At 50.8% G+C, this 141646-nt stretch overlaps 4 protein-coding genes and 2 pseudogenes across 8 annotated transcripts; 2 read left to right on the top strand and 4 right to left on the bottom strand.

Moving 5' to 3' along the window:
- Window positions 1-479: 479 nt before the first annotated feature.
- On the bottom strand, window positions 480-14313 carry LOC144275205 (butyrophilin subfamily 1 member A1-like). Of its 4 annotated transcripts, none has more exons than XM_077834372.1 (9): window positions 14116-14313; window positions 12852-12934; window positions 12486-12743; window positions 10831-11172; window positions 9631-9912; window positions 9100-9213; window positions 8089-8109; window positions 5434-5457; window positions 480-3834 (listed from the first exon to the last, which is right to left on the bottom strand). In XM_077834372.1, exons 3-9 carry the CDS (start codon window positions 12607-12609, stop codon window positions 3197-3199), a joined length of 1545 nt encoding a protein of 514 aa, XP_077690498.1. In that variant the 5' UTR covers window positions 12610-12743; window positions 12852-12934; window positions 14116-14313; the 3' UTR covers window positions 480-3196. The 4 variants fall into 4 exon arrangements, with proteins under 4 accessions (XP_077690498.1, XP_077690500.1, XP_077690499.1 ...); XM_077834374.1 differs by having other exon boundaries at window positions 12486-12662; XM_077834373.1 differs by lacking the exon at window positions 14116-14313 and adding an exon at window positions 13389-13555.
- Window positions 14314-21209: 6896 nt separating this feature from the next.
- Window positions 21210-41548, bottom strand: LOC144275206 (butyrophilin subfamily 1 member A1-like). Of its 2 annotated transcripts, XM_077834376.1 has the most exons (10): window positions 41457-41507; window positions 36058-36153; window positions 34755-34885; window positions 33575-33916; window positions 32217-32498; window positions 30875-30991; window positions 24675-24695; window positions 23423-23443; window positions 23314-23340; window positions 21210-22502 (listed from the first exon to the last, which is right to left on the bottom strand). In XM_077834376.1, exons 3-10 carry the CDS (start codon window positions 34834-34836, stop codon window positions 21991-21993), a joined length of 1404 nt encoding a protein of 467 aa, XP_077690502.1. In that variant the 5' UTR covers window positions 34837-34885; window positions 36058-36153; window positions 41457-41507; the 3' UTR covers window positions 21210-21990. The 2 variants fall into 2 exon arrangements, with proteins under 2 accessions (XP_077690502.1, XP_077690501.1); XM_077834375.1 differs by lacking the exon at window positions 36058-36153 and having other exon boundaries at window positions 41457-41548.
- A 6982-nt stretch (window positions 41549-48530) lies between these two features.
- On the top strand, window positions 48531-72380 carry LOC144275018 (butyrophilin subfamily 1 member A1-like; annotated as a pseudogene).
- A 3557-nt stretch (window positions 72381-75937) lies between these two features.
- On the top strand, window positions 75938-117851 carry LOC144275216 (uncharacterized). Its single transcript, XM_077834390.1, is given in 11 exon segments — window positions 75938-76174; window positions 76766-76823; window positions 84424-84550; window positions 84890-84989; window positions 88611-88624; window positions 89620-90505; window positions 96524-96611; window positions 98242-98368; window positions 98918-99049; window positions 116896-117009; window positions 117398-117851. Coding segments are annotated over 10 exon segments (2049 nt in total). The 5' UTR covers window positions 75938-76174; window positions 76766-76799; the 3' UTR covers window positions 117835-117851.
- Window positions 102570-104769, bottom strand: LOC144274852 (uncharacterized; annotated as a pseudogene).
- A 17783-nt stretch (window positions 117852-135634) lies between the features above and the next one.
- LOC144275208 (uncharacterized) lies at window positions 135635-140672 on the bottom strand. Its single transcript, XM_077834378.1, has 2 exons — window positions 140295-140672; window positions 135635-136994 (listed from the first exon to the last, which is right to left on the bottom strand). The coding sequence occupies exons 1-2, from the start codon at window positions 140383-140385 to the stop codon at window positions 135850-135852; spliced, it is 1236 nt and encodes a 411-aa protein (XP_077690504.1). The 5' UTR covers window positions 140386-140672; the 3' UTR covers window positions 135635-135849.
- Between the last annotated feature and the right edge of the window lie 974 nt (window positions 140673-141646).

The raw sequence follows: 141646 nt of genomic DNA, 5'->3' as shown, positions 1-141646 counted from the left end.
CTGGAACAGCCTTCCAAGGGAAGCAGTGGGGGCAAAAGATCTATCTGGCTTCAAGATTAAACTCGTTAAGTTTATGGAGGAGATGGTATGATGGGATAACATGATTTTGGCAATTAATTGATCTTGAACTATTCATGGTAAATAGGCCCTGTCAAGGTTCCTTCCCCACTCTGAACTCTAGGGTACAGATGTGGGGACCTGCATGAAAACTCCCTAAGCTTATTTTTACCAGCTTAGGTTAAAACTTCCCCAAGGTATAAACTATTTTCCTTTTCCCCTTGGACTTTATTGCTGCCACCACCAAGCATCTAACAGATATATAACTGGGAAAGAGCCCGCTTGGAAACGTCTTTCTCCCCAAAATCCTCCCCAAACCCTACACCCCCTTTCCTGGGGAAGGCTTGATAAAAATCCTCACCAATTTGCATAGGTGAACACAGACCCAAACCCCTGGATCTTAAGAACAATGAAAAAAGCAATCAGGTTCTTAAAAGAATTTTAATTGAAGAAAAAGTAAAAGAATCACCTCTGTAAAATCAGGATGGTAAATACCTTACAGGGTAATCAGATTCAAACCAGAGAATCCCTCTAGGCAAAACCTTAAGTTACAAAAAGACACAAAAACAGGAATCTACATTCCATTCAGCACAGCTTATTTTATCAGCCATTTAACCAAAACAGAATCTAACGCATATCTAGCTAGATTACTTACTAAGTTCTAAGACTCCATTCCTGCTCTGTTCCCGGCAAAAGCATCACACAGACAGAGAGAACCTTTGTTTCTCCCCCCATCCAGCTTTGAAAGTATCTTGTCTCCTCACTGGTCATTTTGGTCAGGTGCCAGCGAGGTTATCCTAGCTTCTTAACCCTTTACAGGTGAAAGGATTTTTCCTCTGGCCAGGAGGGATTTTAAAGGTGTTTACCCTTCCCTTTTATATTTATGACAGTCCCAATAGCCCGTGATGGAATGTTAGATGGGGTGGGATCTGAGTTACTACAGAGAATCCTTTCCTTGGTATCTGGCTGGTGAATCTTGCCCACATGCTCAGGGTTCAGCTGATCGCCATATCTGGGATCAGGAAGGAATTTTCCTCCAGGGCAGATTGGAAGAGGCCCTGGGGTTTTTTCGCCTTCCTCTGCAGCATGGGGCATGGGTCACTTGCTGGAGGATTCTCTGCACCTTGAAGTCTTTAAACCATGATTTGAGGACTTCAATAGCTCAGACATAGGTGAGAGGTTTATTGCGGGGGGGGGGGGGTGAGATTTGGTGGCCTGCATTGTGCAGGAGGTCAGACTAGATGATCATAATGGTCCCTTCTGACCTTAATATCTATGAATCTATGAAAAGGAAAAAGATATAGATGAGAGCTAGAATTGGTTAAATGGAATCAATTATATACAGTAATGGCAAAGTTCTTGGTTCAGGCTTGTACCAGTTATGGAACAAACTGCAGGTTCAAATCAAGTCTCTGGAGTACATCCACAGCGGGGATGGGTTATTCAGTCCTTTGTTCAGAGCTTCAGTTTGTAGCAAAGTCCTTCCAGAAGTAAGAAGCAGGACGGAAAACAAGATGGAGGAGATGCATCAGCCTTTTTATAGTCTCTTGTCATGTGGTCTCTGCTTTCTTTGTCCCAAAGACAAGCTACCCAGCACATGGCATAGAAAAACCTTAGTGTTCTGTCCATAGGCAGGTCCCTGAATACCTTGCTGAGTCTCAAGGAGTATGTGCCTTCTCTCAATGCGTCTATTGTACAGCTGATGGTCCTTAATGGGCCATCAATCAGGCTAGGCAGTGCTGACACCAAATTGTCTGGGGTCTCCCCCAGAAGCATAGCATAAATTTGAACTACAGAAAGTATAGAGCCAATACTTATAACTTTAAATACAAAAATGATACATACATATAGACAGCATAATCGTAACCAGCAAACCATAACCTTGTCTTAGACACCTTATTTGACCCCCTTTATACAAGATTTTGTACCACTTCAGGACCTTGGTTGCAACAATGATCTATATGGTGCCAGTTCAGATTAATAACGTCACAACCAGGCCCATGGGGTACGTTTGGGGCTGCCTCACTCCCATGTGTGGGTTTCCTGTTGACTCAGAGTAGGCCCCCCTTTGGAGGCCAGGTGAACTGCCAGCTGTGCCCCATGGGGAGAGACAGGAGCAGTGGCTGGGTGCTGCGGGGAGAGGCCACTGCTTTCCAGGAGGGGAGACTGAGGATAACGGGGCAGGGGGCCTCCCCGGCGGGGCCATGACTCAAGCTGTTCAGGCGTAGACAAACCTTCACTTTGTGCTTCCTCCCACCCACCACTATGAACATATACAATTTTGGGGGGACAATTAAAAATCAGCCCCCCCAAAGCCCCAGTCTGTGTTATCACAGCTGCCCAGGAGGTTTCCTCACAAATGTCTCAGGTTCTCTACATAATCAGGGAAATTGCGTGTGCACCCAGCTGTGCATGCTGACTGGGCTTGCGGTTAAGGCATTGGATCGGGACTTAATAAACATGGGGACAGTTCCCAGCTCTGCCCCGATCTGGGTCACCATGTGTCTGTGCAGAGCCCATCACAATGGGGCCCTGATCTCAGATGGGAACTTCCCATGCTAAGAAAGAATGAGCTGTGTATCTCAATGTTAATTTCAAAGTTAAATACCCTTTATGTAGACTTAGGTTGGTTCCGGGGAAAAATGAAACAAGTTTACAAATAAAGTTTGCTGTTTAAACATTTAAGCTTTGGAGTTTTTCCGGCTGGTAATACTGAGTAGTAGTTGCATCTCCACAGGAAAGTCTGATTGTGCCTGGTTCCCTGACTGTAGCCAAAATTGGTTCAAATACTGCAATAAAATATGCCTTTTAAAAAATAGGTAAGTTCTAAGCCCTCAGTAAAATAGGTTCGTTTCAGTAATAACTACTTTGGGCAGATGTTTTAAGGCACAATACAAAAGTCAGAGGATCACCAACCGCCAAAAGCAGGCACGATCTAACTCTGTTCAGCATTGCCATGTATATGAAACCAAGCAGCTATCTGAAAGCAAGGAAATCCCTGGGAAAACATCCGTAACACTGTCCCTTTGCAAGGAAATTCCTGGTTAAAAACCCTTAACTCTGCCCCTTTGAAGACAAAGGAATTTAACACCCTTAATTTTGCCCGTTTGAACACAAGGGAATTCCCAACCAAAAATCCTTAACTCTGCCCTGGCATGATCAGAAGTTCTATAAGACTGCCCTGTCTTTTCCCCATTTTGGGTGTTACTGTACGTGTTGTCCTGTCCATCTCCACAGTCTTTCTGTGCCCTGGAGGCAGTATGGTGAGCTGCACCCCAGAGGTCCAGAGCAAGAAGAAGGGGAAGAGAGGTTCCCGGGAACAGCCAGTGAAGGTGAAGATGTGCACCATGTCCTCAGCGTTGTAGAAGGCCAGGCTTGCCTGCTCGCAGTCCAGGTGCACCCGGACCATCCTGGGTGCTGACTCCAGCTGCAGTGGTGTCTCAGGGCAGGTGAGAGCACTCCACTCCCCCTCCTGGCACTGCAGGGCCCAGACCCCCACATCCGGGGACAGCTGAAACACCCCCATGCTCTCCATGGAGCCCTGGGCTGCCCCGATGGCCCAGTCTCCCCACTGGCCCACCTCCACGTCCCAGTAGTGTTGCCTGGCTGCAAAGCACTGAGAGGCCAGGACGCAGGGGAGGGGGTCGAATCTCCGGTCACTCTTGGGGACGTCTTGCCAGGGGATGCCACACGTCACACTCCTGCCATCTGCTGAGAGCACCAGGAAGGGGTTGGCAGTGCTTTGGTCCAGCGTCACCTCTGCTGCCGACAGGGACACTACAGGCAGATGGATACAGGTGCTAGGGCAAGACACCGCAGTACCTCCTCTCTGCTCAGCTCCTCAAGTCTCTCGCTATGGGGCCTAGTGGGTAGAGCACTAGGATACCTGGGTTCTATTCCCAGCTCAGGCCTGCTGGCTGACCTGGAGCCAGTCACTTCCCTTCCCTCCCCCTCGTTTTCCCCAGCTATAAAATGGAGCTAAGCATGATTATTACCATGAGCCTTTGGATCTTCTCTGACCCAAGTAGTCAACCTCTTCTGGGAAGACCCCTGAACGGGACACAGGATCCACCAGGGCTGGTGGGAAATTTTCCATGGGAACAGTTTTTGGCTGGAAAAATTGGGCAACAGGGGATGGATCACTTGATGATCACCTGTTCTGTTCATTCCCTCTGGGGCACTTGGCATTGGCCACTGTCGGAAGAGGATATTGGACTAGACAGACCTTTGCTCTGACCCAGTATAAACCATTCTTATGTTCTAAAACTCTATGTCTGCTTTCTGGGGACAGAGTGGATGCTTTGTTGAAAAAACAGATGCTCCAAAACTAAAATATTTTGGCCAAAAAAAACAGACAACGTTCACCCCAAATCCAGAACGTTTTGGCCTCAAAACCAGTGTTTGCCCAAAATATTTTGGCCCCAAACCAGATCATTTTAATCTAAAATGCAGAATACTTTGGTCAGAAGCCAAATAATTTTCATCCAAAAACCAAACTAGGGTGATTTTCAGCTAGAATGTTTCAGGTTTTGAAGTTTTGATGGAGAGTCAGAATTATCCACAGAAAGTACAAACAAAAATGAAAAAAAGAGAAAAATCTTTCTTCTTGGATTTTTCCATGGGAACAGACCCCTCTTTTCCACCCAGCCCTGTGCCCAGGAAGGATCTCACCAGGGCCATCTACAGAGGTCACTACATCTCCATGCCCTTGCTGGGGAAAGCTGAAGGATATCGCAGTGGTGTCCTGTGCTTTGTATTACCCAGCGTCTGTGTGCGGCTAGCAGAGCTCCCAGGGCACTTGTCCCCTGGTCTCCAGGCAGCCTGTGAGCACAGCCAATCCACCGCAGGGCCGCCTGATCACCCGTGGATGTCAGCCCGCCAGCAACATCGGATCTCAGGCTGCTCAACCCATGCATCCCCAGCTGCGATCTCTCCTGGGCCAGACCTGCTCCCAGCCTTGTCCACGGTCCTGCCCAGGCTGCTCCATTCCTGACCCTTGGCCCTGCCTCCGGCTCTGACCATCAGCACTGTTTCTAGCCACTGACTCCAGCTCCAGCCACAAGGCCTGGCTGCCCATGCCCTAGTTCGTAACAACCGTCCTCATGGTCCTAGCCTGGGAAAGCCATTGTCTAAGCTCAGCCGGGAATCTCAGATCCAAGCTTTTAGTGTGATGACTGTGGTCAAGTCTTTTAGGCCCAGCTCCTCAAAGGTACTTAGGCACCAAACGGAGTTAAGCACGTTCGAGGATCTGTTCCTTTGAGCCCTACCTCTGGCCTGTGATAGTCAATACATGGAAGACAGGGAGGGGGCTCAGAGACAGCAGGAGTCAAAACCATGTGAGTACCGGAGATAAGTAGAAAACTTTTTTTTTTTTACCTTTATCAAGAAATTGTCTCCATTCTGCAATGATAAAAAAGGAAGTCACAATTAGCTGGGGAAGCAGTGAGAGCAGATGAAACAAATCCCATCCAAACTTTTGGGTTTTTGAAACAAAACTCCACCATTTTGTGGGGAGGGATAGCTCAGTGGTTTGAGCATTAGCCTGCTCAACCCAGGGTTGTAAGTTCAATCCTTGAAGGGGCCATTTAGGGATCTGGGGAAAAAATTGGGGATTGGTCCTGCTTTGAGCAGGGGGTTGGACTAGATGATCTCCTGAGGTCCCTTCCAACACTGATATTCTATGATTCTCCCCAATGAAAGTTTTCATTTTGTTCAAAATTCTCCATATTTTTTAAACACAAAACCACAATTTTTTAAAGTAAAGAAACAGTTTTGGTTTGCAAATATTTTCAGTAGTTCGCTAAAAGAAAACTCTAGGAAAATTTCTATGAAAAGTTTTAAAAAAATCTTTTGAAACTTTACTGAGAGAAATTCATTCCCATTTGCTCAGCAGCCCTATACTGAACCACAGCTCGCACACTCATTGGGCTGGAGTCTGATTCCAGCAATCAGAGAGAATTGGGAGCAAGGAGGCCAGACCCCCAGCTGGTGTCAATCGACTGTAGCTCCATTTGGATGAACATAATCACAGCAATTGGCCGCAGCTGTGAGTTTGAACCTCACCTCAGTCCCTGGAAAAATCATGGAGCATGTCCTCAAGGAATCAATTCTGAAGCACTTAGATGAGAGGAAAGTGATCAGGAACAGTCAGCATGGATTCACCAAGGGAAAGTCATGCCTGACTAATCTAATTGCCTTCTATGATGAGATAACTGGTTCTGTGGATGAAGGGAAAGCAGTGGACGTGTTATTCCTTGGCTTTAGCAAAGCTTTTGACATGGTCTCCCACAGTATTCTTGTCAGCAAGTTAAAGAAGTATGGGCTGGATGAATGGACTATAAAGTGGACAGAAAGCTGGCTAGATTGTCGGGCTCAATGGGTAGTGATCAATGGCTCCATGTCTAGTTGGCAGCCGGTATCAAGTGGAGTGCCCCAAGGGTCGGTCCTGGGGCCGGTTTTGTTCAATATCTTCATTAATGATCTGGAGGATGGTGTGGATTGCACCGTCAGCAAGTTTGCGGATGACACTAAACTGGGAGGAGTGGTAGATACGCTGGAGGGTAGGGATAAGATACAGAGGGACCTAGACAAATTGGAGGATTGGGCCAAAAGAAATCTGATGAGGTTCAATAAGGATAAGTGCAGGGTCCTGCACTTAGGACGGAAGAACCCAATGCACAGCTACAGACTAGGGACCGAATGGCTAGGCAGCAGTTCTGCGGAAAAGGACCTAGGGGTGACAGTGGATGAGAAGCTGGATATGAGTCAGCAGTGTGCCCTTGTTGCCAAGAAGGCCAATGGCATTTTGGGATGTATAAGCAGGGGCATAGCGAGCAGATCGAGGGACGTGATTGTTCCCCTCTATTCGACATTGGTGAGGCGTCATCTGGAGTACTGTGTCCAGTTTTGGGTCCCACGCTACAAGAAGGATGTGGATAAATTGGAGAGAGTCCAGCGAAGGGCAACAAAAATGATTAGGGGTCTGGAACACATGACTTATGGGGAGAGGCTGAGGGAACTGGGATTGTTTAGTCTGCAGAAGAGAAGAATGAGGGGGGATTTGATAGCTGCTTTCAACTACCTGAAAGGGGGCTCCAAAGAGGATGGATCTAGACTATTCTCAGTGATAGCAGATGACAGGACAAGGAGTAATGGTCTCAAGCTGCACTGGGGGAGATTTAGGTTGGATATTAGGAAAAACTTTTTCACTAGGAGGGTGGTGAAAGACTGGAATGCGTTACCTAGGGAGGTGGTGGAATCTCCTTCCTTAGAAGTTTTTAAAGTCAGGCTTGACAAAGCCCTGGCTGGGATGATTTAGTTGGGGATTGGTCCTGCTCTGGGCAGGGGGTTGGACTAGATGACCTCCAGAGGTCCCTTCCAACTCTGATATTCTATGATTCCACGGTGGGTGCCATCCCCTGCAGATTTCTCTCCCATCTCTCCCCACCTCAGCTGAATCTGACCCTAGGCAGCATCTTTTGCTTTCCCCACTCCAGCCTCTGAAGCATCTCTGATCCTTCACCCTCTTCCAGGTCCCTCAGCCTCCTTCCTGGCTATGTGGGTGTCTGTGCAAAACCTGGCACAATGTGGCTCTGATCTCGGTCATCGTGTGTCTGTGCAGAGCCCGTCATGATGGGGCCCTGATCTTGGTCACCATGTGTCTGTGCAGCGCCTGGCACAACAGGGCCCTGATCTCAGACACTGTGTCTGTGCAGCGCCCGGTGTGCAGGGCCCTGATCTCGGTCACTGTGAGTCTGTGCCATGCCCAGCATGACGGGGCCCTGATCTCTGTCATTGTGTGTCTGTCCTGCATCTGGCAAAACAGGGCCCTGATCTCAGTCACTGTGTGTCTGTCCTGCATCTGGCAAAACAGGGCCCTGATCTCAGTCACTGTGTGTCTGTCCTGCACCCAGCACAACGGGGTCCTGATCTCGGGTGGGATCTCTCGGTTCTGCCCTGATACACTATTACGCAATGGGTGCTGAGGCGATGTTATAGAGACACGAGTTACCGTGTGCTGGAAATACTCACCGCGCTCTTTGGACACCTCACCTGGAAGAGAAAGGAAGAGGTGAGGCTGTGAGCAGGAGCGACACTCAAGGGGGATTTCCTGCGCCCTGTGTGGCTCATCTCTATAGTCCCACTACGGCTGTTTCTCCCTCACCTCCCACTGAGCACATATGCCATTCCCATCCCATTCCCACCTCCTGGGACAGATCGAGGGGCGCCTGTGGCTCTGGGGGAATGTATGTGCTTCCTAGAGGGGGCAGCTAGGGAGAATCCATTGGCCCAGCCTCCAGTGGGTGTCCATTTGCACCCTCTAGGAATGAATTCTTAGCCCGGTCTGTGCTCCCGGAAACCCTCCAGAAAGTGCCTCATTGCCAGGAGGTCGTATAGGCCGAGCAAGCCCGAGAGAGACACGTGACTGGCCAGGGAGAGTGCAGGGACTGGCATGCCTGATGGCCAGTTTCCCTGGGATCCGTGGTGCTGGACAGGGCTTAGGCACAATCATTTGGGCTTATCTCTTTCCTTCCTCTCAGCTTTCCCCCAATTAAGCCAAAGAGGCATCATGGGCCGATGGTTAGAGCACTGAACAGGCCATTAGAAGTGCTGATTTCAGTTCCTGGATTTGCTGCTGAACTGCTTGGAGAGCTTGGGAAAGATACTGCCACGCTCTCTGCCTCAGTTTCCCCTCACACCCTTTGTTTATTTTGACTCTTTATTTTATTTTGCTCTGTAGGGGAGGGAGACTGTCACCGTGTGTCTTTGCAGTGCCTGGCTTGACAGGGCCCTGATCGCGGTCACCGTGTGTCTGTGAAGCACCAGGCACGACGGGGCTCTGATCTCGGTCATTGTGTGTCTGTGCTGCGCCCAGCACAATGGGGCCCTGATCTTGTTTGCACAGGGATGACTTCCACCTTCCAGGAAAGAAGTAGTTTGTATGGAATTTTCTGTCTGTAACCCACACGTTCCCTTAGAAAAAAGTATTGGCCACTCAGTGAAACACATTCCCTACTGCACTGCCTGGAGTGAGATTGTTACCTTTGAGTACCTGGAGCTTTCGGAAGAGATAAACAGCCAAGGGCACAAGGAAGAGACATACTGGTAGAAAGATGAGAAAGGCCCACATTTCCGGGGCATGCCTGGGGAAGAGCCCTGAGGGAGAACACACATTGCAACTTCTCAGAGGAGCAGCAAGAGCACTCCTAAGCACTTAGCTGGGAAAGGTGAAGTCAGTGTAGGTACTGAGGGCTGAGAGCCAGATTTTGAGCTCAGCTCCCGTGGGCTAATCTAGAGTCACCCTCCAAATGCACTGGGGGCAGGGCCAGATTCTGATCTCAGCTTGCCTTGAGTCAGTCTGGAGTCACTCCCCAACTGCAATGAGGACAGGGCTGGATTCTGATCTCAGCTCCACTGGGGTTCATCCAGAGTCACCCCTGTCTGCACTGGGGGCAGGGCCGGATTCTGATCTCAGCTTCCCTGGGGTCAATCCAGAGTCACCCCCTGTCTGCAATGAGGCCAAGCCATGTGGATAAGCATCAGGGAGGAACCTGAGGTGTGCGGGCAGCCCACCTGTGATATGAATAGTCGTCTCTCTCTCTGGGCTGGAGAAGCCGGCTTTGATGGTGCAGGTCAGTGCTGGGTCCGAGCTCTCAGTCACCACCAAGGAGCTGGAGACGTTGAATAGGCCGTTGTCGCTGCGCGGTTTCTGTTCAGACCTGGGGCTCAGGGTCTCCCCACGGCCATTCCTCCAGAGCACGTGGGGCTCTGGGTACCACCCCGCAGAGAGACACAAGACCCACACCCCCCAGTCCTTGTGCCCAGCCATGTGCAGGACAGGGTCTGAGCCAGAGCCTGGGGGATGGAGAATCAGAAGCAAAAAGTTAACACGGTAAGAATGATTAACACATCTGTGATAGTGGTGATCTCAAAGCACTTTACAAAGCCAGGGATATGCCCCATTGACGCCAATGGAGCTGCGACCCATTGACCCCAGCTGGGGATCTGTCCCCATTGACTCTCCTGGAGCTACAGCCCATTGACCCCAGCTGAGATCTGGCCCCATTGACTCCAGTGGAGCTACGGATGATTGACACCGGCTGGGAATCTGGCCCATTGACTCTTATGGAGCTATGGTCCATTGACCCGAGCTGCAGATCTGGCCCCACTGATTCCAGTGCAGCTACGGACAATTGACACCAGCTTTGGATCTGGCCCCACTGACTCTAATGGAGCTACAGCCCTCTGACACCGGCTGGGGATCTGGCCCCATTGACTCCAATGGAGCTACGGCCCTCTGACACCGGCTGGGGATCTGGCCCCATTGACTCCAATGGAGCTACGGCCCTCTGACACCGGCTGGGGATCTGGCCCCATTGACTCCAATGGAGCTACGGCCCTCTGACACCGGCTGGGGATCTGGCCCCATTGACTCCAATGGAGCTACGGCCAACTGGCCCCAGATGGGGATCTGGCCCCATTGACTCCAATGGAGCTACGTACTCCGGCTGGGGGTCTGCCCCCCACAGTTTTAAGCCTTTGATTCTGGGAATGGCAATTCTAAAGGCTGCACTCTGGGGAGGCACCCCAGGGAATTTTAATGGGAGCTGGGTACCCAAATCCCCAGGCCAACTGTGGAAATCTCCGCTTCTGAATCTGCAGGTGAAATGCAGCAGGAAGTGCACGGGTCCGAGGATGTGTCACAATCCCCCATTGCACTGCGACGCCTAGTGTTCCCATGGGAGTGAGCCGCACGCAGTCGGAGCTGCTCACCCGTCACGCTGAGCTCCAGCAGGGCCGTGCTGTAGTGACTGGGTGACTGGACCTCGCACAAGTGCTGCCCTTCGTCTGATGGCTGGACGTCCCGGATCCTCAGGGAGACGTTCCCATGGGCCAGGCCCTGGGTGGTGAGCTCCGTCCTGCCCTGGTAACCCGTGCCCTGCTCCTCGCTCCTGTTCGGCCAGTAGACGTGGACGTCCTGGCCCAACTGGGGCCGGCTCCATTTCACCTGCATGGCCTGGGCACTGAGCGCGGGGGAGAGATGGCAGGGCAGCAGCACAGTGCCCCCCAGTGGGGCGGAGATGGGGCTGGTGGGACCCAGCACATGGAATGATTCTGGGGGAGAAACACCGTCTGGTCAGAGAGCATGGGAGGGGGAGGGGGCTGATGGTCAGTGAGTCCCCACCAAGGGGTGACTGGCTTGACGGGCTCAGTTCCCAGCTCTGCCACCAATCTCTGGTGTATCTGCGGGCCAGTCACCCCATTCCTCTCTGCCTCAACGCTCTTGCTGGGAAACGGGGATAACGATCCAGGCGTCTTTAGAGGCACTGTGGCCAAGTTGCTAGAGTGCTGGCCTGGGAGGCAGGAGTCCTGGGTTCATTCCTGGCTTTGCACTGGCCTGCTGAGTGAATGTGGGCAAGGAACTTCCCTGTCCGTGCCTCGGTTTCCCCAGGTGTACTGTGAGGATAATGATACTGGTCTCTTCTGCAAGACACCCTGAGATCTACTGATGTAAAGTGCTAGATAAGAACTAGATGTTATTATTAGAGCATTTGTTCTTTGGGGCAGGGCATTGTGTGTCTGTCCAGCAACGGGATCCTGATCTCAATCACTGTGTGTCTGTGCCTCGCCCAGAGCAATGGGGCCCTGATCTCGGTCACTGTGTATCTGTGCCGTGCCAGACACTATGGCATCTCTAGGTGGTACTGTAACAGAAATTACCTCCAATGACACTACATCAAAAGAACACTAGGTAGCTAATCAAGCATTCAAAAGCCAGGAGCTGTCAGATTTCTGAAGGCTTGAACAACCTCAACTCTGCTCCCCTTTTGGGCATATCCTATGCGCTGAAGAAATGTAAAACCAGTGTGTAAGTGTGTTATTACAGACCAACCCCAGAAAGAGGAGGTCTAGCTACAGCTGTGATGTGAAATAGATTTAACTGGACCTGCGGGTGTGTGTTTGCATGTGTTCATGCTCTTAAACCGATTTAAACTTGGCTCTTAGCCACGTAGCTGACACTCATCAATTTCCAGGCCTGAGGCCAACTGGGAGAACTAGTGGGAAGCCACCAGAGAGTTGCCCATACTGGTGATAGGGCCAGTTAAACTAGAAAGGTTTTAACCCATTTGCGTCGGTGAATCAGGTGTAGACGAGCCCCAGTAGAGGGTGGTGCGTGTATCTCGGGGCGCTGCCCCCTGTTAACCAACAGGTCATCTTCTCTAGCACCCAACACCTTGTGAGGGTTCGAGCCTCCCATGGCTCGGTGGGCACTGGCCACCCGAGTTGTTTTGTGCCCTGTGCTACCGATGCGATGTGGAAATAAGATGCAGCAGTTGTGAAATTGCACCGGATGTGGGGGAGCACTGGTTTGGAACAGACTGGATCACATCCTGACGGTGTCCCCTTTGCACACACGCCAATCTCACCTGGGGCTGCCATCCCAATGCCCAGGAGGAGGCAGAGGGCAACTGGTATGGCCCGATAGCGGCGTTGGGTGCTCTCCATCCTGTGGGCCTCTGGGAGATGTCTCCCGGCACCACCACAGAACATTGGTCACCGTGCAGAGGGGGCATCGGGCTCTGGGCTCCTCATCCGCGTGGGACCTGGGAAGGCAAAACACCCGTGAGCCCCCCAACAGGTCAGTTCTTCAACCAAAAGCTTTCTCCTTGAAACAACAGGGCCTCCTGCAAAATCAGCATTTTCTCCTAAGAAATTATTTTCGCTTTCCACAGGAAATAAAACTGTCAGCACCAAAACCTGCCAGGAAAGAACCACCTCCTCCCCGCGTTTACCTGGCTTTTCCACAATGTGTTTTGCTTGGAAACGGCAGAAAAAAAGCCCAGCTTTTGGCTGCTTTTCAGACTTTTTCCCCTCCCTAGTACAGAAAGAAAGAAAGAAGAAATGTTCAAGTGAAAGTCACCCCGCACTGCGTCCCAGCCATTAATTATCTCCCTCTCTGAGTTGGAGGAAGTGACACACAGTAACATGGTGGTAAAAATAATTCAGCAGGAGAGAAACTAGTTAATTAACTCATTAAAACGTGGGGAAATGCAGAAATCGCCCTTTCCTCTCCCAGGGGCTGGTGAATAATGTATCAACAAAGCACAGGGGCTGGAACTGGAGGGGGGGGGGTCTGCCGCACCCCCTGGCCCGAAGTGGTTTCTCAGGGTTTACAATTTGGTTCCATAGCTCTCAGCGCCCCCACTGGACACAATATTCCAGCGCCACTGCAACAAATCGTTTCCTGTCGTTGTCCCCCGGAGCCCCCCATCTTTCTGGGCAGCGATCCCCCCTTTCTTTGCCTGACAGAAGGGCTCCCGCAGTCCTACCGGCGGAGGGGGGCTGGGAAGCAGGGGTGCCAGCTGTCCGGGTTGTCTCCGAATCTCCCCTTTCTGGAAGCAGCTGGCCCAGGAAGTGTGTCCGGGTGCTCAGGGCCAGGGCGTGGTTTCATGGGGTCAGGAGCAGGCGGGATGTCCTGGGGTTTTGTGAACACGAGACCCGGACGGGACCCAGGCGGAGCATTTTGGAGAGGGCCCCGACACCGCCCACTCCGCTGCAGGGCAAGGAAATTCCCCTCCCCCCCGGGGCGTTCCCCGCCTGGCCACGGAGCCCCGCCCCGGGACAGCCAGATAACGCATGGCTGGGGCTGGGCTGCACCCAGCGGACTCTGCCCCCTCCCTGCCCCCCAGCGGTGCCAACGCTGGGTTTCAAAACCAAGGGCCTGTTTTCTAGCCTCCTCCCCCCGCTAGGATTATGACCATTAATGAGAATAGCGAGCAGCTGGGGCGCTGGGACTATGGGGGTGGGGGCGCTGAGAGCCAGGGAGCAAGCTGTGAACCCTGTGTACGATGCAGCACTTTCCCCTTCCTCAGAGGCGTTTCTTGCTGCTTTCTGCAGCGCTCGGCAACTCCCGGTCTTCTTTTACAGAGATGACCAAGTAAGGGGCGCCCCTTGTAATAAGGGACTGTTGGCAACCCTAGGTCAGACCCACAGTCTGGTACCGCCCCCCTTGCCACCCCACATTAGATCAGTGGGTCCAGCCAGCTGGTATCTCACCCTCCGCTTCCACAGAACAGATCAGTGGGTCCAGCCAGCCTGGTGTCTAGTTTCCACCAGTGCCAGCTGTGCAGTGGCAGGTGTAACAGCCCGGTGACAGGGCTCTAGCAGGATAAACCACCCATGTGGGTTAATTCCTTCCTCGCTCCCCAGCATTAGACAGCGTCTCTGTCTGTGGCTCTCCCCGGCTGTTTGTCAGACAGCGCTGCTTTCCTCCCGCCTGGCTGTTCTCCTTATCCTTATCCATGCAACCATCCACTCCTCTCTCGGACCCGAGCCCTGCTAATCTCACAGTGACACGCGGTAGCAGGGAGTCCCACCGGCTAACCATGCGTGACAGAGGGAAAAGTAAAGGAGGACTTGTGGCACCTTAGAGACTAACCAATTTATTTGAGCATGAGCTTTCATGAGCTACAGCTCACTTCATCGGATACATAAAAATGGAAAATGCAGTGAGGATGTTTTTATACACACAGATCATGAAAAAATGGGTGTTTATCACTTCAAAAGGTTTTCTCTCCCCCCACCCTACTCTCTTGTTGGTAATAGCTTATCTAAAGTGATCACTCTCCTTACAATGACAGGTTTCAGAGTAACAGCCGTGTTAGTCTGTATTCGCAAAAAGAAAAGGAGTACTTGTGGCACCTTAGAGACTAACCAATTTATTTGAGCATGAGCTTTCCTGAGCTACAGCTCCACAGTATGCATTTCCACAGTTTCCACAGTATGCATCCGATGAAGTGAGCTGTAGCTCACGAAAGCTCATGCTCAAATAAATTGGTTAGTCTCTAAGGTGCCACAAGTCCTCCTTTTCTCCTTACAATGTGTATGATAATGAAGGTGGGCCATTTCCAGCACAAATCCAGGGTTTAACAAGAACGTCTGAGGAAGGGTGGGAGGGGGAAGGGGGTAGGAAAAAACAAGGGGAAATAGGTTACCTTGCATAATGACTTAGCCACTCCCAGTCTCTATTCAAGCCTAAGTTAATTGTATCCAATTTGCAAATGAATTCCAATTCAGCAGTCTCTCCCTGGACTCTGGTTTTGAAGTTTTTCTGTTGTAATATCACAACTTTCACGTCTGTAATCGCGTGACCAGAGAGATTCTCCGACTGAATATTATAATTCTTGACATCTGATTTGTGTCCATTTATTCTTTTACGTAGAGACTGTCCAGTTTGACCAATGTACATGGCAGAGGGGCATTGCTGGCACATGATGGCATATATCACATTGGTAGATGTGCAGGTGAACGAGCTTCTGACAGTGTGGCTGATGTTATTAGGCCCTGTGATGGTGTCCCCTGAATAGATATGTGGACAGAGTTGGCAACGGGCTTTGTTGCAAGGATAGGTTCCTGGGTTAGTGGTTCTGTTGTGTGGTATGTAGTTGCTGGTGAGTATTTGCTTCAGGTTGGGGGGCTGTCTGTAGGCAAGGACTGGCCTGTCTCCCAAGATTTGTGAGAGTGATGGGTCGTCCTTCAGGATAGGTTGTAGATCCTTGATAATGCGTTGGAGGGGTTTTAGTTGGGGGCTGAAGGTGACGGCTAGTGGCGTTCTGTTATTTTCTTTGTTGGGCCTGTCCTGCAGTAGGTGACTTCTGGGTACTCTTCTGGCTCTATCAATCTGTTTCTTTACTTCCGCAGGTGGGTACTGTAGTTGTAAGAATGCTTGATAGAGAACTTGTAGGTGTTTGTCTCTGTCTGAGGGGTTGGAGCAAATGCGGTTGTATCGTAGAGCTTGGCTGTAGACAATGGACCATGTGGTGTGGTCTGGGTGAAAGCTGGAGGCATGTAGGTAGGAATAGCGGTCAGTAGGTTTCCGGTATAGGTTGGTGTTTATGTGACCATCGCTTATTAGCACCGTAGTGTCCAGGAAGTGGATCTCTTGTGTGGACTGGTCCAGGCTGAGGTTGATAGTGGGATGGAAATTGTTGAAATCATGGTGGAATTCCTCAAGGGCTTCTTTTCCATGGGTCCAGATGATGAAGATGTCATCAATATAGTGCAAGTAGAGTAGGGGTATTAGGGGACGAGAGCTGAGGAAGCGTTGTTCTAAGTCAGCCATAAAAATGTTGTCATACTGTGGGGCCATGCGGGTACCCATAGCAGTGCCGCTGATTTGAAGGTATACATTGTCTCCAAATGTGAAATAGTTATGGGTGAAGACAAAGTCACAAAGTTCAGCCACCAGGTTTGCCGTGATATTATCGGGGATAGTGTTCCTGACGGCTTGTAGTCCATCTTTGTGTGGAATGTTGGTGTAGAGGGCTTCTACATCCATAGTGGCCAGGATGGTATTTTCAGGAAGATCACCGATGGATCGTAGTTTCCTTAGGAAGTCAGTGGTGTCTCGAAGATAGCTGGGAGTGCTGGTAGCGTAGGGCCTGAGGAGGGAGTCTACATAGCCAGACAATCCTGCTGTCAGGGTGCCAATGCCTGAGATGATGGGGCGCCCAGGATTTCCAGGTTTATGGATCTTGGGTAGTAGATAGAATATCCCACGTCGGGGTTCCAGGGGTGTGTCTGTGCAGATTTGATCTTGTGCTTTTTCAGGGAGTATCTTGAGCAAATTCTGTAGTTTCTTTTGGTAACCCTCAGTGGGATCAGAGGGTAATGGCTTGTAGAAAGTGGTGTTGGAGAGCTGCCGAGTAGCCTCTTGTTCATATTCCGACTTATTCATGATGACAACAGCACCTCCTTTGCCAGCCTTTTTGATTATGATGTCAGAGTTGTTTCTGAGGCTGTGGATGGCATTGTGTTCTGCACAGCTGAGGTTGTGGGGCAAGTGATGCTGCTTTTCCATTATTTCAGCCTGTGCAAGTCGGCGGAAGCACTCTATGTAGAAGTCCAATCTGTTGTTTCAACCTTCAGGAGGAGTCCACCCAGAATCCTTCTTTTTGTAGTGTTGGTAGGAAGGTCTCTGTGGATTAGTATGTTGTTCAGAGGAGTGTTGGAAATATTCCTTGAGTCGGAGATGTCAAAAATAGGAGGGAAAAGTGAGAGCCAGCCACCCCATCTGCTCAGGCTGCATTTTGAATGTCTCCCCCTTCCATTTCCACCGACCCGTCTCCTGGCTGGGAGCAGTCAGTCTTGGGCATCACTCATTATCTTGGGGTCCTCTGGCGGGCCCAGGGAAAGGGGATTTCTGAGTACTCCCAAATTAGATGGGCGGATTGGAGGTATCAGGGCAGTGAATTCTCACACCCCTGGGGTGTGTAAATGGAGACTAGATCTTGTACTAGGTTTTAGCCCTGGGGCAATTTCTCTCCCCTCCGGGACCCCGGTCAATATCCTCAAGGCAGGCGCTATAGTGCTGGATGCACCTACCTCTCCCACTGTCCTGCAAAGCACCACCACACTCTCAGCTCCATTCCCTGTGGGCTGCCTCTGGAGCAGGGGCACAGGCAGCACCACCCCCTTGGGATTGGATCCCGACGGCCCCTGCCCAGTGGAATTTTGAGCCTTTGCTGCAGCAATGGGCATGGTATCTCGCTCTCTTGGTGGCAATCTTGGGGCAGGGCTGGGATGGTGGAGGGTTGTGGGAAGGAGACGGCTGCCAGCTAGCAAGCTCCAGCTCACTTACAGAGCAAACTTGGAAGCTCTGATCAGAGGGATGCTGACTCCAGTGGAGTGACGCTGATTGTCCCCAGCTGGGGATCTGGCCCCATTGATTCCAATGGAGCTACTGCCCATTGATCAGAGTCTAAAATAGAGAAAGAACAAGTCAAAAGTTACTTAGACAAGTTAGATGCCTTCTAATCACCAGGGCCTGATGAAATGCATCCTAGAATACTCAAGGAGCTGACTGAGGCGATATCTGAGCCATTAGCAATTATCTTTGAAAAGTCATGGAAGATGGGAGACATTCCAGAAGACTGGAAAAGGGCAAATATAATGTCCATCTATAAAAAGGGAAATAAGGACAACCTGGGGAATTACAGACCAGTCAGCTTAACTTCTGCAATCGGAAAGATAATGGAGCAAATAATTAAGCAATCAATTTGCAAACACCTAGAAGATAAAAAGGTGATAAATAACAGTCATCATGGATTTGTCAAGAACAAATCATGTCAAACCAACCTGATAGCTTTCTTTGACAGGGTAACAAGCCTTGTGGATAGGGGGGAAGCAGTAGATGTGGTATATCTTGACTTTAGTAAGGCTTTTGGTACTGTCTCTCATAACCTTCTCATAAACAAACTAGGGAAATACAACCTAGATGGAGCTACGACAAGGTGGGTGCATAACTGTTTGGAAAATCGTTCCCAGAAAGTAGTTATCCGTGGTTCACAGTCATGCTGGAAAAGCATAATGAGTGGGGTCCCGCAGGGATCAGTTCTGGGTCCGGTTCTGTTCAATATCTTCATAAATGATTTAGATAATGGCATAGAGAGTACACTTATAAAGTTTGCAGACAATACCAAGCTGGGATGGGTTGCAAGTGCTTTGGAGGATAGGATTAAAATTCAAAATGATCTGGACAAACTGGAGAAATGGTCTGAAGTAAATAGAATGAAATTCATTAAGGACAAATGCGAAGTACTCAATTTAGGAAGGAACAATCATTTGCACACATACAAAATGGGAAATGACTGCCTAGGAAGGAGTACTGCAGAAAGGGATCTGGGGGTCATAGTGGATCACAAGCTAAATATAAGTCAACAGTGTAATGCTGTTGCAAAAAAAGGCAAACATCATTATCAGGAGTATTGTAAGCAAGATATGAGAAGTAATTCTTCCGTTCTACTCCGCGCTGATTAGGCCTCAACTGGAGTATTGTGTCCAGTTCTGGGCACCACATTTCAGGAAAGATGTGAACAAATTGGAGAAAGTCCAGAGAACAAAAATGATGAAAGGTCTAGTAAACATGACCTATGAGGGAAGATTGAAAAAATTGGATTTCTTTAGTCTGGAGAAGAGAAGACTGAGAGGGGACATGATAACAGTTTTGAAGTACATAAAAGGTTGTTACAAGGAGGAAGAAGAAAAATTGTTCTTAACCTCTGAGAATAGGACAAGAACCAATGGGCTTAAATTGCAGCGACTGTCAGGGTGGTTAAGCACTGGAATAAATTGCCTAGGGAGGCTGTGGAGTCTCCATCATTGGGGATTTTTAAGAGCAGGTTGGACAAACACCTGTCAGGGATGGTCTAGATCAGTGGTTCCCAAACTTGTTCTGCCACTTGTGCAGGGAAAGCCCCCGGCGGGCCGGGCCCATTTGTTTACCTGCTGCATCCGCAGGGAGCCGTGATCGCTCGAACCTGCGGATGCAGCAGGTAAACAAACCAGCCGGGCCCGCCGGGGGCTTTCCCTGCACAAGTGGCGGAACAAGTTTGGGAACCACTGGTCTAGATCATATTTAGTCCTGCCATGGGTGCAGGGGACTGGATGACCTCTTGAGGTTCCTTCCAGTTCTCTGATTTTATGACCTCAGCTGGGGATCTGGCCCCATGACTCCAATGGAGCTATAGCCCACTGACACCGGCTGTAGCCCCATTGACTTCAGCTACATTGGAATACAAGCCCCACTGCATGGCTGAAGCTGGCCTGGGTCAGCTGAGTCAGGCTCACAGGGCTTGGCTTTGGAGGTTCAATGTTGCTGTGTAGATGTACAGGCTTGGATTGGCGTCCTGGCTCTGGGATCCTCCCTGCTTGCATGGTCCCAGGGGCCAGGCTCCAGCCCACGCCTGAACGTCTACACAGCAACTTTTAGCTCCGCAGCCTGAGCCCCACAAGTGTGAGTCAGCTGCTCTGGGCCAGCCGTGGGTCTTTTATTCCAGTGTAGATGTCCCTTGGTGGGCCTCACTCCATGGCTGGGCTAGTACAACCCATGACTGGGAATGTTTCAACCCACCCAAAAAGGTGTCGTTGTTGATGTTTTCCATGGGGAATTTTGGAATGAAGCCCTTTTCCTGTTGTGTTGAATGGCGGTTTTCATTTGGGTTTGTAAAATATTTTAGACTTTGGGGGGGTGGTTCTTCCCAGGTTTCCCCACCTCTCTTGCCACTGAATGTAAGAGCCCAAACGACTCACTTAAAACTTTCTTTGATTATCTTTCCCCTGTCTTTTTGCAGACAGCATCTAGCATCACAGGGTCTGGTCTGTGTCAGGGGCTCCCAGGCACTGCCATGCTACAAACACAGCCATAAATAATAATCACGTAATAGCTGGGCGGCAGGGGTGTTCTTTATCTTTGTCCATTCTGTACCAAACTTCTCCAGCTTTGGAAAAGTGACAGACCAGCAAAAAGAAGAGAGAAACTGAGTGCAGACCCGCTGCAGTCTGGGTACTGAATCCCCTGTAACCTGGGCACCTGGCCAGCATTCCCGCTAATTTTTCCCAGCCATGTGTGGAATGAATTTTGTTATGTGCACCAATATGAAGGTGATGTGTGACACATCACCTCCATATTGGTGCAGATAACAAAATTCATGTGGCTGGGGTAGGGCCAAGGGGTTTGGAGTGTGGGAGGGGGCTCAGGGCTGGGACAGAGAGTTGGGTACAAGGGGTGCGGGCTCTGGGGTGGGGTTGGAGATGAGGGGTTTGGAGGGTTCTCTGGGCTGGGATCGAGGGGTATGGAGGGTGGGAGGGGGATCAGGGCTGGGGCAGGGGGTTGTGGCACGGGGAGAGGCTCAGGGGTGCAGGCACTGGGCAGCGCTTACCTCAAGCGGCTCCCGGAAGCAGCAGCATGTTCCTTCTCTGGCTCCTACCCAGAAGCATGGCTAGGCAGCTCTGCACACTGCCCTGTCCGCAGGCACTGCCCCTGAAGCTCCCATTGGTTGTGGTTCCCAGCCAACAGGAGCTGCAGGGGGCAGCACTTGGGGCGGGGGCAGTATTAAGAGTGGAGCCTCCTGGCTGCCTCTACACATAGGAGCTGGAGGGGGGCCATGCTGCTGCTGCTTCCGGAAGCTGTGTGGAGCAGTCCCCGACCCTGCTCCCTGGCTGGAGTGCGACAAGCCCCAGACCCCGCACCACAGTGGGAGATCGAGGCCCGGATTAAAACAGCTGGTGGACTGGATCCAGCCCTGTGGTAGAGACTTGTCCATGCTTCAGGGACTCGTGCACCTCAGCCAGGATTTGCAGTGACACTCACATAGCATTGTCCAAAGAAGTCGGGTTTATTGGTCAGCTGGACACAGCCTAAGAAGTCCTTAGGTTAGCACAGAGAACTGAACATTAAAGCATAGACCTTTCTGGTCAGCCAAGAGCCCAGCCAAGCTGTAGTGAACCCCCATGGTCAAGTTCCATTTGTCTCCCCTCTGACCTCTTTAGTCAGACATCAGGTGAGCAGCCAACTTATACCCACACCTCCCCACTCTTCAGTCCTCTGTTCTCCAGCTGGTGGATGTTGCTCAGCTCCCTGCAGAGACAGAATCCATCTCCCTCTGGGTCCTTGGATGGTAGGTGCCAATGTCCTGGTGATTGGATTTGCCATGGTCTTCCCAGATACTCCACTGGTATGTGGACTGAGGCCCAGACAGCCGGGCGACACCCACACCTATGTCTCTTAGCCTGCCCTGAGAGCAAATAGCCTTTTTCCCCCACTGGGTAACAATGCAACATGGAGGGGAAACTGAAGTACAAAAAGGTGTCATAAAAATATCACAGACGATTTCCACTTTGTCAGAGGGGGATGTTACCTTGTGTGTGTGATGAAATTTGCGTGTGATGAAATTTGCTTTTCTTTTTTGAAGAACAGGTTTATTTCCATTCATATAGTGTGAAAACTGCCTTTCAGCAAGGGATCCTCACTAATAAAACATGGCCAACAGCCCATACTGACACAACATGCGTCTTCCCCCCCCCACCCCAATTGTGGTGGCTGGTGTGATGCATTGGCAGGTTTGCATGTGCAGAGATCTGGCTGGGAGAGGCTCAGGAACATAGTCTAAGGGAGGTCCCTACAGACCAGACCCAGAAGAATGGGTAGATCTTCCCCGTAAAGAGGGCAGTGAAGGCATGGAGGAGGGCCATGGTGTCAGAATCATAGAAGCACACAACCCCTCCTTCATAGTCCAGATACACTCTGATCTTGCCAGGGCTCTGCAGCAGGTCCAGTGGGCTCCATTCTGCAGTGACTACCCGGTATTGGCCCCTGGAGAGCTGGATGGCCCACGTGCCTTGCTTGGGGCTGAAATTGAACCATCCCTTCCTGCTGACAGACTCCCTGGTGACACCTAGAGCCCAGCCCCCTGTGCTGGCCACCTCCACATCCCAGTAATGTGTCCCCAACTCATAGCCATCGGAGCCCAGCACACACGAGTAAACGTCGAATCTCCCCAGGCCATTAGGCAGTGATTGTCTTGTACCTATGTTCTTTAGGCTTTTCCTGTCTGCAGACAGCTCCAGACTGGGGTGAGCTGTTCTTGGGTCCAGGGTCACGTCCGCTAGAGACAGACAGATGCGGGACAGGGGGTGGGGACAGTTTCAGGGAAGGCAGTTTGCTCATTTCAAAGACTTAAATTGGTACAGCTGGAGAATGAGACGTTTTAAAGCAAAACTCCAGCAAAAGCTGGGAGTCAGGGAGAAACATCGCCCAGGAGCACGGTGCATCCTGCTTAAACCACGACTCTCCACGCCCCTCCCAGAGCTGGGACAGAACCCAGGAGTCCTGACTCCCAGCACCCACTTTCCCATATCTATTAGACACCTCCCCCCTCCCATGGCCAATGTTAGAACCCAGGAGTCCTGACTCCCAGCTGCCCACCCATAACCCACTAGACCCCACTCCCCTCCCAGAGTTGGGGATAGAGCCCAGGAGTCCTGACTCCCAGTTGCCCACCCATAACCCACTAGACCCCACTTCCCTCCCAGAGTTGGGGATAGAACCCAGGAGTTCTGACTCCCAGTTGCCCACCCATAACCCACTAGACCCCATTCCCCTCCCAGAGTTGTGGATGGAGCCCAGGAGTCCTGACTCCCAGTTGCCCACCCATAACCCACTAAACCCCACTTCCCTCCCAGAGTTGGGGATAGAACCCAGGAGTTCTGACTCCCAGTTGCCCACCCATAACCTACTAGACCCCACTCCCCTCCCAGAGTTGGGGATGGAGCCCAGGAGTCCTGATTCCCAGCCCCCACTTTTTCTTAACTACTAGACTCCTCTCCCCTCCCACAGCCAATCTTAGAACCCAGGAGTCCTGACTCCCAGTTGCCCACCCATATCCTGCTAGACTTAACTCTCCATTTTGGATTTACCGGCTTTGAGAAATGCTTCTTTCCAACCTGAAATGAGAAGAGAACATTAGGCCAGGGCAGAGCTGCCTAGCTAAGTTACATATAGTCTAGAGATCAAATCCACACTTACTTGGTCTACCGTGGCTTCCCTCTGTGGACACAAAGAGACAGCACGTTATCAGGGGCCTGGGTTCCAAACCTGTTCATTTCTCGCTCTGGGCCCAGCATTAAACCCACCCCGCTGGGAGAACCAATGCTCAGAGATACCCGGGGCAGCCAAGGTCTGCCCACCTCCCTTGTCCCATCAGAAGAACCTCCTCGACCCAAACAAAACCTTCAGTTCCGGATTCGAGCCTTTTTGAACTTATTTTTGTATACCTGAAATTCAAGGCAGTTCTGAGAGGAACAATCCGCGCGGATCACATCAGGAAGTATCAGGGGGTAGCTGCGTTAGTCTGTACCTGTGCTGCGCAGCGTCGCTGCCTGTCCTGGTGCAGCCGTGCCGCCAGCCACCGGTGCTCCTGTGCAGCACAGTAAGGGGGCAGGGAGCTGGGGGGGAGGGGGGTTGGATAGAGGGCAGGGGAATTCGGGGGTTGGTCAGGGGCTGGGGGTGTGGATAGGGGTCAGGGCGGTCAGAAGGCGGGGAACAGGGGTTCCAGGGGGGGCAGTCAGGAAGGAGAGGAGGGGTTGGATGGGGCGGCGGGGGGCAGTCAGGGGCAGGGGTTCCGGGGGTGGTCAGGGGACAGGGAGCATGGGGGGTGGATAGGGTAGGGGTCCCAGGGGTGGCAGTCAGGAAGGAGGGGGGGGGGGTTGCATGGGGCGGCGGGTCCGGGATCGGTCAGGGAAAAGGGGTGGTTGGATGGGGCAGGGCTCCCAGGGGGCAGTCAGGAAGGAGAGGGGGGGTTGAATGGGGCAGGAGGTCCAGGGATGGACAGGGGACAGAGACCGGGGGTGTGTGGATGGGGCAGGGGTCCCCGGGGGCCGTCAGAGAATGGGAGGGTTGGATGGGGCAGAAGTCCTGGGGGGCCGTCAGGGGGCGAGAAGCAGAGGGGGTGGTCAGATAGGGGGTGGGGGCCGGGCCATGCCTGGCTGTTTGGGGAGGCACAGCCTCCCCTAACTGACCCTCCATACAATTTTAGAAACCTGATGCGGCCCTCAGGCCAAAAAGTTTGCCCGCCCCTGCCCTAGGGGACCCACTCACTGCCTCTCTGGGCGTAATACCCCAGCCCCAGATTTTCTAGGGCTTTTGCCTTCCCCGAGCCGCTTGCGCCGGCGCCACCAGAAACCTCGCCGGGTGGAGGCTGATTCAAAGGAGTCATTACCCAGTCTGAGCTAACGTGGCCCAACCCCCAGGAATGGCTGACGGTGAAGAAGAAACTTACTTAGCAGTGTGTACATGGCACCTGTAAAACAAACGGAGAAACACATTCACCGACAGGGCACTGGCCACCTGAGGGTGCTGTTAACTCTCAAGAGAGCAGGGACCATCTCTTCCGGGGTGTCTGTGCAGCGCCCGACACAAGGGGGCACAGATCTCAGGAGGGGTATCTAGAGGCTACTGTGGTACGCACATAGGTGATGACTGGGGGTGCTCCGGGGCTCAAGCGCCCACGGAAAAAAAATATACCCACAGACCGTGGCCCTGCCCTGAGGCCCCACCCGCACTCCACCCCAAGGCCCTGCCCCCCACTTGGTCTCTTCCCCCATGGCCCCGCCTGTGCTGCACCTCTTCCTGCCTCCCCACTCGCTCCCCTCCGCACTCTCCCCCCGTCACTTGCCCTCATGGCAGGAGAGCAGACAGGCGTGGGCGGGAGGCATTTGGGGGCGGAGAGGAGTGAGTGGCGGTAGGCAGGCGGGCTGACACTCGGGGGAGGGGCGGAAAGGAGCGAGTGTGGGTGGGAGGCACTTGGGGGTGAAGAGGAGCGAACAGCGGGTGGGCGGGCAGGGGGACACTTGGGGAGGGGCGGAGAGGAGTGAACGCAGGTGGGAGGCACTCGGGTGTGGAGAGGAGCGAGCGTGGGCAGGAGGTACTCAGGGCGGAGAGGAGCGAGCAGTGGGTGGGCGGGCAGGGGGACACTTGGGGAGGGGTGGAGAGGAGTGAGCGTGGGTAGGAGATACTCAGGGCGGAGAGGAGCGAGCAGTGGGTGGGCGGGCAGGGGGACACTTGGGGAGGGGTGGAGAGGAGTGAGCGTGGGCAGGAGGTACTCAGGGCGGAGAGGAGCGAGCAGTGGGTGGGCGGGCAGGGGGACACTTGGGGAGGGGTGGAGAGGAGTGAGCGTGGGTAGGAGGTACTCAGGGCGGAGAGGAGCGAGCAGTGGGTGGGCGGGCAGGGGGACACTTGGGGAGGGGTGGAGAGGAGTGAGCGTGGGTAGGAGGTACTCAGGGCGGAGAGGAGCGAGCAGTGGGTGGGTGGATGGCGGGGACACTTGGGGAGGGGCGGAGAGGAGTGAACGCAGGTGGGAGGCACTCGGGGGTGGAGAGGAGCGAGCAGTGGGTGGGCGGGCAGGGGGACGCTCGGGGGAGGGGCGGAGAGGAGTGAACGCAGGTGGGAGGCACTCGGGTGTGGAGAGGAGCGAGCGTGGGCAGGAGGTACTCAGGGCGGAGAGGAGCGAGCAGTGGGTGGGCAGGCAGGGGGACGCTCGGGGGAGGGGCGGAGAGGAGTGAACGCAGGTGGGAGGCACTCGGGGGTGGAGAGGAGCGAGCAGTGGGTGGGTGGGCAGGGGGACACTTGGGGAAGGGTGGAGAGGAGTGAGCGTGGGTAGGAGATACTCAGGGCGGAGAGGAGCGAGCAGTGGGTGGGCAGGCAGGGGGACACTTGGGGAAGGGTGGAGAGGAGTGAGCGTGGGCAGGAGATACTCAGGGCGGAGAGGAGCGAGCAGTGGGTGGGCGGGCAGGGGGACACTTGGGGAGGGGTGGAGAGGAGTGAGCGTGGGCAGGAGATACTCAGGGCGGAGAGGAGCGAGCAGTGGGTGGGCGGGCAGGGGGACACTTGGGGAGGGGTGGAGAGGAGTGAGCGTGGGCGGGAGGCACTCGGGGGTGGAGAGGAGCGAGCAGTGGGTGGGCGGGCAGGGGGACACTTGGGGAGGGGCGGAGAGGAGTGAGCGTGGGCAGGAGGTACTCAGGGCGGAGAGGAGCGAGCAGTGGGTGGGCGGGCAGGGGGACACTTGGGGAGGGGTGGAGAGGAGTGAGCGTGGGCAGGAGGTACTCAGGGCGGAGAGGAGCGAGCAGTGGGTGGGCAGGCAGGGGGACACTTGGGGAGGGGTGGAGAGGAGTGAGCATGGGTAGGAGGTACTCAGGGTGGAGAGGAGCGAGCAGTGGGTGGGCGGGCAGGGGGACGCTCGGGGGAGGGGCGGAGAGGAGTGAACGCAGGTGGGAGGCACTCGGGGGTGGAGAGGAGCGAGCAGTGGGTGGGCGGGCAGGGGGACACTTGGGGAGGGGCGGAGAGGAGTGAGCGTGGGCAGGAGATACTCAGGGCGGAGAGGAGCGAGCAGTGGGTGGGCGGGCAGGGGGACACTTGGGGAAGGGTGGAGAGGAGCGAGCAGTGGGTGGGTGGATGGCGGGGACGCTCTGGGGAGGGGGGTGGAGAGGAGTGAACGCAGGTGCGAGGCACTCGGGGGTGGAGAGGAGCGAGCAGTGGGTGGGTGGATGGCGGGGACGCTCTGGGGAGGGGGTGGAGAGGAGCGAGCAGTGGGTGGGTGGATGGCGGGGACGCTCTGTGGAGGGGGGTGGAGAGGAGTGAACGCAGGTGCGAGGCACTCGGGGGTGGAGAGGAGCGAGCAGTGGGTGGGTGGATGGCGGGGACGCTCAGGGGAGGGGGGTGGAGAGGAGTGAACGCAGGTGGGAGGCACTCGGGGGTGGAGAGGAGCGAGCAGTGGGTGGGTGGATGGCGGGGACGCTCTGGGGAGGGGGTGGAGAGGAGCGAGCAGTGGGTGGGTGGATGGCGGGGACGCTCTGGGGAGGGGGTGGAGAGGAGCGAGCAGTGGGTGGGTGGATGGCGGGGACGCTCTGGGGAGGGGGGTGGAGAGGAGTGAACGCAGGTGCGAGGCACTCGGGGGTGGAGAGGAGCGAGCAGTGGGTGGGTGGATGGCGGGGACGCTCTGTGGAGGGGGGTGGAGAGGAGTGAACGCAGGTGCGAGGCACTCGGGGGTGGAGAGGAGCGAGCAGTGGGTGGGTGGATGGCGGGGACGCTCAGGGGAGGGGGGTGGAGAGGAGTGAACGCAGGTGGGAGGCACTCGGGGGTGGAGAGGAGCGAGCAGTGGGTGGGTGGATGGCGGGGACGCTCTGGGGAGGGGGTGGAGAGGAGCGAGCAGTGGGTGGGTGGATGGCGGGGACGCTCTGGGGAGGGGGGTGGAGAGGAGTGAATGCAGGTGGGAGGCACTCGGGGGTGGAGAGGAGCGAGCAGTGGGTGGGTGGATGGCGGGGACGCTCTGGGGAGGGGGGTGGAGAGGAGTGAATGCAGGTGGGAGGCACTCGGGGTGGAGAGGAGTGAGTGGCAGGCAGGAAATACTCGGGGAGGGGATGGAAAGGAGTGAGCAGGAAGTGCTTAGGGGCAGAGAGGAGTGAGCGGTGGTGGGTGGATGCGGGGGAAACAAAAGGTGCTCGGGGTAGGGGGCGGAGAGGAGCGAGCGGCGGGTGGGCGGACACTTGGGAGGGGCAGAGAGGAGCGAGTGCGGGCAGGAGGCACTTGGGGGTGGAGAGGAGCAAGTGGCGGGAAGGCAGGGGGACACTTGGGGGAGGGGTGGAGAGGAGTGAGCGTGGGCAGCAGGCACTAGGGGGTGGAGAGGAGCAAGTGGCAGGAGGGCAGGGGGACACTCGGTGGAGGGGGTGGAGAGGAGTGGGTGGGAGGTGCTCAGGGGTGGAGAGGAGCGAGCGGCGGGTGGGCGGACACTTGGGGGAGGGGTGGAGAGGAGCGAGTGCGGGCAGGAGGCACTTGGGGGTGGAGAGGAGCAAGTGGCAGGAGGGCAGGGGCACACTCGGTGGAGGGGGTGGAGAGGAGCAAGTGGCAGGAGGGCAGGGGGACACTCGGTGGAGGGGGTGGAGAAGAGAGAGTGGCAGGAGGGCAGGGGCACACTCGGTGGAGGGGGTGGAGAGGAGCAAGTGGCAGGAGGGCAGGGGGACACTCGGTGGAGGGGGTGGAGAGGAGCAAGTGGCAGGAGGGCAGGGGGACACTCGGTGGAGGGGGTGGAGAGGAGCAAGTGGCAGGAGGGCAGGGGGACACTCGGTGGAGGGGGTGGAGAGGAGCAAGTGGCAGGAGGGCAGGGGGACACTCGGTGGAGGGGGTGGAGAGGAGCAAGTGGCAGGAGGGCAGGGGGACACTCGGTGGAGGGGGTGGAGAGGAGTGGGTGGGAGGTGCTCAGGGGTGGAGAGGAGCGAGCGGCGGGTGGGCGGACACTTGGGAGGGGCAGAGAGGAGCGAGTGCGGGCAGGAGGCACTTGGGGGTGGAGAGGAGCAAGTGGCAGGAGGGCAGGGGCACACTCGGTGGAGGGGGTGGAGAGGAGCAAGTGGCAGGAGGGCAGGGGCACACTCGGTGGAGGGGGTGGAGAGGAGTGGGTGGGAGGTGCTCAGGGGTGGAGAGGAGCGAGCGGCGGGTGGGCGGACACTTGGGGGAGGGGTGGAGAGGAGCGAGTGCGGGCAGGAGGCACTTGGGGGTGGAGAGGAGCAAGTGGCAGGAGGGCAGGGGCACACTCGGTGGAGGGGGTGGAGAGGAGCAAGTGGCAGGAGGGCAGGGGGACACTCGGTGGAGGGGGTGGAGAGGAGCAAGTGGCAGGAGGGCAGGGGGACACTCGGTGGAGGGGGTGGAGAGGAGCAAGTGGCAGGAGGGCAGGGGGACACTCGGTGGAGGGGGTGGAGAGGAGCAAGTGGCAGGAGGGCAGGGGGACACTCGGTGGAGGGGGTGGAGAGGAGCAAGTGGCAGGAGGGCAGGGGGACACTCGGTGGAGGGGGTGGAGAGGAGTGGGTGGGAGGTGCTCAGGGGTGGAGAGGAGCGAGCGGCGGGTGGGCGGACACTTGGGAGGGGCAGAGAGGAGCGAGTGCGGGCAGGAGGCACTTGGGGGTGGAGAGGAGCAAGTGGCAGGAGGGCAGGGGCACACTCGGTGGAGGGGGTGGAGAGGAGCAAGTGGCAGGAGGGCAGGGGGACACTCGGTGGAGGGGGTGGAGAGGAGCAAGTGGCAGGAGGGCAGGGGGACACTCGGTGGAGGGGGTGGAGAGGAGCAAGTGGCAGGAGGGCAGGGGGACACTCGGTGGAGGGGGTGGAGAGGAGCAAGTGGCAGGAGGGCAGGGGCACACTCGGTGGAGGGGGTGGAGAGGAGTGGGTGGGAGGTGCTCAGGGGTGGAGAGGAGCGAGCGGTGGGTGAGTGGACAGAGGGATACTCGGGGAGGGGGCAGAGAGGAGTGGGCTGGAGGCTCTCGGGGGAGGGGGGCGGAGAGGAGTGAGCGCGGGTGGGAGATACTCAGGGATGGAAAGGAGGAGCACCGTGTGGGCGGCAGGGGGGAAGCACTCCGGGGAGGGGGCAGAGGAGTGGGTGGGAGGCACTTGGAGGCTGAGAGGAGTGAGCGGTGGTGGGTGGATGGGGGGACACGGGGGAGGAGGTGGAGAGGAGCGGGCATAGGCTGGAGGCTCTTGGGGGTGGAGAAGAGAGAGTGGCGGGTGGGCAGGGGGACAGTCGGGGGAGGGGGCGGAGAAGAGTGGGCAGGAGGCACTTGGGGGAGGCAGCGGAGAGGAGCAAGCATGGGCAGGAGGCACTTGCGGGTGGAGAGGAGTGAGCAGCGGGCTGGCGGATACTCGAGGGAGGGGGTGGAGAGGAGTGGGTGGGAGGTGCTCGGGGGAGGGGCTGAGAGGAGCGAGCGGCAGGTGGGCTGACATTAGGGGGCGGGGCGGAGAGTAGCCAGCGCAAGCGGGAGGCGCTCAGGGGCGGAGAGGAGCGAGCGGTGGGTGGGCGGGCAGGGGGTCACTAGGGGGAGGGGGCGGAGAGGAGTGGGTGGGAAGCGCTTGGGGGATGGGGCAGAGAGGAGCGAGTAGCAGATGGGTGGACATTCGGGGAAGGGGAAGAGATGAGCGAGCGTGTGTGGGAAGTGCTCGGGGGCGGAGAGGAGCAAGCAGTGGCTGGGTGGCCAGGGGGACACTTGGGGGAGGGGGTGGAGAGGAACAGGCAGGGGGACTTAGGGGATGGCGGAGACGAGTGGGCAGGAGGTGCTCGGGGGAAGGTATGAAGAAGAACGGGGGGGCGGGGGGTCTTGGAGGTGGGACAGAGTGGGGGCGGGTCCTCAGGGCAGAGAGGGGGTGGAGCATCCACCAACAAAAACAAAAGTCAGTGCCTTTGGGTACACACAAGGAAAATACTGATAACGGAAGGGCTGGGAAACGTTATAACATTTGACACCCAAGTGAAGATTAATTTCTTTTCCTCTCTTAACATGAATTACCGGCAATGGGAAAAATATGCCCAGGTAGAAAGAGGGAGGGTCAAATCATGTGAGCATCCAAGGATCTATGTGGTCTACAGCACCAAGGACCTGCAGATCTATTGAAGGATGTCTCGTTTCTTTCTTTCTGGTGGCAAAGGGGTTAAACAGGAGGCTTTACCTTTCTCTTTGTGAATCCTCCATAGGTAGAGGGAAGCCAAGGGGAGGAAGCAAACGCATATCGTCAGGATGAGATAGAGGGGGACCCGCCAAGAGGAAACTCTGGGGAAGAAAGTGTCTGCAGGGGAAGAGAAGAACACAGGTTAACTCTCATGACCCCTTCTGCCCCATGCAGATGTGACACAAAATAATTAAGAAACCTAGTAACAGATGGTGGGACCCTTTTAGCTCCTTTGTGATAGACAGAAAAGGCCGGAATCAGTTTTTTTTGTTAATATTTATTCCCTGAGATTGTTTGTTAACATTAGAAATATCGGCAAACTGATTGGAAAATGGACTTTCCATTCCACTGGAAATTTCGATATATCAAAATTTGATGGTGTTCCTGGTTGGAATGGACGGTGAAATGTCGGAAAGAAAATTTTAAAAAATCCAGTTCTGAGCCCTCAGAATGTTTCATTTCAATGACGTCAAACCATTTTGGTTTTGGTAATGTCAAAAGGTTACAATACAAACGATTAAATACAAATATATCCTATGGGTTTAATATAAAATATATAAATATACTCTAATCTAGTAGAGTATGAATATGCCAATATAATATCAAAGTCCAAACAAACTGAATCCAAAGGATGACGCTGAAATGAAACATTTTGACATTTTTGGAACAAAATGAGAATGTTGAAATGATTCGATTTGACTAATTCCAGTCAAATATCTGGTTGAAATAGACACATTCCCAGTAAAAGTTTGCTTCCAACAAAAATGCATCTGCCTTGAACATTTTCAAGCCAGCTCTAATCAGGATATTCCACTATTATTATTTCTTATTCATATGACCTCGGGTCCCTAGCCATGGACCAGGAACCTCCTGTGCTAGGGGCTGGACAAACTCGGGAACCAAAAGACGGTCTCTACCCCAACAGCTGACAATCTAAGAATAAGACAGGACAAAACAGATAGATAAGACAGATGTGGAATACAATGGAACAATGAGACAACAGTGGTCAGCATGATAGATGAGGGTCCCAGGGCTCCAGCAGCCTAACTGAGCTCAGGGTCCTGTTGTGCTGGGCGCTGCACAGACACACAGTGACCAAGATCAGGGCCCTGTCACGCCAAGCACTGCCCAGACACACAGTGACCAAGATCAGGGCCCCGTCATGCCAGATGCTGCACAGACACACAGTGACCGAGATCAAGGCCCTGTTGTGCCGGGCGCTGCACTGATACGCAGTAAGAGATTGCCCCTGCCATAAAGTTCTCACTATCTATAAATGCCATTCTCCACCAGTGGAGATCTGGCTCCAGCTCTGTGTTTCCTTGTTCCATCAGCAGCTCACCGGAAATGAAAATGGCCGATACTTTCTCTGGGCCGGGCAAGCCAGGGCTGAGGGCGCAGGTCAGTGCTGGATCCGAGCTCTTGGTCATCACCATGGTGCTGGAGACGTTGAATAAGCCATTGTCACTTCGCAGTTTCTGTTCGGAATCGGGACTCAGGATTTTTTTATGGCTGTTTCTCCAGAGCACATTGGGCTCCGGGTACCACCCTGCAGAGAGACATGTGACCGAGACCCCCTTGTCCTTGTACACACTGACGTGGAGGAGGGGATCCGAGCCAGAGTCTGGGGGAAACAAATCAACAGGAATTCTCCCTTGATTTCATTCTCTCCTCATTCCTTCTGGTCACACCAGGGCCTGGTTCCCCTCTCGCTCACCCCTGTGTAAGTTAGTTTACCCAAGAGAAGACTTAGAGTCACAGAAATGTAGGGCTGGATAGTATCTTGAGAGGTCATCATGTCCAGCCCCCTGCGCTGAGACAGAACCAAGCAAACCTTGACCATCCCTGACAGGTGTTTGTCCAACTGTTCTTACAACTCTCCAGTGACGGGATTTCCGCAGCCTCCCTTGGAGCCTGGTTCAGAGCTTAACTCCCCTTAGAGTTACAAAGTTTTCCCTAATATCTCACCTTAATCTCCCTTGCTACAGATTAAGCCCATTACTTCTTGTCCTACCTTCAGTGGCCATGGCTAACACTTGATCCCTGTCCTCTTTGTAACAGCCCTTCACGTATCTGAAGGCTGTTATCAGGTCCCCCTCGGTCTTCTCTTCTGAAGATCAGACATGCCCCGTTCTTTCAACCTTTCCTCCTAGGGCTGGATTTCTAAATCTTTGATTGTTTTGTTGCTCTCCTCTGGTCTCTCCCCAGCTTGTCCACGGTTTTGTGGCGCCCTGAACTGGACACAGGCCTCCAGCTGATACCTCACCAGCGCCACAGAGAACGGGACTGTTACCTCCCGTGGCTTACAACACTTCTCTTGCTGGGCTCTACCCAAGGAAGAGTTTCTGAGGGTAGAAGGCTCCTCAGACACAGGGAGAGGGCGAGCCGATGACTGGGCACTGGAGCTGAGACATCCACACTGGAAATAGGGGGCACATATCTGCCATTGCAGCGCGTCCTCTATGGAAGGAGGCTCTGCTGGGCTGTGGTGGAGCCCACATACCTCGGGGTCCTTACATGCAGCCTGGACGTCTCTGCCCCACAGGCTCTGCTCTGGGCTGGACGGAGGAGTCACTGGGGGAAGTTTTCTGGCCTGTGACTGCAGCAGGCTGCGTGGGAAGGTCCCCACTGCCAGCCACCCCTCCCTATCACAGAGCTGCGCAGGCTGAATCCGGCTCTCCCCACCCCAGGATCACTCACTCATCAGGCGGAGCTCCAACGCCGCAACGCTGAAGTAGGTGTCAGACTGGAAGTCACAGAGGTAGTGTCCTTCGTCCCGCAGGGTGAGGTTCCAGATCCGCAGGGCCAGGCTACCACTCTGGATCCCGTCCCGCAGGAGCTCTGCCCTGCCCCGGTACCTCTCACCCTGCACCTCGCTCCCATCCGGCAGGTACACGTGGACATCCTGGCCTAGCTGGGGCCGGCTCCATTTCACCTGCATGGCCTGGGCACTGAGTGCGGGGGAGAGGTGGCAGGGCAGCAGCACGGTGCCCCCCAGTGGAGCAGAGAGGGGACCGGCGGGAACCAGAACCTGGAAACTCACTGGGGAAAGGGGCAGAGAGACAAGCCTGGGGTCAGAGGGGACTGGCGGGAAGTGGTTTTGCCTCTCACACAACTCAGACCCCAGACCTGCCACCCCAGCGGATCCTGGAGAGAGGGGCTCAGGGAGAGCTGTGAGCAAGAGGGGGAGGGGTAGAGTGGGGGGAAGGAGGCAGGGAGGGAGGAATGGTGTGTATGTGGAGGCCAAGGTGAAGGGGTGTGTGTATGGGAAATGAAGGAGTGGATGGATGGAGGGGTGTGTATGGGGATGGATGTGGGGGGATTGATGGGGGGATGGATGCGGGTGGATGGATAGAGGGGTGTGTATGGGGATGGATGGAGGCTTGTGTGTATGGGGATGGATGTTGGGAGATGGATGGAGGGGTGTATGGGGATGGATGTGGGGAGATGGATGGGTGGATGGATGGATAGATGGATGGATGTGGGTAGATAGAGGGGTATATATGGGAATGGATGTGGGGTGTGTCTATGGGGATGGATGTGGGGGGATGGATGGAGAGGTATGTATGGAGATGGATGTGGGTGGATGGATGGAGAGATGGATGGATGTGGGTGGATAGAGGGGTGTATATGGGGATGGATGTGGGGGATGGATAGAGGGGTGTGTATGGGGATGGATGTGGGGGGGATGGGAGGAGGGATGGACAGAGACTCCATTTGTCACATGTTACTGTGCATATGAGTGAGCACTAGATCCTGCGCTCTTACCCCCGAGCCTGGTGCATTACCAGGGCAGTCACCCCAGACTGTCCCCGCCATACGTGAGAGCCAGCTGGGGCCCTGTGACCACCCAGCACTGTTAAGGACAAAGCCTCCTTACCGGTCACTGCAGCCTGAACGTGCAGGAGGAGGATGGCTGAGAGCAGGGCAGCATTGCAATGTGGGCGACGGGCTCCCAGCATCTGGCAGGGCGGCTCTTCCTGGCCTCAGGGCTGGACAGAAGCCAATGAACTAAAGGGAAACCAAGGAGACAAAGGATGAGAAGGGGAATAGCTGCTCACCCAAAGACCCCCTTCTTGTGCCAGTGGGAACCAGGAGAGCGGTTCATCCCATGAGGGAAAGCTGCTGCACGGGGATCCCACACAAGCACTGGGCATGTGTCCCTTTGGGCTCCGCTTCATGGAATAGGATAATAGCCTGCTATTGCCACCACCTGGAGGAGCTACTCCTTCAGCTCCAGCAAATGAGGCTCCTGCTACGAGCAATGAAGGCCTGGGGGGTCAAACGCCACAGTCCACTTACATGCTGGGGGATGCCGGACAGCCTTGCTGGGCAGGCAGCATGTCTGGACTACAGGCTGCATGTTTCAAAGAAGCAGAAAGGAATCAGGGGCCTGAGCGGAAAAGTGGGTGGGAAGTTTGTGGGGAGGGGCGCCTTTTCCATAGAAAAAAGCAGTTTAATCATAACTGAAATATTTTGCAGGAACGTTGGCTTAACGGTGAAATCCTAGCGGATCTTAAACATAAAAAAGAAGCTTACAAGAAGTGGAAGGTTGGACATATGACCAGGGAAGAGTATAAAGATATTGCTCGGGCATGTAGGAATGAAATCAGGAGGGCCAAATCGCACCTGGAGCTGCAGCTAGCAAGAGATGTCAAGAGTAACAAGAAGGGTTTCTTCAGGTATGTTGGCAACAAGAAGAAAGCCAAGGTTAAGTGCGGGGCCCTTAATGAATGAGGGAGGCAACCTAGTGACAGAGGATGTGGAAAAAGCTAATGTACTCAATGCTTTTTTTGCCTCTGTCTTCACGAACAAGGTCAGCTCCCAGACTGCTGCGCTGGGCATCACAACATGGGGAATAGATGGCCAGCCCTCTGTGGAGAAAGAGGTGGTTAGGGACTATTTAGAAAAGCTGGACGTGCACAAGTCCATGGGGCCGGACGAGTTGCATCCGAGAGTGCTAAAGGAATTGGCGGCTGTGATTGCAGAGCCATTGACCATTATCTTTGAAAACTTGTGGCGAACGGGGGAAGTCCCGGATGACTGGAAAAAGGCTAATGTAGTGCCAATCTTTAAAAAAGGGAAGAAGGAGGATCCTGGGAACTACAGGCCAGTCAGCCTCACCTCAGTCCCCGGAAAAATCATGGAGCAGGTCCTCAAAGAATCAATCCTGAAGCACTTACATGAGAGGAAAGTGATCAGGAACAGTCAGCATGGATTCACCAAGGGAAGGTCATGCCTGACTAATCTAATCACCTTCTATGATGAGATTACTGGTTCTGTGGATGAAGAGAAAACAGTGGATGTATTGTTTCTTGACTTTAGCAAAGCTTTTGACACGGTCTCCCACAGTATTCTTGTCAGCATGTTAAAGAAGTATGGGCCGGATGAATGCACTATAAGGTGGGTAGAAAGTTGGCTAGATTGTCGGGCTCAACGGGTAGTGATCAATGGCTCCATGTCTAGTTGGCAGCCGGTATCAAGTGGAGTGCCCCAGGGGTCGGTCCTGGGGCCGGTTTTGTTCAATATCTTCATAAATGATCTGGAGGATGGTGTGGATTGCACTCTCAGCAAATTTGCGGATGATACTAAACTGGGAGGAGTGGTAGATACGCTGGAGGGCAGGGATAGGATACAGAGGGACCTAGACAAATTGGAGGATTGGGCCAAAAGAAATCTGATGAGGTTCAATAAGGATAAGTGCAGGGTCCTGCATTTAGGATGGAAGAACCCAATGCACAGCTACAGACTAGGGACCGAATGGCTAGGCAGCAGTTCTGCGGAAAAGGACCTAGGGGTGACAGTGGATGAGAAGCTGGATATGAGTCAGCAGTGTGCCCTTGTTGCCAAGAAGGCCAATGGCATTTTGGGATGTATAAGTAGGGGCATAGCGAGCAGATCGAGGGACGTGATCGTCCCCCTCTATTCGACATTGGTGAGGCCTCATCTGGAGTACTGTGTCCAGTTTTGGGCCCCTCACTAAAGAAGGATGTGGATAAATTGGAGAGAGTCCAGCGAAGGGCAACAAAAATGATTAGGGGTCTGGAACACATGACTTATGAGGAGAGGCTGAGGGAATTGGGATTGTTTAGTCTGCAGAAGAGAAGAATGAGGGGGGATTTGATGGCTGCTTTCAACTACCTGAGAGGTGGTTCCAGAGAGGATGGTTCTAGACTATTCTCAGTGGTAGAAGAGGACAGGACAAGGAGTAATGGTCTCAAGTTGCAGTGGGGGAGGTTTAGGTTGGATATTAGGAAAAACTTTTTCACTAGGAGGGTGGTGAAATACTGGAATGCGTTACCTAGGGAGGTGGTAGAATCTCCTTCCTTAGAAGTTTTTAAGGTCAGGCTTGACAAAGCCCTGGCTGGGATGATTTAATTGGGGATTGGTCCTGCTTTGAGCAGGGGGTTGGACTAGATGACCTCCTGAGGTCCCTTCCAACCCTGATATTCTATGATTCTATGATTCTACGTCAACATGTCAAATACTGCCTTGGAAATGTTTTGTTTCAGTTAATTTCACTATGACTTTTATCACATTAAAGTCTGAAATCAAATATATATCATTTAATATTCCATATAATGCACAGTATTTAATAATGTATATCATATACAGATTAATAAATGTAATATATTATAAAATAATACTTATATAGGCTTGGGACAATTCAATTTTTGCTTTTATAATTTCGATGGATGAAATCAAAGTTCCTTTTAAGCATTTTTTTTCAGTTTTTATCGATTTAACTTTTCACAGTTGTGCCAAATCATGGGTTTAAACATTTTTCCCCATTTTTATTTATTTTAATTTTCACAGCGATGGGAAATTATTGGGGACGGGGTCAGATAATTATTTAACGACAGTAGGCACTGAGATATAGCAAGTGAACACTTTATAACTGGTAAAACACAAACTGTTCACATCACTTGGCAAAACATACAAAGTAAGCATGTTTAAATAACTCTAATAAGTTCTCAAGCAGCAGTATTCTTATTTTGCCTATCTGCAAATTTCCAGTATCATCGAGGGAAATATTTTTTCATCAGTGTGTGTGTGTTTAGTGAATCGACGTTTACTGACATTTACAGTTACAAATCAAATCCTTCTGAGCCTACTTAGCATTTATTATAATAATCAATGTAATATGCACTATATATTAGTCAATATAATATAATCTAGACCATATGATATGTATACATATCATAATAAATCTAACAATATTTATAATAGTCAATTTAATATACAATAGGACACTCTAAATGAAACAAATTGAAACAATAAGGTTGAAATGAACCAGTTTACATCCCAAATGCAGGCATTTGTATAGAAAAGAAATGATGAACGAAACAAAATATTTCAACAGTCCCACATCGAGATTTTGCAGAATTTTCATTTCATTGGGATTTTGGGGGCAGGGGAGAAATGGGGGGTGTCACACCAGTTTAGATCAGAAACATTATTCAGCCTGTCAGAATTCCCCATGGAAAGGAAATTCTGGCTCCCGAACCAGCCCCACCACATGGCCTGTCAGCGTGCCCAGATTTCAGGAAGGGCCAAGCCAGGCCTGATGCTGGACGGCCTTTTGTGCTGGAGTGGCTGCAGAGTTTTGAAGGCACACGGGACCCAGGAGCCATGGATGGAACAAATCTGCTGTGTGGGGCTGTGTTTGGGGCCATGATTCTCAACCCTTGTGTGGGCAGAGCGTGGTATCAGTGCAGGCTGAGTATCTGTGGGATGAACAGACAGACACAGAGGTGAATATAGGGTTGCACAGACAGGCAGAGGGTGCATGGGATGCACAGAGAGGTAGAGGGGTGTATGGGATGCATAGACAGACAGAGAGAGGTTGTATGGGATGAACAGACAGACAGATTGGTGAGTGGGATGCACAGACAGACAGAGAGGTGTATGGGATACGCAGATGGACAGAGGTTGTACGGGATGCAAGATAGACAGAGGGTGTTTGGGATGCGCAGACAGGCAGAGGGGTGTTTGGGATGCGCAGACAGGCAGAGGGTGTATGGGATGCACAGACAGACAGAGGGTGTATGGGATGCGCAGACAGACAGAGGGGTGTTTGGGATGCGCAGACAGACAGAGGGGTGTTTGGAATGCGCAGACAGACAGAGGGGTGTTTGGGATGCGCAGACAGGCAGGGGGTGTTTGGGATGCACGGACAGGCAGAGGGGTGTTTGGGATGCACGGACAGGCAGATGGGTGTTTGGGATGCACGGACAGGCAGAGGGGTGTTTGGGATGCACGGACAGGCAGAGGGGTGTTTGGGATGCACGGACAGGCAGAGGGGTGTTTGGGAAGCACAGAAAGGGTGTTTCAGATGCACAGACAAACACGGGGGTATATGGGATGAACAGAAAGACAGAGGGGTGCATGGGCTGTAAAGACACACACAGGTTGTATGGGATGCACAGGCAGGAAGAGCGTGTATGGGATGCACAGACAAACAGAGGGATGTAAGGGATGTGCAGACAGACAGAAGGGTATATGTGATACACAGACAGCGGGGAGTATGGGATGCACGGACAGACATAGGGGTGTAGATGGTGCACAGACAGAGGGGTGTATGGGATGCACAGACCGGCAGAGGGTGTTTGGTATGCACAGACAGAGGGGTGTATTCAATGCACAGACAGGGACAGGGTGTATTGGATGTAAAGACGGACAAACTGGTGTATGGGATGCACAGACAGAGGAATGTTTGGGATGCACAGACAGGGGTGTGTGTGGGATGAACAGACAGACAGAGGGTGTTTGGGATGTACAGACAGAAAGACGGTGTATGGGATGCACAGACAGGCAGAGGGGTGTATGGGATGCAGAGACAGGAAGAAGGTGTATAGGATGTACAGACGGACAAATGGGTGTAAGGGATACACAGAGAGGCAGAAGGTGTATGGGATATAAAGACAGAGAGAGGATGTCTGGGATGCACAGACAGACAGAGAGTTGTATGGGATGCACAGACAGACATAGAGTGTATGGGATGCACAGACAGATAGAGGGTGTATGGGATGCACAGACGGGGGTGTATTCAGTGCAGAGAAAGGGAAAGAGTGAATGGGATATACATGCAGACAGAGGGGTGTATGGGATGCACAGACAGAGGGGTTTATGGGATGCACAGAGAGAGGTCATATGGGATGCACAGAGAGAGGGCGTATGGGATGCACAGATGGATACAGGGTTGGATAGGATATACATACAGACAGAGGATGTTTGGTATGCACAGACAGAGGGTTGTATGGAATGCACAGAGAGAGGGGTGTATTCGATGCACAGACAGGAACTAGGTGCACGGGATGTACAGACCGACAGAGGGTATCTGGGACGCACAGACAGATAGAGGGTGTATGGGATGCACAGACAGAGGGGTGTATTCAATTAACAGACAGGGACAGGGTGTATGGGGTGTAAAGATGGACGGGGGGTGTTTGGGATGCACAGACAGAGGGGAGTTTCAGATGCACAGACAGAGGGGTGTTTGGGATGCACAGACAGAAAGAGGGTTGTATGGGATGCATAGGCAGAGGGGAGTATGGGATGCACAGATGGAGGGGAATATGGGATGTACAGACAGACAGAGGGGTGTATGGGATGCACAGAGAGGCAGAGGGTGTATGGGATGCACAGACGGGGGATGTATTCGATACAGGGACAGGGTGTATGGGATGTGCAGATGGACAGAGGGGTATCTGGGATGCACAGTCATACAGAGGGTTGTATGGGATATACATGCAGACAGAGGGGTGTATGGAATGCACAGATGGATAGAGGGTTGGATAGGATATACATACAGACAGAGAATGTTTGGTATGCACAGACAGAGGGTTGTATGGAATGCACAGAGAGAGGGGTGTATTCGATGCACAGACAGGGACGCGGTGCATGGGATGCACAGACTGACAGAGGGTGTCTGGGATGCACAGACAGACAGAGGGGTGTATGGGATGAACAGATGGACAGAGGGGTGTATTCAATTAACAAACAGGGACAGGGTGTATGGGATGTAAAGATGGACAGGGGGGTGTTTGGGATGCAGAGAGAGAGGGGTGTTTCAAATGCACAGATAGAGGGGTGTTTGGGATTCACAGACAGAAAGATGGTTGTATGGGATGCATAGGCAGAGGGGAGTATAGTATGCACAGACAGACAGGGTGTATGGGATGCACAGACAGTATCAGGAGTGATCCCGGAGTCCCTCTCGGCACCTGCAGCCCCTGGCAGTGCAGTGGAGCTGATCCCCTAGTGCGTGAGAGGGTGCGCCCAGTCCCCCACTGCCACTCTTGGCCAGGCCTAGCTCTGGGGCGATTCTTGTCTGCAGCCACTCCGAGGGCCCAGGACTCCCAGTTCAGCCAGTTGTCTTCCATCCCTGTGAACCGGGTGGAGGATTTCCCATCATATGCACCTGCTGAGCCTGTCCTGAAAGCGGGCTCCAGCCTCAGCAAATGCCCTCAGGGGTGGAACGCAACTGGGCCGTGGCAGTCCTGCCCTCCTCTCTCGCTCCCCCCAGTTTAAATGAGGAGTAACCCACTGGAGTCCTTGGGGCTGGTTCTCCCGCACTCACCTGGTGTAAATCAGGAGTAACCCCACTGGAGTCCCTGGGGCTGGTTCTCCCGCAGGAGCAACCCCACTGCAGTTCCTGGGGCGGTTCCCCTCTGGTTACAAATGTAACTTTCGCTTTCGCTTTCCTTAGCCTCTGCTGCCCCCCAGTGGCTATTTCCCAGCATTTTGAGTCTCTGCCACAGACTGCCTGGATCACCTTGGGCAAGGTCCCTGAATGCTCTGTGCGGACAGTGCACGCTCCCTGCCCCACAGGGGGTGTGGTGAGTGAACACACCTTTTGGTAAGAGGTGTTCAGATACTACAGTGAAAAAAGCAAAGACACAATGACCTGCGTTAGTGTGGATCCCAGCATTCAAAACATGTGGGAAGAACAACCATCTTGGGCCAGTAACATCATACAATATGTCTTGGCCCTATGGGAGAAGCTTGACACCCTGGGCTCATTTGCCAGGGAGAACCTTCGACACACCCAGAGCACCCAGGACTCAGCCTATAATTAAGGGTATGATTTTGTCACAGAGATCACGGGCTTCTGTAACTTTAATGGAACTCCATGACTTCTTTGGCTTCAGCCCCCTGCCTGGCCCCGCTGCAGAAGTAGTAGTGGGGTTGGAGTAGTGGCCGGTGGTCAGCCACCAGGGCTGGGGCAGAGGCCGGGGCAGAGGCTGGGGCTGAAGCAGTGGCCAGCAGTCTGTCACTGGGGCTGGAGCAGCGGCTAGAGCTAGGACTAGAGCAGTAGCTGGGGATGAGTATAGGGATGGAGGAGCCGAAGGAACTAGGCCGGAGCAGCAGCTGGGGCTAGGTCAGCCCCCCAGGGCTCGGTGGGCCCAGGCTGGAGCAGTCCCCATGTTTGTCCATGATAAAACCTTAACCTTACCTATCATTAAAGGGTTGGCCTCCAGGAGTTCCAACCCAGCAATCATGTTCTCTTGTTATTACCCAGCTCCAAATCAAAACTCCCAGCCCACTGGGAAGGGCCCCATGAGGTGGTGTGCTGAGTGAAGCAGGTGAGTTATGAAATCTGACAACCAGACAAGTGACAGGCACACGTGAGTCTTTTAAAACCATGGAAAGCCCAAGGAAGTCTACTAATTGCCCCCTACGCACCTGAACCCCAATTAGGCCTGCAGGTTGTCGAAGACTTGGAGCCAGGGATGGTCAAGACTGGAAACACCCTCACCCCAAACCAGAGAACCCAGGCTCGACAGGTGATCACCACCTTCTCTTCCATGTTTTCTACCTACTTTGGATGGACCCATTTAATATCCCATAACAGTCAGACGGAACCAGGGCTTAAAGTCAGAGAAAACCCTCGACAATTTTCCCCGAAGTTGAGGGAAACCATGAAGTGAGAACTCCAATCAGTGCTAGAACTGGGAGTAATCAAAGAATCATGCAGCAACTGGAAAGGCCCTGTAATGTTGCTCCTCAAGCCTGGTGGGACCACCTGGTCATGTATCAATTTCCAGAAGCTCAATGCAGTCTCAGAATTTGATGCGTACCTGATGCCTTATGTTGATGAACTTCTTGACCAGCAAGGGGAAGCAGAGTACATCACTACTCTGGATCTGACAAAGGGGTGATGGCAGATCCCCCTCACAGAATCCAGGGAAAAGACAGCTTTTTCCATCCCCTTTCAGTTCCGGACAATGCACTTTGGGTTGCATGGGGCTCTGGAAACATTCCAGCGGCTAGCAGACCAGATCCTCCAATCCCATAGCCAATATGCTGCCACATACCTAGACGATGTTGCAGGTATCTACAGTCGAAACTGGCAGGACCACCTAAAGCATGTGATGGCCATGTTACAATCCCTCCAGGAGGCTGGCCTGACAGCAAATCCTGCTGAATGTCACTTGGGCAAGGATGAAACAACCTGCCTCGGGTACACTTTAGGAAAAGGTACGGTGCGACCCTTGGTCAATAAGGTTCAGGCCCTCCAGACGTGCCATGCCCCTTCCTTGAGGAAACAGGTACACCAGTTTTTAGGACTAGCTTGGTTTCTACTGCTGATTTATTCTGGTTTTCTCAACCGTTGTGGCCCCTCTCACTTATCTGCTCTAGAACAGCAGCCCAAACATGATCCAGTGGACCAAAGCTTGTGAGGAGGCTTTTCAAGCCCTGAAGAACCCGTCTTGCACAGCCCCGATTTCACCGAGTTCCTGCTACAGACTGATGCATTGGATGTGGGTCTAGGAGCCGTTTTGTCCCAGGTGGTGTGAGGTGGCGACCCTCTTGCCAAATTCCAAGTCTCCTGGAATAGTAGGGGGTTAAGGAAGCAGCACAGTCTCTTAAGGACTGTACACTGAATGCCACTATATCCAGCGCTATGGCCTTTCCCAACGGTGTTAAGCCGGCCATTATCTGCATCAGACCCCATCGGGTTAAATAATTCTCGGGGTTTTCATTGGGCTCCTGGGTTGTGGCTACAGCTGGTGCTGTAAAATTGCCCCTGTCTATTTGCTCTCCAAAAAGTCCCATTAGAGTCAATATGCTACTATTCTCATCGACTCTAATCCTATCTAGGACCCGCCGAATCTCTGAAGCCACACAGACGCCCATCAAGCGGCGGACTTCAATGGCTTTCAGCTCCTCCCTTATAGCAAGCAAAAACACATTAGAACACCATCCAGAGAAATTGTCCTTTTTTAGGGGTCCCAAACTAACAGCCATGCTTTTAAGTCAGGCTGATACAGGGACAGTGGTAACAGTTGTACTTCCCCCTCCCCCTGCGGGTGTTGTGACTATAGTTTGTCGTATGGCTGTGACAGGGTTTTGTTCAATAGGTTTCAATCCCTGGGGCTCATCCCGTATATCTCCATTCCAAGCTTCACTACGGCCCATTCTCCCTCCCATTCCGGGACCTCACTATCTTGGGCTTGGCCCCATTCTCCTACTGTCACAGCCGCTACTTGGTGGGTGGCAAACCCCAATTTTGTTTTAAGATGCTTAATAATAGATTCACAGTGGTTGTGATGGGCAGGGGCTCTACCTTGTTCTAATGTTAATTTCTTTTTCATTCCCTACAAAACCTGATTCTCTCTTTGTATTTTATCTTTTCCCTCTATTTGTTAAGATAATCCCCTCTCTTTTATTTTAACTTCTCTTAGGGTATCTTTGGGAATGTCTAACTGGCTTTGAACTCCAGCGGCCAGTATTTTCCATTTATCAGTTTCTCCTTCAGATACATCAATTTTCTCATGCAGTGCAGCGTTCTCCTCCTGGCAGCTAGCCAAGCGAAGGAATGCCTCATTGCATGCTTCTCACAATAGCCAGATTGCAGCCGAGTCTCTTTTTATCGGGGTCGATGGCCTGTAGACCAACAGATATTTTGCCAATCTATCTTCCAAAACAGCTATAGTACGGACATCAGCTAATGCTTGTTCAGTCCATGAGCTCTGCCCAAACTTTTGCAAAATTGTCTTAAAAGAAGTCATTTCCTGTATGAATGGTAGTTTTTTCTGCGCTTCTTGAGCTTTGTCCTTAGGGGACTCCTTTCGCCTAAACATATTTCTTTATAAATCTCTTTTACCTCTATAACACTTCTGTGCCCATGCTCGTGCTGGGACTTACACAATACAAAAGTCTATACCCACTAAAAACTCTGCCTGACAGAGCAGGAGGGGGAAATGCTAAGCCCCCTACCTTTTGGGCTCGATCCTGCTACGGCTGAGAGTATATTCACCTATGCAATTTTTCCCTGACATATGGGTAGGAGCGAGGACTCTAATCCTCCCCCTTATGGTCCAGCGCCTCTACAACCGGGGGTGTATATACCTGGACAGTTTTATATATCTTATCCGTATAGTTATCCCCGACAGATGGGTCAGAGTGAGGATTCTAATCCTCCCCCTATTGCCCAGCACTTCTATGACCAGGGGTGTGCACACCTGAATGACTGATCACTTTATATGTACGGTATACCTTTTAGCAATATTTGGCAGTATTTTCAACAATCACAGTGCATGTCTTCCCCCTTTTGAAATTCTCCACCAAAAATGTTATGCTGATAAGAAGCACATGGGATCTTTTTTCAGGCAAAAGGCAATACGCCGTCTTTATTGAAGATACAATAATTAGCATATGCATTCAGTCACACCACACACACAAACACACACACACTGTCCCACCAGTCAATGTTATAGTTACCAGTCCAGAGTCTGGATCAACCTAGTGGCCAGCTAGGTTGATCAGAAGTGGGGAGGAGCCCGGTTCCGTTGGTCACGACACGGTGCTCAGGGGAAGTCTTGGCAGGACGAACCCAAAGTTTCACGGCAAGGCACCCTGTTTATATAGTGATTTTCCTTCACTGGGGCCAATGAGTTTTGCACCATCATGCTGTAATCAATTGTTGTTTGACGAGTGCTTGTTTTCTTAAATTGTCCTTCACATTCTTTACATCATGTTCCTCAGGGAGTTATCCCATGCTGGTTTTGATCACAGCTATCTTGTCCCCATTGATAGGTGCCTGTCTCATCTTTAGAGTTGTCAATCTGCCCTCCAATGCTTCAATAGGGGCGTGTTGCAGCCTCCTGGCACCCTTGCATCTGTCTCCGGCTCCTCCCTAGACCATCTGGTTCAGCAATGGCCTTCACACTTATCTCTTAACCCACACATTCCTCATTCACACACAAAATTAATTTACACAGAACATTTTGAACAGGAACATCAAATTGCAGTGCAAAAAAAAAAAAAAAAAAAGGAACGATCATGACATTCCTTTTCTTATTTAAAATGCTAAACCTACAACAAATTGGTGACCCTCAAAGGATCTGTCACTGCCTTGAAATCAGTCCAGACACAGATTCTGGCTGATGGCCCATTACACCATTTCTTTCTGCTATTCAGAAAGGGTGGCTGGCAGAATATGATCAAATCATACACTAATACATTTAATACATACTATATTATTATTCTTTATCCTTCATTCTAAATGATATAAAATACAAACATAAAATTCTACTACTACATCAGCAGCTGCTGCTCTCCTGCCCTCTCCTTACACAGCCCAGGGGGTGCATGGGGCAGAGGAGCAGCAGTCCAGTGGGAGAGCGAGCAGCAATGCCAGCTGCTTTGTGCATCCAGGTAGGACAGTTTCCCCATGTGGGTGCAGGAGGTGGATGCAGGGGTTAGGGCCTCAGGAGGGGAGTGCAGGGAGTAAGAGTGAAGGGGGCGCAGCGAAGGAGTTAGGGGCACAAGATAGAGGTGCAGGGTTTGGGGTGAAGGGGGCACAGTGCAGGGGTTAGGGGCACAGGAGGAAGGTGCAGGGGGTAGGAGTGAAGGGGGTGCAGGGATTAGGGGCACAGGAGGGGAGTGCAGGGGTCGGGGTGAGGGGGAATGCACAGTGCAGGAGTTAGGGGCTCAGGAGGGAAGTGCAGGGATTAGTGGTGAAGGTTGCACAGTACAGGGGTTGGGGAAGGGAGGGTGGGGAGCCTGGGGAGCCCATGGGGGACCAGGGCAATGGGGGGACATCATGCCCATGGGGGCCAGGGACATCAAAATGCAAGTTTGCCCAGGGTACCATTTTCCCTGAGGCCGGCCCTGTCTCCAGCTGTTGGTAATGGCATCTGTCGGCTTTAAAGAAAACACCGCTGCTTAGCATGCGTTTGTAAGGGGAAGGCTGTGCTTGTACAAATGGAAATAATGTGGTGTTCGTCCGAGCCCAGACGGTTTAATTTTCACTTGCTAAAAGAGAAGATAATTTCCACTGCATCCTCCTTGCTTAGGGGACTGAGCGACTGTGGAGTCCAGGGTCCTGTTTCGGGTCTTGCCTTGAGAATTCGATGGTTTAGAAACATCATGGAGGCATCCCCTTAGCGCAGCCAGCCGGCAGCCATACACCTGCTGCTGGCAGGCCAAGTGCAGGCTGTTAAATGCTTCTGAGCTGGCATGCCATTTCGCTTCATGCCCTGTCACTTTTCCAACACAAGCAGGGAGGAAAAATGTCTGTTGATTTGGAGGAAATATTCCCAGACTGTCAGTGGACAGCAAACAGGCAGGGCGGGTGAGATAATATATTTTATTGGACCAACTTCTGTTGGTGAAAGAGACGAGCAACCCTTGTATCTGTTCTTTCTCTCCCCAGCAGAGGTTAGTCCAATAAAATATATTAACTCACCCACCCTGCCTCTCTGACACCCTGGGGCCGACACAGCTCCAGCAGCACCGCAAACAGCAGGTAGCAGGGGAGTTAATAGAAGTAACTTAAAAAAACTAAACAAATGACCCAAACGCCTGACCACGAAGGGGAAAATCATCTCAGCGTCGAGACGTGGAGAAACATCCCCAGCAAACTTTTTTCTTGGCTCTCTTCCAGAATTTCAGCATTTCTACACTGCTGGGGGAGGGGGGGAGGGCCTTGGGGAGCTGGCATTCCCAGCTGAAATCACATGTCAACAAAAGGGAACCAAGAGTCCTGCATTTGCTCCAGTAAAAGCTGCTGATCTCTGATCTGCTAAGAGAGTTCTTCCAAGAGGCGTGTGTCTTTGCCAAACATTGATGTGTTGCCTTGTTCTTAATGGGATGGTGTCGAGAGAAGGATTGGACCAGATTTGATTTCAGAAACGCATGTTTTTGCAGGAGGAAAAAATAATATTTTGAAGAAAATGTTTTGGTTAAAAGAGTCTCAGATGGAATTTCCCTGTTGGTAGAAAATTATAAACAGCTGCCCACCTTGGCATGAGCTGTTCACTTTGGGTAGTGGGTTTACTGACAATATTACATGTTGGTGGTTAAAAACAATGCTTTCAATGAGATTATTTTCAATTTTTTATGAAATCTGGGGGGCTTCACCCACCCAAACACCCAAGTATAGGGGCTCTGCCCCGTCCACCCCACTGGGGGCTCTGCCCCTCACCCATGGGCCCCACCAGAAGACTTACAAACCCAGCATCTGCACCTCCTGGGTCTTTCCCCACAAGGGCTCAGTCCACAGGTGCCCCTACTCCACCCATGGTTGAAGGGAGGGAGTCATTGGATGAGCAGCTATTTCCCTTCTTATCCCTTGTCTCCTTGGCTTCTCCATAGTTCATCAGCTCCTGTCCAGCCCTGAGGCCAGGGAGAGCCACCCTGCCAGATGCTGGGAGCCTGTCGCCCACACTGCAGTGCTGCCCTGCTCTCAGCTGTCCTGCTCCTGCACATTCAGGCTGCAGCGACCGGTAAGGAGGCTTTGTCCTTAACAGTGCTGGGTGGTCACAGGGCCCCAGCTGGCTCTCACGTATGGCGGGGACAGTCTGGGGTGACTGCCCTGGTAATGCACCGGGCTCGGGGGTCAGAGCGCAGGATCTAGCAATCACTCATACGCACAGTAACACGTGACACACTCCTTCATCCATCCATCCCGCACGTCCATCTGTCCATTCCCATATACACCCCTCCATCCGTCCCATCCTTTCTTCCATCCAGCCCCCCACATCCTTTCTTCCATCCCAATACACAACCCTCCATCCATTCATTACATCCAGGCATCCCCATACATACTCCCCTCCATGCATCCATCATCTATCCCCACACCCCTCCATCCTTCTCCATATACACTCCTCCTCCATACATCTGTCCTTTCCCCAATCCATCAATGTACACCTCTTCCATCCATCTCCCCCATTCATCCATCCATCCCCATACACACCCTTCCCTCCATTCATTCATCCCTATAAACATGCCTCCACCCTTCCCTCCACCTCCCTCGCTCACAGCTCTCCCTGAGCCCCTATCTCTGGGATCTGCTGGGGTCTCCGAACTGGGTGGTGGGGCTGGGGACTGGGCTGTGTGAGAGGTGAAGCCACTTCCCCGCCGCTCCCCTCTGACCCCAGGCTTGTAAGCTGTCTCTCTGGCCCTTTCCCCAGTGAGGTTCCAGGTGCTTGTTCCTACCAGCCCCCTCTCCGCCCCACTGGGGGGCATGGTGCTGCTTACCTGCCACCTCTCCCCAGCGCTCAGCGCCCAGGCTATGCAGGTGGAATGGAGCCAGCCCCAGCTAGGCCAGGATGTCCACGTGTACCTGCCGGACGGGAGTGAGGTGCAGGGTGAGAGGTACCGGGGCAGGACGGAGCTCCTGCAGGACAGGATCCAGAGTGGCAGCCTGGCCCTTCGGATCCGGAACCTCGCCCTGCGGGACGAAGGGCACTACCTCTGTGACTTCCAGTCCAACAGCACCGTTGGCAATGCCACACTGGAGCTCCGTGTGATGAGTGAGTGATCCCGGGGTGGGGAGAGGCCAGATTCAGCCTACGCGGCTCTGGGGACGGGGGGATGGCCCAGGGGACACCATCCCATGCAGCCTGCTGCAGTCACAGGCCAGAAAACCTCCCCCAATGACTCCTCCGTCCAGCCCAGCTCTCCTGGCTGAGCTAGACCAGAGCCTGTGGGACAAAGACGTCCAGGCTGCATATAAGGACCCCGAGGGATGTGGGCTCCACAGCAGCCCAACAGAGCCTCCTTCCATAGAGGACGCCCTGCAATGGCAGATATGTGCCCCCTATTTCCAGTGTGGATGTCTCAGCTCCAGTGCCCAGCCATCGGCTCGCCCTCTCCCTGTGTCTGCTGGAGTAAAGAGCCCCAGCTCTCAGAACCCCACTCCACGGCGCAGTCCATAAGGGGATTGGGAATGAGGATAGCATAAAATCAAGGGAGAATTCACATCAATTTCATTCCCCCAGGTGCCGGCTTGGATCCCCTCCTCCACGTGGGTGGATATGACGGCAAGCAGATGAATGTGATGTGTCTCTCTGTGGGGTGGTACCCAAAGCCGAAGGTGCTCTGGAGAAATGGCCACAGGGAGAGACTGACCCCATCTAATGAGGAAAAAATCTCGAGAAACCGGGGCCTCTTTGATGTCTCCAGCTACGTGGTAGTGACTGAGCACTCAGACCCAACGCTGATCTGCGCCATCAGACCCGGCTCACCCGGCCCAGAGAAAGTCTCAGCCATTCTTATCTCCAGTGAGCTGCTAATGGAACCAGGACACAGACGTGGGTCCAGATTGGCACTGATAGACTGTTGGGGCAGTGATTGTCTCTTATTGCGTGTTTGTGCAGTACCCGGCATGACGCGGCCCTGATCTTGGTCACTGTGTGTCTGTGCAGTCCGAGGGGGTCCTGATCTCAGTCACTGTGTGTCTGTGCAGTGCTCAGCACGACAGGGCCCTGATCTCAGTCACCAGGTGTCTGTGCAGCGCCTGGCACAAGGGGACCCGATCTCAGTCACTGTGTGTCTGTGCAGTGCTCAGCACGACAGGGCCCTGATCTCAGTCACCAGGTGTCTGTGCAGCGCCTGGCACAAGGGGACCCTGATCTCAGTCACCGTGTGTGTCTGTGCAGCACTCAGAGCTATGGGGCCTTGATCTCGGTCACCGTCTATCTGTGCAGCGCCCAGCGCAAGGGGGCCCCGATCTCAGTCACCGTGTGTGTCTGTGCAGCACTCAGAGCTATGGGGCTCTGATCTTGGTTACTGTGTGTCTGTGCAGCACCCGGCATGACGGAGCCCTGATATTACTTGGGGCCTTTAGGCGCCACTGAAATGAAAAAATGAAATACAATTATATTCACTAGACCATATTGAAAATGTCATCTTTATTTAGTTCTAGGACTCAAATGCCCAAGCAAAACCCCTCTTTGTTAAGCACCCTATTATTCAAGAATTGCCAAAACTCTCAGCCCACATCCCTGGGTTCTCCAAAGAGAGCTCCAGTGGGGAAAACCAGAATTCAATATTTCTGGGGTTTAAAAACAAAATGGGAGAAAATAAACAACATTAAGAAAATAGCCCACTGAGGGCCTTTTCATGCATCATGAAGGAGCCAAAACAGGGCCCATGTCCAATTATTTTGTTTGTTCATTTGCCTTTGCATGTTGCAGAAGCCTAAGATGACATCTCTTCTTTCTTCCTTTTGCAGATGAATTTTCCCCCCAGTCTCCTCTTGGAAGGTTGGCCTCTTCTTGTTCCTGTCAGTTTGTGTTTGCCTCCTCTTCTTGCCTGCCTGCTACTTATGGAGGGTTCAAAGAGCAAAAAGGAAATCCTCCAATTTAACCACAAAGAAGTGATGGATCCTTCAATACAGGGGAAAGGAAATTACAGCCCTACGTGGGTATTAATTGTTATAAAGCAAAACACCTGCTCTGCTCCCCCAGCTAGCATTATTTTCATTATATGTATTACAGATACCCTTACGTGGCCCAACCAAGATCAGGGCCCTGTAATGTCAGATACTGCACAGACACACAGAGACTGATGTAACCCTTCCGCCCGTCAGAGTTGGCAGCAACAAGGGCCGGGTTCAATATCTAGGGAATCCATTCCAATAACACAATGCAAACCGTCTCGAGCCCCCACCCAGTGACCTGGGACAAATATATACCACCCCCACCGGGCACCTCCAGGAGGCAATACTTCCCCTCTCGCAAGCACATAGTCTGAGTGTAGCAAAAAGCCTTTTAATAACAGAGAGAAACAATGTGGCATTATGTTGGGGAAACACCACCAACAGGATTCATAACACAACCCATGAGCAAAAAACCCACCCCAAGCAAATTGGGGCATGCCCTTCCCTTTTGTTCTTGAGTCCAGCAACCCCAAATCACCCAAAGGCCCAAAAGTCCAATGACCCAAAAGTCTCTGTCCCTGGTCAGGGCAGCCAGAGTTCAAAAGTTTATCTACAGAGCTTTACCTCCCAACCTGGGTGGAGATGGCGGAGGTAAGAGGCACCTTACATGATCTGAAGCTGGCTGCCCCACAGCTCCCATCGCTCCGCTCCGCCATGCACCCCACAAACTGCTTCGCTCAGCTCCGCTCTGCGGCCCACATGCAGCTCCCGCCATCCCACGAACTGCTCCACATCCCACCAGCAGCTCCCACCGTCCTATGAACTGCTCCACCAGCCTGTCCACAAGGCACTCCAGCCATCCCACAAACTGCTCCACAATATATCTTTAGGCTACCCCACGACTTAACACAACACTCAGTGATTTCAGCTCTTAGTCAGTTCAGCTCTTTGGTGAATTCAGCTTGTAATAGGGGAGCCTCAGTGCCGGTGCACTATTAGCCCAAAGTGAGCTCAGCAGCCTGTAACTAGACTTCTAATGAAATCAAAATTAGCTCTGATATTCTACAGTGGAGAGAGGAAGAAGTGCAATTAACATGTAAGGCCCTCACCAAGGGAACCATGCCACCAAGTATTAATACTTTTCCCCAGCCTCTCTCAAGTCACACAGTTTTGGAACCCATAACACTTGCCTAGCGAGTGCTACTTAGTTGATAGTGAGTCCCTCCATCATAACAAAAGGCCAAGTACAGTTCCAAGCACAGTTCCCATAATCAGGGTAATAACAATTTATTCTTCCTGCCCCAATAACAGAGACACTGGGGATCCCACAGCAACCAAAGTGACCATTTGGGCAGCTATGGCCTCATTCTAGGCGGGGTGGGTGTGCCTATGCAAATGAGATCGGCCCCTGAAGTTCTTTTCCACAACTTGTCACACCTCACCACCAGATGTCAGGGTGGAGCTCATCCTGACACTGCTTACATCCTCCCCCCAGCCGAGAATTTGTCGTCCCGACAAATCACACTCCCTTTATACCAACTCATTGGTTTCCTCCAAAGGGCCTCAGGAAGCCCACTTCAGCTTCCACAAGCCTGTGTGCTAAATGTATTGGCTCCTCACTAGTCACCCCAGGTGCATCATAAGTTAACCGTTTTAGTGGTCTTATCGCCCTGTCTCGTCTATTGAGAATCTCTGTTGCCGAGGTAGGGGGAACATCCTCTTGAGTGACGGATGGAGAGGCTTCCTTTGAGGGTCCCTCGGCTACTGGCGTAGGCCCCTGCACTCCTAGTTCTAATGCTGGAGGGTCCAAGGTGCCCAGGACATCCTCTACCTGTCTGTCCCCATTGTCCAATAACCTGTGTGTGTCATCACAGGGGGGTCTCATCAGCAGCACCGGGGTATCAGAAAGGGGCCTAAATATTTCCGCCATGGGGTTTAGGGCGGAAGAGGGAAAACTCTCGTTTGATTCAGCTGATCGAGACTGAAATCTTGTCTCCATCTCAGGCTACACTAGGGTTGTGTCTTCCTCCTCAGACTCACTCTCAGAGGTGCAGAATAGGGGTAAGTTAGCTGCACGGGGCCCACTGTCTGTGTTGGATGGCGGCTTTGGTCTAGCACCTCTGTTCTGCCCGGCTGCCCTGTCGTGGCCCATCTCATAAGGGGTGCTTACCAATACCCCCACAGGGAGCAAAAGGTTTCTATGCACCGTCTTTATTTGCCCTGGACCGTCTTCAGGTTTGATCTTGTAGACCGGCAGATCTCCCAACTTTTCCATCACCAGGTAAGGTATTGCCTTCCATCTGTCAGCTATCTTGTGTTTGCCAGCAATACCCAAATTTCGTAGCAGGACTCTGTCCCCCGGCTGGAGCTCCTGCGAACACACTCTAGCATCTTATCGATGTTTGTTGCGGTCTGCGTTCTTCCGAGCCGCAGCGGTAGCTAAGTGATAAGCATCCCGCAGCTTTTCTCTTAGTTGGGATACATATTGCTGATGAGTTTCATAGCTATCTCCATCCTCTGATACACCAAAGCACAAATCTATGGGTAATCTTGGTTCTCGCCTAAACATCAAGAGATATGGGGTGACTCCCATAGCATCGTTCTTTGTGGCATTGTAGGCATGCACCAGAAATGTGACATGCTGGCTCCAGGTTGCCTTCTGCTCTGGTTGCAAAGTTTCCAACATATCTAATAGGGTTCGGTTGAACCTCTCTGGCTGAGGATCACCTTGGGGGTGATAAGGCGTTGTCTTAGACTTTTTAATTCCTGCTATCTTCAGCACCTCCTTCAGAAGGTGACTCTCAAAATCCCGCCCCTGATCAAAGTGTATCCGAGCCGGGAATCCATAGACTGAGAAATATTTGTCCCACAATACTCGACCGACGGTGGTGGCCCTCTGATCACATGTGGGATATGCCTGTGCATACAATGTAAAATGGTCAGTCACTACTAGAATGTTCCCAGCTTTCCTCTTGTCTACCTCTACAGACAAGAAATCAATGCATACCAATTCCAAAGGTTTGTTGCTGGTGATGTTCTTGAGATATGCAGCCCTCGTGGGCAGAGTTTTCCTTTGAACACATCGAGCGCAAGTCTCACATTTCCTGCGAACATCTTCAGCCATTCGGGGCCAATAGAACCTACTACGAATAAGTTCCAGGGTCCTCTCCATCCCTAAATGCCCGAAGTCATCATGCAGGGCCCTCATGGCCAGGGCTCTGTACTTTTTTGGCAGTACTAGTTGTGCTCGTTGTTTTTGTAAAGGGTCGGTGGTCATTCGGTGTAGCACTCCCTGAATCAGTTTTAGTTTGGTCCATTCTCTCAATAGTAGTTTACCCTCCGGGTTAGGTGGGACAACCGCAGCTGAGCTTCGCCCCTCCCTTTTGGCAAGTAGCGTATCACGAATGTCAATATCTTGCCGCTGGGCTTCTTGCCAGTCAGCCGCATTGAGCATGGGCAAAGGAGATTGGTCCAATGCAATATAGTTCACTGAAGCACAAGGCATGCATTCAGGGGGCAGGCCCAAAGTTTCTGCAACACATCCCTGAAGGCTCTCATGGGCCTCTGGCTCTCAGCGACTCACACTGCAAATAGCTCTCACTCCATCTGTGGGTATCACAGCAACTTCTGGAGCCTGTGGATGCCTGGACAATGCATCTGCATCTACATTGCTTCTCCCTGATCAGTACTGAATGCTGAACTCATAGCTAGCCAAGGCGGCCACCCATCTCTGCATCCAGCTTAGCACTTGTTAACACATAAGTCAGTGGATTGTTGTCTGTCCACACCTGGAACTGAGCACCATACAAGTAGTCTTGAAATTTCTCAGTGATGGCCCATTTCAAGGCCAAGAATTCCAGCTTGTGGGTGGGATAGCGAGTTTCACTATCAGACAGTCCTCAGCTGGCAAAGGCTACAGGTTTACGTTTGCCTTCCAGTTCCTGGTACAGGACTGCTCCCAGACCCTCCAAACTGGTATCAGTATGCAGGATAAATGGTTTGCTTGGGTCAGCAAAAACTAGGACTGGAGCATGAATTAGGCAAGTAATGATTTCTTGAAAAGTCCTTTCACATCTCTCACCCCACCGTGGCCCAAATGGTTCAAAGGGGCCATAGTGTCTCTGCACAGGAGACTTTGGGGATCTCCCCTTATTCTTGGTCTTAGATTTGTTCTTGCTGGACTGATGTTATGATGTTATGATGTTGAGTCAGCAGTGTGCCCTTGTTGCCAAGAAGGCCAATGGCATTTTGGGATGTATAAGTAGGGGCATAGCGAGCAGATCGAGGGATGTGATCATTCCCCTCTATTCGACATTGGTGAGGCCTCATCTGGAGTACTGTGTCCAGTTTTGGGTCCCACACTACAAGAAGGATATGGATAAATTGGAGAGAGTCCAGCGAAGGGCAACAAAAATGATTAGGGGTCTAGAACACATGACTTATGAGGAGAGGCTGAGGGAGCTGGGATTGTTTAGCCTGCAGAAGAGAAGAATGAGGGGGGATTTGATAGCTGCTTTCAACTCCCTGAAAGGGGGTTCCAAAGAGGATGGCTCTAGACTGTTCTCAATGGTAGCAGATGACAGAACGAGGAGTAATGGTCTCAAGTTGCAGTGGGGGAGGTTTAGATTGGATATTAGGAAAAACTTTTTCACTAAGAGGGTGGTGAAACACTGGAATGCGTTACCTAGGGAGGTGGTAGAATCTCCTTCCTTAGAGGTTTTTAAGGTCAGGCTTGACAAAGCCCTGGCTGTGATGATTTAACTGGGAATTGGTCCTGCTTCGAGCAGGGGGTTGGACTAGATGACCTTCTGGGGTCCCTTCCAACCCTGATATTCTATGATTCTATGATTCTATGTCCCCTGGTAAGATCATTCAGAGGCTTTACAATCGTAGCATAGTTTTTTAAATCTGTTTGAAAATGAACAAACTGCTTCGCTCTGCTCCACTCTGCGGACCACATACAGCTCCCGCCGTCCCACGAACTGCTCCAAGTCCCACCAGCAGCTCCTGCCGTCCTATGAACTGCTCCACCAGCCTGTCCACAAGGCACTCCAGCCATCCCACAAACTGCTCCACAAGATATCCTTCAGGCTCCCCCACTACTTAACACAACACTCAGTGATTTCAGCTTTAGTCAGTTCAGTTCTTTGGTGAATTCAGCTTGTAGTAGGGGAGCCTCAGTGCTGGTGCACTATTAGCCCAAAGTGAGCTCAGCAGCCTGTAACTAGACTTCTAATGAAATCAAAATTAGCTCTGATATTCTACAGTGGAGAGAGGAAGAAGTGCAATTAGCATGTAAGGCCCTCACCAAGGGGCCCATGCCACCAAGTATTAATACTTGTCCCCAACCTCTCTCAAGTCACACAGTTTTGGAACCCATAACACTTGCCTAGCGAGTGCTACTTAGTTGATAGTGAGTCCCTCCATCATAACAAAAGGCCAAGTACAGTTCCAAGCACAGTTCCCATAATCAGGGTAATAACAATTTATTCTTCCTGCCCCAATAACAGAGACACTGGGGATCCCACAGCAGCCAAAGTGACCATTTGGGCAGCTATGGGCTCATTCTAGGCGGGGTGGGTGTGCCTATGCAAATGAGATCGGCCCCTGAAGTTCTTCCCCACAACTTGCCACACCTCACCACCAGAAGTCAGGGTGGAGCTCATCCTGACACTGCTTACACTGAGATCAGAGTCCCATCACACCAGGCACTGCACGGACACACAGTGACGGAGATCAGAGTCTCATCACCCTGGGTGCTGCACAGACACACAGTGACGGAGATCAGAGTCCCGTTCCCCCTGGGCGCTGTACAGACACACAGTGACGGAGATCAGAGTCCCGTTGCCCTGGGCGCTCCACAGACACACAGGTATGGAGATCAGAGTCCCGTTCCCCCTGGGCGCTGTACAGACACACAGTGACGGAGATCAGAGTCCCGTTCCCCCTGGGCGCTGTACAGACACACAGTGACGGAGATCAGAGTCCCGTTCCCCCTGGGCGCTGTACAGACACACAGTGACGGAGATCAGAGTCCCGTCGCCCTGGGCGCTGTACAGACACACAGTGACGGAGATCAGAGTCCCGTCGCCCTGGGCGCTCCACAGACACACAGTGACGGAGATCAGAGTCCCGTTGCCCTGGGCGCTCCACAGACACACAGTGACGGAGATCAGGGTCCCATTGTGCCAGGCACTGCACATACACAGTGACTGAGATCAGAGCCCCGTCAGGCTGGGCACTGCACACACGGTGTTAAGTTGTCCAAGGTAACAGATGTCCAACGCAGCCAACTACATACAATTATTTATGAAAGGCAGGGAAAATTAAAGGCAGACTGAATTAGTCCAAACACACTGGCCAACCAGTACCACCCAAGGAGTGTGCTGAGAGCATGACTGGTAAACAAGAGGAGAATGGAATCAGAAAGGAATGGAGCAAAACTGGCTTGTTGGAAATTTGGCTTAATTGGTGGACAAAATAATGAGGGGAGGGGCTGTTCCCCCATCATTCTCTTTTGGAGTCCTGAAAAAGAGTCTTTGGTGGGGATTCACAATGGCAGAAGCTGAGTTGACTGGAAAGAGTCAGGCCTACCAACATGTCTGCCACCCCCACCGTCTCCTGGGAGCCCGGGATCTACCATTACACCGTGGGGCCTGCACCGTCCTGATCCTGAGTGTGGTCCCAGCCAGACTGACTCAGACAACACTACCACCTCCACTGGCTTTGACTAAATCCTGAAGAGCAGCTGGGACATGAGACTTGGGTCTTTGCTGTCCCCCAGCCCACCGTGTGTCCTTTTCCTTCCCTCCTTATTATTTCTCTGTCCTCTTCCTCTTCTTTTGCCTTCTGTTTAATGAGAGTCTGGCTTAGCTGCCCAAGGCTGAATATTTTGCAATACTGTTGTGAGCCCATGATCAGAAAAGCATCTAAAAGCAATGCCCTAAACCAGCCCAATGCTGTTACAAGGTCTCGGAGTGGCTGATGGCATCATGTGCTGGGCCTGTGTTTCTCCAACAGTGAGTTTGTGAGTGCGAGTTAACGCTTGAGACAGAAGCTGCATTTTCTCTCTTGGCTGTTCTTTCCTTTCATGTCTTGAATGTGTTTGTCTTGTTTTGTCTTAAAGGAAGCAGGAGCAGATTCTAGCAACAACAGCTTCAGCCCATCTCAGCTCAGCTTTTGTCTATTCCTGCAAATGGACAATTTAATACCCTCTGTAATACCAGCTGAAGGATTGTCAAACGGCCAGAACTCTCTTCAGCGAAAGGGAAAGGGATGTTGTTACAACAAAAATCTCCCTTAATAGTTTACATTTCAAAGGCTGGACCATTTCCCCTTCTTTTTCTGTCTCTTTAACAAAAGGTTACACTGATTTTTAAGAGTGGTTGTTGCCATGGGACTAAGCAGGCCGAGGTCTCAGCCCTCGGAGTCCCAGCCCGTGTTGAACTGTTTCATGTTGGACAGTGACAGGGTCACGCTAACACCTTGGACTCTCTGGCCCCATTTCTTCCATCGAAATTAGCACAGACATGTGGGAACTGAAGCTATGTCTACACTACCGCAGTAAGTCGACCTACGCTACGCAACTCCAACTATGTGAATAACAATCCTGGAGTCGATGTACCTTAAGTCAAGTTACCACGGAGTCTACACCATGGGGGGTCAACAGGAGAGTTTCTCCCCTCGACTTATTGTTGGGGGTAGAATATAGGGTTCGACTGGAGAGTGATCTGCTGTCGATTTGGCAGGTCTTTACTAGACCCATTAAATTGACCGCCGATGGATCGATCTCGAGCGTCAATCCCTGCCGTAGTGTAGACCTGCCCTCAGATATAGGCCCCTTTGGCAAGCGCAGGGTCATGGCATAGTGCCCCCTTATGGACTTTCCCAGCATCCTGACCCTGCTGCGGTTACAGTAGAACCTCGGAATTTGGAACACCTTGGAAATGGAGGTTGTTCATAACTCTGAACAAAACGTTATGGTTCTTTCAAAAGTTTACAACTGAACATTGGCTTAATACAGCTTTGAAACTTTCCACAGAAGAAAAATGCTGCTTTCCCTTCATTTTTGTAGTAGTTTACATTTAACACAGTACTGTTCTGTATTTGCTTTTTTATGTTTTGGTTTCTGCTGCTGCCTGATTGTGTGGTTCTGGTTGCAACTGAGGTGTGTGTGGTTGACCAGTCAGTTCGTAACTCTGGGGTTCATAACTCTGAGATTCTACTGTATCTCCATGGGGTGTGGGGAGGAGGAAGCCTCTGTCCCCTGCATCCATTCCTTTTAGGGCACTGAAGGGGCTTAGTGCCTAACTGTTCCCAAGCAAAAAACTAAAGTTAACTGACTACTGGGTTGTCCCCAGTCTCCTAACAGTTTCTTAGAGGAGCAACGCCGTCTCCTGAGGGCTGAGTGCTTCTCCTCCAGCGGCTGCCCTACTACATCAGGCCTGTTTCTCCACGCTTCCTGCAGAGAGGCAGAGCTCTGTCTCCCTTCCTTGCCAGCCAGCCCTGAACTATGTCACCTTTTGTCTATGGCCGCTACTTCCTTCATTGTCTGCTAGATGTGCTTTTTAATCTATCTCCTTTTGCACAGTCTAGTAGCCTTAAGAAAACTCAGCCAGGCTTTCTTTGCACAATTCCATTTCCTTGGCATTCTCACATAGGGTTACCATAGTTCAAGTTCCCAAAAAAGAGGACACTGCTGGGGTGTGTGTGTCTGTGTGTGAGCTGGAGGGGGTATCTGTAGCAGGGGTACTCACTGGAGGTGGGCTGTGCCACTCCCTGTCACGGTGGCAGGGCAGCTGGTGCAAGCTCAGGATGAAATGCCAGTCGTCAATCAGCGCCTCACAGCGGGACTCCCTCCCCAGGGCTGGGAACCTAAGCCTAGGTGGGTGGGATCTGGCAGCTGTTGCTTGCAGGGGAATGGACCAATCAGGAAGCAGACTAATTTCTGAGCAGCTGGCTTGTCTGTTCTGCAAAACCCCTGGAGGTTGCCTGTTATTTGAAAAATCCACCTGGACAGAGGAAGGAGGCTCAAAAAAGAGGCTTTGTACAGGAAAACCCGCATGTATGTTAACCTGATTCTCACCAGACCCTTTGGGGACAAATCTCTGATCCAAAGCAGACTTCATTTTTCATAAAGAAACTTTATTTCCATAGAATATTGCCCACTCTGCCACAGACCATGATCAATAATGTCTTTGGTTTTGCACACTTTACCCAGCCCGCCTTTATATCTTTTTTAATAACTGTAACTTATCATTTAAGGTACAATGACCTGTTAACGCTTAAAATGAGTACTTCACTTTTCCTTTCCTGACTGCAGAGTGTAGTATTATCTTGGATTTTGGAGCATACGTCATAGAACCTTCGTCCTTTTGGTTCCTTAGTCCGTTGTTCTTGTCACTCCTTTGCAAGCTCCTTCATGACTTTCAAATTCCAGCCTATTTAAGGGTATTTTAATCTCCACCTCCTCATTTTTTAGAGCATGTTTTATTGCTTTGTCAGTCATCTCATTTCTGGGTATTCCAATACATGGCGGAATCCATGTTGTTTGTTATACAGACAGCTGCCTGCATTGTTTCCGGAGTGAGGAAGGTTATTTCATTTATGATGTTATTTCTGCTTTCCGAAGTCCCTGTTCCAATTGTCATTTTGCCTGACAAGGAATCAGATAAAATTACAGCACTGGTCAGCATAGGCGGCAGGTATAATAGTCCAGAGGATGCTAAGCCTTCCCTGGCACAGCTGCTGCAGACCTGCCGCTGGAGACCTGGGCCATGGTGGCCCCACCTGCGTTCTGCCTCTTCCCCTCCCCACTCCGCCCCTTCTCCAAGGCCCCCATCTCCCACCGCTGGCCAAGTCCCTCCTGTCCTCCAGCCCCCTGCACCCGCGAGACACGCCCCCACCCGCTGCTCGTTTGTCCCAGCAGGTGGGGGGGGCCTCGCGGGGGAGGGGGGAGGAGAGGAGGAACGCGGTGAGCGGCGGCGGAGAGGGGCCGAGTGGGGAGAGAGCCGAGGAGGGGCAGGGCCTGGGGTGGAGCAGGAACAGGGTGGAGGTGGATGTGAACTTGGCTGCGAGCAGAAGAGGTGGGACAGAGAGCTAGCCTCCCCCAGGGGAAGCTTCACCAGTCACCCATGCCGGCTAGTTGCACATCTCTTACCCAGCTTAGTGCCAACAATATCCTGATTAGATCAGCCGTCGGAACGGTCACAGGATTCGGTTTAGATTTCTGGATTCCAAGGCTAAGGACGCAGACGGCTGTTCCCACTCGACCCGTGATGTCATCTTTGGATCCATCTCTATAGATTTAGCAAAGCTCAGCCCTGAACTGAGCCACATTCTCACCTTTTATTCTCCCTCCAGGCTTGGCATTGGCTACCGGTGCAGCGGGAAGGGGCTAGCTGGGCCCAGAGACTCCCTTTAACCCCTTCTTTGCTGGTGTGGGGCTTCTCTCTGTGCCATCGCAGGCAGTAAGTGGGTTGTGGTCACTTTCAGATATCACAGGCCTCCAATAAATAAGGACCTGGAACTTTTTACACCTACAGGCTACAAGCAAAGCCTCCTTCTCTGGCCGAGGGAAAGAGGAGGAACAAGGAGCAAGGCTACAGTTCCAGCGTGGCTGCCCCCCACTTCTACCCAGGTTCCAGCATTCCTGTGGAGGCCCTCAAATTGGCCAGGGCCCCTGGGCATGGGCCCCATTAATCCACCATTGGTTTGGAACTTCTGGTCATGTTCTTCTACGGCTCAAAATGTCACCTATGTAAACCTTGGTACCCTCTACACCATCCAAAATGTGTTGCATTTTCCAGTGAAACGTTGTGGGTGCTGAGCACAGCCCAATCTGCGCAGTCTGTCTCCCAGAAAGAGTGCTGGATGTGCACAGACATCAGGTCTGCCACCTGGCAGAACCCTGCTGTCACATCTGGTGTATAAAAATATCTGGCATCATTCACCTCCACAAAGACGTCTCCGCTTTGTAGATAGTAGGAAAAGTTCCCTTTTTAGTATTGATTTAATTGATTTAATCCTGCATAAGCCAAGGGTTCTGTCTTGCCTACAGTCACCAGTATGTGATTAGTCCTGCCATGAGTGCCAGGAACTGGACTAGATGACCTCTCGAGGTTCCTTCCAATCCTATGAGTCTATGATTCTATGTGTACACACTCCTGGTTCTTCTATTTGATCTATGTTTCCCAGAGCAACAAGCTTAGCCTTTGCCTTAGGGTGACGGGAATTTTTCCAGGAATGTGACTTGGAGGGTGGTTGGGCTCTTTCAGCTTTATTGTGTACCATATCCCCTGGAAGATGTCCTCAAACTCTTCCTCAATTGTTTTAGTCCCCTGCCCCTCCAGTGAGAACCCTCAGGGCTTGCCATGCTCCTAACCCAATGGTTCTCAATGCCAGCCCACGGGCCACTTGCGGCCCAATCATCACAGAGCTACGGCCCATGTAATATCCTCAGGGCCATACGAGTAGTACTGGATGCGGCCCACAATGGTAAATAGGGTGAGAATCACTGTTCTAACTTAAGAGTGCACACTCTTTTCCCCAGCACTGTTACTAATTGGATCCTTTACAGTTTGCTTTTTACCCATACAGCCATAGGAGCTGAGTTTTACTTTTTCCCAGGGGTGCTCCATGCCTGCTCTGCCCTGAGGCCCTGCCCCCATTCCATTCTTCCCCCAAGTCCCCGCCCCCATTCCACCCCCTGCCCCGAGGCCCCACCCTCACCCTGCCTCTTCCCAGCCCCGCTCCGCCCCCTCCTAGGAGGCCCCTGCCTGCCTGCCACTCATTGCTTTCCGTCCTTCCACAAGTCTTTCCCCGAGCTGCCAAACAGCTGTTTGGCAACATCTCCAATCAGCTGTGGCTGGTGGGTGCTGCGCACTCACTATTTTTTTCCTGTACGTGCTCCATCCCCAGAGCACCCACGGAGTCGGCACTTATGCATACATCTAGTTTGCATGCTCTCTTAGTGGGGGTAAGCTCAGCTCGGTAAACCCTGAGTTGTACTCGTTTTTCTTCTACTGCCCGGGGCCTTTTCTGTCAGTGCATATCACTGTTCCTGGGACCATAGTGGCTCGTGCACCTGCACTGAACTTACAATGAACAAATGTCCCATTTGTTTTCAGGGTGACAGTCCCGTCGTCTTCTGCTGCAACGCGGTTCACTGCTCCTCTGAAGAATTCCTCTGCACTAGTGGTACCGCGGCCGTCCTCTCTAGCCACGCTGTGCACATGCTACTGCTGCTTGCAACGTTTTGTAAACCGATGTAATCTATTGCCGTTCTTGCCTCATTTCCCATAGGCTGGGCAGTGTCTTGGCTTGTTCTGGTTGTCACAGCACGTGCAGCTCCACGTGCCGGTCTTCTGGACTCTGACTTTGAGCTCCACATGTCTCTCTCTGCTTATGGTCTCTTTTCCTGTAGTGTTTTGGATTCTCTGTCACATCCACAGTGTCAGAGCACACTCCACCCTCCATAAGCTTCATTCTGCTCTGCCTCCTTTCTGTTGTTTGACAAATCGTAATGGCCTTGAGACGGATTTATGCTGGGTGTTCCCGTACTGTCGCTCTGAGTTTTTTGTCTTAGATCCCAGTCATGATCTGGTTCTCTGATCAGGAACTCTGTTAGCCCCCCATGGGCAGTGGGTATTGCAGGTCAGGGGAGGCTGAGCCTCCCCAAATGACCAGGCATGGCCCCACCCACGCTCCACCCCGAAGCCCCCTCCTGCTTCCCTCTCTTCCCAAGCGCCTCTTCCCCAAAGTGGGGAGAGGCAGAGGCTGGGGCTGGGGCTGGGGCTAGGACAGCCTGGCCAGCAGCCTGGGGCTCAGGGCGGCTGGGTCTGGTGCTCTGGACCCCCAGCACTGGGGCAGTCCAGTGCTCCAAGGTTGGGCCCACCCACCCAGCACTCCGGTTCACGCGCTGCTCATGTAGCCCCCTCAAAATTACAAGATTGCCTGGTCAGCCTCAGATCAGCCACAAGCTCTTCTATAGTTTCACCTTCTTTTTGAATGCTTAGATTAAAAGATTCTCTCTCCTCTGGTTCATTTTTTTGGGGAGTGCCACCCACCTCAAACTTCTGTAACCCAGTCTGATAATCAGCCTCCTCTGCATGCGCTAAGAGGAATCTGTCAAACACATCAGGTGCTTCAGGACCTGTTATTGGCATTCACATTCCCCCCCACCCTTTAAATCAAGGGAGATTCACTGCGTAATTCTCCAGACAGAACAATTTCTGCCTTTGAAATTAACAAACTGCCTCCCTCAGGCCTGTGATCTCCTTTCATTTGTCCCTCTGTCCAGCTGTCTCTAGAGGACGTGACCCTGGAGCCAGACACAGCTCACCCCAGCCCAACCGCTCGGGGACATTGGACATTTACTCCTGCGTACTGGGCTTGGACAGCTACCTGTCAGGGAGACGTTAGTGTGAGGTGGAGGTGGCAGGTGCAAGGGGCTGGCTCTGGAAGTTACCAGGGAGTCTGCCAGCAGGAAGGGCTGGTCCAGTTTCAGTTCCAGGCAAGGCACTTGGGCCATCCAGTTCTCCATGGGCCAGTAGAGGGCAATCAACGTGTAGTGGAGCCAGCTAGACACGCCCCAGAGACCTGGCAAGATCAGAGTGTAACTGGACTATGAAGTGGGGACCATGTGCTTCTATGACACTGAACCTCATGGTTCCCATCCATGCATTCACTGCCTCCCTTACAGGGAAGAGCTGTCAGTTCCTCTGGGTCTGGTCTGTAGGGACCTCCCTTAGGCTGTGTCCCTGAGCCTCTCCCAGCCAGATCTCTGCACATGCAAACCTGCTGATGCATCATAGGATCAGACGCAACTATCCGGATTGCAGGACAGCCCTGTTTCAATGCATGTCATGCCATAAATGGGCAGATGGCTGTGTTTACTTACTATGAAACCTCACGGGAAGGCTGTTTTCATACTGCAGGAATGGAAATAAACCTGCTTTTAATGAAATAGAACTTTGGAAACAAGTTCTGTTGAGTGCTGCTGTACCATCCCCCCCAATCCAGATCATCAGCAAGGGTCAGACACCAAGCTATGTGAGGTACAGATGCCTGGTTCCCAGGGGGTGAGATCCCCAGAGACTGGTCAGACTACCAGTTTTTCTTTCTCTTTTTTTTTTCCCTGTCATTTTTCCAAAGCTGGAGAAGTTTTGAAAAGTTACAGAATGGAAAAATGAAAAAAACCAATTTTCTAGATATTATGTTATTATTTATGTCTTTGGGGTAGTGCCTGGGAACCCCAACCATGGGCTAGGACCCCACTGTACAAGGTGCTGGCCAAACACAGAACAAAAAGACAGTTCCTGTCCCACAGAGCTAACAATCTAAATAGAAACAAAGAAAGCTCCATGGATGCCATTTGTTCCTTGCATTCAGTGGCAAGAGAGGGGGGGAGGGATAGCTCAGTGGTTTGAGCATTGGCCTGCTAAACCCAGGGTTGTGAGTTCAATCCTTGAGGGGGCCATTTAGGGATCTGGGGCAAAAATTGGGGATTGGTCCTGCTTCAAGCAGGGGGTTGGACTAGATGACCTCCTGAGGTCCCTTCCAACCCTAACCTTCTATGAATCTATGAATTCTGTGAAACAATAGGGAAGAAAAAAAACCAAACTCTGAAATTTCCAAATAGTCCAGAAACCTAAATGAAAATTTCAGTTCAAGACAAAATGAAAAATGCATTGGATTGAAATTCCCCACTGAGGAACCTAGCTGAAAAAAACATTTCTCTGCCTCCCCAAATGATGGTTTGGATGAACTCCCGTTTTCTGGTGGGAAAAGGGTTTGGTTGGACCATTCCCAGCAGCAAGACTCGTGGTGCTGTTTTCTATTATCTGCATTGTGTCAGCAGCTGAGAGCCCAGCCACGGGGTGAGGCCACACAGGCCTGAGCAACTAGCAGAGAGAAGAGCTTTGTGCAGTGACGGAAGCCCTGATGTGGTTCCACACTAATAGCTCACAGACATGAACATGTGCAGGTATGTTCACAGTGGGAGGGATTTCCCTGATCTTATAGGCATGAGTCCACAGCTAGAAACCAGCCCTTGGGCTAGCCCCATGCCTGCATTACCCTCCCACAGTAAACCCAGCAACTGTCAGGCCCTGCTGGTGTAACTCATGGGCAGAACATCTAGGGCTGAGTTACACACAGACCTGCATCAAACAGCCTGTCTATTCCTACCCCCCTTTCCGCCCATCCTATCTGCGGGACCTCATTCAGCTCAGGCCAGCAGCATCATAGATCACGTTGAATGAGGGTGGAAAGAAAAAGTAGTTACCCCACTTCACAGGTAAATTGGCAGTTGGTTTAAAACAAACACAAGGAAGTATTTCTTCACACAACACACAGTTAACCTGTGGAACTCTTTGCCAGAGGATGTTGTGAAGGCCAAGACTATAACAGGGTTCAGAAAAGAACTAGATAAATTCATGGATGGGCAGGGCTGGTGTCCATAGCCTCTCTTTGCCAGAAGCTGGGAATGAGCGACAGGAGATGGATCACTTGCGGATTACCTGTTGTGTTCATTCCCTCTGGGGCACCTGGCATTGGCCACGGTTGGAAAACAGGATACTGGGGCTAGATGGACCTTTGGTCTGACCCAGTGTGGCTGTTCTTATGTTCTTACAAGGGTGGAGGAGGTAAGAGTGATACAGTGTGTCACCCAGATGTCTCTGGCAGAGCCAGGAACGGACCCACATCTCCAGGGTCCCAGCCAAGTGCCCTTTCCACCAGGCCAGTGATCTCCTCACTCCAGCTGGCCCCTCAGTCTGGGCACTGGGGCTCTGTTAGACCCTGACAGTAGTGGTGACGGGCGTCACTGCCCCAGAGCCCTCTGCTGCTCACGTTCTTTGCGTCTCTGTTCACGGAGTCTTTTCCAATAGGCCCAATTTGACATTTCCTGCCTAGCTCCTCCAGGCAGGGCTAGCGATTACGGACATTGGGCAAGATCCCCAGCTGGCATCAATGGGGCCAGATCCCCTGCTGGTGTCAATGGGCTGTAGCTCCATTGGAGTCAATGGGGCCAGATCCCTAGCCATAGATGCTGGCTTTCTCCAGGCATGGGGGTTGCTCAACCCCCCGCTTCGCCCCGGGTCCCGCCCCGACCCTTCCCCTTCCCCCAAACCCGTACCCTCGTCCTGCCTCTTCCCACCCTGCCTCTTTCCCGCCTCTACTCACCCAGTTCCACCCCCCCCGAGCGCACCCCATCCCCACTCCTCCCACTTCCTCCCAGAGCCTCCTGCATGCCATGAAACAGCTGATCGCAGTGGGCTGGAGGCGCTGGGAGGGAAGGGGAGGAGTTGATCAGCAGGGCTGCTGGCAGGTGGGGGGTGCTGGGGGCGAGGTGGGAGCAGGCTGCCAGTGAGTGCTCAGCACCCACTAATTTTTTTCTGTGGGTGCCCATGGAGTCAGTGTCTATTTCCCCAGCTGGTGTCTATTGGAGTCAATGGGCCAGATCCCGAGTTGGAGTCAATGGGCTGGAGTCATGGTGCCAGACTCCCAAGCTGATGTAAGTTTACCAGAGCTCCGTTTCTGTCGATTAGGCCAGATCCTCAGCAGGTGTAAATCAGTGTTGCTCCACTGGAATTAATGCCAGTTTACATCAATTGATGATCTGGCCCAGTAATTTCTGCTCTGTAAAAATGTATTATTTGTTGCCAAGGACAAAGTAACTGAATGGTTCAAGGTAATACAGTAATAAACATACCGACCTGATTCTTAGCTTGTTCACCCCTGTGTAAATCAGGAGTAACCCCATTGGAGTCACTGGGGCTGGTTCCCTTCCGTTTATACAGCGTAGCTTCCGCTGGCCCCACGTAACTATTTTCCAGCATAGTGACTCTCTGTCCAAAACTGCCCATGTCACCTGAAGCAAAGTCCCTGAAGTCTCTGTGCCCTCTGTACCTTGGGGGTAACTATCGCTCCCTGCCTCAGAGGGGGTGGTGAGGGTGAACTCACCAATGCATGTGAGATGTTCAGATATCACAGTAATGGGAACCAGAGAAGCACTGTGACCAAAACCCATCCATCTGTGACCAAAACCCAGGAGCCCTGATTCCCAGCCCCTGCCCCACCCCCTGCTCTAACCAACTAGATCCCACTCCCTCCTAGAGCCAGGGGTAGAACCCAGGAGTCCTGGCTCCCAGCCCCCCACGCTCTAACCCACTAGACCCCTACTCCCCTCCCAGAGCTCAGCCAGGGATAGAACCCAGGAGTCCCCGGCTTGTGTGCCTTTCTGGGGCTGCATTCTGCTCACCTGGCTCGTTATCTCAACACAGTGGATTAGCTCTCTCCTGGCAGGGTTGCCATGTCCCAAGCGAGCCGATTAGAGGTGACCTGTGACTGGGAAGAAAGTCCACCCTCCTTGTTCTGTTGCCCTTTGAGTTATTTTCCAGGCAACCAGGAGTCCCCTTGGGGGGAAGAGAACTGAACCTAGCAAGGTGGGAAATTGCCTGGTCCGCAGCCCCAAACCATATTCCAACTGCCCAGCACTGCTGAGGGCTCGGCCAGGCATCCAGCCTCATCTTGGCAGACGCTTCAAGGGCTGGGAACATGATGGGGATTTGATAAACAGCCCTCAGAGAATCAGTATGGGCCAGGAGAGGCAGATGGCAGCTGGGCCTGAACAGGTAGGAAGGAAGGAGGCAAGTGCTGGGGCCTTTCAGATGTAACAAGCAGGCACAATGCCAGCCAATATCAATCGGGGTTATCAGCGATTTGTAGGGGGGAACCTTGTGGGTCAGTGGATAGGGTACTAGACTGGGAAGCAGGACTCCTGGAGTCCATCCCTAGTTTGGGGAGGGGAGTGTGGCCGAGTGGTTAGAGCAGGGGAGCTGGGAACCAGGACTCCTGAGTTCATCCCTGGTTTGGGAAAGGGAGTGGGGCCAAGCAGGTTAGAACAGAGGGGCTGGGAGTCAGGTCTCCTGTGTTATCATAGCTAGTCTGTCTATGCCTCAGTTTCTCCTCCATAAAATGGGGTTAGTGGTCCCTCTTCTTGTAGGAGGGTTGTGGGAATTATTTAAAGTTGGCTAAGGGGGCTCAGATAGTCCAGCAATGGGGGTGGAGTGGCTCAGAGACATGCCTATAAGTACAGTAGAAAGGACAATCCCATTTGCGGTGGAGGGACAGAGATTGGAAGTTATCTCTGGCAGACTCTTTTTCCAGAGCAGAGATTCTCCTAGAACAAGGGTGGGCAAACTTTTTGGCCGGAGGGCATCTGGGTGGGGAAATTGTATGCGGGGCCATGAATGTAGGGCTGGGCAGGGGGTTGGAGTGCAGGAGGGAGTGTAGGGTGTGGGAGGGGGTGCGGTGTGCAGAAAGGGGCTCAGAGCAAGGGGTTGGGGCATAGGAGGGGTGCAGAGTGTGGGAGGGGGCTCAGGGCAGGCGGTTGGGGTGCAGGAGGGGTGTGGCAGGGGGTTGGGGTGCAGGGTACAGGAGGGGTTTGGGGTGCGGGCTCCGGCCCAGCGCCGCTTACCTGGAGCAGCTCCGGGGTGGCAGTGGCACGCAGCAGGGCTAAGACAGACTCCCTGTCTGCCCTGTCCCCACGCCGTGCTGCTTCCAGAAGCTGCCAGCACCACATCCCTATGGCCCCTGAGGGAGTAGGGGCACAGGGTTCTGTGCACTGTCCTTGCCTGCGGGTACCTCCCCCAAAGCTCCCATTGGCTGTGGTTCCTGTTCCTGGCCAATGGGAGCTGCGGGGGACGGTGCCTGCAGGTGAGGGCAGTGCACAGACCCCTCTGCCCCTGCTCCTCCAGGAGCCGCAGGCGTGGGGCCCGCAGCACCACGGGGGTGGCAATCCCACGGGCCGCATCCAAAGCCCTGACGGGCTGGATCCGGCCTGCGGGCTGTAGTTTGCCCAGCCCGTCCTAGAAGGATCCACTCTGGACAACAGCTTTCCCCCTGGTTGGTCACAGCAGATCCCATATTCTCCTTTGGCTGCTCACATCCTTGCCATCCTCATGGGCTCCGACTCCTTGCCGGGTTATCCCAAGATGAAGGTCTACAGAGAAAAAGGTAACTGCTCCTGCGTGGTTCCCAGGGCATCAAAGAACCAGACCCCTGTGGGTGCCAGCTTACCTTCATGGGACGTTACACACCAGTTAGCCACACTTTGAGGTACCGCATCCTCCCATCCACGCCTGGGAAATGGAAGGTTCCCACTGGCCTTTGCTATCCTTTAGTGCCCATTATACAGTATAGCTGCCCCTTCCCACCCCTCACCCTCTGCTGCCCTGGTGCTCATTACACAGTCTAGAAGCCCTTTCCCATCCCTCACCCACTGCTGCCCCCAGTGCCCATTATACAGTATATATATAAAGTATAGCCGCCCCTTCCACACCCCCACCTTCTGCTGCGCCCAGTGCCCATTATACAGTATAGCTGCCCCTTCCCCGCCCCTCACCCTCTGCTGCCCTGGTGCCCATTACACAGTATAGACGCCCTTTCCCCGCCCCTCACCCTCTGCTGCCCTGGTGCCCATTATGCAGTATAGACGCCCTTTCCCATCCGTCACCCACTGCTGCCCCCAGTGCCCATTACGCAGTATAGACGCCCTTTCCCATCCCTCACCCACTGCTACCCCCAGTGCCCATTATACAGTATAGCCGCCCCTTCCCCACCCCTCACCCTCTGCTGCCCCCAGTGCCCATTATACAGTATATATATACAGTATAGCCGCCCCTTCCACATCCCCACCTTCTGCTACACCCAGTGCCTATTATACAGTATAGCTGCCCCTTCCCCGCCCCTCACCGTCTGCTGCCCTGGTGCCCATTACGCAGTACAGATGCCCTTTCCCATCCTTCACCCACTGCTGCCCCCAGTGCCCATTATACAGTATAGCAGCCCCGTCCTCACTCCTCCCCCTCTGCTGCCCCTAGTGCCCATTATGCAGTATATCCACTCCTTCCCCACCCCACCCTCTGCTTCCGCTAGTGCCCATTATACAGTATAGTCTCCCCTCCCCTCCCCCTCTGCTGCCCCCAGTGCCCATTATACAGTATAGCTGCCCCTTCCCCACCTCTCCCCCTCTGCTGCCCCTAGTGCCCATTATGCAGTTTAGCTGCCCCTTCCCAAGCCCCACCCTCTGCTGCCCTGTTCCCTTTATACACTGTAGCTGCCCCCTCCTACCTCTCACACTCTGAGATCTGGGGATACCAGTCCTTTCCCAAGTCTCTGACTGTACATTTTAAATTTTTGATTGAGAATCTCTGCCCAGGGCCCTCTGCCCTTTAGTATTTCCCATAGCTTGAGAAAGCAGAACGGAGGAGCTCTTGCCTGAGCAACTACAATAGCATTTTCTCCTCCTAGCTATAAGCTCAGGCTCTCGCCTGCTGGGTTGTCTCTCTCCACAGAGGATGTCACTCTGGACGCAGATACAGCTCATCCCAGTCTGGCCCTTTCCAAGGACCGGAGAAGTGTGACAGCCACAAAGACAAAACTGGCTCTGGCCAACAACCCAGGGAGATTCGACATTTACTTGTGCCTGCTGGGCTCCGATGGCTATGAGTTGGGGACGCATTACTGGGACGTGGAGGTGGCCGGCACAGAGGGCTGGGATCTGGGTGTCACCAGAGAGTCTGTCAGCAGGAAGGGATGGTTCAATTTCAGCCCCAAGCAAGGCACGTGGGCCATCCAGCTCTCCAGGGCCAGTACCGGGAAGTCACTGCAGAATGGAGCCTGCTGGACCTGCCGCAGAGCCCTGGCAAGATCAGAGTGTATCTGGACTATGAAGGAGGGGTTGTGTGCTTCTATGATGCTGACACCATGGCCCCCCTCCACGCCTTCACTGCCCTCTTTACAGGGAAAATCTACCCATTCTTCTGGGTCTGGACTGTAGGGACCTCCCTTAGACTGTGTCCCCCACAACCCTCCAATAACTGAGGGCACAGTCTAGAGGCTGCTGCCATTTCTAAGGACATCAATGGACATTGGACCACATTTTGTCTCACCCAGAGATTGAAGCATGAACACCGTGATGCGTCTGGATTTTAGCCCATGAGGCAGCATCTCCCTTAAATACCTCTGCACTGCCTGCCACGCTGCCCCTTGTGCATGGGAAATGCTCCCTAATAAAACCCAAGCAGCTGCTACCTTCTCCTCCCCCAGGTCCCTCCTTAACTGTCACCTCTGCCATGATGCCTCCAGAGTTCCAGCCTCGTGATCAGGGCTAGACAAGTGATCTGCTGTGAATATGACTCTTCCTCATCTTTCCTATCCTGCTCTACCTTTACCTCCAATTGAAAAGAAATACACCCTGTGTCTGAGGTGGTCCAATTCTTCCCTGTACTGTGAGAGAAATGAGAATTCTGGTTTAGCATATGTGTTAATTGTTTTGTGTTAGAGGGAATTAATATAGATGTCAGTGCAGCTCTCTCCTTCTAGGTGTATAGGGTATAAACTGGTGATGAATACACTGAGGCTGGAAATTAGAAGGAGCTTTCTAATGTAGCCTTTCATTCTATTTAACATGAATTTTGTACAGCACCATGGGTTTGGCTCTGGCGGCTACAGTTTCAAGCTTAACGGTGTGAAAGTCATCTCTGCTACTTGCTTTAGAGTTAGAGTCTTTAGGAACACATAAAAATCAAGGGCAGTGACCACACAGACATTCACAAGGACAAGGTCTCGTCTGTTTTACAAGTTTTATTAAAGTTATGATTACCCAAGCATACAGAAATTCTATACAGACCCATGCACAAGTTACAAATACAGTTATACTCACATCCTCCTAGATAGTGTTAGGGTCTGTTGTCTCTCATGACTTGATCATTAGTAGAGGGATGGTTCCTGCTGGGGTTTACCATAGGGAACTCCATTTTTCTAATCTAGGCACCTGCTCTATAATTTGATTCTGACTATATCTCACTCTGCGCATGTCCATAAAAGTGTCAAGCCTCTTTTCTCTTATTGGTCTGCTGTCCCCTTGAAATTTAAGGGACCCCTATTTTCTATAGGCTGTGTAAGTTCCCTTTGTTCTCATTAGCATTGACACACAACCTGTATCTGTGGTTAAGACACGTCAGAGACAGATGCGCCTTTACAGTATTGTTATGATCTAATATTAATCTTCTGGGTAATTTTTCGCAATATTACCACTTGATACCTCTTTTCCCATAACCTTAGGGCATTGGGTTATTTCTCGGTCATTGGCTTATGTCATCATTTCTTGTCTTCAAGGCCCAAAATAGCTAAGCTGAAATCTTGCAGGCCTCAGCCTACAGGTTCTTGCATTTCAGCTTGTCTTACTTATGTCTAATACATAATTCTTTTAAATACTAATCAATCTTATACTTTTATAATCCTACAAATTAACTCTAATTAATATACAATGAATATATGTAATATAACACATTGATTAATGATAACATCAAACAATAAATGAAAAATAAACTAAAATCATTGGCTACACTAAGCATCAGCAGAGTGAGGTTCTGGATCAGCCTCCCAACAGGAATCATGGGGGCAAACAACCTATTTGAGGATGAATTGTGAAAAGTTCGTGAACAAGATAACATATGGGGTTGCCTGCAAATGCGATAGCATGGACCGGACTCCATCACCCAGGAGGTCCCTTCCAGTCCTGTGTTCCTAGGTGAAAAGAAACGAAGACAAAACATGAGCTTTAACACATTGGGTGCCTCCCTAATTTTCTTGCTTGAGGCAAGGATGTGACAGCCTATCACGGGATAATTTCCAGAGTGTTCAGATGATATGTGTATGGGTGAAAGCAGAGCTGCTGGGTAGGCCACTAGCTGTTTTTAAGAAACTACTTAGGCCTATAATGGATGCTGATGCAAATGGGAGACCAGAAGTCCCTGTCTTCTCCTATTTTTATCTTTTGAGACAACATGGCATGTGGTTGCAAAGGCAGATTTTCCAGGGAACGGTCACCCCTGAGCATAGTGACCTCAGGTGCCCACCTCGATGAGGACTGGACCATGGTGACTGCGTGCAGGGGGTATATGGACTTGATTGGTCCCGAAGGTGGTGCCATAAGGTGGAGTAAGTGAGAGTCACCTCCTAGACCCCTAAGACAAGGCGGGAGGCCTGTGTGCTTTCTTGGTCCACCAGCTATATCAGAAGGATGCAACCCTCTGATTTCCCTCGGCAGGCCTCGTAGGTGGTGAAGTTTCTGGTCTTTGGCTATGCCAGTCTGACCAGTCTGCTATTATCCAAGATCCCACTATGGGAGTCGAGCGTAACCAGGTTCTCCATAAGCTGCTTCCAGACACTGCAGTCACAGCCCTGCAAAGCGTGACACAAAGATCCCAAGACCAATGAAGCAGAAAACAGTCAAACCTTTTTCTAATCTTAGGTACCTGACTTTTCTTTTATTTATGGAAAGATGTTTCCGTTGTCTTAACTTCCGCTGTGAGTGTGCGTGTTTGTATGCACCTATGAGTGTGTACATCTTTAAAGGTCCACACTGGGAAATGAGCCAGTATTGATTCCCTAAACCAGTGATTCTCAAACTTTAGCAACCCGAGGACCCCCATTGTGATTAAAAAAATTTCACAGACCCCCCCAACCCCTCTGCTCAGCCCCAGGCCCCACCCCACTCCTTTCTGTTTTTGCGAAATAACTCAGTAAACCTGCACTTCACAGGGGAGGACAAAAGTTTCTGTGGGTATGTCTACACTGCACTTAAACACACATGGCTAGCCTGTATCAGCTGCCTTGGGCTTGTGCTATGGGACTCTTTAATTACTGTAAAAAGGAGTACTTGTGGCACCTTAGAGACTAACAAAGGTGCCACAAGTACTCCTTTTCTTTTTGCGAATACAGACTAACACGGCTGCTACTCTGAAACCTTTAATTACTGTGTAGATGTTCGGGCTCAGGCTGGCAGGACCCCAGGACGTGGGAGGGTCCCAGCGCCAGGGCTCCAGCCCAAGCCCAAAAGTCTGCTCCACAATTAAACAGCTCTGTAGCCTGACCCCCACGATGTAGACATAAGGTCACTGTGATGGGGGAAAGAAAAAGGGATCATGGTTAAAGTTGCACCCTAGGCTACAACTCTGAAAGGGTGCCCCTGCATTGCCCACTATCCCCCTCCATCTCCTTATGGCTCACCCCTCCCCTTCTGCCCACGCGCAGAGGGAGAACCCCTCGCTGGGGCCCGATCGTGCTCCCCTCCAGGCCCTGTCGCTGCATTTCCTGCACCACAGCCTCTCCCCGCCACAAGCCCCTGGGGCAGGTCCCGGCTGGGCGTGGCGGTGAGAGCAGCGCGAGGCCACGCCCTCCACGGCCTCAGGCGCCACCACCCGGCCCCGCAGCAGGCGCACGCTGAGCCGAGGGGCGGAGCGCTCAGCCTGCAAGCGGCAGCCAGAGAGATCGATTCCGTCCGGCGCGAATCGCCGCCCGTTGCAGTGCGGGCGGGTGAACAGCTCGGCGCTCCCCTTGTCAGGCTTGGCCAGACCTCCCCCGCACGGACCTTCTGCCCCCGCTGGGGAGAGGCTCCCCCCCGCCCCCCCCGGGAGGCTGGGCGGGGCGCCCTCGCGCACAGAGCCGGGAGCTATTTCCGACCCGGCTCCTGCGCCGTGCCCGTCCTGGCTGAGACCCGCCCTGCCATCGCCTCCTGCTTTGTGAGCCGGGAGCCCTGAGCCGCTGCTGCGCCCCAGCGGGGTCTGTGCGGGGAGAGCCCTTCCCTAGCGCCCCTCGGGGCCAGCCTGCAGGTGAGGGGGGAGACCCGGGGAAAGGGCCGGGGATGGGCGCAAAGCGCTGCGAACTCTCCGGGTGACGGAGCTCCGGCTAAGGGCGCAGGGGATCAATCTCGGCTGCCTCTGCCCCAGGGCAGGGCTCTGGGCTGAGCCTGACCCACCGCACAGGGGCCGAGGGGGTGAATGTGGGTGAAGCCCTTTGAAAGTCCCCAGTGAGAAGAGCTAAGGAAAGGCGGGGGAGGGCTGGGTTAGTGGCTACCCGTAGAAAACAGGCACTCCCAAAAATTCGGAGGCAAAATGTGCACCCCCCGCCCCCAAATGTGGGAATCCCCTGCGAGGCTTTCCTGTGCACAGAGATGCCATTTGCACATTCAGCTGGGGGATGGGGGTGCATGGAAATAATAGTGGGAGCAAATTCCAAGGGTGATCCAGGACAACAGGGCAATTGAAATGGCTGAGGGTTTTCCCAGCAGGGCAGAGTCCAGCGTGTCTGTACATGGCCTGGGGGGAATCAGGGTGTGAAATGAACTAAAGCCCCTTCTGAAACCTCTCCCCAGCCCTTTGCCCTCTGACAGGCTGCAGAGTAACAACCACCTTTTGCTCCAGATTGTCACATCACCCCAGGGGCCAGGGAAGGGAAATGGCTGCAGTGGACTCGGCTCAGGTAGTGGATTATCAGTGTAATATATATTGTATGCATCTCACATACACACACAAACACTCCGTCTTGTTGTTGTTACCAACTAGTTGCTCCCCTTAACTTCACTGGCCAGATGAGTTAGATGGGGGAGGGGTTGAGCCAGGCTTCTGTCGATCTGGATCGATGCTCAGATGTTGACAAGACAAAACCCAAGGTCCTCTGCAAGACACCTCACGTTTATAGCAGCTTCCCTCTCATGTAAATCTATACCAGATTCAAAATCTGTATCTGTGTCCGTTAGTCCTTTGTGCTGCTTCCTTCTGGATGTAGTCCCAATGCTGTTCAAAGAGGGTGTTTTCAAAAGAAGTTGCTTGCTTCTAACCCCCAAAGCCACCAATATGTCTGCTCTTCTTTAGTGAGCCCACTTGACAAGTTTTATTGTTCTTGGGTCTGGCTTCCATCCCCTCTCCAACTGTTGCAGTTGTCTGGAGGTACTTGCCTTCCACGCCTTTACTCATTCACACCTCGTTCATACAACAGGGCAATTGATTAAAAGGGGTGTGTGGGGGGGGAATCTTGTTCTACGCCTAGTAAAAAGACATTTTTTTAGCATTATACCAAGGCTCAATACAAAGTTTTCTATATAAGGATCTGTCAGGGTTCCTTCCCCACTCTGAAGTTTAGGGTACAGATGTGGGGACCCGCATGAAATGCCCCCATTCTAATTTCACAGGGGTGCTTCTTTTACCTTTTTTCTTTGTAATAAAGTTCTCTTTTTTTTTTTTTTTTTTTTTTTTTTTAAGAATCTGATCTTTTTAGTGTCCTAAAAAAACCAAAGCTGGTCTGTGCTCATCTTGTTTATTCTCAAGCCTCCCCAGGAAAGGGGGGTGTAAGGCTTGGGAGGATATTTTGGAGGAATAGGACTCCAAGTGGTCCTTTCCCTGATTCTTTGTTAAAACACTTGATGGTGGCAGCATTTACCTAATCCAAGGTACAAGGGAGAATTTGTCCCTTGGGGAAGTTTTAACCAAAGCTGATAGAAATAAGCTTAGGGGGTCTTTCATGCGGGTCCCCACATCTGTACCCTAAACTTCAGAGTGGGGAGGGAACCCTGACAGGCTCTGATACAAAGCTTTATGAAAACAAAGGCATAATACAAAGTCATATGAAAGTTATGTGAAGATGCTCAGTGCAGAGATTTATCTACACAGTTGGGGATGCAAGACTGCGGAGCTGGGGGGAATTGGCTGGAGTCTCTCTATTGATGGTTCATGAGTGGCTGGGAGATTGTTCATGAAACACAGTTGAGTATGTCCCTGCCTGTGGATGTCGGTGTAAGTGCAGTGCCTGTCAGATATTTGTAGCTTGACATCAGTATCACAGAGTGAGAGGCGGTCCAGGTTGGTGGAACAGAGGGCTCATCAGTCGCACAGTCCAGCATGTACTCTAGGGACCCTGTCACAGCCTCTCAAATTACATGTCCCCAGCACTCTCCTCAGTCTGCTACTAGAGAAATTCTCCAGCCTCCATTTTATCTGCCTCACCTCTATTTCAGAACAGATAATCATAGAATATCAGGGTTGCAAGGGACCTCAGGAGGTCATCTAGTCCAACCCCCTGCTCAAAGCAGGACCAATCCCCAATTAAATCATCCCAGCCAGGGCTTTGTCAAGCCTGACCTTAAAAACTTCTAAGAAAGGAGATTCTACCACCTCCCTAGGTAACGCATTCCAGTGTTTCACCACCCTCCTAGTGAAAAAGTTTTTCCTAATATCCAACCTAAACCTTCCCCAGTGCAACTTGAGACCATTACTCCTTGTCCTGTCCTCTTCTACCACTGAGAATAGTCTAGAACCATCCTCTCTGGAACCACCTCTCAGGTAGTTGAAAGCAGCTATCAAATCCCCCCTCATTCTTCTCTTCTGCAGACTAAACAATCCCAGTTCACTCAGCCTCTCCCCATAAGTCATGTGTTCCAGACCCCTAATCATTTTTGTTGCCCTTCGCTGGACTCTCTCCAATTTATCCACATCCTTGTGGTGTGGGGCCCAAAACTGGACACAGTACTCCAGATGAGGCCTCACCAATGTCAAATAGAGGGGAACGATCACGTCCCTCGATCTGCTCGCTATGCCCCTACTTATACATCCCAAAATGCCATTGGCCTTCTTGGCAACAATGGCACACTGCTGTCTCATATCCAGCTTCTCGTCCGCTGTCACCCCTAGGTCCTTTTCCGCAGAACTGCTGCCTAGCCATTTGGTCCCTAGTCTGTAGCGGTGCATTGGGTTCTTCCGTCCTAAGTGCAGGACCCTGCGCTTATCCTTATTGAACCTCATCAGATTTCTTTTGGCCCAATCCTCCAATTTGTCTAGGTCCCTCTGTATCCTATCCCTGCCCTCCAGTGTATCTACCACTCCTCCTAGTTTAGTATCATCCACAAATTTGCTGAGAGTGCAATCCACACCGTCCTCCAGATCATTTATGAAGATATTGAACAAAACCGGCCCCAGGACCAACCCCTGGGGCACTCCACTTGACACCGGCTGCCAACGAGACATGGAGCCATTGATCACTACCCGTTGAGCCCGATAATCTAGCCAACTTTCTACCCACCTTATAGTGCATTCATCCAGCCCATACTGCTTTAACTTGCTGACAAGAATACTGTGGGAGACCGTGTCAAAAGCTTTGCTAAAGTCAAGAAATAATACATCCACTGCTTTCCCTTCATCCACAGAACCAGTAATCTCATCGTAGAAGGCGATTAGATTAGTCAGGCATGACCTTCCTTTGGTGAATCCATGCTGACTGTTCCTGATCACTTTCCTCTCATGTAAGTGCTTCAGGATTGATTCTTTGAGGACCTGCTCCATGATTTTTCCGGGGATTGAGGTGAGGCTGACTGGCCTGTAGTTCCCAGGATCCTCCTTCTTCCCTTTTTTAAAGATTGGCACTACATTGGCCTTTTCCCAGTCATCTGGGACTTCCCCCGTTCGCCACGAGTTTTCAAAGATAATGGCCAATGGCTTTGCAATCACAGCCGCCAATTCTTTTAGCGCTCTCAGATGCAACTCGTCCGGCTCCATGGACTTGTGCACGTCCAGCTTTTCTAAATAGTCCCGAACCACCTCTTTCTCCACAGAGGGCTGGCCATCTACTCCCCATGTTGTGATGCCCAGCGCAGCAGTCTGGGAGCTGACCTTGTTAGTGAAGACAGAGGCAAAAAAAGCATTGAGTACATTAGCTTTTTCCACATCCTCTGTCACTAGGTTGCCTCCCTCATTCAGTAAGGGGCCCACACTTTCCTTGGCTTTCTTCTTGTTGCCAACATACCTGAAGAAACCCTTCTTGTTACTCTTGACATCTCTTGCTAGCTGCAGCTCCAGGTGCGATTTGGCCCTCCTGATTTTATTCCTACATGCCCGAGCAATATCTTTACATCTAGTCCAACCCCCTGCTCAAAGCAGGACCAATCCCCAAATAAATCATCCCAGCCAGGGCTTTGTCAAGCCTGACCTTAAAAACCTCTAAGAAAGGAGATTCTACCACCTCCCTAGGTAACCCATTCCAGTGCTTCACCACCCTCCTAGTGAAAAAGTTTTTCCTACTATCCTACCTAAACCTCCCCCACTGCCACTTGAGACCATTGCTCCTTGTTCTGTCATCTGGTACCACTGAGAATAATCTAGATCCACCCTCTTTGGAACCCCCTTTCAGGTAGTTGAAAGCAGCTATCAAATCCCCCCTCATTCTTCTCTTCTGCAGACTAAACAATCCCCGTTCCCTGGGCCTCTCCTCATAAGTCACGTGCTCCAGCCCTCTAACCATTTTTGTTGCCCTCCCTTGGACTCTTTCCAATATTTCCGCATCCTTCTTGTAGTGTGGGGCCCAAAACTGGACGCAGTACTCCAGATGAGGCCTCACCAATGCTGAATAGAGGGGAATTATCACGTTCCTTGATCTGTTGGCAATGTCCCTACTTATACATCCCAAAATGCCATTGGCCTTCTTGGCAACAAAGGCACACTGTTGACTCGTATCCAGCTTCTTGTCTGCTGTAACCACTAGGTCCTTTTCTGCAGTACTGCTGCTTAGCCACTCAGTCCCTAGTCTGTAGCAATGAATGGGATTCTTCCTTCCTAAGTGCAGGCCTTTGCACTTGTCCTTGTTGAACCTCATCAGATTTCTTTTGGCCCAATCCTCTAATTTGTCTAGGTTCCTTTGTATCCCTCTGTATCCTGTCCCTACCCTCCAGCATATTTACCACTCCTCCCTGTCTCCTGCTGATTATCCCACCCCCGCACACACACATCTCCCTGAGGCCTCTTCCAGCTACCTCCTGCCAGACCCCCACAACACACACATCCCTGTGCACCATCAAGGCTCAGTCTGCCTCTTCACCTCCCACTCATCCCCCATGCATCCTCCTGTCCAATCCTTGGTCTGCCCCCACTCCTTCACAAACACATTCCCCTGTGACCTCCTTTGTCTGCCTCCTGCCCCCGCTCAGTAGCCCAGACCACCAAGGGGTCCCACCCTTTTGTAATGGCCTCAGTGCCTCTAAGAACAAGTGTCTGGGCTCCAGCCATGAGCTCTGCCCACTGAGTCCAAAGGAGCCAGACTCCTGGGCAGAAACCTGCCCACTCTGCAGGGCCAAGGCACCTCAGCCAGGATTTGCAGTGACACCCGGCAGCCTTTTCCAAACAGAGCAGGGTTTATTAGCCTGCTGGGACCCAGCATAGGGAAGCCCACGAGGTTAGCAAAGAGAAGCAAAGGTTAAGCCATAGCCCATCTTGGCCAAGCCAGTGCAGTCAGCCAGCCAGCCAAGCTGTGATGCATTCCATTACTGGCTCTTTTTCTTTGCATGTGTCTATGCAGCAATTAGACACCCGCAGCTGGCCCATGCCAGCTGACTCGGGCTCATGGGCCTTGGGCTGTCGAGCAGTTTCATTGCTGTGTAGACATCTGGGCTTGAGCCTGGGCTCTAGGACTCTGTGAGGTGGGAGAGTCCCAGAGCTGGGGCTCCAGCCCGATCCTAGAAATCTACACAGCAATGAAACAGACCCTTAGCCAAAGCCCCGTGAGCTTAAATCGGCTGGCACAGGCAAGTAGTGGGTTTCTGTTTGCTGTGTAGAGATACTCTCTGTCAGTCCAAGGCGAGAGCTCTGCCTCTCCAGAAGGCAGCACCTAACACGGCCACCTGACACCTTTCCCCTTTGTTCTCTTTCTGGCTCAGCTTCCCATCCCAGCCATGGGGGGAAATCCCCTTCCTCTGGGTCGTTGGTTGCCAGGGGTGAGTGTCCCAGCCCCGCGGGCTCCCACTGTCTTTTTGGATTCTCCATTGATCTGGGGGTTGGTTTCCAGCCAGCCCTTTAGTGATCAGTCATTCCACCCTAGACAGCGAGGTTGAACCCCCTCTCTGGCCCCGCATGTCTTCTCTGCTGCTCCAGGAACAGCGTTAACCCTCCTGCACCCACTGGATAGCAATGTAAAGCAGAGAGGGAAACTGAGGCACGCACAGGGGAGTCATGAAAATATTACAGAAAATTCCCAGTTAATCATACCTCCCCCAATGCGCATCCCTCTGTGTCCTCCTCAGCCTGCCCCCCACCATGACCCTGCACAGTCCTTGGTTAAGCTTGGTTAAGCTCCTCTCCCCACATACACATCCACCAGCACCCTTTTCATTCTATCCCACATATCTCCCTTTTCCCCCCTCAGACTGACTCCCTGTTGTCCCCCGCATCCCTCCTCAGTTTACCAGCCCCAACATGCATTACTGAGGATCCTCCTCTGCATCCTGCCCCTCCACACATGCCCCCTGTGACCTTCCCAGTCTGCCCAGCTCACTCCCACACACACTCCATCCACCTGCTTCTTCCTGTCCCCACCTCTAGCACCACACATTCCCATTGTTTCTCATAGCTATGTACACAGTCTGCCAACCGCAGAGCCCCAATCACGTCTCCCCAAGAAAGCCTGGCTTCAGCCTCCCTGAAAACAATGGGAGCGGGTGGCCACCTTCACTAGGTGCAGCCAGGATTGTGAGTTCAATCCTTGAGGGGGCCATTTACGGATCTGGGGCAAAAATAAGGGACGGTACTTGATCTGGTCCTGCTTTAAGCAGGAGGTTGGACTAGGGGACCTCCTGAGGTCCCTTCCAAACCTGATATTCTATGATAGGGTCCAGAGTGACCTAGACAAATTGGAGGATTGGGCCAAAAGAAATCTGATGAGGTTCAACAAGGACAAGTGCAGAGTTCTGCACTTAGGAAGGAAGAATGCCATGCACCACTACAGGTTGGGGACAGACTGGCTAAGCAGCAGTTCTGCAGAAAAAGACTTGGGGATTACAGTGGATAAGAAGCTGGATATGAGTCAGTACTGTGCCCTTGTTGCCAAGAAGGCCAATGGCATATTGGGCTGTATTAGTAGGAGCATTGCCAGCAGATTGAGGGAAGTGATTATTCCCCTCTATTCGGCACTGGTGAGGCCACACCTGGAGTATTGTGTCCAGTTTTAGTCCCCCCACTACAGAAGGGATGTGAACAAATTGGAGAGAGTCCAGTGGAGGGCAATGAAAATGATTAGGGGGCTGGGGCACATGACTTGTAAGTAGAGGCTGAGGGAACTGGGGTTATTTAGTCTGGAGAAGAGAAGAGTGAGGGGGGATTTGATAGCAGCTTTCAACTACCTGAAGGGGGTTCCAAAGAGGATGGAGCTAGGCTGTTCTCAGTGGTGGCAGATGACAGAACAAGAAGCAATGGTCTCAAGTTGCAGTGGGGGTGGTCTAGGTTGGAGGTTTTTAAGGTCAGTCTTGACAAAGCCCTGGCTGGGATGATTTATTTGGGGATTGGTCCTGCTTTGAGCAGGGGGTTGGACTAGATGACCTTCTGAGGTTCCTTCCAACCCTGATATTCTATGATTCTATGATATTAGGAAACACTGTTTCACTAGTAGAAGCACTGGAATGGGTTACCTGGGGGGGTGGGGGTGGAATCTCCATCCTTAGAGATTTTTAAGGCCTGGTTTTTAAGAGATTTAGTTGGTGTTAGTCCTGCTTTGAGCAGGTGGTTGGACTAGATGACCTCCTGAGGTCTCTTCCAACACTAATATTCTATGATTCTATGGATATTTAATTTGGATGCAGGGGAATGGACTAGATGACCTTGTGAGGTCCCCTCTAGTGCTATGATTCTATGATGCTATGAAAACAATGGGAGCTGGTGGCCACCTTCACTAGGGGCAGCCTGCCTTCCACATGCCAAAGGGTAGGGCAGTGGTGGCCATCTTGAGTAAGGGCATTTTAGCTTCCGGAAGGTGGCCATTTTGAAAAAGGGAAAATGTGTGATTTCACTGCCAGGAATGGTGCGATGGTGAGAAATTTTTCAAATCCTAGTTAAACACTGTGAGATCCATGATAAAATCAGTAGCTCTGGTCATTGCTGTTGCACCACAGTAACAGCATGCTTTTCATCTAATCTTTCCAAAATCCCCCCCCGAGGAATGTTCCTGCTCTCTGTGGCCGAGGGGGATGTTCCCAGCTCTTTCTGCAACTGAACCTGGGGGGCGGTGGCTGGGGCAGCAGGTTCTGAGTGGGGGACTCTTGTTGTTGATACAGATGCCCGTGACCTTCGAGGAGGTGGCTGTGTATTTCTCTGAGGGGGAATGGGCACTGTTGGACCCGGGTCAGAGAGCTCTGTATGGGGACATCATGCAGGAGAATTACAGGAATATGACCTTGCTGGGTAAGGATTCCTGTGCCTTTGGTGTTAGAAACTGGGCATCTTTGAAGTGCCCAGGTTGCCTTCTGCTCAGGTTTCAGAGGGATCAGCTCCTTAGTCCCAGGCTCAGCAGGGTTAGGAAAGTGTAAACAGGTTGCACAGTGATGCTGTGCCAGAGTCATAAAATCCCCCAGTGTGTGGAGATCCTTGAATCCCCTTCTGCCCTCCCCAAAGGGTCTCGAGGAACACTTTCCCATCCCTTTGCTGTATACAAGGGCATCCACCTACACAGCACATCTGGAAACAGCTGTCTCAGAACAACAGTAAAACTCTAATCTCATTTAATTTATTTTCCCGGAGCAGGTTTTCCAATTCCCAAGCCCAGCGTGATCTCCCAGCTGGACCGAGGGGAAGAGCTGTGGGTCCCTGATCTCCAGGGGTCCCAGGCTAGAGAGATCCAGAGGTGAGAGATTGGTTAAACGCATGTGGAAACCATCCCTCATTGACTTAAAGTGCTGAGATTCCCACGCAGGCCCCTTGAGCTCCTCCAGTTCTAACTTATTGCCCCCAGGTCAGGATTGTGCCTAGCAGGTGTCGTGTCCTCCTGGCAGATGTAGTTCATGGCTTTCCACGCATCCTGACTGACACCTGGCAGTAGCTCCCTGCCCCCTGAGTGTTCAGATGGGATGTGGAGGAAGAATTGGGTGTTCTCCTTCCAGGTGTGTGAATGCTTAGTGATCTGTAGCCAGAGAGCTTTCCCTGGTGGTACCTGTCAGTTTGCCATGCATGTCCTCATGTATCCACCCCAGCAGCCTCACAGCTCCTTCTCACCACCAGTGTCTGGTGGTCGGAGCTCTCCATTAGCTGTTGTTCATGGATTCCCTTTTTTTCTTCTGAGTAAACCTTTTCTCCATATAAATAGTTCTAGTAGCTTCTTCTTTAGCCATGTTTTTCCCACCAGATATTTGTTTATTTCTTATTTTATGAAGCTTTTGTTCTTGTTTTTCTCTGGGGCTCTTTTACTTGGTACCAGAGGGCTTGGTTATGCCAAAGTCTCCTGGAGTTCAGCACTGTCTCACTTGCAGGGTGTCTGATCCACTGAACGACCCTCACACTCATTGCTTATTTTGCCTCACTGAGGGGCAAATGAGAGACACGTGCTCTATTTGTAGATCTTTCAAGAGGAGAACACAAAAATCTAGGGACATAAGAGTAAAATATTACCATATGGAGCGTGCTGTGCATCCCTTCTCAGACCTCAGTTGTCTGGAGTCCAGTGCTTTGTCCTAGGACAGGAGTTCTCCTGTGGATCTTTCTCACTCACCTCATGGCTTGAAGTCAGACAGACACAAGAGAAGAGGAATTGTTCCCCTTCTCCCACCATGTCTTGTAAGAGCTGTAAGATAGTCTCAGGGTAAGACTTATAAATCAACGAGCTTTTCTTCCCCAGAATCAGACTCTGGGAACTGAAAGCCTCAGCAGAGTCCTCATGGGAACTGTCAGGTTACAGCACAAGTAGAGACTAGATGCTCCCCAGTACCAACAGTGAAATCAGGGCAGGAAATACAGCCATTGACTCCAGGACCAGTGCAGGTATCCTTGAGAATGGCTCTGACAATTTATTAGAATCATGAACTTCTGCCAAAATATTATTGAGATGTCATGAGATTTGCTCTGTTGGTCCCGGATTCCCCTTGGCTGCTACAAGACCCAACTCTGACTACTCATAGGCTACAGCCTTTATTACAGCCAGAGCTGCCCTCAGCACTGGCTAGAATGTCTGTAGGACCGATACCATCAGCCATGGGGTCCTCTGTACCTTTGAAGCCTCCAGTATTGGTTTCTTGTACACAGATGGTTCTGATAGGACTCAAGTCATCAGTATTGACATTTAAACCTTCTGCCGACAGGCACAGCTCCAGAGGCTGTACTCCGGTGATTCCTCCTAGTATCACACCACTGGTGGCAACTGACTGCCCATATTAATCATTGGATTCAGAAGAAGAACCTTATACTTCTTACTTTAGAGGGAGATCTAGATTCTCTCCATTACATTCTTCAGTGACAAAATAGAGCATTCGTTGGAGATGATACCACAATGGTAGATCTAGACATAGATCTCCGTGATCTTGCAGATGAACCCCGTATCATATGGGTACATGCAATAGCTGGACTGGAACCCATGCAGCATCCCTCCAGTCTCTAGGCTGGCTTCTCCAGACTGTTTTCAAAGAAGTTCTGTGTGGGTGGGAGTTGAGTTCAGGGTAAGACTCACATTATACCTCAAACTAGCTGTGCTGTGAAGACATGCTCTGTAGATAAGATTAGTTATTTCTTTCACAAGTCTTTTCTCAAGTTGTGAAGCCAACACACCCTAAGAGTAGAATTTAGTATGGTCTCTTCCAGGGATTCTCCCTTTGAGCCGATGGCTTTTTGTCCTCTTCAGTACTTATCTTAGGGTGGCCACTCGCGTGCTTCCAGAATATGGGACGTTCCGGTACGTCCCAAAACATCATGAGCCTGTCCCTGCTGACATGACCCCATGCCTACCAGAGTGTCTTTTCATGCATGGTGTGTGTGAGCTCACGCCACATGGGGAGTGGAATTTTTAAGAGCCCGCCGCCCCGCCCCCACCAGCATGACCTTATGTCTAAGGTCATGCTGTCAGGGGCAGAACAACACCCTCTTCAGAATGGCATCCCCCATCTGGTACTGGACAAAACCAGTTTTGGCTGAGTACTGGATGAGAATACACCCGAGAAAAACAGGACTGTTTGGTTTAATACCAGACGAGTGGCCTGCCTAATTTATCAGTTACGGTCGCCTTTCCAGTGGCAGTTGCTTCCACTAGAAGGGTTTGGAAACCACAAGCATGAATTTCATACCCCTTCCCCCACCTCTCTCTCCACTATTTTTATGAGGATAAAGTTGCTTTAAGGCCTCATCCAACATTCTTTATCGAAGGTGGTTACCGATTTCTATCTCAACCAAACCATCTTTTTACCTCCCTTTCCCCCCAAGTCACATTCATGTAAGCTTGAGGAAAAACAGCATTTGCTGGATGTCTGCTATGCCCTTGCCTTTTATCTGGACAGGACAAAACAGTTTCAGTCTTTGCCTCAATTCTTTGTTTCCTGCGTGAAGAGAATGAAAGGGCAGGAGGTTCTCTTATGGTGCATTTCTTGATGGATCACCTCTCATATCACTACAAGTTATGATGTTGCAAAGTTAAAACTACCTTCCAACTGACTGAATGTTCGGCAGCTTTTTTAAAGCATATTTCGATCCCAGATATCTGCAGGGTAGTGACCTGGTCTTCAATTCACACTGTTCCCAAGCACTGTGCCACTTCAGCCACTTCCAGAGACTGTGCTAGCTTTGGAAAGGCTGGTCTGCAGTGGCTTTGCAGATAGACTCTGAACCCTCCTCCACAGAACACTGCTTGGAGGTCACCTGAAGTGGAATAGACACATGGAATCACTGAAAGATAAAAAAAAATTAGATACCCATGTGACCCGGGGTGCCTAGGGCAGCCCACACTGAAAATGCCAAAGTCAGGGCAGGCTGCAAAGAAGAGAGCAGATTCTCCCCAAACTAGTGGTTAACATACTGTAGGTAGATTCACCAACCAGTCACAAACTGTGCTCCTGATCCCCCACACTAGTTATCAAGAAGATTAAAAAAAAAAAGCAGCCATCACACAGCCCCTTTTCAGCCACTCCAGTCTCTGGCTCCCAGTCAGCAAAGTCCTGTAAAGTGAGAAGTTACTTAAAACTCTATTCACTATAAAAAATGTTCTTCTGATTCCCTAAGGGCCAGCCATGTTACCAGATCAATACTACTTTGGATCTTACCCAAAATACCACGCTGCCAGCCAATCCTTTAGTATCTAAAACTAAAGATTTATTAGAAAAGAAAAGAACAATGAGAGTTGTTAAGTGGTCAATACAAAGAGATACTATATGACTTCTGATGCCACATGTTAGGGTCCTAGCAACACTGGTGCGTTTACTGGCTCAAAAGTTCCTCTGGAACACATCTAAAACCTGAATGAGTCTATCAGTCAAAACTTTATTTTGTAGAGAAGTTACTCCAGAGGTGAGGAGCAGGACTGAAGACAAAATGGAGGTGATGCAGCTGCCTTTTTCTATTCTCTGCCATGTGGCTTGTACATCTTTTGTCCCAAACACAAACTCAAAGCACATGGGCATGGAAAGGTACTTGGAGTCCCCTGTCCATAGGCATGTCCCTGCATGTCCTGCTGACTCATAGGTGTAGCCCCTGCCTTCTCTCAATGGGTCCATAGTACAGCTGATTGCCCTTGATAGGCCAGTAAGCAGGCTGGATAGTGCTGATACCAGTCTGTCTGGGGGTGTCACCCAGATACACAGCACAAGTTGAGCTATCATTATACCACATGTATTTATAACTCACGATGCAAAGATGAGACATACATGGAAACAAGCTTATCATATTTAGCAAATCATAACTTTTCCACTGATAACTTACATGGACCTTATATGGCGTATCTGATAAATGATTCGTTGCAATTTTGTAATACTGGTATCGATAATATTATAAGTGGTCACCCATAATACATATAGCGTCACAACCGGTACTGGTTGTTTTCCAGGACGTGTTGCACATGTCTTTTCCACCACCCGCCCTCCTCCCTTCTGCTTCAGAGTCCATTATGTTAGGATGCTGGTGCAAATGAACTGAGATGATGCCCTGGGTATATCTGCCCTTCATTCCCTCAGCTGGATGTATGAAGACATGCATGGCGCATATACCACTACTGTAAACTCTCTGAATACAGTGTCATGCACACCCCTAAAGCGGAATAGACGTGAAGTGAAATAGACATGCGCAACATCTTGAAAAACAGCAAATACAGTAAAGGTTGGTAGCTGATTTTTCCCTTCTCCCTTTCTTCCAGGGAAGGGTTTGTGTGGGATTCAACACCTGATTTGTCTGTCTTCCCAGTAGTTATTTTGGATTGTTTCCCCACTTTCCCGTTCCCCTTTTCTCACCTTCCCTTTCTCCTGGCACAGGGACTGACTCCTGTGCGGATTCTCTCTCTGTCTCAACAGGTGATGAGATGGTGAGTGAGAGCAGTGAGGAGAATCCTTGTCCGGAAGGTCCTGAGCAAATGGAACCAAAGGGGATGTTATTGGGAAGGTGTGAAGGGGATGATTCTCAGATTCCTGGGCAAGGACAAGCCCAAGAAACACAGTGCAGACCAGAGAAGCAGCAGGGAAGCCCCCTAGGGAAGACACTGGGTGAATCCACTTGCCAAGGGGGAGTTTTGGAAGAACCTAATGAGGCCATGATCCAGCCGAGAACCTGCACTAAGGAGAAGCGATTTGAATGTGCTGAGTGCAGGAAACGCTTTAGTTGTAAAGAACACCTTGTTAGACATTTGAGAGTCCACACGGGAGAGACCCCCTATCACTGCCCTGAGTGTGGGAAACAATTCAATGACCAATCAATCCTTATTAGACATCAGAGAACCCATACAGGAGAGAGACCCTATAAGTGCCCCAACTGCAAAAAATGCTTCAGTCAGAGGTCAGGCCTTATTACACATCAGACAGTCCACACAGGAGAGAAATGCCATAAATGTCCTGACTGTGGACAAACCTTCACTCAGAGAGGGCATGTCACTAGACATCGGAGGACTCACACGGGCGAGAGACCCTATGGATGCCCAGAGTGTGGAAAAAAGTTCGCTTCCACCTCTGACCTTATTATACATCAGAGAATCCACACAGGAGAGAAACCCTACAACTGCCCCGACTGCGGGAAAAGCTTCAGTCACAGCCATCACCTTACTGACCATCGGGGAATCCACACAGGAGAGAGACCCTATACCTGCCCTGGCTGTGGGGAAAGCTTCAAAAGTAAATCTGGTTTCAAAGTCCATTGGAGAAGGCACACGGGAGAGTGCCCCTATCAATGTTCCGTCTGTGGGGAAAGGTACAAAACCAGGAACTCTCTAACATGTCACATGAAACACCACACAGAATAGTGCCAGCCACTTCCCCTCCTCTCTCTGCATCTGTAGAGATAGGAAGAACCATGAGGATAATAAACTCTCAGTGCCCTAGGGAGTCAAGTGGCACCACTATTTACATGTGTGCTGTGTGTCTCAGGAGGATGAAGGCACAAGGAGAGTGACATTATTATTATTATTATTACTGTATTGCATTATTCTGACACTCTCCCATCCCATCCCAGCTCCCTCTGTCATGAGGAGGCTTTTACTGAGCCAAAGAGTTTACCTGGATTTCCCAATCCCTATTTCAGGCAGGGGCTCAGTTCACATTGTTGCACACTGGGATTATTCTGTAAATTGCTGCCCCGGGAGGCATTTTCTCCCTGTTTCTGCATGGTGGGGAAGAGCAGAGATCTGATATTTCTGGAAAGTTGGATGTCAGTGGATTGTTTATTGTTCATTGAATTATTTTCTCAGTATTGCTCAATTATGTGTTTTTTCCCTAAATAAGATGTAAATAAAACTTTTCTGGCAAATTTCATTTTCCTGAGCAGCCTGGGAATTTCATTGGTTCTTGGGCTCTGGGAGGGAGAGAGGCCAAGTGTCCCAGACTGGGTGAGTTGTCTCCCTCTGCAGGAATCACTCATTACCCCATATTCCGTCCTTTCACTAATTTCTCTGCCCATCCAGTTTTGGAAGCTGGAGTGTAGGCACATCTGTGTCTTTGCTCTTGCAGCTTTGACGGCCTCTGGGCTCTAGCCTTCCCCTCTACAAGTGGTTTAATGGGGGCAGGAGAGAAACATCCTCAGAGGCAGAATCCAGGAGCCCTGGCTGGGTGTGATCCCCAGAGGACACCCACAGCTAGAGATGATGGATAGAGGGACATTTCCAGAGGGGGAGCAGCCCGTCTCCTTCTCCCCAGCAGCATCTCCAGCATCTGTCCTACCTGCTCTGTGCCCAGCTCAGTGAGGAATCCAGTAACTCCAGGGCAGAATTATGACCAGAAGTTGCAGTGGGGGAGGTTTAGGTTGGATATTAGGAAAAACTTTTTCACTAGGAGGGTGGTGAAACACTGGAATGCGTTGCCTAGGGAGGTGGTGGAATCTCCTTCCTTAGAAGTTTTTAAGGTCAGGCTTGACAAAGCCCTGGCTGGGATGATTTAATTGGGGATGGGTCCTGCTTTTGAGCAGGGGGTTGGACTAGATGACCTCCTGAGGTCCCTTCCAACCCTGATATTCTATGACATTTCCCATGGGCATAGAGCAGCTGCAGGGCTCTTAGAGCCCCTGGCCAGACTCCATCCCAGGTGTTTGCTTTCCAGCGGGTGCCTGGATCCTACCCCCACTTCCCTGGGAATGTCTGTGATGCTGTAGCTCCCTGTTGTGGTGCCTGAATGTCTGTCTCGGGGAGAACCCCTGGTTCCCCAACACTTTGCTGTCCTGTTCTCTCTCGTCCCCCTCAGTTCTATTGCACCCTGGAGCCATCCAACTCCTGCCCTAGGGCTCTGATCACAACCCAAGCCCTGGACCTGTCCTAGAGGGTAGTGAACAAATGCAGCCAGCAGCCAGAACATCCCATGTGTTTGTTACTGACTGAAACAACCAGCCCAGGTGTCTCAGTTCAAGTGTTCATGAAAGCCCTGGGGCATTGTCTGAGCTGGAGGGAAACAGACCAGCCCTGCCGGTGATGGGGAATGGCTCTGGGAGCCCTTGGGGAGAAAGGCCCCAGAGTTGGAAAAGCCAGCGGGGGTTGGGGAAGGCCATAAGGGCAGATAATCCCTATAGTAGTTGGGGATTGGTCCTGCTTTGAGCAGGGGGTTGGACTAGATGACCTTCTGAGGTGCCTTCCAACCCTGATTTCTATGATTCAATGGTTCAGGAAAGGCTGGACTAACTGTTTGAAAGGGGGAGGGTGTTGGGGTTGGAGTTATGGCAAAGCTGGGTAGGTGGGGGTGAGAATAATTTGCCATGCAGAGACCATATGGGAGGGCAAACACGGACCGCACAAGTGAGTGAGGGAGACTGACAAGAAGCCATGAGTGGGAGCGATCGACCCAGGAGTTTGCCATGTGACAAAGCAGCAGCAAAGGCCAGTGTGATTCTCAGGGTTGTGCATCGTGGAGCAGGGAGGGGAGAGTCACTCTCTGCAGAGCTCTGGGGACACCCCCCTGGGAGCCTGGACCCAGCCTGGCTGTCCAGGGCCCTGAACTGCAGGGGTCCTGATATTCCTCTTTCATGGCTCTCATTCTGGGGGGATTTCTTAAGGAAAAAGGACTGTGCCCAAAGATCTCCTTGGAGGGGAAAGTTGCATGTCTTGGCTTGACCTTTAGGGGCTCTCGTGTGGGTCTGTAGAGAACTGGGAATCTCCCAGGGGTTTGCCAGTTCAAATTGTAATTTATCTGTAATTTACCATAATGCTCAAGAAATAAGCACACATTTTAGATCGACACCACTACAAGAGATAAAATGCACAGTTTCGACCCTATTCCCAAATACAAATTACACTTAGAAAGACCCAATAAAACAATAAAATACAACTACAAAAATGAATATGTGGATCCATTTAGTCCATAAAGAAAATTAATTTCACCCAGTTCTTTTCCTATTTTGTCTCTGTTTTGACCTGGCAAATAGAGCAACTACCCGTATCATTGGCACGGTGTCGCTGCATCCCCAATGTTCTTTTTGAGACACTGAGGCAGAAGGCAGCTGTGCCAAGGCTGGAGAGAGAGTTGTTTGTTTCCCTCCAGTGACAATGAAAATTAGAATTTAATAAGTAACATGGCAGATATTTACCATGGCCAGACCCGCTTGGGCATCAATGGTTAGGCCTCTTCAGTGCTAGGGTATCCTGGTCTGAGTGAGCCGACAGCATTGTCTGGAGACTTAGCTCTGAAATTACCCTTCTTAGCTTATTGTTCTTCAACAATTCTAAATATTTCACTGATGGGACTGTTTCCAAGAGCTGCTGTGGGTTGGTTTATGTTCGGCACAGGAGAAGCAGCAGCAATAAATCACATTCAGCCCCTGCTGCGCTGAATAGTCAGAGCAGCCCCCAGCCCCCTCCAGAGTTGCTGGGCAGCTGTCACCAAGCTGGGTCCGGTCCCGCTGACTCCTGGGGCACAGGGGAAGGAGGCTGCTTTGCTCTCTCTGCTCAGGATATCAGGGGTTGAGCTTCCTCGGTCAGACGCTGCTGCTGCTGCCTCCCTCCATTGTGAACTGGGAGCCGGGGCTGAGCCGCTGTTGCTCCGCAGCTGGGTCCGTTCAAGCCCCCTCCGTGCCCAGCCCTGGGAGGGAGGGACTTTCTTCGGGGGCCGGCTCTGCCGACACCAGCCCCTGAGACTGAGCCTGCAGGTGAGGGGAGAGACCCGGGGGAAAGGGCAGGAAAGTGACTCTGCACAGGGAGGCTCAGATCTCGCAGCCCCCCTGGGAATCTCAGTCTACCTCAGTGGGGATTCCCCTTCATCGGTGTGGGGGGAGCTGTCAGGACGGTTAAGGGCAAAAAGTAAAATGAAAGGGAGAGAAGTAGGAGACATCATGAAAAGTGGCAGATTTACCCAGCTTCGCCCAGTTCGGGGAGTAAAGGAGCAGAGCTGGGGGCACATGAGAGTGTGTGTATGGGGGGGGGGAATTTAGAGTTTTAAAAGTCTCCCCACTTTACCCATCCTCTCAGGGATGAGCCCAGGGGGGTTAGACTGGGTGGATCGTTTCCACCCACACCTCCTTCTTTGCCAAACATGGCACAGCCTCTGAAATGATACCTTGGAAGGATGGGGGCCCTGTGTGATTTTCCTGATCTTTGTGAAAATGACTGCTCACTAGAAAGAGCTCTAGCTGCAATCAGGGACTGGCTTCTTATTAGTCAGCACTGGGGGACTATTTTGTGTTTCAAGAAACCCTGTTTATTTTTAAAAACCATGAGTTTCTATTTAGCACTTTTGGGGGGGCTCCAGGAAAGCTTTAAAATAATTCTGGTTTGCTGGGGAGAAAAGTCCTGCCAAATTTAATCTGAAATGGGGCGGATTGTATTCTTCTTCACTGGAAGTGTTTAAACCAGGAGTGGAGGCTTTTGAACAGATTTGCTCAACCTGCAGCCCACAGGCCACTTGCAGCCCAGTCAGCACATGGCTGCGGCCCATGTGACATCCTCAGGGCCATACAGGTAGTATTGGATGCAGCCCACACAACACATTGTGGGCCATATATGCAGCCTACAATGATAGATAGGTTGAGAACCACAGCTGAGCTCAATGAGAAGCTATGTGTTTAAGCCAGGAACTATGGGGGCAAACTCTCTGGCCTATGTTACGCAGGGGGTCAGTCTAGATGATTGTGGTACTTCTGATCTTAAAGTCTGTGACTCTGGAATTCCACATGCCTGTGTGAGCATGCCTCCCATCAAAGTTTTATTTATTAATATAGTTCCCTACTGGCAGAAAGGTGTGATTAGGACTTTATCAAACACATCTTGCTGCCTTTAGCCCGAACAGGAACTGAGCTGTAGTTTGAATTAGGACGTGAGATTATGAGGATGGTGCTGTCAGAATTTTTAAAGGTGACCTGAAGAAGATGAAATAATTAGTTTTGCGTCAATTTTGCTCCTTTATGATCAATTAAAAAGGCCTAGGAGGTTTTTTTGTTTTTGTTTTTAATTCTGAGGAAGAAGAAGGGATGTGAATTTTTAATCATTTTATTCAGTCAGTTTAAGCATTTTTTTTTAAAATGGTTTGCTTTTGTAACATGTTAAACCTCTCATGCTTGAAGGTTCAAGATTCAGCACTTCCATCTTCACCGAGAATGGAACAAAGCTCCCGAAACACCTGGGAGCCAACCAACCACCCCACAGCAATAACGGAGAGGAGAAGACATTTTTGGAAGTCAAAAATGAAACAAATTCATTTTTTTAGGATAGGAAAAAAAGCTGTTAAAAAAAAAAACAAAGGACACAGAGCCCATTCATTCTTTCCTCTTCAAGTCACCTTTGAGGAACTCCAACTGCAGATTTTGCTTTTTTCTCCTTAATTCTTGCATTTTGAAATAAAATCGCCTCTGATTTTGCTCCTTTCCCCTCTAGTTATTAAATATTCATACAGAATCCTGTACAGAGGGAAGAGCCATGTCCCCCATTGAGACTCCCCAGTTTGCCCTATCCCAGCTAGTGACCCCCAGCCAAACCCAGTCCCCCAACCACCAGCTGCCAATCACCTGTCCTTCCCCCACTGCTTCCCTCTCCCAACTGCCATGGGACCTTCCGGCGCCATCTCCCCTCCCTGCCCCTGTTAACGTGGCATTGCCCAGGGTTCTCTTCTGCCCATGTCAAGGCCAGGACAACCAGCAGTTTTTATTGAATATTGATATAAAATCCCCTCAGATTTTCCCCTTCTTCCTTCTGTTTATCAAATATCTCTATAAAATCCTATCAGAACTTGCCCATTTTTTCCTCTAATTGTTCAAAATATTCTGAATTTCCTTTCATCTCTCCGATTATTGAATATTTATAGAAAAAGACCCTTACATTTTCTTCCCACTCTCACCCTCCCTCCTTTAAGTGGCTGGAACTGCTGGGTTTGAAGGGAAAGCAACTGCCCTGGTTCCTTTGCCCAATTTGGGGAGCCAGACAGGAGGGAGGGGTTAAAACTTCCAAATGATCCACTTTCCCCACATGTATGAGAATCCAGATGTTTCCCTTTCACATCAATGCAAACAGATGTTTGCTGGTGAGGGGGGGTAGGGTTATTAACTATGCCGTGTAAGGTCTAGGAGGCCTCAACTTCCCCTGTCCTTGTTTTCAGGGCTGGGAATGAGTACGTGGTGGGAGAGGTCAGGAAACTGTTGGCTTTAGTGACTGTGACCAGCTAGTGTCATTGTGCTTGTCTCATTGCAGAGGGTTTCAGAGTATTTGATGTGACAGCAATGAGACGGGGATGGACATAGGAGTTGGGAATTGTGGTGTGAGATGGACTAACACCCCTTCTGAATCTTCCCCAATTGCCCTGACAGGCTGCAGAATAATGTCACTGTTTTGATCCAGATTGTCCCATCCTCCAGGGGACAGGGTAAAGAAACATCTGCAATGGAACCAGCTCAGGTAGGAGATTCTCCGAAAGCTCCTGGTGGGTTCAGGTTGCCTGGTGGTATCTCGGGTCCAGAATGTTGAGTTCAGCAACACAAACTTCTGAAAACCAGGAAATACAGTTAAGTTACATGCCCATGTAACCTTAACTCTGCCCCCTGGCGCTGGTAATAGCCACTGGGAATTATCTACTTGCACTCCAGCTACATTTCACTGTGCTAGGTATATATGTACTAAATGGTGGAAGATTAAATGGAGCAGCTTGATAAAGCTGTGATTGTGATATGAGGTGATCTGGGAAGACTGTGCCTCTCTGGGGCAGGAATATGTGTGAGCCTCTCTCCCTGAACCCGGTGTGCGTGGTCAAAGGAAGAGATCCAGCATGCCTCATTTCAGTACTGTGATAGTAATGGGGCACAGGGTCTGCTTGCCAGTGGATCGTAGGCAGGTAGGTGGGAGCTGAGTATGGGCTGTGAGTTTATGAGCAGGGGTGTTATGGGCACAATGGGGCATTGCTCAAAGAGGGCAGAGTGAAGGATGTGTGGATATAGATCTTCATTCTGTATCTCCTGGTTTTCACGTTTGAGTTTTGCTAAGCTGGCCAGTCAGGAAGAGCAGGATGTACCACCAAGCAGCCTTAGCGCTGCATTAATGAAGGGGTTTTGCCCGTGAGTAAAGACTAGGCTAGTAGAAAGGAATGTACAGTGTCCTTTGGTGAGTGGGGAATGTCACCATTGTAGGAACACACAGGGCACACACTTATGGGGATGGGTAAAGTGGAAGGAATGGAGGGAGAGGGGTTTGGCAGTTCTGTCCCTCCCACCCTCCTCCTTTATCCTACCCTGGCTCCCCTCTCCCCAGCTACCCCCCTCCACCATGTTCCCCACAGTCTCTTCTGCCCACCTGCCCCTATATTTTTCTGTATTTTTGTTTATAGTCTCCGACCTCTCAGATCTGCAACCCAATATGCCCCAACACTCCCTATTCCCCTGCACCCTCTCAGCTCTCTCTGGGACCCACAGATCCCCCTGAACCCTGCTCAGCCTTTCTCTGGCCCCCTTCCTCTGGCCCCCCACATATCTCTTTGCACCTAGTCATCCGCACAATAGCTCTCCACATATCCTTTTCCAGTTAAACTGTCTGATCCAGTCTCCTCAGCACAGAGCCTTAGCCGTATAACCGGAAGAGAGCATGCCTGTGGCCTCAGTGAAAAGAACAGGAGTTGGTAGCCATCTTCAATAAGGGCAGCCTCACTTCCACAGCCCATAAGGAAACGGTGGCCATCTTGAATATGGGCAGTTTGAGTCCGACCCCCTGAAAGTAATGGGAGAGGGCAGCCATGTTGAGCAAGGGGAAATGGGAAAGTTCAGTCCCAGGAATTGTGAGGTCATGGGGAAATTTTAAATATTCCAGGTAAATATCATGAGACTCAAGATAAAATCAGGGGAGTCAGCTGCTCCGGTCTTCGCGGTTTCACCACAGAAACAGCGTGTTTTTCATGAAAGCTTTTAGAAATGTTTTCCCCTCCCCAGGAAAGTTCCCTGTTCTCTGTGGAGAGGGGGATTTTCCAGCCCTGCCTGTGGCTGAGCTGTTGGGACTGTGACGGGGGCAGCAGGTTCTGAGAGGGAGACTTTGGCTGTTTCAGGGGCTGGTGACCTTTGAGGAGGTGGCTGTGTACTTCACCGAGGAGGAGTGGGCTCTGCTGGACCCCTGTCAGAGAGCCCTCCACAGGGACGTCATGCAGAAGAATTATGAATCTGTGACCTCGCAGGGTAAGGATTCCTGTCTCCTCAGGTGTTAGAAGTTGGGGGGCTCTCTGACACTCCTGGGTCGCCTTTTGCTCTCCTCAGGCCCAGGGCCTCCATAACTCACGTGAGAGAGACTGTGACCTCCACACCCCCTCCCATGGGAAAGGAGATTGGGAAACACCACAGAGACGCTAATCCATCCTCCTCCCCAGAGCTTCCATAGGAGAGGATGGGTTGTATGTACCTCCCTGTACTATTAAACATGGGCATACAGCGACACACAAAGAGATTTCACGTGTCCCTCCCTTCCCAGGACTTGCTCCGTGCCTGCAAAGGGCTCTGGGCTCAGTAGGCTTAGAAGGGGTCAGAGGTTGCACAGAGTCATACCTCAGTGGGGAGATCCCTGAGTCTCCTCCAGGGGGAATTTTACATCTTCCAGGAGCAATCTAGTCTCCCCTAAAGGGTCTCCAGGGACACTTCCCCATCCGTTTAGTTTCCACAAGGGTACCCACCTGCCCAAGGCTGCTGGAAACAGCTCTGTCTCTGAATAACTGAAATCATGGTCTTGCCTAGTTCCTTTCCATGGAACTGACTTCGCAACACCCAAACCTGACGTCATCTCCTGGCTGGAACAGGGCGAAGAGCTGCGGATCCCCAATCGTGAGGTTGTCGAGGGAAAGGAGCTCCTGAGAAGTAGCCATGCAGGTGAGGAATTGGTTAAATAGGTGCAGAAACCATTTGTCGTTGGCGTAACCTGCTGGGATTGAGCTCCCTCAGTTCCGCCTCATCTCACCCAGGCCAGGAGCATCCTCCTGGCCGACATCACTCCTGGCTCCCACCCATCTTGGCTTGAACCTGGCCGTGCATCTGTGACAAAGTGGGGTTTTATTAATCTTGTTTTGTTGCATGTGAGTCTTACTGTCCTATACCAATATTGTGTGTACCTCAGTTTCCCAGTGTACTGCACCAATACTTCGGTGGTGGGAATTGGGTGTGTGATTTTTGCTGAGGCCCTCGGGGCAGGTGAGGCTGCCCAAGCTGTCTGCACATATGTAACCTGAGACCCAGGACGGGGGTGCGACCAGGTGACACCTTTCGCCTGGGAAGTGAGACAAAGGGAAAGAGGAGGAGCAACAGGGGGTTTTTGGAGGTCATGTAGCTGGAAGCGGACAGTCTGGGTGGGGGGACTGGAAGAGGGGGAATCCATGGCGTCTAGCCTAGGACCCCCAAGATGGAATTGGCTGAAAGTCACTGATTTCTGTGATAGCAAGCTCTGTTCTACACTGTGTTCCTGTCGACTAATAAACCTTGTTTTATCGGCTGGCTGAGAGTCACATCTGACTGCAGAGTTGGGGTACAGGGCCCTCTGGCTTCCCCAGGAGCCCCACCTGGGCAGACTCACTGCGGGAAGCACAGTATGCCTTGTGAGGTATCATTTTGAAAGTCTTGATCTGGCAAACACTAATATGTTGTTGGCTTATCTGTGCTCTCATGGTATGCGAAGTTATGAGATATTCTATATTGTTGTTACTGAAATATGTTGTAAGTTTGAGAAGCTCTACTGCTATCTCTTCCTTATGCCACTAATTCTCTCTCTTCCTTATGTCAACTAGACCTCTCCCACTTCTATCTCCCAGCTCCTCCTCCTGGCCCTGATCTTCACTGTTCAGAGATTAGTGAACTGACTCGTTCTCTCTCTCTTGTGTGATGAGAGCTCACAAGTTCTGAGGTTCCTACTGCTTGGGTGACCCCAGCATTCATCATCTCCCCCAGACTTGAGCAAGGCATTTTGAAAATCTTGATCTGGCAAACACTAATATCCTGTTGGCTTGTCTGTGCTCTCGTGGTATGTGAAGTAATGAGATTTTGCTGTATGGTTGGTACTGAAATATGGTGTAAGTTTGAGAATCTCTACTGCCAGGTGGGTGTTAACCAACCAGTAATCAACTCTACGGCTCAGTTGCATGAGTTCGCACAATGGGAGTTTACTCGATCATTGTGACTCAGCAAAGCCCACCAGGCATGGGATCACTGTGACTCAGCAAAACTCATTGGGACAGGTCTGGGCAGATGTCTTCTAGTCACATGGACTGAGGGTATAAAATGAGGGACAGCGGCGTCATGTCTTGGCCTTTCTGTTCCCCCACTTATGCTGGTAGCAACAGGAACGCTGAGAAGATGACAACTTCACCTGAGGAGACTGATCTAGGTTTAAGAGGGAAGCCTGTGTATTGTGAACTGTAACATCCAGTGGGCTGAGAAAATTGCTTGATCTAAATGCTGCCTGCCTAGTGTAATAAGGATTGTGTATTTTCTTTGGTAAGTATCTCTGACCTTTTATGCCTGCCATTTATAATCACTTTAAATCTATCCATCTGTAGCTAATAAATCTGTTTTATACTTTACCTAAAACAGTGTGTTTTGCTTGAAGTGCTTGGGAAACCTTCGCTCAGTTTACAAAAGCTGGTTCATGTCCTCTCCACATTGAGGGAGGGGCGGACTGGGTAATAAACTTATACTGCTGTAAGCTGGGTCCAGGTTCCCACGGGGGTGTCTCCAGAACTCTGCAGAAAGTGACTCTCCCCTCCCTGCTCCATGATATGGACACACCTCTGCCTACACAGCCCTGAGAATCGCTTGGCAAACTCCTGGGTCGATTGCTCCCACTCACACATCCTCCCACTTTCACACAGTTAGTCCCAGCCTCTCCAGGACCATAGGGATGATTTGCCTCTATGGCCTTCCCCAACTCCCGTTGGCTTTTCCAACTCCAGGGCCTTATGCCCCATGGCCTTCCAGAGCTGTTCCCCATCCCTGGTGGGGCTGGTCTGGTTCTCTTCAGCACAGATAATGCCCCAGGGCTTTTATGAACACCTGCACTGAGACATCAGGGCTGGTTGTTTCAGATAGTAGCAAACACATGGGATGTTCTTGCTGGTGGCTGCATTTGTTCACTGCCCTCTAGGACAGGTCCAGGGCTGGAGTTGTGATCAGAACCCTAGCGTTGAGGGTCGATGGCTCCATGGTGTAACAGAGCCAAGGGGGAGGAGAGAGAACAGGACAGCAGAGTGTTGGGGAACCAGGGATTCTCCCCGAGACAGAGATTCAGGCACCACAACGGGGAGCTACAGCATCACAGACATTCCCAGGGAAGTGGGGGTAGGATCCAGGCACCCGCTGGAAAGCAAACACCTGGGATGGAGTCTGGCCAGGGGCTCTGAGAGCCCTGCAGCTGCTCTATGCCCACGGGAAATGTTACAATTATGCCCTGGAGTCACCGGATTCCTCACTGAGCTGGGCACAGAGCAGATGGGACAGATGCTGGAGATGCTGCTGGGGAGAAGGAGACAGGCTGCTCCCCCTCTGGAAATGTCCCTCTATCCATCATCTCTAGCTGTGGGTGTCCTCTGGGGATCACACCCAGCCAGGGCTCCTGGATTCTGCCTCTGAGGATGTTTCTCTCCTGCTCCCATTAAACCCCTTGTAGAGGGGAAGGGAAGACCCACGGATAGAGCCCAGAGGCCGTCAAAGCTGCAAAAGCAAAGACATAGATGTGCCTATGCTCCAGCTTCCAAAGCTGGATGGGCAGAGAAATTAGTGAAAGGACGGAATATGGGGTAATGAGTGATTTCTTCAGAGGGAGACAACTCACCCAGTCTGGGACACTTGGCCTCTCTCCCTCCCAGAGCTCAAGAACCAATGACATTCCCAGGCTGCCCAGGAAAATGGGATTTTCCAGAAATGTAAATAACTTATTTGTGGGGGGAAAACCCCAACAACTGAGCAATATTGAGAAAATAATTCAATGAATAATAAAGACTCCATTGACACCTGATTTTCCAGAAACTTACACACACACACACTCCTGAAGAAACAAAAAGAAAACGTTTCCTGGGGTAGCAATTTAAGGAATAATCCCAGTGTGCAACAATGTGAACCGAGCCCCTGCCTGAAAACAGGGACCAGGAAATCCAGTTAAACCCTTCAGCTCAGTAAAAGCCTCTTCATGACAGAGAGCCAGGAAGGGATGGGAGAGGGTCAGAGATTAATATAATACAGTAGTAATAATAAAGTCACTCTCCTGGTGCCTCCGTCATCCTGAGCCACTGAGAACAAACGTAAATAGTGGTGCCACTTGACTCCCTTGGGAGTTGGGCAACTGTTGTTATCCCCATTGTAGTGATGGGAGGAACGGACACAGGAAGAGGTGGGAAAGTGGCTGGCACTAGTCTATGTGGTGTTTCAGGTGAAATATCAGAGAGATCTTGGCCTTGTACCTTTTCCCACACACGGAACATTCATAGGGGCACTCGCCCGTGTGCATTCTGTTATGTCTAATGAGGTTAGATTTACGACTGAAGCTTTTCCTGCAGTCAGGGCAGTTATAGGGTCTCTCGCCTGTGTGGATTCTCCAGTGGACAATAAGGTTAGGGCTCTGGCTGAAGCTTTTCCCACAGTCAGGGCAGCTATAGGGTTTCTCTCCCATATGGACTCTCTGATGTACAATAAGGTCGGAGGTGCAAGAGAAGCTTTCTCCACAATCGGGGCATCCTTAGGGTCTCTCACTCGTGTGAATCCTCTGATGTCTAGTCACATGCGAGCGGTGAGTGAAGGTTTCTCCACAGTCCGGGCATTTATGGCATTTCTTTCCTGTGTGGATCCTGTGATATGCAACAAAGCCTGAGCTGTCCCCGCAATCAGCGCACTTATAGGGTTTCTCTCCTGTGTGGGTTTGTTGATGTCTAATAAGGTTGGAGTGGTCATTGAATTGTTTCCCACACTCAGGGCAGTTATGGGGGGGGGTCTCTCCTTTGTGAGATCTCTGATGTCTAATAAGGTGTGATCCAGAATTGGAACATTCCGGGGGGAGAAGAACTTGGTTGGCTTGGCCAGGATGGGCTCTGGCTTAACCTTAATGCTTCCTTCTCTTTGCTAATCTCAGGGCTTCCCCGTGCTGGGTCTGAGCTGACTAATAAACCCTGCTCTGTTTGGAAAAGGCTGCTGGGTGTCACTGCGAATCCTGGGCCCTGCAGAGTGGGCAGGTCTCTGACCAGGAGTCTGGCTCAGTTGGACTCACTGGGCAGAGCTCACGGTGTGAAGCACCAGGGCTGGAGCCCAGAGGCTTGGTCTTGGAGGCAGTGAGGCCATGTGGCCTCCCCTTGCAGAAGAATTGGACCTGTGGGGGGGTCTCGCCCACTGAAGGGGAACCTCCAAGGGACTGTTAAAAAGCTGGGTGTGTAGCACCAATCCTGTGGATCTGCAACAGCAGCTAGGAGGCATACCGAGGAGGGTGCAGGAAGATTTGGGGGTGGAAGTGGGAGGTATGCCAAAGACTGGACAGGAGTTGCATGGGGTGGGGGAGACAGACAAAGGAGGGCACAGAGGGATGTGCTTGTGGGGGGATGGGAGCAGATGAGGGTTGGATGGGGGGATGCATGGGGGATGGAGAGGCAGATGGAGGAAGGCGCACAGGGATTTGGGTGTTGAGGAGACTGTCAGGAGGTAGCTAGAAGGGTTCCCGGGGGACATGAGATGGGATCAGCAGGAGACAGGGGATACGGGAGGCATAATGAAAAGGGTGCAGGGGGATGTTTTTGGGGGAAGCAGACTGAGGAAGGTGCTGGGGATGTGGGGAGGGTGGTTCACAGACCCACCGGGGTTCTCAAACAGGAGGTTGGGACCCCTCAGGGGGTCATGAGGGTATTACATAGGGGGTCACGAGCTGTCAGCCTCCACCCCAAACCCCACTTTGCCTCCAGCATTTATAATTGTGTTAAATATATAAAAAATTTATAAGGGGGGGGTCGCACTCAGAGGCTTCCTATGTGAAAGGGGTCCCCAGTACAAAAGTTTGAGAACTACTGCTCTAGACTCTCTCCAGCTGGAAAAATTCATTTCAATTGCCCTGTTGTCCCAAATCATCCTTTGAATTTGAATTTACTCTGACAATTATTTTCCATGCATTCCTCTCCTCTCCCCCACCCTCCCACCACCTGAATGTGCAGATGGCAGCTGTGTGCACACAAAAGCTTCGCAGGGGATTCCCACATTTGGGGGGCCAGAGGTGCACAATTTGCCTCTGTTGTCCCTGAATTTTTGGGGGTGTCTGTTTTCAATGGGAAGCCACTAAACCAACCCTCCTGCCCCTCCCCTGCCTCTCTTTAGCTCTTCCAGTTTGAGACTTTCAAGAGCTTCACCCACATTCACCCCTCAGTCCTTGTGCAGTGGGTCAGGCTCAGCCCAGAGCCCTGCCCTAGGGGCAGAGGCAGCCGAGACTGATTTCCCTGCGCCCTTAGCCGGAGCTTTGTCACCCAGAGAGCTCCCAGCGCTTTATGCCCATCCCCGGCCCTTTCCCGCAGGTCTCTCCCCTCACCTGCATGCTCCTGCTCGGGAGCTGGTGTCGGCAGAGCCTGGGGCTGCCCCATGGGCTGGGTTCAGCTACCAGAGAAAGTCCACTCCCAGCTGCGCACAGAGGGAGGTTAATGCAGGTCTGTCCCCGCACAGACCCCGCTAGGGAGCAGCAGCGGCTCAGCCCAGGCTCCCAGATCACAATGGAGGCAGCACTGGTTGGTAGGGTCTGCAAGTTTGTCTGACCCAGGACGCCGAACCCCTGATATGCTGAGCAGAGCCAGCGTTAGCAGCCGCCTCTCCCTCAGCAACAAACAGAGCCCTGCCCCCGGCCCCGCCTGGAATGAATGATCTGCATTAAAATCGACATTCTGATGAAAGAACTAGAAGGCCAGGAAATTAACATGGCACAGGTTCAATGGATTAATAAATGGATTAGTTGATAGGTTTCAAAGTGTAACTGTAACTAGGGATTCAGCATTAAGTGGTTGAGTTTCCAGGGGGCCCCACAGGGATTTGTTCTTGGCCCTTTGCTATTTAACATTTTTATCAATGAGCTGGGAGAAAACATAAAATCATCACTGATAAAGTTTGCAGAGGATACAAGATTCAGGGAAAGAAAAGGAGTACTTGTGGCACCTTAGAGACTAACCAATTTATTTGAGCATAAGCTTTCGTGAGCTACAGCTCACTTCATCGGATGCATACTGTGGAAACTGCATGCATCTGATGAAGTGAGCTGTAGCTCACGAAAGCTTACGCTCAAATAAATTGGTTAGTCTCTAAGGTGCCACAAGTCCTCCTTTTCTTTTTGCGAATACAGACTAACACGGCTGTTACTCTGAAACCAAAGATTCGGGGAGTGGCAAATAATGGAAAGGGCAGGTCACTGATTCAGAGCAATCTGGATCACTTGGTGAACTGGGCACAAGGAATATGTGTTATAATACGGTGAAATGTCAATGTAGACATCTCGGAACACAGAACCTCGGCTGTACTTAGTATGTGGAGAATCAATGACTCTGAGAAAGATTTGGGTGTTGTGGTGGCTAATCAGCTGAACATAAGGTGATGCAATCCTGGGCTGCATAAAAAGGGGAGTCTCGAGTAGGAGCAGAGAGGTTATTATACCTCTGTATCTGGCACTGGTGTGACCATTGCAGGAATATTGTGTCCCGTTCTGGTGCCCACAATTCAAGAAGGATGTAGATCTATTGGAGAGTCTTGAGAATGATTAAAGGATTAGAAACCATGCCTTAGAATGGTACACTCAAAGAGCTCAGTCGATTTAGCTTACGAAAATGTTAAGGGGTGACTTGATAAGGGTCTATAAGTATCTGCATGAGGAATGAATATTTAATAAGAGGCTCTCCAGCCCCTTATTAAATAAATAATAAATGTAAATAATGTGTAAATTTTTAACAGTGAGAGTAACTCATCATTGGAACAATTTACCAAGTGTCGGAGTGGCTTCTCCTTCACTGACCATTTTTTAACTAAATTGGATTTTTTTCCCCTAAAAGATCTGCTCTAGGAGATCAGCTCTGCCCTGTGTTATACAGGCAGTCAGACTAGATGATCACAGTGGTTCCTTGGAGCCTTAGAATCTATGAATTGACTTTAGAATTAAACAGAAAGCCGAGACAGAGAAAGAGAGAGAGTGGCAGGACAGGAGGAAGAACAATGGGGAGGCAGAAAGAAACGCGCAAGGAAGGGGAGACAGAGACAGAGGTGGAGTCTTCACTGGTGTGGTGGTGATGGCTGAGATTTAGGCTTTATAATGATGCACTGATTTTTTGAGATCGATGAGCAAAGCATGACATCCCTGGAGCAGAGTGGAAACCTGACAGTCATTCCCCTCCTCCAGGAATCCCTCATTCGGGCCCCTGTCCTCCCAAAGTCTTTTCTGAAGGGCCTAGAAAGAGGGGTGATGGTTGGAATAGCCCAGCCTCTTATTACTGTGTCCATCAATCATAGGTGCTGGAACTAGGGGTGCTGAGAGTGCTGCCGCACCCTCTGGCTTGAAGTGGTTTCCATTATATACAGGGTTCACAGTTTGGTTCAATGGCTCTCAGCACCCCCACTGTACAAATTGTTCCAGCACCCCTGCCACCAATTAGGCCTAGCTCTCAACATGCCAAGTTTGGTCAACTAACTTCTGGTCCCATGCTCTTTTTGTTTCCCTGGCATGGTCTCAACACCATCTTTGAGCTACATCAGTAAACCTTTCTGTTTAGACTAACTTAGGGTTTTTTGTTATTGTTACTATTTTTTACTTTTGCTGATTTTATAAACAATTTTATCTACCAGGCTATGTTACCTTCTGCCATTAACATTTGTTGTGATGGGTGATTGGGCCACTTTACAACCTTTCATCCACTTTCCCATAGTTAGGCTCACAGTGGGGGTAGGCCTACCATGCCCCAACTATCTCTACTAACACCAGAGTGCTGATGGTCCCCATGGCCAGGAGACATCCTTGTGTACCTCTACTAACACAGCCTATGGGACGCAGGTCTGAAATCAAGCATAACTGATCCTTGGAAGTACACTCATCTCGCCTCATATCACAGTAAGAGCTCTGCCAACCTGCTCCAACTAATCCCTTCCCCTTTTATTGTGGCTACACCATAGTAAGGTGGTGGGAGGGCATGTGGATAAAAGCTGGGATTCAAGTCTGTGGAGCACAACACAGACAATGGCACGTTCTCTAAGAAATTTCTCATGTCTGCTTATCGCACCTCCTCACTGAACTGTTCCCAGTGGCTATTGCCAGCTCCAAGGGCCAGATTTAATGCTGCTGTGACACTGACTACCCTGGTGCCAGCTCTGGCCAGTGCTGCAGGCTAATTCACTCATATGTGAATAGAATAGAATAGAATAGAATAACTTTACACAGTTACAGGGAGGGAGGGGAGCTAAGGTCGCTGGGACTCTGAGGCTGCAATGTATGATGCCTCTGGCCATGAGGGGTGTGTGTGTGAGTGCCATAGAAATGTACCGTACACACACACTGTGCTCCTTTCTGCAGCACCTGTCTAGACACAGCCTCAAGCCAATCAGATCCTGTTGGCATGATGGCCTAGGCAAGTGTTTCAGAGAGACTTGAGTCTGTGTCAGAATCAAGTGTGATCCACCCAGGATGAGGGGCTACCTGATGCATTTGAGGATGTCTCCTGTTGCATCCCCTCTGCCAGCAGCTTGTGTTCCTGTTTGGTAGCAGGTCGCTAGGTGTGAGCATGTGAAGGTGACGCAGAAGTGCAAGGTGCTGTATATGTATGCAAGGATGTTGAGGGTACATAGCTTTCTGTACTGAAAGCTGTATGTCTCCACTTTCCTTCAATTAAAAAGAAGTAAGTTTCTAGCTCTCTTAGTTGAATAGAAAAGGTGGAAAACATGACTGGAGCGATCCCTAAAGGCTCAGAAACCAGCAGAGAAACAGCAAGAACCCAAGTGGACCCTTTTTATTAACCAGAAAACTCATGATTTTGAAGACCATCTCATTTTTGGGGACCTGACTCATGACCAGTGCTTAATTTGTGCCAGGGCTGAACCCCAGCACATCTAGGCCTGGTGGTTCAGAGCCCTGGCACCTCTGGGCCTGGTGGTTCAGAGCCCGGGCACCTCTGGGCCTGACGGTTCAGAGCCCCGGCACCTCTGGGCTTGCCGCATCAGTTATGAAAGTAAAAAATATTGCTTGAGCCTCAGCACCTCTTTCATTACAGCTAAGCCCTGTTCCTGACTGATAACTGTTGAGGTGCACAACACTGAGTGTGGATGGGAGAATTAGCCCAGGGCCATGGTTTTCCTTTGGTTGGTTTTAGTTTTGCTCTTTGGCCTCTGTTCCTTATTTCTGTACCTGAGCAAAGGACTCCAGCCCCCTGACTCCCACCTACGCTGCTCTGCCTCTCTGGGTTGATGGGGGTGAGCATCAGAGCAGTTTCATCGCGTTTTGTCACTGGGGGGCATTAGATTCCTCTGCTCAGGAAGGGTAGCCGGGGTTGAGCTTCTTGGGGTTAGATCAGATGCCGTCTCTAGTGTGATCTGGGAGCCTGGGCTGAATCGCTGCTGCTCTACAGCGGGGTCTGTGCGGGGAGAGATCTGCACTAACCCTTCTGTGCCCAGCAGGGGGGGGACTTTCTGCGGTAGGTGGAACCAGCTCCTGGGGCAGCCCCGGGCTCTGCCGCCACCAGCCCCTGAGCCGAGCCTGCAGGTGAGGGGAGAGACCCGGGGAAAGGGCTGGGGCCGGGCAGGAGTCGACAGTGCTGTTTGTAAAGCGCGGGGACAGACGCTGGGTGAAAAGCTCCGGCTAAGGGCTCAGGGTGCCTGGTCTCTGCTGTCCCTCCCCCTAGGGCCGGGCTCTGGTCTGGGACTGCACACAGGGCTGGGGGAGAATGGGGTAGAGCCCCAGTTGTGTGTTTGTTTCATTGGATTTTCATAGACTTGCTCAGTTGATTGCCGCTGCAAAACAAGTTTCTTGCCCATACCAGGGGCTCCTTGCATCCCTCCATTCCCCACCCCCAACTCCTGGTGGGCCCCCTCCCATCACCCTCTATGACAGAGATTCCCTGCTACTCCCCCACCCCCTACGTCATGCCAGAGACTTTGTGTGTCCCCATTCCCCCTCCCCCCATTGGCATGTGAACGCTCCCCCTTCCCACATACCCTATGTCAAGCGCTCTGTGTGTCCCCATTTCCCCGCCCCATGGGTCTGCTTACTCCCAATGCAAGGGTTCTGTGTAGCTCCCTATTCCTCCATGCCAGGGTGTCCCATTCCCCCCTCCACCATGCCAGGGGCTGTGTGCACCCCCATTTCTCACTTTCCCTCCCTCCCATGCCAGGGTTCCCCCCGTTCCCTACTGCAGCCTTGGCTCTGCATGTCCCTGGGGATGAACTGGGAATCTGTCTGTTCCCTTTATGAACGGCTGTGTCTGTGTCAGGCTGCAAACTCGGGCCTCATTCTGCCTTCTCTGTGTAAGCAGGGGAATAGTCCCTTAGTGCTCTTGTGGGGAACTTTCCTGGCTTCTGCACTACCCCAGTGAAGTGGGCTAGCGAAAGGATCTGAGTCCTTGCTCCCACTTCCTCTACCCAGTGGCCTCCCTGCCCTTGAGGACTCCCCTTCCACTCTCCTGTCTGGCAGAGTCCTCGTAACCCCAACAAGGCTGGGCCCAGGATTCCTGGGGGGCTCGACCCCCAACCCTGCTGTGGTCACCTAGGACAGGAGCTAGGGTGTCCCCACTCCGGAATACTCTGTCTGCACTGGGCACTTCTCTGACCCAGTGACCATTACATACAAGTTAAAGCAAATGCAAGTTATTTAATCAACAATTAATTTTAAAAAGACAAGAATAAGGAAAAATGGGAAAGGTTAAAGGAAACACATCACCCCGCTCGGTGGCAGGGAACATCACAAACAGTGTCTCTGGAATGTTAGGGCAGTTCACAGTCTGTTCCTTGTAAGTCCCAGGCCTTCCTCTCAGGCCCTGGCTGTGCTGCAGGGATGCTGTGGGTTGTACACTTGCTCTGGTGGTGGCCACATGCTCTCAGGCTCTAAGTGGTAGGACCCTTCTGTCCAGTGTCGCCCCCGCCCTGTCGGGGTTATGATCCAAGCCTGGCCTGCAGAGCCCCTTGGCTGAGGCATCTCCCTGTGCTGGGCCCGCTGCCCAGGGTCCCCCTCAGTCTCCCCAGCTGCTCACCGCACCCAGCTCCAGCCCCAGCTGCACCACTCTGTCTCTGCACTGCTGCTGCTGCTCTGCCTCCAGCTCCCTGGGCTGCTTCTTTGGCCCCTCTGCCTCTGGTTGCTGCAGCTCTGCTCCCGGGACAGGTCTGCTCTGCAGGCTGCTTCTGTGACTCTGCTCCCAGCACTGACCTGCTTCCTGGGCTGCTTTTCTGGCCCCTCTGGCTTTGGGGCTGCAGCTCTGCTCCCAGGACAGGGTCTGCTCTCACTGCTTCAGCTCGGGCCCCTGCTTTCTCCTTAGCTCGGACCCACTCTGTCTGACCCAGGCAATTCCAGCTCACACAGAGGACGGGACCTCCCTGGCCTCCTGACTCTCTGATTAGCCTGCACACCCTGTTATTCAGGCTGACCTGGAGCATTGGCCTCTCCCCATTGTTCCTGGGGACTGTCAGTCTCAGGGTCCTGATTCCCCATCAACCCTTCCCCCTTTTTAGTACTGGGAGCTAGCAACTAAAACACCCCCACTGAATGTTAGTAAGGGGGCAACAGTCACCTTACATCTGCAGCCTGTTTGCCCCCATCCACACTGGGCAAAAGAACACCAAGGGGGGAGGTAGGCTCTTAAATACCCAGAACTGGTCCAGTAGACGATATTACTCCACCCACCTTGTCTCTCTAATATCCTGAGACCAACACCACTACAACAACATTGCATGTATCTTAAGTACCCAATTGGAAATCTATTCACCTTCGACGAAAGACTGGTCCCCATAGGCGATGCATAGGGGGGGCATGTAGGGTCAAGTGCCTCCCCCCGCCAGATTTCTCCTTGGCTTGCCAAGGAGTAGTGAGAGGGTCTCCCTTCTCCCGATGCACCTGCCCCCCTTCCAGCACGTTCGACCCCTGTCCCTGGCCTGAGCGGGACCAGCCATTTCTTACACTGGCTGCTGCTCTGTGCAGTGCATTGGGTGCCTGAGAGAGAGCCCGGCTGGGGAGGTGGCCCACCCCACCCCCTCTGCTCCCTGCCCGGCTGCCAGAGACAGGGGCCGACTGAGCCAGAAACATGCCGAGGGAGGGGGGGCTCTGGCTCGCTTGGCCTCTGTCCCCAGCAGCCAGGTGGGGAGCAGAGGGGGCAGCTTGCTGCTTCCCCAGCCAGGGTCTCTCTCAGGCAGCTGCCGTGCTGCACAGAGCAGTGACGCAGTGCGGCCAGCTTCAGCCAGCGTGAGAAGCGGCTCCTTCCCACTCCCCGCCTGGCCCAGCTGTTAGGGAGAGCAGCCAAACGTGAGGTGGGAGGCACAGTGGGAGAAGGACAGAGGCCCCCCTCCTCAGGTAACTCTGGTGGGGTAGGGAGAGTGCAGCAGCCCCAGGTGGGGCACAGGGCAGGGGGTCACTGGGCAGAAGAGACACATGGGGTGGGCACGTGTCCTCCCCTTTAGATTGTGCCCCCGCCTGAGTATCAGGAGACACGAGTTGTCTGTGCTGGTCCCTGCCCACAAGAATTGGTCTAGCTGGGGTGTGGGGTGTCAGCTGAGCAATGAAATCAGCTGGCAGTGATCTGTGCTTGTGAATGGAAGCTGGCAATGGGATCACGTGACACAAGGGGCTGAAGGTTTTAAAAGGGCAGAGCTATGATAGCCATGTTGGTCCCAGGATATCATTTATTGAACCAACATCTGTTGGTGAGAGAGTCGAAAGCTTGTGTCTCTCTCACCAACAGAAATTAGTCCAATAAAAGATATTACCTCATCCACCCAGTCTCTTTAAAAGGGCAGAGGCTGTCTGTTCGGGGGCTTTTTCTCAAGTTCATGAGGGAGAGACTGCTCATCTTGTGGGGGGGGGGGGGGGGCAGTGGTCCCGGGTCCTAGGGCAGGTGGGTTGAGAAGCCCCATTTCCAACAAGGAATGACAGACTCAGAATCAGTTTCCAGGAAATATGCTAGAGGGGCCAACGGAGGAAGCAGTGTTGCTGCCCGCTGAGGTTGTAGACACTCAGCGCATTCAGGGGACCCAGAGCTTGGATCCCCTTCAAAATAGCCTTACTAGGTGGCCAGTAGAGAGTGCTCCCTGCTCCCCAGGAAGTGTGACAGCCACTCATTGCCCCCTACCCTGGCCATTATTTCCTCTTCTTTTTGTCTGGGAGATAAATCATTCGGGGTGTCAACATGTAAAGTTAGTGTGAAATAACACCCTTGCAGGCTCTGCTGCAGAGAGGGGCAGAGATGAAATAGGTGTATTATTTTGATGTAAGGTGTTAATGGCTATCATTCATCTAAATACAATTGCAGAAATGCGAGAGGCAATGGCTGGGCTGAACAGATGGCAGGGTCTCCATTTTCCCCCTTCTGGCTTTCCAGTTGCCCCCAAAATCAATAACATTCTGACCACTGATGCCTAGAACATTCCCTGAAATTTTGGAATTGCTCACATACTGTATTCAAAAGTTATTTTCTGACATCCAAACAGAGAACGCCCATCAAGGGCTGTCAAAAACAGATGTCCTCCAAAAACTTGGAAGCAAAAGGGGCTAATTATTCAAACACAGCCTCTGAATTAGCACCCAAAATTCAGTACTCAATCAGGACACTTTCATGTGCAAATGACTGCATTTGTGCACAGAGATGCCATTTGCTCACTCACAAGACAGGGGAGAGAAATGCACGGAAATTAATTGCGGGTGCAAATTCAAGGGATGATCCTGGTGCGAAAGCTTGACAGAGTTTAGAATGTCGGTGACAAAGATCCATAGGGTCTGGTCTGTGTCCCAGCCTGTCACCAGTCCCTTGGGAGTGACCCTGTTAGTGGGCCAGGCCACAAGGACCCGCACAGCTCCATGGGGGCAGGGCCATGGCCTCCAAGACTCCCAGACTGGGCCTTCAGGCACCAGCGATCCCTATCTCTCTCTGTGGCTCCCTGCAACGAATCCAGCCCAGCCAAACTCCTGGAGGAGGCCTGTGCATGCCCCTTTAGGATGCAATGCTCAGTGAATATTGGCAGCAACACATGCAGCCTTTGCAGAGCAAGGTACCAATTTATTAGTCCCCTGGCTACAGAAACTGGAAGTCCTTAGGTTACCAGAGACTAGGCAGAGTTTAAGCCATAGTCCATCCTGGCTAAGCCAGCGCCAGCAGCCAGCCAAGCTGTGATGGATTCCATCTCCGGCTCCCTCCCCATTTCTTTGTCCACCCAGGTGAGAGCTGCAGCTCCAAAAAACAGCCTGTCAACCTAGTTCCTGCCTCTTGGAGAGGTGGGTTCACTACATCCCTTCCGTCGCTGTACTAAGTGTCTGTACTAGAAACACAGCACCAGCACAGCCACAGCTCTGCAATCGGGACTCTGTCTTGTTTCTAGTGCAGACAAAAGGTAGCCCATAGTCCAGCCACCTGACACCTTTTCCCTTTTCTTCTCCAGCTGACTTCACACACCTCGGTTTCAACCAGTTCTTTAATGACTCAGTCATTCGACCCAGCCAGCAAGGTCTCTCTCTCACACACACACGCCCCTCATGTCTCCTGCGCTGCTGTACAGAGGGAAACTGAGGCACGCCTGGGCTTCCTAAAAATATTACGGAACATTTCCAGTTTGTCACAGTCCGTCGGCAGGAAGAGAACCTTAGGAGGGAATCGGGGTATGGAATGGACTAAACCCCTTCTGAAACCTCCCCTATCACCCTTCTCACCCTGACAGGCTGCCGAATAATGTGTACCCTCCCGGGGGATGGGAAAGGGAAATGGCTGCAGAGAAGCTGGTGCAGGTAGGAGATTTTCTGCGAGCTTCTTGTGGGTTTGGTCTAGATGTGTGGGAGGGAGAGGGGCAGGAAATGGAGAAAGTGAAGAGACTGGGAAATGTAATCCCCGCAGTGGGCTTTCTTTAACGTGGAGCATGCCCTTGCAGGCTTCAGAGGCGTACAGCCAGCCCAAAGCACAGGAGTCACTCTGGGCTGGAAGTCAGGAGGTGGGCTTGACTGTTACAAGGTTTAAACAATAATACATTTGGGGGTGATTTTATTTATCTTCTGCGTTTTGGGTCTGTTGGGGAAAAGCCACCCACACAGGGTTTGTGTGTGAGTGTATGCCTGCCTTCATAGAATGTGTGTGAGTATACGCCTGACCACGTAGAGTGTCTGTGTGTGTGTGTGTGTGTGTGTGTGTACACCTGCCCACAGTGTGTGTGTGTGTGTGTGTACGCCTGCCCACAGTGTGTGTGTGTGTGTGTGTATGCCAGGCCACGTGATGTGTGTGTGTGTGTGTGTGTGTGTGTGTACACCTGCCCACAGTGTGTGTGTGTGTGTGTGTACACCTGCCCACAGTGTGTGTGTGTGTGTGTGTATGCCAGGCCACGTGATGTGTGTGTGTGTGTATGCCAGGCCACGTGATGTGTGTGTGTGTGTGTGTGTGTGTGTGTGTGTACACCTGCCCACAGTGTGTGTGTGTGTGTGTGTACACCTGCCCACAGTGTGTGTGTGTGTGTGTGTATGCCAGGCCACGTGATGTGTGTGTGTGTGTATGCCAGGCCACGTGATGTGTGTGTGTGTGTACACACGGGCCCATGTAGAGTGTGTGTGTGTATGTATGCCTGCCCACAGTGTGTGTGTGTGTGTGTATGCCAGGCCACGTGATGTGTGTGTGTGTGTGTGTGTGTGTGTGTGTACACCTGCCCACAGTGTGTGTGTGTGTGTGTATGCCAGGCCACGTGATGTGTGTGTGTGTGTACACACACGGGCCCATGTAGAGTGTGTGTGTGTATGTACGCCTGCCCACAGTGTGTGTGTGTGTGTGTGTATGCCAGGCCACGTGATGTGTGTGTGTGTGTACACACACGGGCCCATGTAGAGTGTGTGTGTGTATGTACGCCTGCCCACAGTGTGTGTGTGTGTGTGTATGCCTGCCCACAGTGTGTGTGTGTGTGTGTGTGTATGCCAGGCCACGTGATGTGTGTGTGTGTGTGTGTGTGTGTACACCTGCCCACAGTGTGTGTGTGTGTGTGTGTGTATGCCAGGCCACGTGATGTGTGTGTGTGTGTACACACACGGGCCCATGTAGTGTGTGTGTGTGTATGTATGCCTGCCCACAGTGTGTGTGTGCTGGCCCACGCAGTGTGTGTGTGTGAGTGTACTCCTGCCCTCTGAGTGTGTGTTTACACCAGCCTACACAGAGTGTGTGCCCTTCCCAGTGTATGTGTGTGTGCACGCAAGTGCGCCTGCCCTCTGTGTGCTGCACGCGAACATCTTATTAGAGGTGCAAAACTCCCCCTGCAACAGGGCACATGCAAGACTGCAGCCTCCCTGCTCCCAAGGGGACTCTACACACTGACCCTCCCCTACTCCTGGGATGGAGGAGCTGCCCTTGTGTCTCACCCATCCCACTCCCTGTCTCCTCTCTGCCCCAGCCGCCCACTCCCCCACAGTCTCCTCTTCCCACCTGCCCCTATATTCACTTCTTTCCCCTCTACAGTCTCCTACTTCTCTCGGCTGCCACCCCACACTCACTGCACTCCCTAGTCCCCCTACCCCCATCAGCCTCCTTCCTGCACCCATACTCCCTAGTACTCCTTTTAGCCTGACACCTTCCACATGTCCCCCTACACCTGCCCTCAGGCTCGATCTGGCCCCCACAAATCCCTCCCCACCCCTCTCATCCTCCTCCTGCTGCTACACAGACCCCTATAGCCCCCTCCACCTCCATGTAGCATGGCACACAGCCCAGTCCACCTCTCCCACATCCTCTTCTGCCCACCTCGAAATCCCCACATTTCCTTCTCCATTCTTAGTGTCCTGTCCAGCCTCCTGTCCATATAACCTGAGCAGAGCCTGGCTTCCACCCCACTGGAAACAAAGAGAGTTGGCAGCCATCTTGGTAAGGGCAGCCTCACTGTGACAGCACAAAGAAGTGTTTAAATATCCCAGCTAAATATCATGAGACTCAAGATAAAATCATGGGAGTCGGCAGCTCCAGGCATCACGGTTTCACTGCAGAAACAGCGTGTTTTTCATGAAAGCTTTCAGAAATGTCTCCCCCTCCCCAGGGTCGGCTTCTCTTGAGGGGTCTTCCCTGGTCCCTTAAATGTCAGGGGGTCAGCCCCATAATCTGTGTGAAAGATGTTGTCTCCTCCATACTTCTGCATATGGAAGAGTTTCGGGGAGACAGTGGGGATGCTAATATTTTCCCAACCCCACACCCCATCACCAGGGGAGAAGATAGGTTGCATGTACCTCTCTGTGTTATTAAACATGGGCACACATGGATACATGGAGATTTTGTGTGTCCCTCTTTTCCCGGGACTGCCTCCATGCCTGGAAGAGACTCTGGTCTTTGCTGGGTTAGGAAAGGGGAAGAGGTTGCATAGTCATAAAATCCCCCAGTGTGTGGAGATCCCTGAATCCCCTTCTGCCCTCCCCAAAAGGTTCTCCAGGAACACGTCCCCATCCTTTGGTGTATACAAGGGCATCCAACCACTCAGGACATCTGGAAACAGCTGTCTCAGAACAACAGTAAAATCCTAGACTCACCTGTTGTCTTTCCCCCAAGCAGGATTTCCAATTCTAAAACCCAACATGATCTCCCAGATGGAACAGGGTGAAGAGCTGTGGACCCCAGATCACCAGGGCTCTGAGGAAAGGCAGATCCTGAGAAACATCCGCACAGGTAAGGAGTTGGTTAAACGAAAACAGAAACCATCCGTCCTTGACATAAACAGCTGGAATTCCCATAGAGGCCCTCTGAGTCCCCCCAGTTCTGCCTCATCTCCTTCAGGTCAGGATTGTGCCCAGCAGGTGTCATATTCTCCTGGCACACATCGCTTATGGCTTCCCACCCTATCTGACGCCTGGCAGTAGCTCCCTTCCTCCTGAGTGTTCAGATGGGATGTGGAGACTGAATTGGTCATTGCCTTCTGTGTCTCCTCTGGGAAAGGGTTTGAGGAGTTTGGATTTTGAATCTCCTCAGCAGCTATTTTGGTTTGTTCTCCATCTTCCCATTCCCCTTTCCCCCGCCACAGGGACTGACTCCTTTCTGGATTTTCTCTCTATCTCAGCAGGTGATGGGACGGTGAGTGAGAACAAGGACGAGAATCCACAGCTGGAAAGTCCTGAGCAAGTGGAACTGCGTGGGACTGTATCGGGAAGATCTGAAGGGAACATTTCCCAGAATCCTGAGCAGGAAGATGCCCGGGAGAGTCAGCACAGGCCAGAGATACAGCAAGGAAACCACCCAGGGAAGAGACAGGTTATATCCACTTACTGAGGGGGAGGTTTCAAAAATCATAATGAAACTGTGATCCAGCCAACATTATGCACTAAAGAAAAGCCGCAGAAATGTGTAAAGTGCGGGAAAGGCTTCAAGCGGAGATCAACCCTTATTGTACATCAAAGTGTCCACACAGAAGAGAGACCCTATAACTGCCCCGAGTGTGGGAAAAGCTACAAGGTGAAGGTCTCTCTGATGTCCCCCCAGAAACTCCATACAGGATAGGTTTTGGGAGCTCTTTCTGTTTGGCAATGGGTCTGTGCCCTCCTGAAGCAAAGTATAAATGCGCTTCCTTTGAGGGTGGTCTGGGTAGGTACAGCTGGCAGGTGCATGGTTGTGGTTTCTATGGGGGGTGGTTGGTGGAGCCTGGAGGAGAAGGAAATGCTGGGCACTGGGGAGATGAGTCATTTCAGGGTCCGAGGGGAGCAAGTGGTGGGATCAGTGGGGAGACGTTTCTGTGGGTTCCACACACACTTTCCAGTGTAGGGGAAAGGTAAAAATGCCCCATTGTAGTTTGTGCCTGAGTTGTCTCTGCAGCTCCTAAGGCCCCTCGAGGGGAACAGCAAGGGGCCCTGTGGGTCCCTGGTATATGAAATCTTTCCCTGGATGTTTGAAGGAAAGAAAGGAGCAGTTAGATGCAGCATGAAAGGTGGGTGATGGCGCCTTATGAAGAGGTCAGTCTATTTCTCATGATTCTGCTCCTCATGTGATAAGTGCCTCCTGTGTTTTACACAACTGTGAGAGCCAGGGAGAAATCCTGGAGGACGGGTGGGAGCAGGAGTTGGAGGGACCTTATGAATGATATGGCTTTTCGGAGACAGTGCCTCTGCCCAGTATCCCAACTGCCCAAGGAAACAGGGCTAAGGATGCATTGTGCTCCTCCTTTGAGACTAGAGGATAGCTCTGCATAATGAATGTTCTATAACCAACGAAATACGTTTGTGTTTGTTAGGAGTTGACAGTATGGGGGATAGATGTTGTGCCATTCATGGGTTGAGCTGTACTTCAATGGGTGTTTGGGGGCCTGTGGTTTTTTCAGGTGTGTCTGGGGGTACTGTAGGGTGGGTGTTTGGGAGAGTATGCTGGGGTCAGATGGGTAGGGGGCAGGTTAATAATTGCATATGCACCTAAGTTCCCTCTAAAGTGCACGACTGCTCAGCAGGCTATCAAGGGCCGCACAGGTGCATAGCCACAGGGGCCTGGACTGGAGAGGCACCTCTCCCCTGGCCCCAGCCCCAGAGCTGCCACGGCGGGAAGAGGCGCCTCTCCTCTGGCCCTGGGCTGCTGCAGCAAGAGAGGGCTGTGGGGAGTTCTCTCTCACCACTGCAGCCCTGGGGCAGCTTGCACCCCAAACCCCTCATTCCCAGCCCCACCTCAGAGCCCGCACCCCCAGCTGGAGCCCTCACCCCCTGCACCCCAACCCTCTGCCCAGCCCTGAGCCCCCTCCCGCACCCCAAACCCCTTGGTCCCACCCCCATCACACATCACCTCCATATTACAAATGCACATAACAAAATTCACGCACATGGATGTAAAAAATTAGAGGGAACATTGATGTGCACCCCTACAGCCGTTCCTTGTGCACTGTTGCTGTCAAAATAGAACACTGTCTTTGCCTTAAGTTCTCTTGTATGACACCCAAAGATCAACACTAAAGTACCCTGCAAAATTATATAGCATTCTGCAGTAAGAGTTCTATTGCCAAATGCCTCAAGGTGCTTTGAAATCTCTGTGCATTGGATTGGGTTACCTAGGGAGGTGGTGGAATCTCCTTTGTTAGAGGTTTCCAAGGTCAGGCTTGGCAAAGCCCTGGCTGGGATGATTTAGCTGGAGATTGGTCCTGCTTTGAGCAGGGGGTTGGACTAGATGACCTCCTAGGGTCCCTTCCAACCCTATTATTCTATGATTCTATGAAATGTCTCTGAAACCTGATTTGGCCGTTTATCTCATGAAATTTCAACTTCAGTGAAAGCTGAGAGCATTAATGAAGCTGTGAGCCAATGTACCTTTTCTATTGATTGTTTTCTCTTCCGGCATCTGCAGTTACAGTAAAAATGCTGGCCCTACGATGCGTTGGATTTTTTTAACCTCTCTGATGCTGACATTTTGAGTGGTGGTGGCTGATGCAGTGGGTGGGTGGGTGAAGGAAGAACCAACAGGGAGCAGTTCGGGAAGAAGGTTATCGAGGTGGCAAGAGGATAAACCAGTGAATCTACTGTGACTTTATATCCGGTGCTAGCAGAGGTCTGGATTCATCCATGAATGGACCTCACCTGATCTGGTATTAGGCTCTAGTCAGCTGCCTAGGGTAGATGCCTCTGACCCGGGACCATTTTGCCCTGCCTCCGTCATACTGCTGGTGGCCTGGTGAGTGAATAATAAATGTTTTTATAGCATATCCTTCAGCACTTAGACTGGCCACTTTGTTTCAGACCCCAAGTCCTCAGTCCTGTTTCTATGACCTCTTTCCAAACTCGTGCAAGCCTGTCCAACATTCACTCCCGCCTTTCAGCTGACACCTGTGATGCTGGGATCTGACTGGCCAGTCTTTGCCCATCCACCCCCTTCTGGAGGCAGGTCAGCCTCCGAGCATTTGTCCTCAGGTCATTTCAACAGCTCTCCTTTGTGTTGGGTTGGCACTGGGACTAGCTCTGGCAGTGCCCTCTCATCTTCATTTGCTCTAACAGTGTCTTGAAGATGTCTGCATGCTGGTGACTCTTCTCCTGGTGACCATTAGGGTACGGCTGGGGAGAACGAGATGGGCCGCTCCCCATCCCGAAGTGTTTAGCCTGCAGCTGTCTGGGAGTGCTGGCAAACAGCCAGAAGGTAGACCCTAGAATGGGCAGGGGGTGGTAGAGACTCAGCCAGTCAAACCCCAACGAAGGGCACCTCAAAATGGAAATGCCAGTTGCTGCCATGTGTACAGGGCTCCTAGACATGGGAGCAGAAGTGACCCTCTTTCTAGAGGAATTGCTGGGAACAGAGCTAATGCCCTTGACCGAGGGAACGGATGAGCAAATTACTCAGGAACTAGAGTCAGAACCCCACCCCTTGAGGGATGCACAGTTAACTTCCCCAGTAACACTCAACCCTCCACATAGGATTTTGCTGAAAGGAGCAGGGCTTTGGAGACATGTCTGTAACATACTCTGCCTGCACACCCTGTTTTGAGACAGAGCGCCTATGGATAGACAGTGAACTACCGGTGTGCTTTAACATGGCCAAACCATGAGTCTGATGATAAGCCAATATCCATGTTAACCCATTGATGTATTGAGTCGATCTCAGTTTGATCACTGGATTGGTTCATTCTTAATTAGTTTAGCAAAGTTAGAGTAGGCTCAGTGATATGGTTTTCAGTCTGAAGATCTGCTTGATTATCCTTTGTCATGAAATCCGTAAAAAGCACATAGAGGGGGATGGTGCCAGCCTCTTCTCGGTGGGGGGACTGAGGTGGGCTAGACAGAAAATTGGGGGGTTGTGCCCCCCCTCACCACAAGGCCCTGCCCCTTTCTGTGGCCCTGCCCACTGCTCATCCTCAGGTAAGTGCAGGCCCTACCTCCTCCTTTCCCCTTCCCCGAGGTCCCGCCCACTGGTCAGGTTGGAAGCTGGAGCTGGGCAGTGAGGTGCAGCTGCCCTGGTGCAGGTGGCCATGACACTCCCTGTCAAGGCTGAATCCCCACTCCGGCACTTCGAGTGCAGAAGTGGAGCCCGCAAGGATTTAAAAAATTAAAACTGGCCACTCCATGCTTGTATTACACTCCCAAGGTTACAGCTTTTCTCTGACCTTGGCTTGGTAAATGCTGCCACCATCCAAATGCAAAAAATCCCAACCCTTTGAATCCAGAAAAGAGCACTTGGGAATTCCTTCCTGTGGGGTACCCTCAAGCCCTTTCACACACCCCTCCGGGGAAGAGCTGAGAAAGAAAACAAAGGAAATTAGCTGTGTCTACCAGCTAATCAAACAACATATGCACAAATCTTTTAGGATACCAAAAATCCAATCCTGTTCTTTAAAATGGTACATTTTATTAAAAACAAAAAGAAAGAAAATACACCTGTAACTTGGGCTATTGCTAGGTTTTAAAAGAGCAATTCCAAAAATTAAGCACCCAAAATAGCTTTCTTGGGGGTTCAGCTTAAAGGTTACCAGCAAACAAAAGCATCTGGGGTTAGCACAGAGGAGTCCACAAGCCAATAAGAAATAAAAGAAATAACCCTAATCGCGTCTTTTTAGACATTCCCTAATTTTACTTACATATCTGAGACTTCAGATAAGTAGGTCTGAGGTATGAATTGATCATAGAATCATAGAATATCAGGGTTGGAAGGGACCTCAGGAGGTCATCTAGTCCAACCCCCTGCTCAAAGCAGGACCAATCCCCAATTAAATCATCCCAGCCAGGGCTTTGTCAAGCCTGACCTTAAAAACTTCTAAGGAAGGAGATTCTACCACCTTCCTAGGTAACGCATTCCAGTGTTTCACCACCCTCCTAGTGAAAAAGTTTTTCCTAATATCCAACCTAAACCTCCCCCACTGCATCTTGAGACCATTACTCCTTGTCCTGTCCTCTTCTACCACTGAGAATAGTCTAGAACCATCCTCTCTGGAACCACCTCTCAGGTAGTTGAAAGCAGCTATCAAATCCCCCCTCATTCTTCTCTTCTGCAGGCTAAACAATCCCAGTTCCCTCAGCCTCTCCTCATAAGTCATGTGTTCCAGACCCCTAATCATTTTTGTTGCCCTTCGCTGGACTCTCTCCAATTTATCCACATCCTTCTTGTAGTGTGGGGCCCAAAACTGGACACAGTACTCCAGATGAGGCCTCACCAATGTCGAATAGAGGGGGACGATCACGTCCCTCGATCTGCTCGCTATGCCCCTACTTATACATTCCAAAATGCCATTGGCCTTCTTGGCAACAAGGGCACACTGCTGACTCATATCCAGCTTCTCGTCCACTGTCACCCCTAGGTCCTTTTCCGCAGAACTGCTGCCTAGCCATTCGGTCCCTAGTCTGTAGCTGTGCATTGGGTTCTTCCGTCCTAAGTGCAGGACTCTGCACTTATCCTTATTGAACCTCATCAGATTTCTTTTGGCCCAATCCTCCAATTTGTCTAGGTCCCTCTGTATCTATCCCTGCCCTCCAGCGTATCTACCACTCCTCCTAGTTTAGTATCATCCGCAAATTTGCTGAGAGTGCAATCCACACCATCCTCCAGATCATTTATGAAGATATTGAACAAAACCGGCCCCAGGACCGACCCCTGGGGCACTCCACTTGACACCGGCTGCCAACTAGACATGGAGCCATTGATCACTACCTGTTGAGCCCGACAATCTAGCCAACTTTCTACCCACCTTATAGTGCATTCGTCCAGCCCATACTTCTTTAACTTGCTGACAAGAATACTGTGGGAGACCGTGTCAAAAGCTTTGCTAAAGTCAAGAAATAATACATCCACTGCTTTCCCTTTATCCACAGAACCAGTAATCTCATCATAGAAGGCGATTAGATTAGTCAGGCATGACCTTCCCTTGGTGAATCCATGCTGACTGTTCCTGATCACTTTCCTCTCATGTAAGTGCTTCAGGATTGATTCTTTGAGGACCTGCTCCATGATTTTTCCGGGGACTGAGGTGAGGCTGACTGGCCTGTAGTTCCCAGGATCCTCCTTCTTCCCTTTTTTAAAGTTTGGCACTACATTAGCCTTTTTCCAGTCATCCGGGACTTCCCCCATTCACCACGAGTTTTCAAAGATAATGGCCAATGGCTCTGCAATCACAGCCGCCAATTCCTTTGATCATTTATAATCATACCTAGCTTAAGCTGCTTACAGCATTGCTGCTCCGTGTCCCTGCAGCCCAGAGAACAACAGACAAAGGGAAAGGTTCTTTCCCAATTTAAAAAAAAAAAAATTAAAAAGTTCTACCTTCCCATTGGCTCTTTTGGTCAGGTGCCCACTCCTTTTCTTTTACCTGTGGGCTTGTTAACCCTTCATAGTTAAAGCTAGCAGAGAACAGACCAAGAGGGATTTTACAGCTAACTGGCTGGCTGGGTGTCCATCAAAGAGAGCTACTCCCTCCCCCTTCATGTATCACATGCCCCCCAAATCACAGACGGTGATGGCCAGCCTGGTTCAGGTCGGGTCCACTCTGGCTGGGATTTCTTCCTGGAGGTTTAGGAAACAGAGTTAATAAGATACATGCACCTCTAACTTTAGTAATAATTACATGAAGAACTAAACAGTACTTTTTACATTTCAAGGACTACAATGACTTAGAATGCTGCGACATTTTTACCTGGCTGATTCTGGGAAACCTTCCCGGGAGAGTGCATCAGCCACTTTGTTAGAGGCTCCTGAAATGTTTTGTATTTTAAAATCAAAGTCTTGGAGAGCTAAACTCCATTGAAGAAGTTTTTTGTTAGTCTGTTTGACTGTGTGAAGCCACTTCAGTGCAGCATGGTCAGTCTGCAGGTGGAACCGCCGTCCGCAAATGTATGGGCATGGCTTCTCCAGTGCATACCCGATGGCGTAACATTAAGAACATAAGAATGGCCATACTGGGTCCATAGGTCCATCCAACCTAGTATCCTGTCTACCGACAGTGGCCAATCCCAGGTGCCCCAGAGGGAGTGAACCTAACAGGTAATGATCAACTGATCTCTCTCCTGCCATCCATTTCCACCCTCTGACAAACAGAGGCTAGGGACACCATTCCTTACCCATCCTGGCTAATAGCCATTGATGGACTTAACCCCCATGAATTTATCGAGTTCTCTTTTAAACCCTGTTATAGTCCTAGCCTTCACAGCCTCCTCAGGCAAGGAGTTCCACAGGTTGACTGTGCACTGTGTGAAGAACTTACTTTTCTTTGTTTTAAAGCTGCTGCCCATTCATTTCATTTGGTGGCCCCTCGTTCTTATATTATGGGAACAAGTAAATAACTATTCACTTTCTCCACACCACTCATGATTTTATATACTTCTATCATATCCCCCCTTAGTCTCCTCTTTTCCAAGCTGAAAAGTCCTAGCTTCTTTAATCTCTCCTCATATGGGACCTGTTCCAAACCCCTCATCATTTTAGTTGCCCTTTTCTGAACCTTTTCTAATGCCAGTATCTCTTTTTTGAGATGAGGGGACCACATCTGTACTCAGTATTCAAGATGTGGGCGTATCATGGATTTATATAAGGGCAATAAGATATTCTCCTTCTTATTCTCTATCCCTTTTTTAATGATTCCTAACATCCCATTTGCTTTTTTGACTGCCACTGCACACTGTGTGGACGTCTTCAGAGAACTCTCCACGATGACTCCAAGATCTTGCTCCTGATTAGCTGTAGCTAAATTAACCCCCATCATATTGTATGTATAGTTGGGGTTATTTTTTCCAATGTGCATTACTTTACATTTATCCACATTAAATTTCATTTGCCATTTTGTTGCCCAGTCACTTAGTTTTGTGAGATCTTTTTGAAGTTCTTCACAGTCTGCTTTGGTCTTAACTATCTTGAGCAGTTTAGTATCATCTGCAAACTTTGTCACCTCACTGTTTACCCCTTTCTCAGATCATTTATGAATAAGTTGAATAGGATTGGTCCTAGGACTGACCCTTGGGGAACACCACTAGTTACCCCTCTCTATTCTGAAAATTTACCATTTATTCCTACCCTTTGTTCCCTGTCTTTTAACCAGTTCTCAATCCATGAAAGGATCTTATCCCATGACAACTTAATTTACGTAAGAGCCTTTGGTGAGGGACCTTGTCAAAGGCTTTCTGGAAATCTAAGTACACTATGTCCACTGGATCCCCCTTGTCCACATGTTTGTTGACCCCTTCAAAGAACTCTAATAGATTAGTAAGACATGATTTCCCTTTACAGAAACCATATTGACTTTTGCCCAACAATTTATGTTCTTCTATGTGTCTGACAATTTTATTCTTTACTACTGTTTCAACTAATTTGCCCGGTACTGACGTTAGACTTACTGGTCTGTAATTGCCGGGATCACCTCTAGAGCCCTTTTTAAATATTGGCGTTACATTAACTATCTTCCAGTCATTGGGTACAGAAACTGATTTAAAGAACAGGTTACAACCATAGTTAATAGTTCTGCAATTTCACATTTGAGTTCTTTCAGAACTCTTGGGTGAATGCCATCTGTTCCCAGTGACTTGTTACTGTTAAGTTTCTCAATTCATTGCAAAACCTCCTCTAGTGACACTTCAATCTGTGACAATTCCTCAGATTTGTCACCTACAAAAGACAGCTCAGGTTTGGGAATCTCCCTAACATCCTCAGCTGTGAAGACTGAAGCAAAGAATTCATTTAGTTTCTCTGCAATGACTTTATCGTCTTTAAGTGCTCCTTTTGTATCTCGATTGTCCAGGGGCCCCACTGGTTGTTTAGCAGGCTTCCTGCTTCTGATGTACTTAAAAAACATTTTGTTATTACCTTTTGAGTTTTTGGCTAGCAGTTCTTCAAACTCATTTTTGGTTTTTCTTATTACATTTTTACATTTAATTTGGCAGTATTTATGCACCTTTCTATTTACCTCACTAGGATTTGACTTCCCCTTTTTAAAAGATGCCTTTTTATCTCTCACTACTTCTTTTAGATGGTTGTTAAGCCATGGTGGCTCTTTTTGAGTTCTTTTACTGTGTTTTTTAATTTGGGGTATACATTTAAGTTGAGCCTCTATTATGGTGTCTTTGAAAAGTGTCCATGCAGCTTGCAGGGATTTCACTCTAGTCTCTGTACCTTTTAATTTCTGTTTAACTGACCTCCTCATTTTTGCATAGTTCCCCTTTCTGAAATTAAATGCCACAGTGTTGGGCTGTTGAGGTGTTCTTCCCACCACAGGAATGTTAAATGTTGTTATATTATGGTCACTATTTCCAAGCGGTCCTGTTATAGTTACCTCTTGGACCAGATCCTGCACTGCACTCAGGACTAGATCGAGAGTTGCCTCTCCCCTTGTGGGTTCCTGAACCAGCTGCTCCAAGAAGCAGTCATTTAAAGTATCGAGAAATTTTGTCTCTGCATTTCGTCCCGAGGTGGCATGTACCCAGTCAATTTTGGGATAATTGAAATCCCTGACTATTATTGAGTTCTTTATTTTGATAGCCTCTCTAATCTCCCTTAGCATTTCATTGTCACCATCACTGTCCTGGTCAGGTGGTCGATAATAGATCCCTACTGTTATATTCTTATTAGAGCATGGAATTACTATCCATAGAGATTCTGTGGAACATGTGGATTCATTTAAGATTTTTATTTCATTTGATTCTACATTTTCTTTCACATATGGTGCCACTCCCCCTGCCCCCGTCGCACGACCTGTTCTGTCCTTCCGATATATTTTGTACCCCGAAATGATTGTGTCCCACTGATTGTCCTCACTCCACCAGGTTCTGTGATGCCTATTATAACAATATCCTCCTTTATCCTCCTTTCTTTTTCTGAGGCTGACCAGTGGCTTTCACTCTCAGAAAGTTTTTGCTGAGAAACACAACAGGATGGAATTGTTGATCTGGTCCTTCCTGCATTAAAACTGCTCCCACACCATGCTTGGACACATCTGTGGTTATGACGAACAGTTGGTTGAAGTCCGGGGCCCTCAGTACAGGGTCAGACGTAAGGTCCACCTTAAGTTGGTTAAAGGCTTTCTGACAGTTCTTAGTCCACTGAACTGCATTTGGTTGTCTTTTCTGTCAGTGGGGTGGCAATTTGGCTGTAGTTTGGTACATAGCGTCGGTAATACCCAGCCAAGCCCAAGAAGGATTAGACCTGCTTCTTTGATTTAGGGACAGGCCAATTTTGGCTAGCATTTACCTTAGCCTGTAGGGGCTTGATAGTGCCTTTGGACCACCTGGTGTCCAAAGTATGTTAGCCTGTTTAGGCCTATTTGACACTTTTTGGCCTTAACAGTTAATCCTGCCTCCCTTATGTGCTGGAAGACAGCTTGGAGGTGTTCTACCCATGAATCTGAGAATATAGACACATTGTCAAAGTAGGCGACTGTAAATTCCCCAAATCCAGCCAGAAGGTTATCTACCATTCTCTGGAAGGTGGTGGGTGCATTTCGCAGTCCGAAAGAGAGCACATTAAATTCATACAGCCCTACATGGGTGATGAAGGTTGACCTTTCCTTGGCTGGGTCATCTAGCGGCACTTGCCAGTACCCCTTAGTTAAGTCTAAGGTGGAGATGAACTGGGCACATCCCAGTTTCTCCAGGAGCTCATCTGTGCATGGCACTGGATAGTTTTCTGGGCGAGTTACAGCATTTAGCTTACGGTAGTCAACACAAAAGTGAATTTTCCCATCTGGTTTAGGAACCAGAAGCACTGGAGAGGGGCAGATTACACCCATCTGTAACATGTCCTTGATCTCCCTTTTTATTGCGGTTTTGGGTTGAGGAGCCATTCGGTAGGGTTGGGCTCTAATTGGGCGAGCATCGTCTGTGTCAATGGAGTGGTACATCCATTCTGTCCATCCTGAGGTGGCTGAAAACATTGGCACAAAGCTGGTGCACAGCTCCTAGATTTGCTGTCACTGCTTACACTCAAGGGTCATGGAAAGGCACACCTCTTCCATGCAACCGTTGCTTTTTCCATCATAGTAGACTTCTTCAAGACACTCAGCGTCATCTCTCCTGGGCTGTAAACTGGAGAACCTTGATTTCTTGGGAATAAAAGGGCTTTAGAGAATTAACATAGTGTACTTTAGGTTTTAGGGTAGGGTCTGGGAACGCTATGAGGTAATTAACAGCTCCCAGGCGCACTCAGACCATAAATGGCCCCTCCCACAATGCTTCCATCTTATTGGCCTGGAGCGCTTTCAGGACCATGACTTGGTCACCTACTCCGAAGGAATGCTTTCTGGCATGTTTATCATACCAGGCCTTTTGCTCTTGTTGAGCATCCTGTAGGTTTTCTTGAGCAAAGGCGAGAGAGTTTCTGAGGGTGTTTTGCAGATTGGTTACAAAGTCCAAAATGTTAGTTCCTGGAGAAGATGTAACCCCCTCCCGTTACTGCTTTACCAACTATAATAACCCCTTAACTTCGTGGCCATAAACGAGTTCAAAAGGTGAAAATCCCAAACTGGGATGTGATACAGCCCTGTAGGCAAAGAGCAACTGCTACAATACTAGGTCCCAATCATTGGAGTGCTCATTCATGAATTTATGTATCATGACCTCCCAAGTCCCATTAAACTTTTCTATTAGGCCATTTGTTTGATGGTGGTAAGGGGTGGCAACCAAGTGGTTTATCTCATGAGCTTTCCAAAGACTTTTCATGGTCCCTGCCAGGAAGTTAGTTCCCAAATCTGTAAGGATGTCGGAGGCCCAACCTACCCTGGCAAAAATGTCTGTCAATGCCTGGCTCATGCTTTTAGCCCTGGTGTTGCTTAGAGCTCCTGCTTCCGGCCATCGGGTGGCAAAATCTATGAAAGTCAGTATGTACTGCTTTCCTCTGGGTGTCTTCTTAGGGAGAGGACCCAGAATATCCACAGCTACCCGCTGAAATGGAACCTCAACGATGGGGAGTGGCTCAAGAAGGGCCTTGACCTGGTCCTGGGGCTTTCCCACCCTCTGGCACACCTCACAAGACCGGACATAGGTAGAAACATTCTTGCCCATTCCCTCCCAGTGGAATGACTTCCCCAAATGGTCCTTGGTCTTGTTCACCCCAGCATGGCCACTGGAGTGATCGTGGGCTAAGCTCAAGAGCTTTTCCTTATACTTACTTGGAACTACCAACTGTCTCTGACGCCCACCAGAAAGAGTCCTCCTTCTATAACAAATCTGGACCTGTTAGAAGAGCTGAGAGGTGGTGGGTCGCTCTGTGCCACCATCCAAGCTCCCTTGAATCTCTCATCCGCTTCCTGCTCTGCCTGGAACTGCTCCCTTGATGCTGGAGACATTAGTTCCTTTCTGGGTTGTGGACTTGGGCTTGGTCCCACTGGAAGCGATGCAGGTGATGGGGTTTCTGTTGACTGTGAACCACTCTCTGCTGGTGCACTAGGTGGTATTTCAGGCTCCGGTTGAGCCTCTTGCATTGATTTAGCTGCTGCTGGAGGTGCAGGCTCTGTGGCACCCTTTGGTGCTGGCTCCCCTGACTCTGGTGGGGTTGCAAGCATGGGCTCTGGTGCTGACTGCTCTGCCAGTTCCAATCCTTGGGCTCGTTCTGGCTGGGTCCCAGGAACTGGATCTACAACTGTTGCCATAGACTCTGGTCTGGAGTCTCGTTCCACCAGCTCTGGCTGAGTTCCTGTAGGAGGCTCAGGAACAGAGTTAGGTGTGGAGGCCTGTTTAGCCTGGCTGCAGGTGACCATCAAAGAGAGCTGCTCCCCCCCACTTCATGTATCACACTCCCATCTCCTCCTCCTGCTGGTTTCTGGGGCCTGGGGGCTGCAGCTGCTCCTAAGCTCCCCACCACCCTTCGACTGCTCACAGCTGGTAACAGTCATGTTGTCCAGGCTGGGGTTTGTATATCCCGTGTCACACCCTCCCCCTTTAAATGTCTCCCAGGGAGCCTGCCCTGGGGTGGGGGTGTTAGCTCCCTAACACCATCAGCCTGTCAGCCACTCAGGCCCTCTCCTCTGGGTGAGGCCAGCCCTGCCTTTGCCTTGCAGGTTAACAAGAGATGCATCCCTGTCCTTGAGTCCCTTTGAAACATTCCCCTGTGATATCCAACCCCTGATACTGGCTACTCACAGAAATCTCAGATCCTCTGCCCCCAAAGGAGCTGTGTATCCCAGTTTAACTTTAAACCACTGCTGCTGTAAACTACACAGCTTGTAAATGCTTGTAATGGAACAAAAGTAGGTTTATTTTAAAAGAATGGAGACTTACCTAGAAACGAGAGCGAGCGATAGAAACAAATGGTTACAATACACAACAAAATCATAAACCATGAACCTGGGTCAACATTTATTACTTGTTACCTCTCCTATCTAATAATGAAGTAGGTTTTCTGCCAAAAGTTCAGGCTGTTACAGAGCTGGCTGGCTTCACAGGAACCAGGAACTAAAACTTTCATAAAAACACCCTTATTCCACAAGATGTTTCCTCACTGAATGAATCCAGAGGACCTATCCTCATTCTGTATTATACTGAACCAGGCTTTGTTCAGAGGCAGGGTGATTCTGTCTGTTGTAATATCTCTTCTTTATCTCCAAGTGGTTTAGACAGTTTACAGTTGTCACTGATGGCTTTCCATGGAAAGTCTTGGGATGGAGCAAGGATTACATCACTGACTAACCAGGGTGAGTGGGCCATCATCAAGACATATTATTCCATGGTGACTAACTTTTATTCCAACTCCATGAAGCATACTTTCAATCTCAATACATTATTCTTGAAATATTACCTGTACATACATCTCACAATGATTATGAATCTTAACAAGTTATGAGCATTCTGTAGATACCTTACATGCTACTCTTATGGATCAATATTCTGCAAGATGTGTTTGGTGCAGTGAGTTTGTCAGGTCTGAGATCAGAATTGTTGGCAAAGAACAGGGGATCCTTTGCCAAGGAGCTTCTGTGTCACAAAGTCTTTTTCTCCCTGTTACTGAATATGCCCACTCCCAAGGGAACAGTTTGTTGCTCAGATAGAGTACAGTATCTTCCACTCCATTAACTACCTGGGATTATGTCAGTCTGCAAAATCAATTATTTTGAGAAGCTGGGACTGAACGGGACAGGCTCTTTGCATAGATGGTTTTTCAACTTCTCAAAGGCCCTTTTGCAGGCCAGTGAATCTTCCTGGGGGCTACTGTCCTTAATTAGGTTAATGAAGGGGGGCTGCTATCATAGAAAACCCTGCTACAAATCAGCAGTAGTAAACTGCATGTCCCCAAAACCTTCAGCCCTGTTTCTTTGTGGTTGGGATAGGGCATGCTTTGAGAGCCTGGACTGTGTCCACTAGGAGGCAGCCTTGGCCCTTCCCCAAAGTATATCCCAGTACTGGCCTTCTCTTTTCCAGTCCTACACTTTGTGGAGTTTGCAGTATTGGAGCTGATGTCATAATATGCTTTAAATCATTGAATACTCTTCCATATGGTGACCTTGTGGCAGAGACGTCATAGATGAATTGTGTGAGCTGTATAGTTAGGTATGAACTTGCTGACATAATGCAGCATGCCTAGCAGCCTTTGAATTCCCCTTTTATCATCAGGTGTTGGCCTGTTCAGTATTGCCTGAATCTTTGGTTCCCATTGTTGTCAGTCTCTTTCCCAAGAAGGCTATTTCCATGGTTTGAAATGGACATCATTTCAGTGTAAGATCCTTAGCTCCTGCAATTTCCAGTACTCTCCTCTGTGGGTCCTGATGTTCAAAGGCAATGCTGCCCCAAATCAGTATATTATCAATGTACACTATGACATCTGCCAGACCTTCCAGCATTTGGCTTACTGGACAGTGAATAACTGCTGGAAATGAACCTCTACAGAAAGGCAGCCTAGTCTTCAGAAGCAGTATCTGCTAATCAGTGGGTAATCGGTGTGTTGAAAGTGTAGATCTTGGAGCACTCTCTAAGACAGAGGTCCCCAAAGTGTGGGGCATGGTCCCCTAGGGGGGCATGGAGGAACATCCAGGGGGGCACGGCAGGACCTGGGCCATCCCCCACAGGAGGGCGGGGAGGGAGCGACACCGAGCCCTTCCCCGCCCCCAGCTCTGCTCCGGTTCCACTCCCAGCCATGTTCCTGGCCCTGGCCCCATCACCAGGCTCAGTGTAGCTCCACTCTGGGCCCTGCGCCAACCCCCAGTCTTGGCCACTGGCTGCGGCTCCATTCCTGACCAGCGACTGTGGCTGGGACCAAGGCTGGGAGCAGAGCTGCACCTGGCCGCAGACCTGGCTGCCAGCCCCCACCAGATTCTGGCTATGACTCCGCTTCCGCCCCCAGCCTTGGCCACAGCCGTGCTCCTGGCCCCAGACCCACCCCCAGGCCTGGCTTGCGGGAGAGGTGGAGGGCTGGCAGGGGTAAGGGGGGGCGCAACCTTCAAAAGTTTGGGGACCATTGGTCTAAGAGGGTCTGCCACTACGTTGCCAATGCATCTAATTTGGTGAGGAGTTTGGCTCCTGCCATCTTAGACAGTAGTTCACTTCTTGTGGCCAAGTGTACTTTTTCTGGTTTTGTTCAGCACCTTAGGAACCATACACTGCCACAGTCTCCATCCTTTTTTCTCTACAGTTACTAAGGAGGGAACCCAAACTGCTGGCTCTTCGATTCTCCAAATCCTACCATTTACTGTCATATTTCACAGCTCTTCTACCCTCTTTCCTAAGGGGTGCGAAACTTTTCACGTAGTATGTACCATAGGTTCTGCATCTTCTTCTACCTGCCTTATGTCTGTTACTGGGAGGCATCTATTTCTTGTGAATACATCTTCATATACTGCTCCTCATACTTTCATATCTGGTTCTGCGTTGTCTTTCTGTCTATCTGAGGTATGCATCCTCTTAATGAGACCAAACTCCTGACGCATGTGTAGGCCCAAGGCTGGGCTGGCCTCTGGGTACCACCACAAACTCTTGTTTTATCATTTTCCATTTGCATTGAAGCGTCAGCGTGCACTTTCCCAACACTGGAATTGTTCCTTCATCATAGTCTTCACAGATGTTTTTGACCCTTCCACTTTTCCATGTTCCTTTTATCTCTCTATTTCAGTTTGTGTTACTACATTTATTTGTGCACCAGTGTCTATCTTGCATCTTGCCAATCTTTTGAGTTTTCACCCTCCTCTATTTGCTTTAGAACAGCAGTTCCTTTTCTCCTGAGGAATCCCTTTCTGCACTTAATACATAAACTTTCCTGCTTTCTCTCCACATTTTAGTATAATGGTTGGGTTTATTATAGTTTCTACATATTTGCCCAAATGCTGGATATTTTCTATAATCATACTGGTTGCCACATCACTGACGTTGTTTCCTGCTTTCCATTTTCTGTCCCTGGCCAATTGATTTTCTGGGAACTTTTCGCTTGTTGATTTAGCTATAGAAGCCAAAGCAATATGCTCTGTGCGTCTCTCTAGACTTTTTGTTTGCCTTTGTTTGTTCTGCTGCTTGGCCTATACATAGGGCCCTTCGTTTTCAGTTTTTGTTTAATTTAATTTTTCCCGAGATTTTATCAGTGTTATTACCACAACAAAACCAGGTGAAAATCAGTGCAAAAAACTATTAATAACTTTTCTGGGTAAATATCGGGGTTTATTTTGGTGGACGGAAAGACTGGGGAGAAAAGTATTCAATTGATTAATGCTTTGAATTCCATTTATTAGTGTGGTTTGCTGCAGAACTAAAACAGAACTCAAAACACAACACCACCACTGAGTTTAAGAAACAATGTATCTCTAATTCTCAAATAAGGCTTTTAATTTGAATAAACAGTTTACTGTTGTAGACTTAGAACTATTGGCCTATAAATGTTTACATATAATAATTGGGCCACACCATTTGCAGCACATACACTCAACTTCATCCCTTTCTCCTAATTTTGTTTTTTTTAAACTTTCGAATACTTCCTTGGTTCTGAAACATATTTGGATACATATTCAGATTTTTGTTTTCTTCCCATTTTAGTGTGTCAAATCTTTAACCCGTTATCTGCTAACAGCTTGAAATATATACGTGGTGAGTGTGAGATTCATTAGTACGTTCAGATCCGCACACAATTTGGCACTTGCGTGCCCACCCGTTTATTGTGTGTATCTTCTAGACTAATACATAGGCTTACTTCAACAGGCAGCTTCGCATACACACACAAACTAATGTATGATCATAATACATAGATCTCATGCCATGTATGGTATTTCCCTAATAAAACATGTTATTTTTTATATATTTGAATGATACAAAAGTAGAGTGAAAATCAGGAAAAACAGAATAAAAAAAACCCGGAAATTTTTCAGTAAAAATCAGTTTAAACTGAAAACACAGGGGCTCACCTCTACATATTGCCCTTTCTAGTGACAGCTCCATCTTCCTTAATAACCATTCACAGCCTTTCTTGTTGTTACACCCCAGGCTACTCTGGTCTTGAATGAGAGAATCTTTTATGATTCCTTAGTCACAGGACTGACTTTTTAGCTTTAAATCTTTGACAAAACTCCCTTGTTGTTTCCCCTTCATTTTGTGTTCTTATCCGGACCCATTTCTCTCTCTTTCTCATAAGTAACATTGTTTTCTAAGAACATAATGAGCCTCAAACATTTTCGATATTTCTGCACAACTTTCCTTTCTTTCTCCATCACCATCTGGGACTTCTGTGCCTGCCACGGTAAGGATCAAAGGAATCTTTGGCTTGGCCTCCACTTCATTTGTCCCTGTGGCTGGCTTTCATAAGCAGCTCAAACTGCAGTTTGAATCCTTTTCAGGCAAATCCAGATTTCCTCTGATTCTCAGGGCGGGTGGAGAAGTTACTTGTAAAGGCTCTGTAGCGGCCGTTGCAATGTGACTTCTCTCACTGGGTCTTCCAGCATGGTGGGTGCCTTCCACTGCTGGTACCATGTGGTATCTTTCTGATGAGCAGAAGTGTCAAGATCAATCCTTTATTATGGACATGATGTACAGCATGCAATGAGGTAACCAAACTGCCGACTGCTCTGTGTAGCTGCAGCCTGCAATTGTCCTGTCCTGAGCTGCTTTGTTTCTTCCCTCTCGCAGGAAAGGTGCCAAAGGAAAACCAAAAAGACTTCAGGAAGTGTCGCATCTCTATACTGACTCTAACGCACAGGTCCCACCAACCCCTTCTCCCCAAACTGAAACCATCCACCCCAGAGTCTCTAACTTACAGAGATCCCGGGGGGTGCTCAACCCCTGCTGTGTAGGCCCCGCCCCCACACCACCTCTTTCTGCCCCCCTCCTCCCACCTGTTCTTGCCCCTGCTCCTCCCCCTCCAAAGCCTGCAGCACACCACAGAGCAGCTGATTGCGGGAGGCGCTGGGGGAAGGGGGAGGAACCGATCGGAGGACCACAGACGGGCTGGAGGCACTCGGGGGGGGGGGGGGGGGGGGAGGCACTGACCCATAGGGCTGCCAGTGGGTGCTAAGTACCCACTATTTTTTTTCTGTGGGTGCTCCAGCCCTGGAGTTCTCTTGGACTCGGTGCCTATGCTTCATCCCCCTTGCTCCCCTCCCAAGAGCTTCCTCAAAGGAAGTATGTTTATACTTTGCTTCAGGAGGGCACAGACCCATTGTCCTGCTTTGAGAGCTCCCTTTGCCTCCTATCCTGTGTGGAGTTTCTGGTGGGAAATGAGGGAGTCCTTCACCTTGTAGCTTTTCCCACAGACAGAACATTGATAGGGTGCCTCTCCTGTGTGGACTCTCTGATGTACGATGAGGGCTGAGCTCTGAGTGAAGCTTTTTCCGCACTCAGGGCAGTCATAGGGTTTCTGCCCTGTGTGGGTTCTCCGATGCCTAATGAGTCCCGAGCTCTGACTGAAGCCTTTCCCACAGTCGATGCACTTGTAGGGTTTCTCTCCCGTGTGGGTTCTCCTATGTCTAATCAGGCCTGAGCTCTGACTGAAGTTTTTCCCACACTCTGTGCATTTGAAGGGTCTCTCTCCAACGTGGATTCTCTGGTGCGAAATGAGCTCCGAGCTCTGCTTGAAGCTTTTCCCGCAGTCAGCACATTTATAGGCTCTTTCTCCAGTGTGGTTTCTCTGGTGTACGATGAGGCTGAATCTTTGCTTGAAGCTCTTCCCACAGTCGGCGCATTTATAGGGTGTCTCTCCCGTGTGGATCCTCTGGTGCGAAACCAGGTTGGTGCTCTGGGTGAAGCCTTTCCCGCAGTCATTGCATTTATAAGGGGTCTCGCCAGTGTGACTTCGGTGATGTACGATGAGGCTGAATCTTTGCTTAAAGCTTTTCCCGCAGTCGGGGCATTTATAAGGGGTCTCTCCCGTGTGGATTCGCTGATGTTTACTGAGGTCTGATCTCTGCCTGAAGCTTTTCCCACACTCAAGACATTTATAGGGTCTCTGCCCTGTGTGGATTCTCTCATGTATAATAAGATTTGATGTCTGAGTGAAGCTTTTCCCACACTCGGGGCAGTTATACGATTTCTTTTTAGTGTGGATCTTTGGCTGGATCATGGTCTCTTTACCATCCTTCAAACCATTTCCTGGATGAATGGATTCAGCACGTCTTTTCCTTCGCTGGTTTCCTTTCAGCCTTTCTGACTTGTGTTGACTCCCACAGGCTTCTCCTTGCTTGGGTCTCTGGGAAATATTTCCTTTGGATCTTCCCAATACCGTCCTGTGTGATTCCACTTCCTCAGGACCTTCCTGCTGAGGATTCTCCTCCTTAATCTTACTCATCATCCCATCACCTGCTGGGAAAGAGAGAGAATCCAGAAAGGAGTCATTCCCTGTGCCAGGGAGAAAAGGAACATCAGAAAGGGGAATGGGAACATAAAAACATAAGAACGGCCATATTGGGTCAGACCAAAGGTCCATCTAGCCCAGTATTCTGTCTTCTGACAGTGGCCAATGCAAGGTGCCCCAGAGGGAATGAATAGAACAGGTGATCATCAAGTGATCCATCCTCTGCCGCTCATTCCCAGCTTCTGGAAAACAGAGGCTAGGGACACCATCCCTGCCCATCCTGGCTAACAGCCACTGATGGACCTACCCTCCATGAACTTATCTAGTTCTTTTTGAACCCTGTTATAGTCTTGGCCTTCACAACATCCTCTGGCAAGGAGTTCCACAGGTTGACTGTGCATTTTGTGAAAAAATACTTCCTTTTGTTTGTTTTAAATCTGCTGCCTATCAATTTCATTTGGTGACCCCTAGTTCTTTTGTTATGAGAAGGAGTAAACAACACTTCCTTATCTACTTTCTCCACACCAGTCATGATTTTATAGACCTCGATCATGTCCCCCCTTAGTCATCTCTTTTCCAAGATGAAAAGTCACAGTCTTATTAATCACGCCTCATATGGAAGCTGTTCCATACTCCTAATAGTTTTTGTTGCCCTTTTTTTAACCTTTTCCAAATCCAATATATCTTTTTTGAGATGGGGGTGACCACATCTGCACACAGTATTCAAGATGTGGGTGTACCATGGATTTAAATAGAGGCAACTGATATTTTCTGTCTTATTACCTATCCCTTTCCTAAGGATTCCCAACATTCTGTTCGCTTTTTTGACTGTCGCTGCACATTGAGTGGATGTTTTCAGAGAACTATCCACAATGACTCCAAGATCTCTCTCTTGAGTGGTAACAACTCATTTAGACCCCATCATTTTATATATTTAAGGAAACAGGGAAAATAAATCAAAATAATTGCTGAATTCCTCTCCCCCCCAAACAAACAAACCTAAGAACTTCTCCCCAGAGGCAAGGAGAAACCAGTTCAATGCCATGTCGGGGGCGGGGGGGGGGGGGGGGGGGAGGGATAGCTCAGTGGTTTGAGCTTTGGCCTGCTAAACCCAGGATTGTGAATTCTATCCTTGAGGGGACCATTTAGGGATCTGGGGCAAAAATTGGAGATTGGTCCTGCTTTGAGCAGGGGGTTGGACTAGATGACCTCCTGAGGTCCCTTCCAATCGTGATATTCTATGATTCTATGTCCTGAGTTAAAACTCTGAGGGAAGGGAGCTACTGCAAGGTGTGAGGAAGGATGAGGAGGGGAATACTCAGCCTTGAGTAAATGGAACCACATGGAATAGTATCGGGAAGGACCAAAGGGAAAATTTCTCATACTCCCAGCAGAGGAATCAGCCAGGAAACAGTAAGGTTCGGAGGACCTTAATGCAACCATGATACAGCCACAAATCTTCACTAAAGAGAAATGATACAAACGTGCGGAGTGTGGGAAAATCTTCAGTTGGAGCTCAAGCCTTATTAGCCACCAGATGGCCTATCAGACATTGCAGTTGCAACAGAGGATCTTTCGAGACAATGGTTATCCCCGAGTGGGACTTTCCATAGAGACCCCAGGCCTAATGCTTGCTGATGTGAGAGGACTGGGACATATTGACTGTATCTGGAAGGCACAGGCCACTGAACGAGTTATGAAGGTGGACAGTAGGATGGTGTAAGTGGGAATCATCCTCCACTGTGAAGGTCAAGACCCTGGAGAAGAGACGTGTGCTCTCTCGGGTCACCAACAACATCTATGAAAAGAACCCTCTTAGTTCCCTTTGAGTATGAAGAAGTGAAGACTCCATTAATTGGCTATACCTTCCTGACCAGTCTGCTGCTGTCTGAGAGAACTCTGTGGGCATCAAGAACCCTGACCAAGCTACTCCATCGCCTGATTCCAGTAACTGCAGTCATGAGAGCGAAAGATCCTAAAGAACCATGCAGCAGGAGAACTGTGAACTCTTTTCTTGTCGTCGTAAGAGAGGGATACTTGTTAGGGTGTGAGGGTGTTTACTGAGTGAGTTTATATGTTTCTGGGAAATGGCACCATTAATAGTTCCCTAAACCCCAAGTCTGCCATCTACATCAGTGAGTGCTGCCCATGATATAGACATGCTACTGGGTGCTGCTATTGTTAGTTGTAAGCCTGGCTCGATAATCTCCTCTGTTGTGATATCATTTGTAAAACTCACATACTTTGTATGTGTGTGGCTGAGTAGTAAGAAGAGTAGAATAATAGCTATCTTGGTGAGATTTAAGAAGGAAGTAGTAGCAGTCAAGCTATGGTTAAAGAAACCAATTTGGTCTCTGTACTTCCTTAAGACAAGACAAGCTCAATTTACCATTCCTTCATGGACTCTCTCTTGGTCAAGTTCTAAAGTAAAAAAAGAAACTCCTGGCCTACACTCACTAAACTGTGTGTCTACACTTAAAATGGTGCCACTATCGTGCTTCAGTTTAGACGCAACCTACGCTGATGGGAGGGGTTCTCTCCTCAGCATAGGTAATCCACCTCCCCAGGAGGTAGTAGCAAGGTCGACAGAAGAATTCTTTCATCAACCTAGCTCTGTTTACACTAGGATTTAGGTTTTCCTTTTGTCAACCTCAGGATTCAATTAGCTGCTGCATTAACCTGACATTATAAATTGATAATCCCAACTAATGTCTTTGTTAACCCATCAATGTACTGAGTAAGGCCAGGTCTACACTAGAAACCTAGGGAGGTGGTGGAATTTCCATCCTTAGAGGTTTTTAAGGCCCATCTTGACAAAGCCCTGGCTGGGATGATTTAGTTGGGGATTGGTCCTGCTTTGAGCAGGGGGTTGGACTAGATGACCTCCTGAGGTCTCTTCTAACCCTAATCTTCTATGATTCTATGATTCTTACATTGGTTTAACTATGTCACTCAGGGATGTGAAAAATCCACACCCCTTTGTGACCTCACCCCTGGTGTAGACAAGACAGGAGGGTGGGAAATAAACTGAATTAACTGCTGGGGAGATTAAGAATCAGGAGCTGAATCCTGCCCCCAAATCGTTCTTCAGAAGACAGAGAGGAGGCAACCAATTTTGCCTCCACATATCATCCGAGTATTCAGAGGGAAGGGAGCTACTGCCAGGTGCCACTCAGGATGGGTGGGAAGCCATGCATGAGGTCTGCCAGGAGGATACAACTCCTGCTGGGGACAATTCTGACCTGGGTAAGATGAGGCAGAGGAGCGAATGGGGCCTTTGTGGGAATTCCAGCTGTTTACATCAACAATGGATGGTTTCTGTATCACTTTAACCAATTCCTCACCTGTGTGGGTGTTCCTCAGGGTCACACTTTCCTCAGAGTTCTGAGAGTCTGGGACCCACAGCTCTTTTCTCCATTTCCTCCAGGAGATCATGTCGGGCTTGGGAATTGGAAAACCTGCTCCTAGGAAAGAAAACAGGCAAGATCAAGGCTTCACAGTTGTGTAGCACCTTACATTTGTCTTTGTTGAATTTCATTTTGTCTGTAGCCCAGTTCTCCAATTTATCAAGATCCCTCTGAGTTTTTGCTCTGTCCTCCAAAGTATTTGCAACCCTCCCTAGCTTTGCATCATCTGCAAATTAGATCCATACACTCTCTATTTCTACAACCAGGTCATTAATAAAAGATGTTAAATAAACAGGACCCAGAACAGATCCCTGTGGAACCCCACTTGAGACCTCCCTGCAATCGGACATCATTCTATTAATAGTTGCTCTTTGTTTGCGGGTGTTTAACCAATTATGTATCCACTCGATGGTAGTTCTGCCGACCCCACATTTCTCCAGCTTTCCTGTCAGACTGTCATGTGGGACTGTATCAAAAGCCTTGCTAAAGTCCAGGTATATTATGTCCACCGCATTCCCCCCATCCACCAAATCAGTTACCTTGTCAAAAAGAAAGAAAGCTGGTTTGGCAGCATTTGTTCTTGGTAAATCCATGCTGGCTGCTAGTGATCACCCCTTCATCCTCCAGGTATTTGCAAATTGAATGTTTTATACATTGCTCTAGTAGCTTCCCAGCTATTGAAGTCAGGCTGACTGGTCTATAGTTCCCCGGCTCCTCCTTTTTAATGATGGCCACTACGTTAGCCCTTCTCCAGTCTTCCAGGACCTCTCCTGCCATCCATGAGTTTGCAAATATTATTGCCAGCGATTGAAATTTCTGCAGCTAATTCCTTCAGCACCCTGCGATTAATAGCATCAGGCCCTGTTGACTTGAATAGATTCAAATTAGTCACAAGATCTCTGATGTGTTCTCTACTTATCTTGATCTGCATCCCTTCCCCTTTATTGTCTATGGTAACTTTGCTAGTCATCCGGCCTGTTATTTTTTGTGAGAAGACAGAAGCAAAGTAGGCATTGAGCAGCTATGCCTTCCTATCACCTTCTGTTACCAACTCACCTTCTCCACTGAGCAGTGGACCCACATCGTCCATGATCTTTCTTTTCGTCTGACATATTTGTAGAACCCCTTCTTGCTGTCTCTAACGTTCCTTGCCAGCTGTAACTCATTCTTTGCCTTGGCTTTCCTGATTTGGTCCCTACACACTCACGCTATTCCCATGTGTATACTTCCTTGGTGACATGCCCCGCCTTCCATTCCCTGTATGTATTCCTTTGGGGTTTTAGATAGCT

The sequence above is a fragment of the Eretmochelys imbricata genome, chromosome 14 (assembly GCF_965152235.1).
Source record: "Eretmochelys imbricata isolate rEreImb1 chromosome 14, rEreImb1.hap1, whole genome shotgun sequence".
Lineage (NCBI taxonomy): Eukaryota > Metazoa > Chordata > Testudines > Cheloniidae > Eretmochelys > Eretmochelys imbricata.
The sequence above is the reverse complement of the archived record's forward strand: the minus strand, read 5'-3'. Positions and strand labels throughout refer to the sequence as shown.

Excerpts from the sequence above, each read along its gene's own strand:
- LOC144275205 (XM_077834372.1), bottom strand. The coding sequence starts at position 12,609 with ATGTTCTGTGGTGGTGCCGGGAGACATCTCCCAGAGGCCCACAGGATG. Across the intron at positions 8,110-9,099 it reads AAAGCTCCAGGTACTCAAAG|GTGAGGTGTCCAAAGAGCGC; the intron begins GTAACAATCTCA and ends TTTCTCTTCCAG. Across the intron at positions 5,458-8,088 it reads TGAGGTGTCCAAAGAGCGCG|AATGGAGACAATTTCTTGAT; the intron begins GTGAGTATTTCC and ends TTATCATTGCAG.
- LOC144275206 (XM_077834375.1), bottom strand. The coding sequence starts at position 34,836 with ATGCTGGGAGCCCGTCGCCCACATTGCAATGCTGCCCTGCTCTCAGCC. Across the intron at positions 32,499-33,574 it reads GTTGGAGCTCCGCCTGATGA|ACTCTGGCTCGGATCCCCTC; the intron begins GTGAGTGATCCT and ends TGTTTCCCCCAG. Across the intron at positions 23,444-24,674 it reads TGCCATGTACACACTGCTAA|AGGGAAGCCACGGTAGACCA; the intron begins GTAAGTTTCTTC and ends TTGTGTCCACAG.
- LOC144275208 (XM_077834378.1), bottom strand. The coding sequence starts at position 140,385 with ATGATCTCCTGGAGGAAATGGAGAAAAGAGCTGTGGGTCCCAGACTCT. Across the intron at positions 136,995-140,294 it reads CCTGAGGAACACCCACACAG|GGAATGACTCCTTTCTGGAT; the intron begins GTGAGGAATTGG and ends TCCCTGGCACAG.